This window comes from Oryctolagus cuniculus, chromosome 11 (genome assembly GCF_964237555.1).
Source record: "Oryctolagus cuniculus chromosome 11, mOryCun1.1, whole genome shotgun sequence".
NCBI lineage: Eukaryota > Metazoa > Chordata > Mammalia > Lagomorpha > Leporidae > Oryctolagus > Oryctolagus cuniculus.
The window spans coordinates 109,544,205-109,688,383 of NC_091442.1; the positions used below are offsets into that span (position 1 = coordinate 109,544,205).

The 144,179-nt window shown below is 42.0% G+C and overlaps 1 protein-coding gene across 1 annotated transcript; it reads right to left on the reverse strand.

Moving 5' to 3' along the window:
* Positions 1-7,090: 7,090 nt before the first annotated feature.
* CRY1 (cryptochrome circadian regulator 1) lies at positions 7,091-101,083 on the reverse strand. The gene is made up of 13 exons (XM_002711421.5): positions 100,259-101,083; positions 51,903-52,011; positions 22,998-23,140; positions 16,678-16,862; positions 16,214-16,302; positions 15,543-15,683; positions 15,150-15,461; positions 13,909-14,060; positions 13,481-13,683; positions 13,276-13,371; positions 8,614-8,685; positions 8,436-8,539; positions 7,091-7,714 (listed from the first exon to the last, which is right to left on the reverse strand). The coding sequence occupies exons 1-12, from the start codon at positions 100,414-100,416 to the stop codon at positions 8,436-8,438; spliced, it is 1,764 nt and encodes a 587-aa protein (XP_002711467.2). The 5' UTR covers positions 100,417-101,083; the 3' UTR covers positions 7,091-7,714.
* Between the last annotated feature and the right edge of the window lie 43,096 nt (positions 101,084-144,179).

The window sequence follows — 144,179 nt, forward strand, 5'->3', positions numbered from 1 at the left end:
GGAACACAGTCCAGGTCTCCCATGTCGCTGTCAAGGGACTCAAATACTTGGGCCATCATCTGATGCCTCCCAGGAAGTTGAATCATAAGCGGGACTGGGAGCTGAACCGAGGTGCTCTGATACAGGATGTAGGTGTCCTAAGTGGCGTCTTAACTGCTGTTCCAGATGCCCATTCCAACAAGCATGTTTTTGAACAATCTACCTTGCCTGTGATTTAGGATGCCTCTAACATATGTTAAATATAGCTTTTGTTTCTAATTCGGCTGTGTTTGTTTTGTGTAGCTACTTAAGAATGTGTAATTTTAAAAGAAATTTGTTTACCTCAAAGTTCTGGAGGCCCAAAAGTCCAAAATCAGACAGCTGCATCTAGTGATGGTCTTGTGCTATAAAACATGGCAGAAAAAAGCCGAAGGGCAAGTATGTGAAACAGAAAACACAAGGAGTAACAGTTTAGTAACAACTAATTTTCAAGGCAACCAAACTATTCCTTGAGAGCGAGAACTCCAGTGATTAAGGCATTAATCCATCCATGAGGGCTCTGGGCCCCAGCTGCAGAAACTGCTACACTAGGGACCAAGTTCCCAACCATATTCAAACTACAGCATCCCCTACTGTGTTTTCATTCTCTGAGTGGGCCTTTGCTGCATACTTGGGTTTCCCCGACAGCTTATCTTAAAACCACTTCTGGTCAACTCATCCTTCCATGATTTTCCCTCAGTTATCTCACATTTTCTCAATTTAGACCTCTAGTCTCTCCCTTGCCCCCATTTCCTCCTTTGCTCCCAGCCAATGCTCTCGCATCTTAATCTGTACAAAGAATGGAGAGCAACCCATCACACCAGACATCAACCCACCGCTTTGTCCTCTGCAGTGGTGCCTGTCATTGTTGAGTAAACCCTGCTCCTGTGAGGAGACCACCCCACTGGCCTGAGAACTCAAAAGCTCTGTTCTCACACTTACTCTTTCAGCCCACCATCTTCTGATTTCCCCCCTTCACCGCCACAGCTCTTCTCTCACTCCCCCTCCAGCCCAAACCCTATTTTTCTCTTCCCTTCAGCTAATTCTTGATGATCTTCTTGTTCTAATCTGCATTTCCTTTCCTCCTACTTACACAGCTTCCAATGACGACAACTTCCACATTGTTAGAGCCAGTGATAGTTCCTAGCTCATTTGACCTCTGGCTTTCTGGATTAGTTGACTACTCTGTCTCATTTGATTTCTAGGATTCTCCCTTGTCCTGGTTCTTATTCATGCACATCTGATCATGCTTTATCTGTCTCTGCAGGCTCATCTTTAAGTCTTAGTTCTAGACTTCTTACCTGAACAGTTTTTCTTCAGCAATCTTGTTCTTGTTCAAGGCCTCAGTTAGTCAACTTGGGCTTCTCTCCAGCTTATCAAAAGTGTGATCTTGTCATCTCACTGCAATACACTTTTTGATGGCATTTTAGGGTAAACATTAAATAAAACATAGAATTCCTTACCATGGCCTACAAGGCCTCTTTGAGCTCTACCACCATCTCAATCCTGTCTCCATCTCCTACACCAGCTGTAGCAGCTTCCTTGCAGTCCTCGTGGCTCTTCAAAGCCATACAGTCTTTGGGGTCTATGACCATTCTCCAATACCAAACTGTACTAACTCTCAGCTCTCTCTGTGTCACGTTCTCAAGGACGATTCCCTGACCTTCATGAATGGATGAAACCTCTCCACTAGAGGCTTTCAAGGCACATGAATCACAACAGTGTACCACCTGCCATAGCTGCAGCTGTTCATACGTTGTTTTTGTCTCAACGTCCATAAGGGCACAGACTGTTCACTAACGTGTTCCAGTTAATTGCTTCCTTACCTCACCCACTGGCATCACAGAATCGAGGAGGCATTCCCGGGCAGGTGACCTTCCTGTGTTCTCACTAGAGAACACTGCTTCTGAATCTACTGTTGCACCTAAAAGTTCTTCATTCCACCAGTAGTGTTTTTTAAAGTAAGTAAGGCATTATTTGGGGCACTAGGTCTGTTGCTGAAACAACACTTAGACCTTTTTTTTTGGCTTCTAAGGCATCTGAGAATCTGAGAGCCACAGACTCTCTTTGCAGGAAAAAAAAATATCCATACCTATAACATTTTAGAAATGATTTTTAGCAAGATTCATGGACGCAATGCAGTCCAGCCATGAACAGCTTGATTAGTTCTACAAGCACTGGGAGGGCAGGGACGTAACGCTGCTCTGGATTATCAATACAGCTAGCAAAGAACCTGGTCCACAGAGAAACAGAACTCCTATCCCTTGAAACTCAGTAAACAGACTATGTTCATAAAGCAATTTAATGTAGTGAGTAAAATTGTTGGCTGTTGGAGCCAGACTGTCTGGGCTTAAAATTTGGACAGCAGTTGTGGTGATCTAAGGACACAACTTCATGTCTGTTGACTCAGTTTGACTATCAGGAAAATGGGAACACTCCCTCAGTCACTTAGAATATTCAGGAAATTTCACATATTCTTAGGCACTAAATCACCCCCAATAACATTATGAAGATGAGGAAGCAGAGACAGGTAAAGTTAACTCTCCAAAGTTGCTCAGATAGTAAATGGCAGATCCTGGATTCAAACCAACAGTCTGGCTCCAGAGTCCTGCTCTTAGTCCCCTGCTCTGTGCATAGTACTGCTCTCGGTAACTGCTTGTTTAATCACACTGTGGACTATGCTCTGAGTCTTTGCGTTTCCAAGCATTTTTGAGGAGTGAAATACAGTCCGTAACATGCACAATTTTTATACTTAATAAGATCCTTTCTACATTACCACTAATTTCAAGTAAGTTCCACGTTTATAACATCCATGATCTGAAATTTTCAAATTAATATCAACGTTTTAAGTAAGGGAAAAAAAGAGTTCATGAAAGGGGATCTTTTGGGCCGCGCAAAAGGTTGCACGTTCCCAAAGGGAGGCTCCACTTTTCCAGAAAATATCGGCCCAAGGTGCCCAGTGCTGGCCCAGCCCAGGCAGGCGGAGCTGAGCATCTGGCTGGGCGCCGGGCTTTGCCGTGCGTGGCCCCCGACACTGGCGGCGGTGCTGCGAGCGTCATATCTCCCCAGCGGCGGAAGAAGGGAACGACTCACCTGTTGGTGTCAGCTCCAAGCAAAGCGCAGGGGTCCTGGGACCATGGCTCTGTCCTTCCTCCCTCGCGGGCCTGTCTCCCCAGGTCTGACGTTTTCCCGAGGCCCGGGCCTGGGTCCTAAGTCTCCGGCGCTCTACAATTTCCTCCAGCCAGGCCGACCAGGCCGCCCCTTCACCCGTAGCCAATCAGAGCTTGGGAGATGGGTAAGCCCGCAGGCACACCCCCGCGACTCCAACTCGGCCAATCAGAGCGCGGGATACAGGCTACGTGATACACCCCACGCCTGGGTAGGGGCAGGGCTGCCAAGCCAGGTCTGCCTGGGAATCAGCTTTCGGGACGTGGCACAGGGCGTGCAATGACTGCGTCTGACATTTTCACACCCTTTGCTTCCCAGCATTAGCAGACTTGGAATTCCAGTTGCTCTGTCCCTTAGAGAATGTTACTAGCTCGTAAGAAAACAAGTACAACCAACTCAGAAATCGCCGAATCTTTTAGAGCCAAAATAAATTCAAGGAAGAAGCAATTCACACACACACAGTTTTAAGAAATAAAAGATCTCTACCCCGGTAGTTAACGACTTTGATTAGTCTTTTTTTTTTTTTTTTTTTTTTTGAGATTTAATTTATTTATTTGAAAGAGAGTTACAGAGAGAGGTAGAGCCGGAGAGAGAGGTCTTGTATCTGCTGGTTCACTCTCCAGATGGCCGCAAAGACCAGGAGTCTCCTCCGGGTCTAGCGCGGGGTTGGAGGAGCCCAAGCACTTGGGCCACCTTCTACTGCTTTCCCAGGCCATAGCAGAGAGCTGGATCTGAAGTGGAGCAGCCACCACTCGAACCGGCGCCCATGTGGATGCTCGTGCAGCAGGCCAGGGCTTCAACTTGCTGTGCCACAGAGCCTGCCCTGCTGACTAATGTTTAAAAGCCATCTTCCTGGGCGGCGCTGTGGCCTAGCAGGTAAAGCCACTGCCTGCAGTGCCGGCATCCCATATGGGCAACAGTTTGAGTCCTGGCTGCCCCACTTCCGTCCAGCTCTCTGCTGTGGCCTAGGAAAGCAGTAGAAGATGGCCTTGGGCCCCTGCACCCGCCTGGAAGACTCAGAAAGAAGCTCCTGGCTCCTGGTTTTGGATTGGCTCAGCTCCAGCCGTTGGGGCCAATTGGGGAGTGAAGCAGCTGATGGAAGACCTCTATCCCTCTCCCTCTCTCTCTGCCTCTCTGTGTAATTCTGACTTTCAAATAAATAAATACATCTAAAAAAAAAGCCATCTTCCTGCCACCTTCACCTAAACACTACTTTACTGATAAATGGCCAGTGGCTTACATTCTAATGCTGGTTTTTTTTTTTTTTTTTTTTTTTTTTTTTTTTTTTTTGACAGGCAGAGTGGACAGTGCGAGAGAGAGACAGAGAGAAAGGTCTTCCTTTGCCGTTGGTTCACCCTCCAATGGCTGCCGCGGCCGGCACGCTGGGGCCGGCGCACTGCGCTGATCCGATGGCAGGAGCCAGGTACTTATCCTGGTCTCCCATAAAAAAATATTTATTTATTTGAAAGGCAGAATGACAGGAGAGACAGCAAAAGAGAGCATCTATTCACTCCTCAAATGCCCGCAACAGCTGGGGCTTGGTCAGGCTGAAGCCAAGAGCCAGGGACTTAATCTGGGTCTCCCACATGGGTGCAGGGATCCAAGTACTTCATTGCCTGCTGCCTCCCAGGTGCATATTAGTAGGGAGTTGAATTAGAAGTAGAAGTGGGACTTGGTCCTAGGCACTCAGATTTGGGATACAGGTATCACAAGTTATGGCTTAACCTTCCATTGCCATAACGCCTGCCCCTACATTGTCCATTATTATCTGTGATGCCCAACCTCATGAAGTAAAGAAAATTATCTCTTATTTATTCTCACATTTATCCATTCAATCAGTGACTATTTGTGGCATGCCTCTTGAATGGTGAGCATGTGAAACAGAAAGCACTTGAGGAATAAAATATATCACGGGTACCACATTCTAAGAGAGGAAAAAGACATTAACGACTAATAACATCATTAATCACAACTGGAGTTAAATATCACCAAGGACAGGGTGCCCTGATCCTGGCCTGATTGGTCTGTGTGTAGGACTGCAGTCAGGGAAACCATGGTTTTCCCAGGTTTGTGGTCCTTCTGTCCTGTTTACAGTACATGGCACAGTGCTAACATAGCCTTAATGCACAGCACCGTAACAGGTCCAGATCACCCTCCCATCTTGTGGAGTGAACAACTCATGGATACTGTGAACAATGACACAGAGCAGGTACTCAGCAAATGTTAACCCTTTAGTATGCAGTTTAAGTTCCCAGGTTTTATTCAGAGGCACTGACACTTGCACTTTAACTTTAGAGTAGTAGGTAGGTGGCCGGTGCTGTGGCGAAGCGGGTAAAGCCACTGTCTGTGGTGCCAGCATCCCATATAGGTGCTGGTTTGATTCCCAGTTGCTTCACTTCCAATCCAGCTCCCTGCTAATGTGCCTTGAAAAAGCAGCACAAGACCACCTAAGTATTTGGGCCCCTGCACCCACATGGGACACCTGGAAGAAGCTCCTGGCTCCTTATCGGCTCACCTCTGTTCACTGTTGCCATTTGAATAGTGAACTAGTGGATGAAGATCTCTCCCTCTCTCTGTAACTCAGACTTTCAGCTAAATAAATCTTTTAAAAATAGTAATAGGCCGAATCTAGAGTCCTCAACTATGATTTCCAACATATTCTAGAATTAACTGAATGGCTACTGTATATGAGTAGGAGACACTTGTCCAGCACCTTTTTTTCCTCTGAGATACCCTTATCTAAAAACTCCATTATTCATGGATTTATTGCATCCTTTCCTGAATTACAAGCATCTGTGGTCCAGACTAACCTAAGTGTGTCACTTGCATTTAGGGAGAGGGAATTAGAGTAGGATACAGAAAAGAAAAAATCATTAAAATAAACTCAGAACTGCATGGTGCAATCAGAGCTGGGCTAAGCTGAAGCCAGGAGCCCAGAAATCTGGGTTTCCCACAAGGGTGACAAGGTCCCCAGTTCTTGGACCATCACCTACTACTTTCCCAGGCACATTAGTAGGGAGCTGGATTGGAAGTGGAGTGGCTGGGACCTGAACTGGTTCTCTGAAATAGGATGCCAGGGTTGCAAGCTGTGGCTTAACCTACTGCATTACACCAGCCCTGATCATTGTTAATTCATTATCCAGTATATTTTTTAAACTGCGTATCATCTGAGTTAAGTTTCTGTATTTTGACCCCAAATCATCTTCAGCTACTTTTAAATGCACATACACTGATTATCTATCACAACTAAAGATGATAAAGTGAAAAGTCACTGGTTATAATTGAAAATGGCAAGAATTAGCCTACTAGAGAACAGTGAAGGGATAACAACAGCCATAATTATAATGGCAGCTAGCCAGAACTACAATACACAGTATGCAGACTGTGTATTATGCAATTTAGGGAGCTATGCAGCACATAGCTAACAGTTTATGAGTACCCTAGCACACCAGGCACACTTATCAGCATTTTACATGGAATTGGACTATGAAGCAGATACTATCTCATCCCCATTTTATATATGCAGAAAGTTAAGAATTTGCCCAAGATCTCAAAGCCAGTAAAGAGGCAGAGCCAGGCATTTGACTACAGAGCTGATGCTCTTAACTGTGTTAGTTACTCTGTAAAGTCTGACTCATAAGCTCTATTACTTGAAAACAACCCTTTAGCTTTAAATCTTTTTTGTAAATTAATTTTGAAACATACTGTTTTATTAAATATGTGATACTTAGTCATTTTGTCTCTTAGAGAGTATACATAAAAAGTCCGTTCTATAATACTATCTTCATTCAAGATGTGGTTTGTATAATCTGTCTCTAATTTATAAATCACATCTCACATAGCAATGCTTTTCCCCTTACAAAAAAAGGGGAACAAAAGAAAAACAACCATCAAGTACACAAAATGGCATATTTGCATAAACTTTAATAACAAGGTCACTTTAGTTATAAATGAACAAAAATAAGGGAGACAGAGAGAACTTAACACATGATCCTTCTACACGTTTGGGTCTAAACAGGCAAACATGAAGTTTAAAACATATTCTATGCGTTAACAGAGGTTACAATAACCAATTTTGATTATACACATTTTCTAAAACATTATCAAAGTTAGTTCAATGATGTCAAGAAAATTTTGTCCTTAAATTTTAACAAAGTCTTTTAAGAAAGTCTAAAAACCTCCTATTTCCCCACATTGACTCTCAAACTTTGAGTTTGATAACAATATCAGTTTGCAACTTTTACCATACATGAAAAATTATCAAAAATATATTGATGGATCTATGCTAACAGTGACTATTTATATTTACATTAAGCAAACTCTTTTGTCAAGTTCTTTATATACAAATTACCACCCATACTATGTGAAATTCATTAAAAAGTTAAAAACCACAGAAATGTCATTAGAAACAATGCATTTCAAAATGTAACTGCTTTCCGTAAGTGAAGAACATTTTAAAATAATTTAGTTGAAAAGCATTGAAATCCCCAAAAATTTCAGCTGCAACAGTATTCCTCCTGAATGTTTTCTGTGATTTAAAGGGGAGGGGAGACAAACAAAACTGAGTAAAGCTTGATTATAAAGCATTAAATCATAAAAACTTGATGTATTTATTGATCATCTCCATGAAATTTATAGTCTAATTAGGTTGGTATGAAAAAATTAAGCAATTAAAATATAAAGTTTATAAGAAATCTTTAAACACTGGCAAATGCACTATATATTCTTCAAATTAACTTGGATCACATCAATAGTATCCCATGTCCAATTAAAATGAATGCAGGCATAGCTCTTTCATATGTCTGCAAGGATCCAACACTTTTAAAAATCCAGATTATTTTTAAACTGGAAAGAATTTAGATTTTAGAAGCATCACAACAGATAAAAAAAATTATACATATTTAAGAGGCAAAAAATGCCACTAAAATTAAAACACCATTTTAACTGTTTGAGACTCATGGTCACACAGTAAGGAAATGAAAAAGCGGTGTTTTTCCAAGTAAAAACTTGACCACAAAGTCATACGCTTTTCAAATTTAAAGATCATCTTGTAAGATAACCATCAAACTGAGAACAGCACTTTGTCCCAAAACAGATGCATCTCTTGTCCAATAATTAACTGATTTTAATAACTGCTTAAGGATTCATGCCTCAGGATTCTCTGGTATGAAACAGAGATTAGCTCCATCTGAGTTTATGTTAATTACACACTCTATTAAGGCACTAAAAAAAATCCCTAAAATATTTACCTAATTAGTGCTCTGTCTCTGGACTTTAGGACCGATACTCTGTGTGTCCTCTTCCTGACTAGGACGCTTCCCACTGCTGAGACCAGTGCCCATGGAGCTTCTTCCTGTACATTTAAAACATGTATGTTTAAGATAGGAAAGGCAAAAAGAACAGTATGCTCAAATGCTTCATTCTTACCTTGTTTTAATAGTTGAGTTTGCTGAGTGTCTCCTTGAGCATAATGTAAAATACCACTCCCTTGAGAGCAACCTGTTAGTATTTAAAACACAGTAAAATTACTTACAATAAAATCCAAGATGTATGTATTGAGACCGCATGTCCAATTTTTAGTATCTGTACTTAAGCTCATTTATATGCTTTTAGGACTAAACTTCAATCCTTCTTAATGAACCAAAAATCACACACCCAACTCAAGAAAAATATTTTTGCCATAGAAATATTGGCAGTTCAAAGGTAAAGTCATTAATAGTCACATTCTAAAAGAAAATCTTTATTTAGACATGAAGGTACAACACAGAGAGAAAGTGAGACAGACATCGTCCTTCGATTTCGCCACTTTCCTCCACGCTCTTCCTTTAGATCCCCTCTAAAACATTTCTTTACAGATAAGGGAATAAGGGCTTGCCAGAAAAGAGTTAAACAATTCCAATTCCAATCATACAGCAAGGAAAAGATATAGACTTAGCAGTAGTTACCTTGCCATAGGAATTTTATCAGCCCTAAAGAAACAATGCCATAGGAGTGGGGTGGCTAGCATAGAAAACTAAGCTTTAACTCTGGCCTCAGCCCTTAAGGCATTCGGATCTGGCTAAAAAGCCCATATTTCAGGCATTGAAAGCCAAGACAACGTGGCAAAAAAACAAAAACAAAACAACAACAACAAAAACCCACTAAACTAAATGAAGGATCTCTGTGAGTGAAATCCAAGCAGAAAGAACAGGCCATCAAAGAAGGAGGTAACTTTCTCTGAAGGGAGGAGAAAACTTTCACTTTGACTATGGCCTTGTCTATATAAGATCGAAGTTGGCAAACTCAAGAGGCTTCCATATCCTTGGAAGCTCATGACAAAAGCCTCGGGTGATTATTGATATCATAAATAAGAGTGTCATTGTTAAATCAACAACAGGAGTCACTATGCACTTACTCCCCATGTAGGATCTCTGTCCTTAGTGAGTTGTACTATGTGAATTAATGGTATAACTGGTACTCAAACAGTACTTTATACTTTGTTTCTTTTTGGTGTAAACTGTTGAAGTCTTAGTATATACTAAATTGATCTTCTGTATATAGATAATTGAAAATGAATCTTGATGTGAATGGGATGGGAGAGGGAGTGGGAGATGGGATGGCTGCAGGTGGGAGGGAGGTTATGGGGGGGAAAGGCCGCTATAATCCAAAAGTTGCACTTTGGAAATATATGTTTATTAAATAAAAGTTAAAAAAAAAGAAAAGTAAGCTTTAGAGACAACATTTTAATTAGCGTGTCCAGATTATAGGAAAACATGAGCATTCTGGCCTCTGGACAGGTCACCTCAGGGGCTAAACAAGACCATCTACTTATTTTTATTTTATGTTCAACAAGTTTTTCTGGATAAAGCATTCAGCTTTTCAGGTATTCCAAATTGGGAAAGTGGATGCCCTGGATCAGAGACCTTCCATCACTGCAAAGGGATATCTTCATGGTAAATTAATAAAGTAATACTCCCCATTGATACTTTAATTCATACTACTTTCAAATTTCTAGTCTGTCATGTATAAAATAGTCATCTCTATACTTAAAAAATCTTATTTTTGGACCTGTAAGGCTAATAAAGGTCAGATTCTGAACTATGGCAAATTCACCACTAAATGGTGCTACTCTTTAGCTTGCCAACAGGGGCACTTGTCCTAATAGTGATACCTGTCACCATGTAGAACTATATAACATTATGCAAAACTTCACACAACTATGTGAACATACTGAATGCCACTGAAGTGTACACTTAAAAATGATTAAAATGGTAACATTTATATTACATGTTTTTAATCACTAAAAAGGTCAACAAATGTGGTGGAGTGAGAAGGCCATGCCAAGATGGCCGCTGGCAAGCAAGGGTCAGTTACTCAGGAATGGTTTTGAAACCCACCTGGCAATGGAGCCTGCCCAGCAACAGGCTGTGATTGGATAGCTTTGGAAACCACATGGCAAAAGAGCCTGCCTGGCAACAGGCTGTGATTGGATGGCTTCGGATACTGCCTGGCAACAGGCTGTGATTGGTTAGGGCATAAACCACCCCTTGATCGGATTGGCTACCTTGGCTATTTAAGCCGCTGTACCAACTGAAATAAACGAGTCTGCGGGCTGCTCTCCTCTGGCCTGCTTTCACCCGACTCCTGGGGTCTGTGTGGTGACTCCGCGCCTCTTGCCACCACCATGCGCCTCCTCTCAGAATGAATCCAGCGCAGCAACAAACAAATATATATTAAATTATATTTATTTACACTTTCCTCATTTCATTTATATTTAACACATGTGCTAAATGCCTGTGAATGCCAGGGATTATATCAGGTACTAGGGATACAAATATAACTAAGATATGGGATCTGCCTTCAAGGGATTCATAGCTGAATCTGAGGAGACAACTACACCAAATCACTTAGTATAAAAGTGATATTAGGTGTTTGGATGGATTTTAGTACAGAATACAATAGGGACTCTGAGAAAAGATTGGTCAGTTTTATTGGGAGATTCATAAAGATGGCCCTTCAGACAAGCAATAAACTAGTCACCTTTAGTTTTATTTTCTCAAGGTAACCCATTCTTTTTATTTATTTTCCCCCCAAAGAAACCTTTTGTTTAAGGAATATGGACTTCATGCATTTCTTAAGTACAACTTTAGGAATATAGTGATTCTTCCCAGCATACCCACCCTCCCACCCACTGTTCTACCCCTCCTCCTCCTCCCTCTCTCATTCCCAGTCCCATTCTCCACTAAGATCCATTTTCAATTAACTTTATCAACAGAAGACCAACTCTATAGTAAGTAAAGAGTTCAACAATTTGCACAGTAAAATAAAAACAAAAACAAAAAACCTGCATGGGAAGTTAGTGCATAGTGACTCTTGTTGTTAATTTAACAATTAACACTCTTGTTATTATGTCAGTGATCACCCAAGGCTCTTCACATGAGCTGCCTAGGCCACAGAAGCCTTTTGAATCTACAAACTCCATCAGTATTTAGACAAGATCATAAGTGAAGTGGAAGTTCTATCCTCTCTTCAGAGAAAAGTAAGGTCATCAATTCTATTCCTTCTTCTAGTACTAAGGTAAATGTGAGTAACTTCAAGAACAAAATGTTGAATGAAAGCAGCAGACACAAAAAAGAATACAAACTAGATGATTCCATTCCTATAAAGTTAACAACATAGACAAAAATTATTGTACTATGAATCAAGAGGGTAAATACCTATGAGAAGAAGGGGAAATTAATAAGCTTAATAAATATATTCGGAATTTCTTTAAGATATTTCTTTCTTTATAGGGCTATATGATAGGAAGGCCTTAAGGTCTTCTGACTTCGTGAATTCATGAATACCACTATAGTCTATAACTTTCCCATAAAATGTAGATTTTATTTTCATGTCAATAATGGTATAAGAGATAGTGAGCAAAGAACAGAGACCTATTGATCAGTTAGCTTGTTTAGTCACAAAAATCACAAGTCCTCATAGTCATGTCTTCAGAGTAACTAGAAAAGTTAAATTACAAACTACCAAGAACATATAAGAAGGGAAACTTACAGTGAAAACTTCAAAAACAAATTTTGTGGGGCATTGCTGTGGCATAACAACTTAGGCTACCACTTGCAGTGTTGGCATCCTATATGGGCACCCGTTCAAGTCCTGGCTGCTCCACTTCCAATCCCACTCCCTGTTAGTGCACATGGGAAAGCAGCACAAAATGGCCGAAGTGCTTGGGCCCCTGCACCTACTTGGGAGACCCGAAAGAAGTTCCTGACATAATGATTCAAATTTCCAATACATACCAATTTAACATTATTAATGTCACATATATTAAGAATTTACGCGATGGGGCCAGTGTTGAGGTACAGCAGGTTAAATGGCCAACTGCGATGTTGCCATCCTATACTGAAGCACAGGTTTGAATCCCTACTACTATGCTTCCAATCCAGCTCCCTGCTAATGTACCTGGGAAGCAGTGGATGGTGGCCCAAGTACATGAGCTCCTGGGACCTACATTGGAGCCCTGGATGGAGTCCTAGGCTCCTGGCTTTGGTCTGGCCCACAGGCCATTTGGGGAGAGAATCAATGGATGGAAAATCTGTATCTCTGTCCCTTCCTACCTCCCTCCCTGTCTGTCACTCTGTGTTTAAAATAATAACTTTTTTTTAAAGGATTTAGTTGGTACTAAATATATATCATACAGAAAACTATCACAGACCAGACTTTGTAAGAAAAAAAACCCCATATATAAAAGGACTAGATGCTCTGTGCATGAATGATACATCTCTTGACGATTTTTACAGGGTCACTGACCTTCACTAATTACCTTATAGCTGGTACACACCCAAAGAGAATAAAAAATAATGAACATTCTGAAAATAAGAGTTGCGAATTTCATTTTACCCTTAAAATCATTGTCCACATCCAGTTTGCAAGATCTTTAACTTGATCTAAGTATTTACTACATGTAATGTTTTCCATTTCTAAAATGTCACCAACAGAGTGAGGTGATATGTGTGTGTGCATGGGTATAGACCTATTATATTAACTTTAAAGACAGATTGTTATAGGTAATCTATTTATGTGATGAAGTACAATAATTTCTTTTTCACTTACTTCCACTGCTGCTACAACCTGGAATATTTTCTCCAGGAGAATATCCCATGAGGCCTCCATTCCCATTAGGATTAGAAGGTACTGATGCAAGAAGACCTGAACAGGAAAAAAAAAAAATCCTATCAAATTATGATCAAGATCAAAATCAAGAGTAAATACAGAAACAGCTGCCCAAACAACAAATCAAAGGCAACTATCAACATACCTAGACCTCGGTATCGTGAAAGCTGCTGATAGATCTGTTTCATCCTTTCAATATTCAAACGGCTTGCCTCAGCATGGTTCACCATTGGTTTAGGATAATTAATTCCTATCAAACATTTGGCTACCTTTTGAATACCTTCTGGTGCATTCCAGGGATCATAGATATATTTTGCAGGGAAGCCTCTCAGAACAGGCAAATAACGCCTTTTGGGAAAAGGAAGAAAAATTAATAAAATGTACTATGAGCAAACTGTAAGAAACTACCAGCTATCAGTGACCAAAATCAAATCAATACCATTTAAATGATTTGTTTACCCTTCTCCTTATTTCTGCTGCCCATCTTGAGAGGGGAATACTTAAAGTGTTGCTTAAACATGAAAATCTCTTCTGGATTAGCTATTCCAAACTGAGTAATAACCCTTGATTTACCTGATATAGTCTCCATTGGGATCTGTTCTCCTACCAAAACCAACAGGGCAATAGCAGTGAAAAAACTGTTGGAAAAAGGAACTACAAGATAGCCACATCCAACTTCCAGCATTTATGCTCCAATCTGCATCAAGCAATAATTCTTCAAATACCTTCAGAAGTAACAGTAACCAATTAGTTTGCACACACATAATTCTCAAAGCAAGCATTTTTGAGGTCACTGTAGATCAAAAGTCAAGGCAAAGAAAATTAGCACAAAACTGTAAAATCAAAACATTCCAGTTAGCTTCCTTGTTTGTTCTATAATGAGGAATAGCAGGGAAAGAAAAATATTGGTAATATAGATTAGAGAATTTACTTTTCCAATCCTTGCAGTGTTACTGGGGGAAGGGTAAAAAAATTACTAGAGTCACTGGTTTAAAAGATAGGATATTAACAGAGAAAAAACAGTAAACCACTTTCAAAAAAGCAAAACCACTACCAAATAAATCACCAACAAAAACTTAGAAGCTTGGCATAGTGGCCTAGATAAAGGGAGCACACTTAAATACAAATGTACTTTAAAAATGTACTAATATTACACAATTTAAGTTTTAAATTTCTTGATTCAAAAAATAGAGTTAAATAAATGATTATAAATTGACTAAGTTTTTGCTACACATCTTTATATACAATTTTGTACAAGGAAATAAAGGAGATGTAAAAAAAGGCTCAAAATTGGTCCTTAGATAGGGAAAATTTATAATAATGTCAGAAAGGGAGAACATATTTGTAAATCCTGTTACATAAAACCACAATATGATATCATAAAACATAGTATGTTTCACTTTACATAACAGAAATATTACTAAAAAGTTACAATGTTGAAGTAAGGTGAAATGATTTACATTCTAAGATTTATAATATAAATTCACTATTTCTGAGAATTCTTAGGCAAATCTTTTTTGTGACAGAAATGAATACATATAAATATATCTACACGATAACTCCAGAATGCTAAATCTTACAGTTCTCTTAAATCACAGCCTGCTTTAAACATTTAAATGAGTTTAGGTCTATTGTCTTAGCCAGTTTTCAGCATTTCTCCTGTCTGATTATACCATCCTGCTGTCCAAAAGTATGCCTATACTGTGGTGATTAAAAGTTTTATTCACTGAAACACTAGATTATAAATGAATCTGTACAATATACAACATCTGGAGTTCCTTCAAAGACCTGGCTACAGTTCTTAGAACACTTACCTTCATGCCTTCTTCCCAACTGATCCAGAGGTCACCTCGTGTCAGGAAGCAAGCAACTGCGTGTCTGGCTAAATGGTGAATCCACCCTTCCTGACGAAGCTGTGTCATGATGGCATCAATCCACGGAAAGCCTGTTTGACCTTCAGCCCATTTGGCTAATGCCTCAGGATTCTTATCCCAAGGAATCTGAACACAGATGGGGTTTCCCTCCATTTTATCAAAGCGTGGATTATTTGTTGCTGCTGTATAGAAAAACTCACGCCACAATAGCTGCCCATAAAGAGAAAGAGGAGGGGAACTGTTCTTCTTTACCTATGATTAAAAGGCAAAGAAGTATTATCAGCAAGTTTTAAAAATGTATTTTGAAAGGTAAGCACTGATTTTAAAAAGTACCTTTTTGTAGAGATCTGTCAGTTTGAAGTAGAATAGTCTACATGACAAACAGCCAAATCGCAAATAAGGACTGAGCCCAGTGGGGCTTGCAAGCAAGGAATTAGCATTCATTCGAGGTCTTTCAAAGTTTGCCACCCAAGCCTGAAAACACAGAAAGAATCACATTGTCTTTCCCACTTAAACACAGTATTCAAAACAGATTTTTTTTTTAATAAAAGTTTCCCAGTTCTCTGGGAATAATTTATTATCCAAGCCACAAGTTACATATGTTTATTAAACATGAAAGAAAAGTAAGCATTCTTTCATTTCAATTATCATGCAGCACAGACTCATGTGAAACACATAACCTTCAAACTCCCAACACATGCCTGAGATTACCTTCCACTGCCCACTGAGGTTAACAGAGGATTCTATTCTAATTCCAAAATTATGGTCATCGGAAACCAGGTTAAGTAGAAAGATAGGAAATAACCAAGAAAAATAATCAGAAAAGCAGGAGAAAGGGCATTTAAATGAGGTAGTTAATTTTCAAATACTTAGGTTTGTGTAACTTTATTTCCCTGAACTCTTCTTTTTCAACATTCTACTTTTTGTTTTTAAAAGAGAATGAAATTATTTTTAAAATGCCAGCTTGGAAATAAAACATGGCTAGATGATCTAAATTGTCATACTTTTCTTTCCAAATGCCTTTCCAAACGTGTAAGTGCTTCAGTTTCTCCACCAGGCCACACTGCAGAAGATAAGCCATCTGTATCAAAACCTACAAAAAAACAAATAATCAATTTTCTGGAACTAAAACGTTTTTTATTTAATCACAGTTGTGAAAACAATTATTTTGCAGAAAAATTATGAGAACAGCATGAGCGAATTGAGGGCCTGGAGAGATGCTATGACATAGTCTCTGTTCTTTAGGATGTACATCTTAAGGTGATAGCAACAGATATAGAGAGAGCACATAAATAACTACAGAATTATCATTTCTTAGTTTAGCAGTTTTCTTCTTCTTTCTTTCCCCCCTCACCGTTTCCCTTTTAATGTATTAATACTTCATGTGGAAAAATCAGAGGTAAAATTTTATGAGTCATTTATGACTTACAAACTGTTAAGTTCCACATTTATTACAGTTCACACCCACCTAGCTCTTCCAGGGAAGGGACTCCATATTTCTCATCATGGTCATCAGACACAGGAGTTGTGCACTTTTCTATCACCTCTGAAGTAATTGTCTCCACTGGGATCTCTAGAGGTTCCATCTTGCTGATGAGAGTCTGAAATCTTTTATAAGTGAGAGGCGGTTGTCCACCATTGAGTTCTATGATCCTGTTATAAGAGTTAATAAAGAGCAGTTAATATAAGATACATTGGTGTGATGAGCTCTAAAAAAGGCTTAAAATCAGAAAATAATTAATCACATAAGAGTTCTAATAGAATGACAATTTCTTACATGACCAGGAAATGTATTCAAATAGTTAATGAGTCTAAAACACATTTTCTTCATTTTGTAGATATCTGCAAGATGTCAAAAGTATACACTATGCAAATACCATAACCTTTAAGATGAAGAGTACTAACGACTTATGAGTGAAAAAATCAAGCAGCTATAGTAGCCTAAAAACAATAACAAAAACATTTTTTTAAGATTTATTTTATTCCTTTCAAAGGCAGAGTTACAGATAGGGAGAGAAAGAAACAAAGAGGTCTTTCATCCACTGGTTCACTCCCTGAATGGCCACAATGGCTAGGGCTGGGCCAGGCCAAAGCCAGCAGCCAGGAGCTTCTTCCTAGTCTCCTACTTTAATATAGGAGCCCAAGCATTTGAGCCATTCTCTGATGCTTTCCCAGGCACATTAGCAGGAAACTGGATCAGAAGTGGAGCAGCTAAGACTCAAACCAGGACCCATATTGGATGCCTGCATTGCCACCAGTGGCTTAACCCATCACAATGCTGGCCCCTATAACAAAAACTTTAACACATGTGGACATGTGAAAAACATATTACAACCAAGCTCAAGGAATTCTTCAATCATCAATAAAAATTAAATCAGTGTGCAGTTAAGATGCTGGTTAAGGCGTCCAAAACAACATAGGGCAGGCACTGTGGTGAAGCAGGTAAAGCCACCACTTGTGATGCAGGCATCCCATAAAGGTACTGGCTTGGTCCCAGTTGCTCCACTTCCAATCCAGCTCCCTACTAATGGCCTGGAAGGAGAAGTGGAAGATGGCCCAAGTGTTTGGGTTCTACCATCTATGTGGGAGACCTGGAAGAAGCTCCTGGCTCCTGGCTCCTGACTTCAGCCTGGCCCAGCCCAGGCCATTACAGCCATCTGGGGAGAGAACCAGCAGATGGAAGCTCTTTCTGTAACCCTTGACTTTCAAATAAGTAAATAAATATTTATCAATAACAACAACAAAAAGGTACTGGGTTCAAGTCCTGGTTTGCTCCTGATTCCAGCTTCCTGCTAATGTGTACTCTGGAGGCAGCAGGTGATGGCTCAAGTAGTTAGGCTGCTACGTCCCAGGTGGGAAATCTGGATTGTGTTTCCAGCTCTCAGGCATTTGGTTAGTGAACCACTAGCACATGTGAGTTCTCTCTCTGTCTCATAAGTAAAGTCTAAAAACTAAATTAGGCTGATAATTATAGCAAGGAGTAATCATAAGTCTTACCTTCTTTTTTTAAAAAAAAAAAAAAACTTTATTGTATGTATGTTACATTTACAACATGAAGCTGAAGCTATGGAATACATATATGAAGGGAGTCTTCAAAAAAGTCACAGAAAATGTATATCATGAAAAAAATGCATGGACTTCAAAAATTTTTATTTTAAATTCCATTTTTCATGAACTTTTTGAAGTCCCTTCATAGAGGGTAAATGGTTACTTAGGGTAAACCAGATTAATGTATCTACAATGTCAGTTACCTTTTTTGTAACAAGAGCAGCTAAAACATACTCATTTAACAAAAATCTCAAACATAGTATTTTATTAACTAACCTTCATGGTATGTATTTCTATACTTGTTCATTCTACATGCCTGGTATTTATATCCTTTGACCTATGTCTCCCCATTTTCCTCAGCAGGTTTCACTAATTAGGATTTTATATTACTGGAGTGACAATTACTTGCTATGTTCTACTGTGCCCACTCCTTCACTAAAGAGAAAGGCATCCGAGGTAAATGATGCAGCGGTTAAGTTGCCACTTGTGACGCCCACATCTCATACCAGAGTCTTTGAGTTCAGGTCCAGCTCCACTTCTAATTCCAGCTTCCTGCTAATATGCACCCTGGAAGGCAGCAGGTGCAGGTGGTTGGCTCCCTGCCAGCCATGTGGGAGACCAGGATTAAGTTCCAGGTTCCTAGTTTCTCCCTGAGCCAACCCAGGCTGTTGTGGGCATGTGGGGAGTGAACAAGTGGATGGAAGTCTGATCTCCCTCTTTCTCTCTCCCCACATCCTCCCCCACGATCTCTGTCATTCAAATGAAAAAATCTTTAAAAAGATATCATAATTTATATATATAGCATATACAATAGCCCACATACAGTAGTCTCCTTTTATCTACACTTCTGCTTTTCATAGTTTTAGACACCTGTGGTCAACCTCAGCCAAAAATATTAATCAATTCAAGTGAGAAAGAAAGAGACACATTTACAAAACTTTTATTACAGTATAATTGTCCTATTTCATTACTCATTAATCTCATGCCTTATAATTTATAAATAAAACTTTATCATAAGTATATAAACAGAAACAGTATATTTAGGGGCCGGTGCTATGTGTAGTTTTAGGCTCCATTAGGGTGTTGGAATGTACTCCCTGAGAATAAGGGGGTTACTATTGTTCTTACCACACATAAGGCCCAAAATTTCAACTTACTTAGATTTAAGTAGCTTTTATATTTACTACTCACTTCTAATTGCCTCAACCAAGTCATACTTTATTTTTTTTAAAGATTTATTTATTTATTTGAAAGTCAGAGTTATATATAGAGAAGGAGAGGCAGAGAGAGAGAGGTCTTCCATCCGCTAGTTCACTCCCCAGATGGCTGCAATGACTTGAGATGCGCTGATCCGAAGCCAGGAGCTTCCTCCGGGTCTCCCATGCAGGTGCAGGCACCCAAGGATTTGGGCCATCTTCTTCTGCTTTCCCAGGCCATAGCAGATAGCTGGATCAGAAGTGGAGCAGCTGGGACTCGAACCGGCACCCATATGGGATGCCAGCACTGCAGGCAGTGGCTTTACCTGCTATGCCACAGCGCAGCCTCCCCCCCCCAAGTAATACTTTAAAAAGAGAATAACTAGCTTTGCCAATGATGGTCTAGATTAGACAGTATTTTGGAATAACTATTCTTTTTCATTTGCTTAGCCTTTGGCCTTAAAAAAGAATCAGAGGTAAAGTTCAATTCCATCATTTTATAGAGCTAGACACTGAAGCCTACCAGAAGAGTTGAGCAAATTAATCAAGGTCACATAACTGATAAATGACATATCAAGGGATGCGGGTGGGAGAGACGATATGGGGGGGAAGCCATTGTAATCCATAAGCTGTACTTTGGAAATTTATATTCATTAAATAAAAGTTAAAAAAAATAATAAAAAAAAGATTTTCTTAGTTCAAATACAGTGTATTTTTCATTATACTTTGTGTAATTATGTATCAGATGCATGTATAGAAAGTAATCAACAAAAAAGCTTATCTTCTCCTGCTTTAAAGTAAATTATCTTTATTTAAATTAAATGTAATATTTTGAGTTTATACATTGGATCACAATAATTTTATTGACTGTAATGATACAGCAGTGATACTACGGGGACAATGTTCACTACATTTCAATAGCAAAAATAAAATGTAAGAAAAAATATTTTTTAAAAGTTAAACCTTGAGGCTGGCACTGTCACATAGCAGGTTAAGTCACTGCCTGCGGTAGCTGGCTTCCATGTGGGCACCACTTCAAGTCCCGGTGGCTCCACTTCGGATCCAGCTCCCTGCTAATGGTCTGGGAAGGTAGTGGAACACGGCCCCAAGGGCTTGGGCTTCTGTACACACGTGGGACACCTGGAGGAAACTCCTGGCTCCTGGCTTTGGACTGTCCCAGCTCTGGCCATTGTGGCCACTGAGGAGTGAACCAGGAGATGGAGGATCTCTCTAATTCTCCCTCTCTTTGTCTGTAACTCTGCCTCTCCAATAATAAATAAATTAAAAAAAAATTAAAAAGTCAAACTTTGTTATGATATGACATACAGTAAATATTCACATTTAATCCAATAAACACTAATTTTATGCATAATATTGAATCTTCCACCTAGAAATCAACTGCTCTTACACTGTTTTGTCCTTTCCTTGCCATCAGCTCCCTAAAGTTAAGCAAACTGGTACACTAGATAGGAAGTTTATTTTCCAAAGATACATGAGGGAACTTCAAAAAAATTCACAGAAAAATGGAATTAAAATTTTTGGTGCAAAAATTTTTTACATCTATGCAATTTTTCATAATATGCAATTTCATGAACACTTTGAAGCTTCCACATATACACAGATTTCATTTTTTGCACCAAAACAACCATATTTTAATTATATTTTTATAACCTTTTTGAAGTACTCTCAAATGACTTGTAGAATAATATCAAGGAAGATTCCTGACTGAATCCAAACATGATTTTTTGATACACTTGGAGACATAGACTAAAAGTGACTAGTTTATCACTTTATAAAATTAGTTTAACTTGATAAAATGTGTAAATAACTAAAAATAATTTCATTTTATTTTTAAAAGATTTATTTACCTTGGGCTGGCACTGTGGCATAGTGTTTAAAGCCACCACCTCCAGTGCCAGCATCCCATATGGGTGCTAGTTTGAGTCCTGGCTGACCACTTCCAGTCCAACTACCTGTTAATGGTTTGGGAAAAGCAGCAGAAGATGGTGCCAATTCGTGGGCCCCTCCCATGTGGGAGACTAGAAGAAGCTTCTGGCTGCTGGCTTCAGGTTGGTTCAGCTCCAGCCATTGCAGCCATTTGGTGAGTGAATCAGCAAATGAAATGTGTGCTCGCTCTAACTCTGCCTTCCAAATAAATAAATCCTAAAAAAAAAAAAGATTGATTGAAAGAGCAACAGAGAGAGGGGAGAGGGAGGGAGGAAGGGAGGGATGGAGGGACACACAGAGACAGAAATAGAGGTAGAGAAATGTATCTTCCATCAGCTGATTCATCTCTCAAACGGCCACGACAGCCAGGTCTGGGCCAGGCCGAAGCTAGGAGCCAGGAACTCCATTCTGGTCTCCTGCATGGGTGTCAGGAGCCCAAGTACTTGGCTATCCTACACTGCCTTCTCAGATACATTAGCAGGAAGCTGGATGGGAAGCAGAGTAGCCACGACTCCAACTGGCACTGACATGGAATGTCAGCATTGCTAGTGGTGGCTTAAATTGTTGTGCCACACACTGGCCTCCAAAACAATTTTAAAGGTAAGTAAGTTATAAGATTTTAGTAGTCATTAAAATGACTTTATACCAAAAGTTTCTATAAATTAACAAATCTTACAAACTTCCTAATTCCACAGCATATAATACTTCGACTTCCAATTGATCACATTTTCTGTTGGAAAAAGCATCAACAGGGACTGGTGTTTTAAGAAACAACTGAGAAATATTACATTACATCATTGTTCAAAGGAGCACAGCTATGCAAAGTTATATCACATTCAAGTGTCATCTGGATTTAAAAACCAGAGAGAGAAGCAAGTTACGCACTCATGAAGTACAGTAAGACAACTCTTAAGGCAACTTATATAAAACTAGTAAGGCAAAGAGATCAGAAAGGCAAGCCCACAGTAGGCTGAGTTAGAGGAGTAAAGGAAAATTTGCAGTAGTCTTTTCCTTTTTTTTTTTTTTAAGATTTTATTTATTTATTTGAGAGGTAGAATTACAGACAGAGAGGAAGAAGCAGAAACAGACAGAAAGATTTTCCATCTGTTGGTTCACTCCTCAAATGTCCACAATAGTCAGGGCTGGGCCAGGCTGAAGCCAGGACTCCATAACTCAGTCAGAGTTCCCAACATGGGTGTTAGGGACCCAAGTCCTTGAGGCAACACATGCTATTTTCCAAGATATACATTAGGGAAGCTGGATTAATCAATAATAGTTTTGAAACTGAAGAGCTGAATATTTTAATCTTATGCACTGTTTCTATAATTTTTATACCTGTCAACAAATAAAACTCACAGCAGCTAAATAAAATGCTAAAGGTTTAACATATATTCATTTAATTCTCCCACAACTATATTCTCCCATAACTACATGATGTACTTGTCTATGCCATTATTTCCATTTTACAAACTTAAGTTAAAACTTATGTGCTTATATACTTAACTCTACTGAAGTGTACATTTAAAAATGAGAAAGATGGTAAATGTTACATTATGTATATTTTCCTATAATAAAAAAACAAACAAAAGGAACTTACTTGTCCAGGTCATATAATGTATGTGAAATTCGTACAATGACTTCTACTCCAGCTTCAGAAGCCAGTTTCTTAATAGCTGCATCTCGTTCTTTCCCAAAAGGCTCAGAATCATACTCAATTGAGAGCCTAGTAATGTTCCATTCCTAAAACAAGAGAAAGAGGTGACAATGTACACTAGTTCTAATAATTAATTTTTCTTTCATAAGAGGTGAAAAGTTCAAACTCTACTTATCAAAAGACATATAATCAAACCAAATATTCAGGAAGAAAACACATAATAATTCAAAAATGTATAAATAACAAATATATGCCCACTAGATTCCAGGCATTATCCTAGACAATAGACAATCTAGCAATATGTTCAAAACTATGTCTTACACAAAGTGTGCCAGTATAGCACTTTGCTTTTTCAATTTACTTATACTTCATACTATATCATTTGATCCTCAAAACAAACTCAGAGTTTAATACTTTCATTAGTATCTTCACTTTGTAGATAACGTTATTTGAAAAGTTTAGAGACTTGTCTAAGTTCACAGAGATCCACAACACCTGACACTTATGTCTCTTGATTTTAAGAACTGGTCTTTAACAAGGCTTTAATAGTTAATATAACATAAACTATTTTGTTGGTGTTGGGGTGTGTGTGTGTGTGTGTGTGTGTATGAAAGTATAAATATCTTTTTTCTGATTAAAACTGAAAAACTTGGTAATTATAATTATAGCAGTTACTTTTATTTATTTTTTTTAATTATTTATTTAAAAGGCAGGGTGGTAGGGAAAGGGAGAGACACAGAAGGAGATTTTCCATCTGTTGTTTCACTCCCCTAATGCCCACAATGACCCAGGCTGGGCCAGGCTGAAGCCAGGAACTAGGAACTCCATCTGTGTCTTCCACAAGGGTGGCAGGGGCCCATGCACTTGGGCATCCTCTACTGCTTTCTCACATGCATGAATGGTGAGCTGCATCAGAAGTAGCCAGGACTCAAACCAGTGCTCTGACATTTGGATGCCAGAAGTCAAAGGCAGTGGCTTAACCTGCTGCATCACAACTTTGGCCCTCACAACTATTTTTCAAAAATTATTTATTTTTGGGCCGGTGCTGTGGTGTAGTGGGTAAAGCTGCCACCTGCAGTGCTGGCATCCCATATGGGTACCAGTTCAAGTCCTGGCTGCTCCACTTCTGATCCAGCTCTCTGTATGGCCTAGAAAAGCAGTAGAAGATGGCCCAAGTCCTTGGGCCCTGGCACTAGCATGGGAAGACATGGAAGAAGCTCCTGGCTCCTGGCTTCGGATGGGTGCAGCTCCAGCCATTGCAGCCATCTGGGGAGTGAACCAGTGGATGGAAGACCGACCTCTCTCTCTCTTTGCCTCTACCTCTCTGTAACTCTGCCTTTCAAATAAATAATCTTAAAAAAAAAAAAAAAGATATCAACTCATAGCACCAAGAAGCTCAACAAACCTCAGCAATATCAACACAAAGGAAATCATACCTACATATGTCAAATAACTGAAAAACAACTACTGAAAAATGTATTAGCAGACAGAGCAGAGGAAAAGACAGACTATATTCAGGGGAGCCATAACAACAATATTGGTTGGTTTCTTATCAGAAATATATAGTTGTAGAATGCAACAGAGAGATATCTTTAAAGAGCCCAGAAAACCATGTTAACTTAGTCAAAATATTCTTTAAAAAAATAGGGAATGTTAAGATGGACAAAAACTGAGATAATTAATTTCCAGCAGATTAAAAAATATTTATATAAAGTGAATACATCTCATGTATTTCAAATATAGAATTCAGAGCACAATGATACTTCCAACTTTTTGCTCCCTCTTCTTTATTTTTTCTTTTAATTTTTACAATGACATGGTTTCAGTTTGTTTTATAATCACAAGCTTAACCCTCCAACAAATAAATAATTCAACAAGTAGTAAGTAGAAAATCTACTGTTCTTCAAGAATATAAACAAGAGCTGTAAACAATAATTAAATCTCAGAAATGTCAATTCCACTCATATCATCACATTTTGCTAAGGGAAGTTCTGATGGATGAAAGGAAATTATTCTAAATGAATAATTTGCAGGGGGAAAAGGAAGAGCACTAAATGGGTGAATATAAAAGAACATCTTTTTCAAAATTTTAGTTATATATATTTTAAAGATTTATTTTATTTGAAAGGCAGAGTTACAGAGGGAGAGATCTTGCATCTGTTGGTTCACTCCCCAAATGACTGTAATGGTCGGGGCTGGGCCAGGCCAAAGTCAGGAGCTTTTTCCGAGTCTCCTATGTGGGTGCAGGGACCCAAGCATTTGGGCCATCTTCCACTGCTTTTCCCAGGCACATTAGCAGAGAGTTTGATCAGAAACAGAGCAGCTGGAACTTGAACTGGCCCCAGTATGAGATGCCGGCACTGGAGGCAGCAGTTTAACCCACTGCACCATATCACCAGCCCCTACTTATTTTTATTTACTTACTTTATTTGAGAGGCAGAGAGAGACTGAGAGATCTCCTGTCTATTGGTTCACTCCCCAAAAGCTTACAATGGCTGGGTCAGGGCCAGGCTGAATCCATATTTCTGATGTGGCTGGCACAAGACTCAATTACATGAGTCATCACTTGCTGCCTACCAGGTATACTTCAGCAGTAAACCAGAATCAGGAACAGAGCCAGGACTTGAGTCCAGGCAGTCCAATATAGGATGTAGACATCCCAGTTGGTACCTTAACTGCTCTGCCAATTGCCTGCTTCATAGTTTTCTCTAATACACTGTTAAACCAACTAAAAACAGGGAATTAGAGGAGATAATACCAACATTATAGAGCTGATAAATCATATAAAATATGCAACAAGGTTATACAAGATGGGAGGAAGGTTAATAGATGAATACATAGAGTTCTTACATTATCCAATTGTAATTCAGTATTTGAAGGTAGATAGATAATAATGCATACTGTGATCTAAAATAACATAAAAATCTATAGCTAAAAAGTAAATAGAGGAGTTTAAAACAGACTGTGAATAATTTTTGATCATTCAAATTAAGACAAATAGGGGAAACAAAAAGAATGTAAGAGGTGTGCAACACACACACACACACACACACAGAGCCACACACCCAAGATGGTAAATCTGAACCAAACTATATCAATAACCACAATGCACGTAAATAGTGTACTTTATACTTTCCATTTAAAAGCCATGGTTGTCAGGCTGTATTGAAAAAGCAGAAATCAACTATATATTAATTATATGAGACACTTGGGCCGGCGCTGTGGTGTAGTGGGTAAAGCTGCTGCCTGTAGGGCCGGCATCCCCTATGAGCGCCAGTTCAAGTCCCAGCTGCTCCACTTCTGATCCAGCTCTCTGCTGTGGCCTGGGAAAGCAGTAGAATATGGCCCAAGTCCTTGGGCCCCTGCACCTGTGTGGGAGACCCGGAAGAAGCTCCTGGCCTCGGATCGGGGCAGCTCAGCCATTGCAGACAATTGGGGAGTGAACCAGCAGATGGAAGACCTCTCTCTCTCTCTGCCTCTCTTTCTCTCTCTGGTAACTCTGACTTTCAGGTAAATAAATTAATCTGTAAAAAAATTATAGGAGACACTTAAAAATATGAAGAAAGTGATTAAAATGACTAAGAAAGATATACCATGCAACAGTAAGAATAAGAAGGCAGTGAACCACATTAGTAGCAGACAAAAGAATTCATGCCAAAATTATGAAAGCTTCACATGATGAAATTGTAACTATTATAAATGTTTATGTAGCTACTAATAACTTCACAATACATATCTGACACTGATGAAATAAAGGAAGAAATCGATAAATTCAGTGATTTTCATACCCCTCTTTTATTAATAGAATATACAAAAATAAAACTGTAAGTGATGTGAACACTATTATTTAACTTGATAATACAACTGATATTTGTAGAATACTTCCATGAACTACAGAGCACACATTCATTTCTAGTGCACATGAAACATTTACCAAGATAGACAACACTTGGTCATAAAATAGGTATCAGTTAACTTGAAGGAACTGTAGTCTTGCAGAATATATTTTCTTCACCTCAACACAATTAAATTGAAATGAATGGCAAGAGTAGCAAATATTTATAACTGAAAGATAATAGGATGCAATATGTTGGAATTTACAGGATTCAGATAAAATAGTTCTTAGGGGAAAACGAATAGCTTTCAGTACTTTATTAGGAAAAGAATCCAAGAGCTACCTTTTAACCTTAAAAACAGAAAAAGAATAAGTTAAACCAACATAAGTTAAAAAAAAAGAGAGAGAGAGGAATGGAAGTCAACACAACAGAGAAAACCGAAAGTGCAGTGATCAGTTTATTGTCTTAACTTTGAATCACCACTTCTTTGCCTTGCTTTGCTTCGTGATACTGGAGTTGTATGCTAAAAACATTTCTCCTTTACAGTTCCCTGCAAAACTGTAGTAAGAAAAAAGGGCCGTTTCTCGTTGGTGTTCTCATGCTCTGTATGTTTTCCCCCTGGCGTGTACCTCAACCAAGAGAAGCATGCAAGACCCAGTGGCCCTCCTAAACTGCTTCCTCTCTCCCCCAAGCCTACCCACACCTCCAGTAAGTTTCTATGCCACCTGGTAGACAGTTTTTTTTTTTTTTTTTTTTTAAGATTTTAATTTATTTATTTGAAAGTCAGAGTTACACAGAGAGAAGCGAGGCAGAGAGGTCTTCTGTCATCCTCTGGTTTACTCATTGGCCACAACAGCCAGAGCTGTGCCGATCTGAAGCCAGGAGCCAGGAGCTTCCTCCCGGTCTCCCATGTGGGTGCAGGGTCCTAGGACTTGGGCCATCCTCTACTGCTTTCCCAGGCCATAGCAGAGAGCTGGATCGGAAGTGGAGCAGCCGGGATCAAACTGACACTCATATGGGATGCCGGCCCTGCAGGCGGCAGCTTTACCCTCTATGCCACAGCACCGGCCCCAAGGTAGGAGGCTTCTACAGATCACCTCCAGTTAGTCCATACCAACCAGAAAGTTTCTCATCTACTGTTAGATAGTCTGGTTAGTTTCTATTCCACAGGGAAGGTTGTGATTTGCTGTAGCAGCACACTCAATCAAATGAGGTGTAAATATTGGTGACTGGGAGAAATGGAGCTCTTCTAAATTCATTCCTTGTTTACTGTTTCTCCACATACAACTGGAAGATATTTCTGCAGTTGGTGGTTTTGAAAACTTTAGAGAAATAGCATCCAAAAGAAGTCATGTCTATAATTAAAATTTTTCTAATAAATGAAAAAGTAAAGTAAAAAGAAACATATAATTAACAATCCACACTAACACTGAATCTAACAATATTTTAAAATAACACATCATGATCAAGTGGGTTTTATCTCAAAAATACAAACTTAGTTCAGCACTTTAAAAATCATTACTAATAGAATAAAAGAAAAGATAAATTATCTCACTAGATGAAGAAAAAGCATTTGACAAAATTCAGCATCTTTTATTATTATGAAAAACACTTTTTTTTTTAGCTAACTAGGAATAAAATAGTGGTAACTAGCAATTTACCAAAGGGATCTACAAAAAAAAAAAATTCCTCAAAATTTCACTTAATGATGAGACACTGATTGCTTTCCATATAACCTAGGGAGCAAATCAAGAATATCTGCTTTCACCCATACTGGAAGTCTAGCCAGTGAAACTGAACAAGAAAAAATAGGTAATTAGCTTACCACCTTATCCCTTGCCCCCTTATTCTCTATTATAGCACTGTTTTCTAATAATTATGTTTATTTACTTGTATATCACCAGTCTTCCTCAATAAGCTTCAGGAAGAAGGGAGCTAGTATAATTTCTGGCCTTAAATAAAAATTTGGCATATGAATAAATATATTTAATGTTGGGAGAACTTTCTTTTCCCTAGCTTTTTTTTGTGTGTGTGCAGAAAAAATGTTTACTAATTTATTCCCAGAGAAGGAAAAGTGATATATTTAGGAGAGGAAGCTGGGAGAGTATAGCTCAGTTAATTATTTTTCTCTTCTTTAGTTACAGAGAGTACACATTATATTCTGTTCTATGGAATAAGGTTTTTTTTTTCTTTTTAAGATTTATTTACATATTTGAAAGGCAGAATTACAGAGAGGCAGAGGCAGAGACAGAGGTCTTCCATCCAATGGTTCACTCTCCAAATGGCCACAACGGCCAGTGTGCCAATCTGAAGCCAGGAGCCAGAAGCTTCCTCCAGGTCTCCCATGTGGGTGCAGGGGCCCAAGGATCCGGGCCATCTTCCACTGCCTTCCCAGGCCATAGCAGAGAGCTGGATTGGAAGTGGAGCAGCCAGGATTCAAATCGGCACCCATATGGATGTCAGCACTGCAGGCAGCGGTTTCACCCACTACGCCACAGTGCCGGCCCCTGTAATAAGTTTTGTAGGGACAGACTACACTACATTGGAGATGCTGCTTTTATGAATAGGTAAATCCATTTAATTCAGGATGAAATATTAGCACACTTATCTGCTTTTAAACCTAATACATTTTCTCTAATTCAACTATTAGTAATGTGCTATATTTTTAAAACAATTATTTATTTATTTATTTATTTGAAAGGCAAAGTGACAGAGAGGAAGACAGAGAGAGAGATCCTCAGAACGCTGGTTCATTCCCCAAATGGCTGCAAAAGCAAGATCTAGAACAGGTTGAAGCCAAGAACTACTCTATTGGTGGCAGTAGCACAGTACTTGGGTCATCTTCTGCTGCCTTCCCAGGTGCATCAGCAGGAAACTGGATTAGAAGCAGAGCAGCCAGGACTTGAAACTGGCACTTGGATCTGGGATGCCAGCATTGCACTGGTGGTAGGCATTCAACCCAAATACTTCAATATGGGGCACAGGTGTCTTAAACTGCATCTTAACCAGTAGGCCAAATGCCTTCCTAAGAAATATAACATTTGATAGAAAAAGTTATATATCAAAAACTTTCTAAGAGAACGCATTCATTATAAAATTGACATTATGCTAAGTAATGTATAATTACATAAAAAGCTGTTGAACCACCTTACAAAATAATCCAAATACAAGGACGGAAAATTTTCCACTTACCCATCCAGCATCCTTTTTCTTTTTTTTAATAAACCTAGTCTTAGGATTTAAAATACTATTTATGTACTGAAAAGTCCTAAATTTAGTCCAGACTTTTCTCCTGAGCACTAGACCTGAATGCATAACAGGTATTTCAATCTTAAAATATTAATTAAATTTTTTTTTTTTTTTGGACAGGCAGAGTGGACAGTGAGAGAGAGAGACAGAGAGAAAGGTCCTCCTTTGCCATTGGTTCACCCTCCAATGGCTGCCACGGCCAGCGCGCTGCGGCCGGCGCACCGCACTGATCCGATGACAGGAGCTAGGTACTTATCCTGGTCTCCCATGGGGTGCAGGGCACAAGCACTTGGGCCGTCCTCCACTGCACTCCCTGGCCACAGCAGAGAGCTGGCCTGGAAGAGGGGCAACCGGGACAGAATCCGGCGCCCCGACCGGGACTAGAACCCGGTGTGCCGGCGCCGCAAGGCGGAGGATTAGCCTAGTGAGCTGCGGCGCCGGCCTCAATCTTAAAATATTAAAAAATGAACTTCTGATTTTTCCTCTCACAGTCTTTCTCATCTCACTAAGTGGTAATCCATCCTGCAAATCGCCCAGGAAAAAAACCTAGAAATCATCCTTGATCCTTACTTACTCGTGTAAGCATACTTTAGAGCCTCTACTTTAAAAATATATCTGAAATCTTGGGGCCGGTGCTGTGGCGCAGCAGGATTAACGCCCTGGCCTGAAGTGCCAGCATCCCATATGGGTGCCGGTTCTGGTGCCGGTTCTGGTCCCGGCTGCTCCTCTCCAATCCAGCTCTCTATGGCCTGGGATAGCAGTAGAAAATGGCCCAAGTCCTTGGGCCCCTGCCTCCCATGTGGGAAACCTGGAGGAAGCTCCTGGATCCTGGATTCTGGCTTCAGATCGGCACAGCTCTGGCCATTGCGGCCAACTGGGAAGTGAACCATCGGATGGAAGACCTCTCTCTCTGCCTCTCCTCTCTCTGTAACTCTTTCAAATAAATAAAATAAATCTTAAAAAAAAAAAATCTCCAATCTTACCACCAACACCTGTACTGCTACCCTAGTCTTAGTTACCATCATCTTGTTCCTAAATAGCTGCCATGGCCTCCTAACTGATCTTTCTGCTTCGCCTTTGCAATACCTACAGTCCTTCTGTCTCTTCTAAACAAATGGCCAGGGTGATTCAACTTTTAAAACATGAGTGAAGTCAGGTCAGTTCTCTACTCAAAACTTTCTACCAGCATCACATTTCACTCAGAGTAAAAGCTATGGCCCATAACTGGTCTATAAAGCCCCAGGATCTGGCTCCCTGCAAACTCTCTTCATTTGCTATGCCCTAGACACAGTCTTCTTGCTGTTCTTAAACAATCATTCATATTTCTATGCCAGGGCCTTTGTAACTGCTTGTTCTCTCTGCATACTATGTTCCTTTCCTGTGTTGCAGTCAACTTCAAGGCTTAAAACAACTAACTGGCTCTCCCTCTCTCTCTGTCTCTTGATCTCTCTCTTACGCTCTATTCTTTCTCTTTTCCTTCTTCGCCCCTGCCCTTTGGTCTGTTGGGTTTCCCCACCAATAAATCCTTTCCCTAAAACAAAACAAAACAAAAAGAAACAAAAAACAAAACAAAAAAAAACTAACTGGTTCTCAAAATTCTGTCAGTTTACTGACTGTTTCTTTTGTTGGTTTCACCAAGCTTCATTTAAAAAAACTTTTTATGGTTTTATATTTACATTATTTTTCTTACAGATTAAAACATTTTATTTAATATATGCAAATTTCATATATACAGATTTTGGAACACAGTGATAACTTCCCATCTTACCCACCCTTCCACCCATGATCCCCTTCTTCCTCCTCCCTTTCCCATTCCCATTCTCAATTTAACAAAGATCTATTTTCAGTTTACTTTATACTCCTTTTTTTAAAGAATTATTTTATTTATTTGAAAGAATTACAGAGAGGTAGAGCCAGAGAGAGAGGTCTTCCATTCTGCTGGTTCACTCCCCAAATGACTTGCAACGAACAGAGCTGAACTGATCCAAATCCAGGAGCCAGAAGCTTCTTCTGGGTCTCCCACATGGGTGCAGGGGCCCAAGGACTTAGGCCATCTTCTACTGCTTTCCCAGGCCATAGCAGAGAGCTGGATCGGAAGAAGGACAGCCGGGACATGAACCGGTGCCCAAATGGGATGCTGGCACTGCAGGCTGGGGCTTTAACCCAGTGCGCCACAGCGCCAGCCCCTACGTTTTTTTTTTTTTTTGACAGAGTTAGACAGTGAGAGAGAGACAGAGAGAAAGGTCTTCCCTCTGTTGGTTCACTCCCCAAATGGCCTCCATGGCCGGAGCTATGCTAATTCAAACCCAGAAGCCAGGTGCTTCCTCCTTATCTCCCATGCAGGTGCAGGGCCCAAGCACTTGGGCCATCCTCCATTGCCTTCCTGGGCCACAGCAGAGAGCTGGACTGGAAGAGGAGCACCGGGACTAGAACCCGGCGCCCATATGGGATGCCGGTGCTGCAGGTGGAGGATTAACCAAGTGAGCCACAGCGCTGGCCTGCCAGCCCCTACTTTATACTCATAAGATTAATCCTACACTAAATAAAGAGTTCAACAACAAACAGTATAAAGAAAAATCACTGTTCCTGAACAGTAGAGACAAGAGCTGTAAACAATCATTGAATCTCAAAATGTTGATTTCACCACTAAACATTACATTTTAGGTACTCTATTAGTTACCACAGATCAGGGTATTTGTCCTTTTGGTACTTGTTTATTTCACTAAGTACTGGTTTCCAGTTGCATCCATTTTGCTGCAAAAGACAGGATTTCTTTCTTTTTTTTTTTTAATAACCACTGAGTAGTATTCAGTAGTGTATTTATACCATAATTTCTTTATCCAGTCATCAGTTAATGGACATTTGAGTTGATTCCGTATCTTAGCTACTGTGAATTGAGCTGCAGTGAATATTGGGGGAATAGATAACCCTTTCATATGCTGATTTCATTTCCCGTGGGTAAGTTCCCAGGAATGGGATTTCTGAGTCATATGGTAGACCTGTTTTCAGCTTCTGAGGTATTTCCATAGTGGCTGCACCAGTTTACATTCCCACCACCAGTGGATTAGGGCACCTTCTTCACATCCTCACCAGCATTTATTGTTTGTTGATTTCTGTATGAAACCCATTCTAACTGGGGTGGGGTGAAACCTCATTATGGTTTTGATTTGCATTTCCCTGATGGCTAGTGATGTTAAGCATTTTTTTCATGTGTCTGTTGGCCATTTGAATTTCTTCTTTTGTAAAGTGCCTGTTCAACTCCTTTGCCCATTTCTTGACCAGGTTGTTTTGTCATTGTTGAGTTTGAGCTCTTTATAGATTCTGGGTTGTAATCCTTTATGTTTTATAGTTTGCAAATATTTTCTCCCATTCTATTGGATGTCTCTTCACTTTGTTGAGTGTTTCTTTTGCAGTGCAGAAGCTTTTCAGCTTAATGTAATCCTATTTGTCAATTATGACTTTGATTGCCTGTGCTTCTGGGGTCTTTTTTAAGAAGCCTTTGCCTATTCCAATGTCTTGCAGAGTTTCCTCAGTGTTCTCAAGTAATTTGATGGTGCCAGGTCATAGATGTAGGTCCTTTAAGATTTTTGTGTAAGGTACTCATCTTTTTCCATATTTCTACACACAGAGACCCAGTTTTCCCAGCACCATTTGTTGAAGAGATTGTCCTTGTTACAGGGATTGATTTTAGTTCCTTTGTCAAAGATAAGTTGGTTGTAGATGGTTGGATTGATTTCTGGAGTTTCTATTCTGTTCCATTGGCCTACACATCTGTTTTTGTGCCAGTACCAGGCTGTTTTGATTTTAACTGCCCTGTAGTATTTCTTGTAATCTGGTATTGTGATGCTACCTACGGCTTTGTTTTTGTTGTAAAGGTTGCTTTAGCTATTCAAGGTCTCTTGTTTTTTCCATATGAATTTTAGCATTGTTTTTTCTAGATCTGAGAAGAATGCCCTTGGTATTTTTAGTTGTAATCACACTGAATCTGGATATTTCAGGAATATGAACATTTTGATTATATTTAGTCTTCCAATCCATGAACATGGAAGATTTTCCATTTTTTATGTGTCTTCTTCTATTTCTTTAATGTTTGGAATTTTCATTATTCAGATCTTTGACATTCTTAAATTTATTCCAAGGCATTTAATTTTTTTTTGTAGTCATTGAGAATGGGATTGATTTTAGAAGTTCTTTCTCAGCCATGACATTGTCTGAGTATACAAAGGCTATTGATTTTTTTGTGTTAATATTATATCCCACCACTTTACCACACTGTTTTATGAGTTCCATTAGTTTCATGGTGGAGTCTTTTTATTCCCTATATATAGAATCATGTCATCTGCAAACAGGGATAGTTTGACTTCCTCCTTCCCGATTTGTATCCCTTTGATTTTTTTTTTCCCCTAATGGCTCTTGACTAAAACTTCCAGGATTATATTGAATAGCAGTGGTTAGATTAGGCATCCTTGTCTGGCTCCAGATCTTAGTGGGAATGCTTCCAATTTATCCCCATGCAGTAAGATGCTGGTGGTAGGTTTGCCTTGAATGTGCTGAGAAACATTCCTCCTAAACCCAACCTCCTTACGGTTTGCATCATAAAAGGATGTTGTATTTTATCAAATGCTTTCTCTGCATCTATTGAGATAATCATATTGTTAGGGAACCATTCACGGAGAAAGTAATTGTAGCGCTGTTTGAAACAAAGTAGCACCCTTTGAAAGAAAGTAACTGCGCAGTAGCTTGAAGAAAAGTAGAGTGGTAACCACCCTAGCTGGTAAGATTTGAAAACCCACGGCCTAACTAGAAGGCCTAACCACAAACTGTCTTTGCCATGATGATGGGACCCTGGGGGGGTCGGAATGTGGGCGGGGCTAGCCTCTAGAAACTGTATATAAGGAGACCCTCAGACCTGTAAACCAGAGGTTGCTCAGCCTCTCTCCCCGGTCCATAGTGCCTAGTGCCCGCAGGGAGAAGCTCCTGGTCCGTAGTGCCTAGTGCCCGCAGGAGTAGGCTTGAGTGATCTCTCTTTCTAGTCACCTAGAGTATCAATAAAGTGTGTTTAGCTTGATCTTCCTCAGTCTCCTTGACGCTTCCTTCGTGGTAACCCGGCCAGTTCCCGAAGGGGGAGATCCTGAGAGCTGGCGCCCGAACAGGGACTTGAAGTCAGACGGTGAGGAGCTGAGCCCTTGAGGAATCGTCAAAAGGGTGAGTAGTGGTGGTTGAAAGAGACCACGATGGGTGGGACATCCCAGTCAAAAGAATATAGACAGGCACTAGTGAGTATAGAGAAGGTGAAGGTCCTTCCAGGCCAGGCACCAAGAGGCAAGAAAGTGAAGTGCTACTCACCAGGGAATGTAACAAGGGCTTGTAAGCTGGCAGCAGCTCGTACAGGACGGGACCTCCAAGATCTGCAGACCTTGGAAGAGGTAGAAAACCTCCTGGAGGAATTTCTACAAAAAGGAGAAGGCGCCACAACAGGGAAAGATTATAAATGTGCAGTAGACACCCTTAAGGTGTTAATTTGTTGTGGCAAGAGATTAAATCCAAAAAATACAGGAGATGCCTGTAAGCTCTATGACGCCATAGCAGAATGTAGGCAAAAACCTCAGGTTGTTCCCAGAGAGTTAAGAAAGGAAGAAAAAGCAAAAGAACAGTCAGCTTACCCGATAGTGTTAAGAAGTGGTAGACGAGAATATGAGCCTGTGGGACCTGGACCGCTTGGCTTAAACAAGTTCAGGAACATGGTCTCACGCACCTGGCTACTATCACTTATTTTGTGGTAATTTCAGTAAACTTTACATCAGTAGACATCAATATGCTACTGAATGTAACTCCTGGCTTTGCAGCAGAGAAACAGCTAGTCATAGATAAGATAAAAGAGAAGGTGATAGCATGGGATGAGATGCATCCCCCTCCCCCAGCCGACGAGGCTGGACAAGTGCCACTAACATCCAATCAGATTAGGGGAATTGGATTATCACCAGAAGAAGCAGCTGGCCCTAGATTTGCTGATGCCAGAACCCTCTATAGAACATGGGTTCTTGAGGCGCTTCAAGAATGCCAGAGAACTATCAGTGGGGCCCCTAAAGCAGTCAGCATCAGACAAGGGCTCAAAGAACCCTACCCTGAGTTCATTAACAATTATTTACTCAGATTGATATGGAAACATCTAGAGAGGATTTGAGAACATATTTAAAGGACACCACGAGCATTCAAAATGCTAATGAAGAATGTAAAAGTTGCTTAGAAATTTAAGACCAGGAGATTTGTTAGAAGAAAAAATGTATGCCTGTAGAGAATTTGGATCCACCTCCTATAAGATGGCCATGCTGGCAGAAGCCTTAAAGGCTGGAGATAGACAGCAAGGGTCAAGAAGTTTTCAGGGAACTTGTTACAGATGCAGAAAAAAAGGGGCATATGGCAAGAAATGGTAGGAGTGGAGAAAAAAACTCCGCTAAAATGCTATAATTGTGGGAGAACAGGACATATGGCAAAAGTATGTAGACAGCCAAAAAGGGGGAAAGCGGGGGGCAATGCCCCCGGACCATGATGGCATCTGCCCAGAATATCCAGTCATCTATCCCACCATCTGCCCCACCCCTGGGGGAAACACAGACGGAAACCCCTGCGACAGGGATCTACCCTAAACTACCAAAATAGAATTAAAACAAAGACCTACCTTAAAGGTAAACCTAGCAGGGAAAGATATAGTAGGGCTGTTAGACATAGGGGCTAATTTAACTATAATAAGGGAACAAGAGGTTAAAGGAATAAAAGAAGGGATAACAGAAGGATGGCAAATATGGAGGGGATGGGAGGGTGCTCTAAATTACAAAAAATATCACAGGTTACACTGAAAGACAAAAAAGGAAGGAAGACAAAGATATCTATTCTAATATCCCCAGATATTCCCATCAATATATTTGGAAGGGATGTCTTAACAAAGTTAGGGGTAGCCCTAATTATGGCGCAACTCTCTACCCAAATTACCCCAGTAAAGATAAAAATGAAAGATTCTAATAAAGGTCCCTTGATTCCCCAATGGCCTTTAACCAAAGAAAAATTAGAAGGAATTAAGGAAATAACAAAAAGACTACTAGAGGAAGGGAAGATATCTCCAGCAGACCCAGATAATCCCTGGAACACCCCAATATTTGTGAAATGGCGAATGTTAATAGATTTTAGAGAACTTAATAAATGAGTAGATAAGGGAAGAGAAGTTCAATTAGGTATTCCACACCCTGGAGGATTACAAAGAAGAGACCAGGTTACTGTTTTGGATATAGGGGATGCTTATTTTACCATCCCTCTGGATAAGGACTTCAGGCAGTACACTGCCTTTACCATCCCAGAGGTTAATAATCAAGGTCCAGGCCATAGGTATGTTTGAAATTGCCTCCCACAAGGTTTTGTATTAAGTCCCTTGATTTACCAAAGTACACTAAGGGACATACTAGAGCCCTGGAGACAACAACACCCAGAAGTAGATCTTTATCAATATGTGGATGATATATATATTGGGTCCGATCATTCTCCAAAACAACACAAACTGATCATAGAAAAACTCAGAAAAATGTTTTTAGAAAAGGTATTCGAGACATCAAATGAGAAATTACAAGAACAATATCCCTATTCATGGGTGGGGTACTTGTTGCACCTGAATAAATGGACACTGCAAAAACTAGAGTTGCCAGAACTTCCAGAGAAGCCCACCCTAAATGAACTACAAAAGTTAGTAGGACTCCTTAATTGGATGACCCAAGCTGTTCCCGGAATTAAGACAAAACCTTTTACTCTTATGATGAAGGAAAACCAAGAGTTAAATAGTATCAGGGAATGGACCCCCGAAGCAAGACAGGAGTTACGGACTATAAGGAGGCTATTATAAGAACACAAATCTTTAAGCTACTGGGACTCCAGCAAGGAAGTTTACTGCACTGTTATGATGGGAGGTAACACCATAAATTATAAAGTGCACCAAGGATCTGATATTCTTTGGGTAGGTAGACAGGAATTTCCAAAGGTATTGGCAGCATCTCCTCTAACTAGAGCCCTAAAATGTCTACATAAAATCAGACAAGAATGCATTATACGAATAGGGCAAGAACCTATATATAGGTTACCTATTAAAAAAGAGGATTTAGATGTTATGATTCAGGAAGACCCCTACTTGCATTGGGTACCACAGATTGAATGTATCCATGCACCTTTAATGCTTAGAAGGGCGCTAAGCAGTCTTCAAGGTCATCCCGTGCCAGGACCTACTTACTATGTTGATGCAGGAAGCAAACAGGGGCAAGGAAAATATGGCTTTTGGAGATCAGATGGAGTTAAACTAGTTAAGGAGAGTGAGGGAAGTAATCAAGAATTAGAAAAAAGAGCCATGCTACTAGCCCTTCAAGAAGGACCCCCAATAATGAATACAGTTACGGATTCCCAATATGTATATACATTAATTGAGGCCAGACCCCTACCTGTAAATATTGAAGAACCCTTGCTTAGAACCATACTAGAAGCTATAGAAAGTAAAGAAGAAATTTATATCCAATGGGTGCCTGGACATAAGGGAATCCTAGGCAATGAAAATATTGACAAATTAGTTTCACAAATAAATACAACTCAAATAAACCTGGTAGTACAAGGTGGTCACATTAAGGAAAAAGAACCAGAACAGATTGGATACTCCATAAGTGCCCCAAAAGATCTGGTACTTACGCCAAAGGTAATAGAGACCCTTAACCTTCAAACACAAATTACCATAATCCCAGGAGGGGGGGGGCAGAAACATCAGAGATGACTGAGGCCAAAGTAAGGGTAGGGAGGTTTCATCAGCCCAGGAGATGAAAATCCTTTAAAGATAAGATTGGTCAACCTATCCCAAAAAATAGTATATGTAAAAACAGGACAACTAATAGCTCAGTTAATTTTAATGCCTGTGCTCCATGACATAAGTAAGGCACCAAACATCTTTTTTCTAGAACATATTGAGACAGCCACGGATGATCATGATAAATGGCATAGTGATGTGTCATACTTGAGACAACAATTCAGCTTACCAAAATTGTAGCAGAACAAATAATAAAGAACTGCCCCAAGAGTGTACATAAAGGAGGAACTACTCCTCATATTAGTAGATCAGGGCCAGGACTGTGGCAAATGGATGTGACCCACTATAAGGCCCAGCTAATTCTGGTAGCCATTGAGACATCCACTGGCCTTCGATGGGCTAAGCTAATTCCTAAGGAGACTGCTCAGGAAACAGTATGGGGAATATTAGAACTACAGAATCTATTTCAGATCCGAGCACTCCATACAGATAATGGCCCTAACTTCACAGCAGAGAAGGTCACGGGATTGTGCCGATATTTAAATATTGATCATACCACAGGCACACCCTATAATCCACAGTCACAAGGAATGGTTGAGAGAGCTAATCAATCCTTAAAACAAGAAATGGATAAATTTGCCAATGTGGTTCAAACCATTGAAGCACGGCTACAATTAGCTCTTATCACCCTTAATCAAAAGAAAAGGGGAGGAATAGGAGGCTATACTCCTACTGAAAGATATATCCATCAGAGATGGCAAGAACTAGAGCAAACGCTCCAACTCCAGAAATTTAAAGATAAAAAACTCTTTTGCTTTTATAGATTACCAAACAGTAAAGACTGGAAAGGGCCCACCACCATCTTTTGGAAAGGAGAAGGAGCAGTAGTGATTGACACACCTGAAAAGGGGATTATTAGCTTGCCCCAAAGACATGTTAGGATGGTTCCAGCCCCAGGACCTCAAGACTTGGGAATTTCCAATTAGGCACTAATGGAATATCAACTGCAATTATCCTGTCAAAAGAACTCATGTGTTTGTAAGAAATGTAGATACCACTGTCAGTTGTGCTTTTTACAGAAAGAATTAGGGATTTCACATTCCAGAGCTAGGATTAAAGAGCTCCAGAAATGGCAACAGCAGCAGCAAACGGAGAAATGTACTTTAAAGGAAGAGAAGCAAAGACCTCTATGAACAGTACATACATAAACAAGTAAATGAGGAAGAAAATCCACTGCTTGTCAATCCTTTTGAGGGATTGCCCGAGGACCAACAAGATGAATTAGCAGCCAGACAACAAGTTCATCTACAACAGGTAAAAGAAGAATTAAAAAGATGGGACTCAGATAAAGGTAAGTTAATCAAAGGTAAGCGAACGCTTAAATGATTTAAATTATTAGGCAACTTAATGAAATTGTGGGAAAGATTTGAACTACCTATGCTCAGAGCTTATGGATTGATCATGGTAATTATCATCTTAATTATATGGCCAAGTGTAAAAACAGAAGAACAAGTGTTAGGCTTAGTAGAAAAGCCACCAGCTTATACATATCCTGATGTTAATAATGTGCCCTTTACCTGTGAATCAAATGTACCAAGGTCAGGATGTGAGCCCACAGGGACTCTATCCCTCATTAAGACAGAAGTAAAAAATTATACTATTCCTTGGTTAACCCGTGCTAAGGAATTGGTGGGACCTTGGAGAGATTTAATTGAATGATTTCTCTCTAGCAATTGTAAAAGGTCCAAAATAGAGTGCGGTAATTATACTTGTCACGCACACAATAATTATACAAATTGCACATGTTGTGGTGTTGTACCAAAATTGACAGGGCCCTTAAACCTAATAACAAAACAAAGTATATCCTTTTTGACTGATGCAGGATCTATGGAATGTAGAGACATTACAGAGATTAAAGAAAATGCCCCCTTAACTTGCACAATGAGAGGATGCTCACTGGAAGGAACTATTTATGAAGCGTGTGACAAGTGGAAACAAACAACGTTTGAAGTGGGATTAAGTAGACTGTGTGTCAGACCCCCATTTGCTTTAATTAAATGCTTAGAATATAAGACATATAGCCTGAGCAGAGATGACAAATATTACTGGGGAAAGCCTAACTGTACCTCGTGGGTAACAACAACATGCACAGAAGAGATATCTTTCGTAGGGCCAGATCTAACCCTGCTAGGATTAGAGCATTCGTATTTAGAACCATATGTTAATAACAGCAAGGAGAGGATGGATTACTCAGAATGGGAAACTGCATTTGCCCATGACATAGATCCCAGGCTTATTATAACAAAGATTCAGGGGCATATCAATTGCTTCCGCATAGCTGTAAAGGACTCTTTGGTGTGGATGACCTTTGAACAAAACAGGGGAGTCCAAATAGGGGAGGGACAAGAAAAGGATCTAGAGAGAATTAGTCATGTAGGGTGTTCCTTCTATTATGAAAATGAGAGTTACTGCCTTAATGAATCAAACATACCCTATTTATCAACTCCAGGCTTTGGATATAGCATGTATGTGAACGAAACATATAAAATACAAGGGTCAACAATTTGAGATGAGTCTTCTGTCTTTTTTATTTGTAAAAATGGCTCAGAGCATAGATATATTATATGTAGACCTCCAAGTAGCAATCAGTCAACACATTGTTTTTGGCAGGCAGGATATGAAATGTTTCACAAACATTTTGTAAAAATTCCAGTAAGGGAAGACCCAGGAAATTGGACATGTAGAACAGAAGGGGAAGTATTGTATGCCAGATGCACACACTCATTAGATTCTAAAAAGGAGCTCGGTTGCTATATAAGGGACCTGGAACGGGAAGAGAGAATGGTAACATTCTTGGCTCCATATATGGTGGTAAAGGCAACTCCCTTCACATATGTACAAGTAAATATGTCTGATTTGACTATACCAATAAAACTGATGCCCCAAAAAAAGAGACTTTGGAGTAACAGCAGCTATTGTCGCTATAGCTGTGTCAGCAGCCGCAGTAGCTGGCGCTGTGACTGGAGCACTGGCTCTAAGCACTACCCAACTACAGGGAGATGCTTTGGAGTCCCTCCTGAAGGTAATTCAGGTGCAGCGGGCTCAGCTAGGTGACCAGTCAGCACTGCTTAAGACACACGCTATGGGGCTCCAGATGCTCGAAGCACACACGGTACAAATAGAACAGATAATTACTATACTAGCTTTGGAAAGAGAACTCAAGTGTGAAGGGATTGGAAGAGTTTGCATTACCACCATTCCGTGGAACAATCTATCCATTCCTAATGCAACACAACTAGCTGATATGTTCAAATACAACCATTCTACCTGGCTAGAGTGGGTAAATGCAACCACTCATCTTGAGGCTAACATTACTAAGAGAGCTCTACAGATAATACAGCTTCAAAATATAGCGGCATTTAAGATAGGTCAAGTCAGAACAGTGGGACAGACAATAAATACTCTGACTGACACAGTTTCCTCTTGGCTCCCATCCTGGAAATGGTTTAAAATAGGAGCAATATTTTGTATGGTTCTTGTATGCTTGCCTATCTTACAGCACCTCTTCTCAATTGGACGGAATTTCGCGAAGGGATACCTAGCCCTCCAAAAGGAACCCAGCCCACCAGAAATAGAAGAAGAAGAAAAAGAAGAAAAGGAAGATCCCGAATCTGGAATATGCTCAAGAATGTTCGTCCCCTTGGCCCAGCGGCTCAACGGGCTTTGCAGGGCTACGAGCGCATTTAAAGAAAAGAAAAGGGAGGATTGTTAGGGAACCATTCATGGAGAAAGTAATTGTATCGCCCTTTGAAAGAAAGTAACTGCGCAGTAGCTTGAAAGTAGAGTGGTAACCACCCTAGCTGGTAAGATTTGAAAACCGATGGCCTAACTAGATGGCCTAACCACAAACTGTCTTTGCCATGACAACGGGACCTGGGGGGTCGGAATGTGGGTGGGGCTAGCCTCTAGAAACTGTATATAAGGGGACCCTCAGATGCTGTAAACCAGAGGTTGCTCAGCCTCTCTCCCTGGTCCGTAGTGCCTAGTGCCTGCGGGGAGAAGCTCCTGGTCCGTAGTGCCTGGTGCCCGCAGGAGTAGGCTTGAGTGATCTCTCCTCCTAGTCGCCTAGAGCATCAATAAAGTGTGTTTAGCTTGACCTTCCTCAGTCTCCTCGACGCTTCCTTCATGGTAACCCGGCCAGTTTCCGAAGGGGGAGATCCTGACACATATGATTTTTGTTCTTCAGTCTGTTAATGTGATAAATCATAATTATTGATAAGGACAAATTCCACTTAGTCTGGGTGAATGATCTTTCTGATGTGTTGTTGGATTCTATTAGCTGGTATTTTGATGAGGATTTTTGCATCTGTGTTCACCAGGGATATTGGTCTATAGTTCTCTTTCTCTGTTGTATCTTTCTGGTTTAATAACTAAGGTGATGCTAGCCATAGAATGAGTGTGAGAGGATTCCCTCCCTTTCAATTGTTTTGAACAGCTTGAGAAGAGGGGGAATTCGTTCTACAAATGTCTGGGAGGATTTAGCAGTGAAGCCATCCGGTCCTGTGCTTTTCTTTGCTGGGAGCGTCTTTACTACTGATTCAGTCTTAGTCTTGGTTACTGGTCTGTTCAGGTTTTCTAAATTTTGGTAGATTGTATATGTCCAGGAATCTATCCATTTCTTCTAGGTTTTCCAATTCATTGGCATATAGCTCTTTGTAGTAATTCCTGATGATTCTTTTTATTTCTGTGGTATCTTTTTGTTACATTTCCTTTTGCATCTCTGACTTTATTGTTTTGGGTCTTCTCTCTTTTTTAGTTAGTTGGGCCAACAGTGTATCAATTTTGTTAATTTTTTTTTTCAAAAAACCAACTCAATTCACTGATCTTTTGTGCTGTTTTTCTTTCAAGTTTATTTCTTCCCTAATTTTAATTACTTCTTTGCTCATAATGATTTGAGATTTGCTTTATTGTTATTTTTCTAGGTCCCTGAGATGCACTAATAGCTTTCCAATTTCTTGATGCAGGCACCAATTGCTATAAACTTCCCCCTTAACACTGCCTTTTCTGTATCCCCTAAGTTTTTTTTTGTTTTTAAAATTTTTTTTTTTTTTTTTTTTTTTTTTTTTTTTTGGACAGGCAGAGTTAGACAGTGAGAGAGAGAGAGAGAGAAAAAGGTCTTCCTTTTTCTGTTGGTTCACCCCTCAAGTGGCTGTTACAGCTGGCGCATTGTGGCTGGTGCGCTGTGCTGATCCAAAGCCAGGAGCCAGGTGCTTCTTCCTGGTCTCCCATGCAGGTACAGGGCCCAAGGACCTGGGCCATCCTCCACTGCCTTCCCCGGGCCACAGCAGAGAGTTGGACTGGAAGAGGAGCAACTGGGACAGAATCTGGCACCCCAACTGGGACTAGAACCCGGGGTGCCGGCGACACAGGCAGAGGATTAGCCTAGTGAGCCGTGGCGCCAGTCCTCCCCTAAGTTTTGATATATTGTACTATCATCTTCATTGATTTCCAGAAACGTTTTGATTTCTCTTTTCTTCTTTGACCCACTATTCATTCAGGAGCATCCTGTTCAGTCTCCATGTGTTTGCAAATGTTCTAGAGATTCTTGAGTTGTTAATTTCCAGCTTCATTCCATTGTGGTCAGAAAAGATATATGGTAGGATTTCAATTTAAAATCACTGGTTCACTTAAAACACAATGTTAAACTGTACTAATGTACAAATAAGCTGAAAAGTTGCATTTTATGTGTATTTTTTGCCATAGCATAGTTTTTGCCATAACTGTATTTCTCATGCTGGATTTCAAAAAATAAATCAAAAACAAAAAAAAACTAAAGGGTGGTGTTTTATTGGATTGTGACAGGTTGAGTAATAAGGAACTAAGTCGTCGTCATTTCATTAAAGCTACAAGATGATGTAATGCATATATAAGAGTTTTCTGAAGGTTTTTTTTGGGCTTTTAAACAGCTTATTTTTGTTTTTGTTTAGTTTTTTTATTTTATTTTATTTTGGAAAGATATGATTGTATTATGTGCAACTCAGTTGCTTACATTATAACTACAAAATATTTTTGGGTTCCTGGAAAAAAAAAAAAAAAGAAAAAAGACTAATAAATGTGTTTGGCTGCTAAGCAAAAAAAAAAAAAAAAAAAAAAGGATTTCAATTTTTTTGGCTCACCAGGCTTCCAACATCTGGCAGCTTGGCTGGTGCTGGAGGGCTAAAGATGATGTCACTCACACTTCCCAGATCTTGGTGCTGGCTATTGGTTGACCCACTCTCTCTACATGGTTTCCCATCATTCATATTCTTGTCTAGACTTTCTTATATCATAGAGCATTTCAAGCAGGGAAAGTTAAAGTTCCAAGGTTGCTCGAGGCCTAGTATTTGGAACTCACATAATGTCTTCTTTTGAGACTCAGTTAAAATAAGTTTTAAGGCCAACTCAAATTTAAGTGAAATAAATTCTACACTCTGGTGGCAAGAGACACAAATATTGTAGATTAAATATACTTGACCCCTGATATCTCCATGGCTCACTCCTTTCATATCTGTGCCCCAATCCCACCTATCAGAGGCCTTCAGTGATTCCATATAAAGTAATTAACCTTCCCTCACCTTAGCATTTACCATCCCACAATCTATTTTTCTCTATAGCACCTATCTCCACCTAACAATGCCAATTTGCTTTATCTGTCTCCTTTCCAATGTAGTACAAGCTCTGAGAAGTAAGGAATTTTTTTTAAAGTCCTAGCTGCAAATACAGGTCTCATTCCTGTTTTTTTTTTTTTTTTTTTTTTAAGACGTTATTTATTTATTTGAGAGGCAGAGTTACAGACATAGAGAGGGAGAGACAGAAAGGTCTTCCATTCGCTGGTTCACTCACCAAATAGCCACAAGGGCCAGAGCTCGGATGATCCCAAGCCAGGAGTCAAGAGCTTCTTCAGGGTCTTGATGCAGCTATAGGTGTTAGTAAAATGGCTCCATCTTACTTGTGGTGCCATCTATGCCCCAGATGCCCTCTTAGGCCATGGCCCCTGTCGCCGTGTTGCATGGTAGGCTTGGTCCTAAATCTCATGGTCCAACCACCGGTGTCAGCTCCACTCCCACCCTCATGAGATTCGCTACTCCTACTTCCCTAGCTGCCCTCTGACAAAGGGATATTAGGACTCGTTGCCAGGACACATGCTCTCTCTTTTCCTTCTTTGCCCCTTCTCTCTGGTCTGTTGGGTTTTCTCCCAATAAATCCTTCCCCTTACTCCAGTGTTTGGTGTGTTTTGTGGCAGCCTTACAGTAGGGACCCAAGCACTTAGGCCATCTTCTGCTGCTTTCCCAAGCCATAGCAGAGAGCTGGATCAGAAGAGCAGCAGCCGGGACACAAACTGGCTCCCATATGAAATGCTGGCACTGCAGGCAGGGGCTTAGCCTACTGTGCCACAGTGTTGGCCCAGGAACTTTTTTTTTTATTGTTTTCAATGTATCTGTAGCACTTTGAACACTGCCTCATACATTATGGGTATTCAATGAGTATCTGCTGAATGAATTTTAACAAGTTTGTGCCATGAAGCAATTAAACAAGATCCAAAATAACTAAAAAATTCTAATATAAATTTTACTACTGAAGTGCTGGAGGCTAAATATGTATTTTTTTTTTATTCTGTGATTCTGAACAAAGTGTTTTATTATGCTTCGATGTGCCCATTTATAAAGAATATAGAAACATGTCTCTGTTTCTTGGATACAGTGAGAATATTTGTTTGTTTTGAAGATTTATTATTTGTTTGAAAGTCAGAGTTACAGAGAGAGGATAGAGGAAGAGAGAGAGAGGTCTTCCACCCACTGGTTCACTTCCCAAGTAGCTGTAATGGCCAGAGCTGAGGCAGGCCAAGGCCAAGATCCAGGAGCTTCTTCTGGTCTGCCATGTGAGTGGAAGGTGCCCAAGTACTTGAACATCTTCCGCTGTTTTTCTCAGGCCATTAGCAGGGAGATGGATCAAAAGCAGAGCAGAGCAGCCAGGACACCAACTGGTGCCCAAAAGGAATGTCAGTGGTACAGGCAGCAGCTTTATTTGCTACACCACAGCGCCAGCCCATGAGACCGTTCTTTAAAAAATTTAGGTACATTAAAAAAAAAAAAAGCTATCTTATTAATTTATATTAAGTCAGAATTTAACTGAGAAAAACACCTAGGTAGAAACTAAACAAGAAGGGGTTGGCAGGTAAAGCCCCTGACTGCAGTGCTGGCTTTCCATATGGGCGCCAGTTCCAGTCCCGGCTGCTTCTCTTCCAATCCACCTCTCTGCTGTGGCCTGGGAAAGCAGTAGAAGATGGCCCAAGTCCTTGGGCCCCTGGACCCGTGTGGGAGACCCGGGAGAAGCCCCTGGCTCCTGGCTTCGGATCAGCACAGCTCCAGCCATTGTGGACAATTGGGGAGTGAACCAGTGGATGGAAGACCTCTTTCTCTCTCTCTGCCTCTCCTTAACTCTCTGTGTAACTCTGACCCTCAAATAAATAAATAAATAAATCTTAAAAAAAAAAAAAAAGAAACTACACCAGAAAATATAACAACAGTGTATCAGACATATTTTTCTCTGAATTATAGATGTATGTATAAAAATGCTCCAATCCATTCCTAAATCTCAATATAAACAGAATAAAATGAGTCAATGCCTACCAAGGGAAGATGCATACTAAGGAAACAACAGTATGAGTCATTATCAACCATCCTAATAAACTAAAGGCACTGTTACTAGGTCTAAACCAGTTTTCTCTCCAATGTAGGAAACAGAATTAATTACCTAATAAAAATTCTCACTATTTGCAGTTAATAGAATAAAAAACCAGAGACACAGCTTTACCTGCGTCAGTTAGTTACTGACGAAAGAGTTTTCTTCCTCATAGAAACAGGGGGTGAGAAGGTTAGGAGTGGGCGGGATGCCTGCTTTCAATTCTATAACTTTTTAGACTTAGTTTTTAAAATACATGCCTGTAGTCCCTCTAAACAAAAAGTAAAAATCAAAACATTAATTTGCTTTACAGTTCCAGACACAGTAAATAAATCTGAAAGTTTTCATAAATGGCATTTTATATAGACCTCTATATGTAGCCAGAGGAAAAAAATCAAAAAAGCATTTATGTATGCATTCATGCATCTGTATTTTATGATACATGTAGAAACCCATGCCTTTTTGCCAAACTGACAAGATAGGACATTATCTAAATGCAGAACATAATTTGATCCGATAATATGCTACTTTAGGCAGAAGTAGTCTCAAAACAAAGAACAGAAAAGACTTGTTGCCTTGAAAAAAATTTGTTCACAAACAAGTAAAAAGGGCAGGACCAACAGTTTAAGGTGTTGACTGTCATGTGTTTGATACCTGCATTTGCTACTTGGTACCAGCTCCCTGCTAATGCAGAAACCCTGGGAGGCAGTGGTAAATGGTTCAAGTAGTTGGGTTTCTGTCACCCATGTGGAAAACCTGGATTGAGTTCTTGGCTCCAAGTTAAGCCCCGCCTAATCCTGGCTGTTGCAAGCCATCTGGGGAGTAAACCAGAGAATGAGAGCTTTTCCTCTGTTTCTGTCTCTCAAATAAATTCTAAAAATAAATTTAAAAACCCAAGTAAATAAAAATTCTGTTATGTTAAAGTGACTAAAATCTGGGGTCGGCGGTGTGGCACAGTGTGTTAAAGCCCCAGACTGCAGCAATGGCATCCCATATGGGTGCCAGTTCAAGTCCAGCTGTTCCACTTCCAATCCAGCTCCCTTTCCACCTGGAAAAGCAGTGGAGGAAGGCCTATGTGCTTGGGCCCCTGCACCTATGTGGGAGACCCGTAAGAAGCTTCTGGCTCCTGGCTTCAGACTGGCTCAACTCCAGCTGTTGTGGCCATTTAGGGAGTAAACCAGCAGATGAAAGATATCTCACTTTGTCTCTTTCTCTACCTCTCTCCATAATTCTTTCAAATCAATAAAATAAATCCTTTAAAAAAAACTGACTAAATTCTTACTTATACCAAATAGATTTAGAGTTAGAGTTGAGGCAAATGCCCACATTTTTACACTCATGAGTTGTGGATAAACTGTTATTGTTTCAGATATACTTTTTTTTTTTTTTTTTTTTTTTTGACAGGCAGAGTGGACAGTGAGAGAGAGAGACAGAGAGAGAAAGGTCTTCCTTTGCCGTTGGTTCACCCTCCAATGGCCGCCGCTGCAGCCGGCGCACCGCGCTGATCCGATGGCAGGAGCCAGGATCCCGGTGCTTTTCCTGGTCTCCCATGGGGTGCAGGGCCCAAGCACCTGGGCCATCCTCCACTGCACTCCCTGGCCATAGCAGAGAGCTGGCCTGGAAGAGGGGCAACCGGGACAGAATCCGGCGCCCCAACCGGGACTAGAACCCGGTGTGCCGGCGCCGCAAGGTGGAGGATTAGCCTATTGAGCCACGGCGCCGGCTCAGATATACTTTCTTGTCACAATTCTTCCGAACACCTAGATTAAATTCTCCCATCCAAGTACCAGCCAGGCCTGACCCTGCTTAGCTTAAGATCAGAGGAGATCAGGCATGTTCAGGGTGGCATGGGCTGTAGACAATCTAGTTTAAATTCTAACTTGAAGGGCTGGCATTGTGCCACAGCAGGTTAATCTGCTGTTTGCAATGCCAGCATCCTAGACTGCTGGTTGTAGTCCCAGCTGCTGTGCTTCTGATACAGCTCCCTGCTAATGCACTTGGGAAAGAAGTAGAAGATGGATGAAATACATGGACCTCTGTCACCCACGTGGGAGATCCAGATGAAGTTCTGGGCTCCTGGCTTTGGTCTGGCCTAGCTGCTATAGCCATTTGGGGAATGAACCAGCAGATGGAGGATCTCTCTCTTTCTGTCTCTCCTTCACTCTGTCATTGTGCCTTTCAAATAAACAAATCTTTGAATTAAAAAAAAAAAAAAAAGAAACACTGCTGTTATAAGAATATGATGGTGGCCAGCAATGTGGCGGAATGGCCTAGGCTGCCACCTGTAATGCTGGCATCCCATATGGTCACCAGTACTAGCCTTAGCTACTCCACTTCTGATCTGGCTCCCTGCTAACGTGCCTGGAAAAGCAGTAGAGGATGGCCAAGTGCTTGGGCCTCTGTACTCATGGGGGAGACCTGGAAGAAGCTCCTGGCTTTGGCTTGGGCCAACCTCAGCTGTTGTGGCCATTTGGGGAGTGAACCAGCAGATGGAAGATTGATCGACAGATCTCTCTCCCTCTTTCTCTGATTTCCAGATAAATAATTATATATATTTTTAAATATGATGAATCAAACAGCTGCAAAAAGAAGCAGGGAGACATTAGGAATTCTAATGATAATAAACAGGAACGAGGCATATAAAAAGGACAGGAAACTTAGCTTCTGGTTTGAGCACTTTCGTGAGCTAGCTGTATGATCCTGGACAACTCCTTTAATCTCTCTAGGCCTACTTTTTTCAATTGGAAAATGGAGAGATTAAGATCAAGAATTTTATAAGATTCTACCAAGTTAAAAAATACAATTTTGCATTTTTGATACAACGATAATTGTTTTGACCCAGAAAGTCCTCTTCTTCTAAGAATTATCCCACAAATGTATAGGCACATGTGATCAAAGATATACACATGTGAATGAGGATATTCATTGGCACTGTTTGCATGCAAAAGGCTTGTAGAAAAAACAACTAAATGTTCAATAGAAAGCCTGTTAAAGAAATTATTGTAAATCTACACAATGGAACACTATGGAACCATTTAGAAGTAACATGAACAATATCCCAAATACATGATTCTGTGAATAAAGCACAGAACAGAACAGAATAGAATGGTATATACAATGTGCTGTCACCTAGGTTTTTAAAAAAGAGAACACAGGTACAAATGTAAATAAATGCACATATACAATCTTGTTTAAATAAAGCGTATTTATAATTGGACATTTAAGAAACTGGTAGTAGTTATTGCTTTTGGTAGAAGAACTAGCAGCTTAAGGCAGAAGAAAAATTAACTTTTCATTATAAATTATTTTTCCAGTCATGATTTCATCATATGTAACTTTTTCATTAAGAAAAAATACATATAATTTTTATTTTAAAATATTTTTCATGGGACTGGCACTGTGGTATAGCAGGTAAAGCCACTGCCTACAGTGCTGGCATCCCACATGGGCACCAGTTTGAGTCCTGGCTGTTCCACTTTCAATCCAGCTCCCTGTTAATGCACCTGGGAAAGCAGTAGAAGATGGGCCAAGAACCCCATATGGGAGACCTGGAAGAAGCTCCAGGCTCCTGGTTTCAGATTGGCCCATTTCCAGCTGTTGCAATCATTTGGGGAGTGAACCAGCAGATAGAAGACCTCTTTCTCTCTCTGCCTCTGCATATCTGTAACTGCCTTTATTTTATTTATTTGACAGGTAGAGTTATAGACAGTGAGAGAGACAGAGACAGAGAGAAAGGTCTTCCCTCCGTTGGTTCACTCCCCAAATGGCCGCCACGGCCAGAGCTATGCAGATCTGAAGCCAGAAGCCAGGTGCTTCTTCCTGGTCTCCCATGTGGGTGCAGGGGCCCAAACACTTGGGCCATCCTCCACTGCCCTCCCAGGCCACAGCAAAGAGCTGTACAGGAAGAGGAGCAGCCGGGACTAGAACTCAGCGCCCATATGGGATGTTGGCGCCGCAGGCAGAGGATTAATCAAGTGAGCCATGGTACCAGCAGCCCCTGTAACTGCCTTTCAAATAAAAAAATAAATCTTCAAGAAAAATATTTTTCACAACTTAATAAGCTAAAGTTATTTAAGTTATTAAGTTAAAGTTAATAGTCTAAAAATACTTAAGTTATATAAGCTTAAGTTAAATAACTGAAAAGCTTTGTTTGCTAAATATGTTATCTTTGCTGCTAAAGATGTTGTTATTTTATGTAAATACTTTTCAAATTACCTTGAAAAGTCTGGGAAACACATCCGCTGGTTGTCCACGAATCACAAACAGACGAGAGTTTAATTTTCGCAGATTAGCATCAAGATCCTCAAGACACTGAAGCAAAAATCTGTGGAGAAGAAAATAATAAAATTTTTAAAAAATATTTATAAGATACAACATATTGCAAAGTTATGTTATTTTAAAAGTTAAAATGCCAACCTCATCACTAAAATGCCAACTCTAACATATAAACTACCATTTTCAGAGACCACACTTATATTTTTAATTTACAGTACAACTTTCCCAGTATTTTAGTGCCTTCCTGAATTAAATCATAAATTTCTATTAAATAAGTGACTATTAGCAAAAATTGAATTTATAAACATAAAAATTACATAAAAAACTATAACAGCAATTAAAGTAATTGATTTCACTGTTTAAATTTGATGAAATAGAGCTGACGCCGCGGCTCAATAGGCTAATCCTCTGCCTTGCGGCGCTGGCACACCGGGTTCTAGTCCCGGTCGGGGTGCCGGATTCTGTCCCGGTTGCCCCTCTTCCAGGCCAGCTCTCTGCTGTGGCCCGGGAGCGCAGTGGAGGATGGCCCAAGTGCTTGGGCCCTGCACCCCATGGGAGACCAGGAGGAAGCACCTGGCTCCTGCCTTCGGATCAGCACTGCGCCGGCCGCTGCGGCCATTGGAGAGTGAACCAACGGCAAAGGAAGACCTTTCTCTCTGTCCACTCTGCCTGTAAAAAAAAAAAAAAAAAAAAAAAAAAAAAAAAAAAAAAAAAAATCTAGAACAACTACAGGGGAAAAAATTTAAACCTTTTTAAAAAAAGATTTATTTATTTATTTGAAAGGCAGAGTGAAACAGAGAGATTTTTCCATATGCTAGTTCACTCCCCAAATGGCCAGGCAGAAGCCAGGAGCCAGGAACTCCATCTGGGTCCCCTATGTGGTTGGCCAGGCCTCAGGTACTTCAGCCATCATCTGCTGCTTCCCAGGCCCATCCGCTGGGGTTCTGGAAAGAACTGCAGCAGCTGGGACTCACACCAGCTCTCTGATATGGGATGCAGGAGTTGTAAATGACTGCTCAGCCCACTGTGCCACAACACAACCCAAGGAAACATTCTATTTAATGACTGTGAGTACATAAATAATTTTCTCATCTGAGAAAGAAATTGCAGCATCCATTTCCAAGTTTTTAATCTAATCAATGAAAAAACTATAAGATAGATGCTAAACAATGTGGTATTAACTCAGTGTACAAAATATTAACTTTTTAAAGATTTATTTATTTATTTCAAAGGCAGAGTTAGAGACAGACAGATAAGGAGAGAGATTGGATCACTTCCCAAATGGCCGCAACAGCTGGAGCTGGGCCAATCTGAAGCCAGGAGCCAGGAGCCTTCTTCTAGGTCTCCCACGTGGTTGCATGGGCCCAAGTACTTAGGCCATCCTCAGCTGTCTTCCCAAGAAAATTAGCAGGGAGCTGGATCAGAATCAAAGGATCGAAAGCAAAGAATCTGGGAGTTGATCAACTAATAGCTCTGCTAGTAATTGCTTTACTTTTCTTCAATGAACTTGCATAAACAACAATAACAAAAACAACAAAATCTGGGACTTGAATCCATACCTTATAGGATGCCAGTGCCACAGGCAGTGGCTTCACCCACTATGCCACAATGCTTGCCCTTAAAATGCTCTTTTTCTTTTTTATACAGTAACTCTTTTTTGTTTTTGACAGATAAGAGTTAGACAGTGAGAGATACAGACAGAGAGAAAGATCTTCCCTCCGTTGGTTCACCCCCTAAATGGCTGCTACGGCTGGAGCTACGCCAATCTGAAGCCAGGAGCCAGGTGCCTCCTCCTGGTCTCCCATGTGGGTGCAGGGCGCAAGCACTTGGGCCATCCTCCACTGCCTTCCCCAGGCCACAGCAGAGAGCTGGACTGGAAGAGGAGCACCAGGACTAGAACTCGGTGCCCATATGGGATGCCGGCGCTGCAGGTGGAGGATTAACCAAGCAAGCCACAGCGCTGGCCCAAAATGCTCATTTTTTAATAAAGGCTTCAAGAGGCTGGTGCAGTGGGTTAGGCCGCGGCCTGCAGTGCTGGCACTCTATATGGGTGGTGGTTGGAGTCCCGTCTGCTCTACTTCTGATCCAGCTCCCTGCTGGTGTGCCTTGGGCCCCTGTACCTATGGAGGAGACCAGGAAGAAGCTCTTGGCTGCTGGCTTTGGCCTGGCACAACCTTGGCCATTGCAGCCATTTGGGGGGTGAACCAGCAGATGAGGATATTTGTCTCTCCTTCTTCCTCTGTAACTCTACCTTGAAAAAGAAAAAAAAAAAGGCTTCAAGGACTGAGTGGGGCTACTAACATGGTTAATATATGACAAATATCTGGAAAAATTCTGGGGCAGTACCAGAAGACTGTTCACTGTGTATCTTCTATGGTGAAGACATGGAGCAGTCCCCAAAAGCAAATCTGAAAGAGCTGTCACACCTGAAAGATTCAACCTGCTTTATGTTAATTTTCATCTAGACTCTGTTCCTCTCAGCTAGACATATCCTAGTTCCTCTCTACTTTGCTTCTTTTATGTTTTGTCATCTTAAGGTTAAATATTTGTCTGCCTTTTCTACAGGCCACATGCTCTTTGAGAATGGTGATAATGTCTGTCTATGTGGAGGAGTGATTTAAAGGCAGTAAAAAGCATATTTCAGAACTGCATTGTCCAATATGGTAATCTAAATCCACATGTAACCATTTAAATTTAATTCAGTCCCTCAGTCATACTTGACACATTTCAAGTCTTCGACAGCCACATGTGTGGCTAGTAGCTACCATACCGGATAGCACAAATACATAACCACCACATAGCTGCAGAAAGTTCTACTGGACAGCATTATTCTAGAAGATTTCTCAGATTATTTTGTCCTCTTTTCCCATTCAAATCCCATCATTTCACAAAAAAAGTTCCGTTGATTTTTTCACAACTGCAGTTATTAGTGACATAAGCAATACTATTTAAGTTTGATATGCTTCCCCCTTTAGGGGTCACCATCTCTACAGCTTAGAGTGTTAACATTTCTGTACTCATGAGGATGTTAGATATCCTGCCATTTTACCTTAGGATGTTTCACATAAAACAAACCTTCCTATTCTCACCTTTATATTTCATCACATTCTTTTTGTCTTGATTTGGAGTCACCTTCTTAACACACAATCCCCTACCCCAACCCATCACTACCAATGTACAAATACTTTGGAGAAGAAAACAGTTGTTAGACATATAACAACATAAAAGCATCTGGGTTTTGGGAAGCATCGAATTTTATGTATCTGCCTGTCAAGAAGAGTCCTCCACTCCCTGTATTTTTTTTTTTTTTTTTTTGACAGGCAGAGTGGACAGTGAGAGAGATAGAGAGAGAAAGGTCTTCCTTTGCCGTTGGTTCACCCTCCAATGGCTGCCGCTGCAGCCGGCGCACCGCGCTGATCCAATGGCAGGAGCCAGGAGCCAGGTGCTTTTCCTGGTCTCCCATGGGGTGCAGGGCCCAAGCACCTGGGCCATCCTCCACTGCACTCCCTGGCCACAGCAGAGAGCTGGCCTGGAAGAGGGGCAACCAGGACAGAATCCGGCGCCCCGACCGGGACTAGAACCCGGTGTGCCGGCGCCGCAAGGTGGAGGATTAGCCTATTGAGCCACGGCGCCGGCCCACTCCCTGTATTTTTTATGAACAGTTTCTATATAGAACAAAGATAAGAGTTTTTAGGGATTAGCATTGTGGCACAGAGGGTTAAGCTACTGCTTAGAATGCAGGTGTCCCATACTGGAGTGCCAATTTGAGTCCCTGCTGCTCCACTTATAATCTAGCTTCCTGTTAATTTGTCTGGGAAGGCAGTGGAAGATGGCCGAAGTACCTGAGTCCCTACCACCTATGTAGGAGACCTGGTTGAGTTCCTGACTCCTAACCTGGCCTAAACTTGGCTCTTGCAGGCATCAAGAGTAAATCAGAGAAGGGAGGATCTCTCTGCCTCTACCCCTCTGTTACTCTTTTGAATAAATATTTTTAAAAATATTTTTAAAGTTATTATAATCAAAAATAAGAAGTTAAATGAACTCTACCAATTTTAAGTGTCCTTAAATTGAAATAGGACAAAACTAAAATGGCCTGAAGGGATAACTCAAGGCAAAGAATCTCCAAAATCTCTGTTGTACCATTAATTTCAGCATCTTCTCAACCAAAGCTAGTAATAACTAGCAAGATTTCTTAATATTCAACCTTTCTGTGGAAATGTTTTCATATGGTATAAGAGATTGGAAAAGAAAAAAAATGAATTCATAAATTGGGGCTGGCGCTGTGATGTAGCGGGTTAATGCCCTGGGCCTGAAATTCCGGCATCCCATATGGGCTGCTCCTCTTCTGATCCAGCTCTCTGCTGTGACCTGGGAAAGCAGTAGAAGATGGCCTTAGTCCTTGGGCCCCTGCACCCGCGTGGGATACCCAGAAGAGGCTCCTTGCTTCAGATAGCTGCAGCTCTGGCTGTTGCGGCCAATTGGAGAATCAACCATCGGATGGAAGACCTCTCTCTCTCCCTCTGTGTGTGTGTAACTCTGACTTTCAAATAAATAAGTAAATCTTTAAAAAAAAGAATTAATAAAATAAACAATTAAGTCTCAATAATTTACCCTTTATTTTTCTTTAGTTCACAGGCTGAATAAGCATTTTAAATGCTTTTCAATAAACACTCAATGAAACAAAAGCAAGTTTTAGAATGATATGGACTAAGTAATATGTTACAATGGAAAAAGTTTTGCACTCTAAGACTTAATTTTTGTTTTGGCACTTCAGGAAACAAAGCAATAGAAACTGTTTTAAGTACGGTGTTTTTCTTCCATACTGTGATATTTTCTTCCACAGATACTAAAATTTACACCTGTGATTACACATAAAAGTTACAAAGATACAGTACAAATATAAGCACTTGAAATAATATGGGTACTTTTAACTCAAACATTTTAAGTAGAAAAGATCTGTGAAGAAACAAAAAAAGTGAAGGATGGTGTAAACACACTCTGATGCTGTCCTCTGTTACAAGCTTTTGTAGTATGACCTTTAAAATTATATACATATTTGGTGGGTAAAACAAGATTTACATTGCACATATCTATTTATGTTTAGATGTGCTTAAGGAAAATACCTGGAAAGATACTTTCTAAGCTATTAATAATATCTATCTTTGGGGAGTAGAAACTTATAATAGTGTAGGAAGGAGAGAAACATACACTTTTTTTTATTTATTTGACACATAGAGTTAGACAGTAAGAGAGACAGAGAAAGGTCTTCCTTCTGTTGGTTCACTCCCCAAGTGGCTGCTGCAGCTGGTGCTGCGCTGATCCGAAGTCAGGAGCCAGGTGCTTCTTCCTGGTCTCCCATGCGGGTGCAAGGGCCCAAGCACTTGGGCCATCCTCTACTGCCTTCCCGGGCCACAGCAGAGAGCTAGACTGGAAGAGGAGCAGCCAGGACTAGAACCTGGCACCCATATGGGATGTCAGCGCTGCAGGCGGAGGATTAACCAAGTGAGCCATGGCGCCGGCCCCCGAGATACACACTTTCATTTTTAATTCGTAAAAGTTTAAAATTGATAATCAGCATGTATTCATTAAAAGCAGAAAAAATAATATATTCTCTATTTACTGTAAGCCTGGCTTCATATATGGCAAACATATTTCCAAAGCAATAGGCATACTTTTATGGCATCAGTTTTCATAACTTCAAAATATTCCATTGTATAGATGTTCCTAACTCAATAAGCCTAGTGACAGATTGCTAAACTTCAACCAATACCGAAAGCTGTATCTAATTTCCTCATCTGTAAAATTGGTATTGTAATAGGACCTACTGAATATTACGGTGAGAATTAAATAAATTAGTATCTATGAAGCTCTTAGAACTCAACCTGACCACAGTGAGCACTATTACATAAGTGTTTCTCTAACATTCTTTACTCCCCTTCTTCCCAGCCACTTCTATTCTTGTTATAGTAATTCTAGTTCTTATCTCTTGCTTGTTTTATTTACTGCAGTATCTTAAAGTAGATCTGCCCACCACTAATCTCTCAGCATTCTAATCCATTTTATACACAATATTAAATCTTCATGACTCATGTTTTCCTGTACAAAGGTCTTCAAAGACCCACTCCCTATACAATAAAGAGTAATTACTCTGCTTGGCCACTGACCTAGGGTTCCAGGTTCATTTCCTCCCCCACTCCCCTTGCCCTCCTACCAAACCAAACTATCTTCTCCACACAATCTCCTGGTTGCTCCTGCTTCCCTTGGCCTGCAATCTTGTTTCTAATTTCCATTTCTTCAGGGGGAATTTTCCTTTTCTCATCTTTTTCAAGTTCATATTCTACTAACCTTCAGTCTTCCAGCTGAAAGTAATTTCTTTGGGGGCCTGAGTCGTAGTATAGTGAGTTAAGCCATCGGTCGCAATTCCAGACAAACCATATTGGAGCACCAGTTTAAATCCGGGCTGCTCTGCTTTCAACCCAGCTCCCTGGTAATATACCTAAGAAGGCAGTGGACTATGGTCCAAATTCTTGGGCCCCTGTCACTCATGTGGGAGACCAGGATGGAATTCCAGGCTCCTGTCTTCAGCTAGAGCTAGGCCCAGGCCCAGGCCCAGGAATTGCAGCCATCTGGGGAGTGAACCAACAGATGGAAGATTTCTTCCTTTCTTTCTCTCTCTGTCCTTCTCTGCCTTTGAAATAATCTTTTCTTAAAAGAAATTTCTCTGTCCTCTGCACTGTCAAAGAACTTAATGTATACCTCATCTTAGAGAAATGTTCATATCATACCACATAAGACAGCTACCATGTATATGTAATATATAGTTAGTCCATGGTATTCACAAGTTCCAAGTTCATGGATTCAACTAGCCACAGCTGAAAAATTATTTGGGAAAAAAAAAAAACTGCAACTAAGGAAGGGAGTTCGGCCTAGCAGTTAAGAAGCTGCTTGGGAACATCTGTATTCCATACGCAAACACCTAGGTTCAAGTCCTGGCTCTGCTCCTGATATCAGCTCTCAGCTAATGTACACACTGGAAGGCAGCATGCTATATGGTACAAGTAATTGAGTCTCACCTATGTGGGAGATCTGGATTGAATTCCTGGCCCCCAGCTTCAGCCTAGATCAGCCCCTGACTGTGGTAGGCTTTGGGGGATTTCTCCTTTCCCTCTCTCTAAAATAAATATTTAAAAAAATGTTTAAAAAGGTGTCTGTAACTAGCATCACATTACATAGCATCATACTGTAATAGACGTTTAAAGTAATTTAGAGATAATTTAATGTTACATGCAATTATAGGTCCTTGAGCACTTGCACATTTTGGTATCTACAGGGATAGAAGGACACCAAGAGATGACTCTGCGTGTGTGTCTGTATGTGTGTGTGTATGTGTGTTTGTGTGTGTATGTGTGTATGAAGCCCTTCCAATGGATTTCAAATTATGTGTCTCATTCCTAATTACAGTTTCCTTAACCTTTGTTTTGTTTTCTGTATTTGGCAAACAAATTTCATCATATGCCCTCTACAATTTGTTGAAATGATTAGAAATAGGATAAAATAACCTAGTAGGATTGTCTTGTGGAGAGAATTAGAAACAGTATAAATTCACATAGTAGAATCCCTAGCATTTGGAAGATATTCATTAAACATATTATTACTTTCCCTTGATAATAATTTTTATTTTTGAACAAACTCCACACGCATGTATTTCCATAAATACCTAGGCATGACAGTAGAAAACATGAATTCGTTGGGTACATGCACATCCACACAAAAGCACTTTGAACTGCTAACTTCATCTGAAAGTGACTTTAAATCAAGTTTGAAAGATAAGTTTCCCAATGACAAGGTCAATGTGGATGAATATATTCATCAACAAAGCATAGTACAATTAAGACTCTGAATCGGGGCCAGTGCTGTGGCGCCAGCAACTCGAATGGGCACTGGTTCGCCTCCTGGCTGCTCCATTTCCAATCCACCTCCTCTACTATGGTCTGGGAAAGCAGTGGAAAATGACACAAGTGCTTGGGCCCCTGCACCTACATGGGAGACCCAGAGGAAGCTCTGGGCTCCTGGCTTTGGATTGGTCCAGCTATGGCCATTGCAGCCATTTGGGGAGTGAACCAGTGGATGGAAGACCTTTCTCTCTGCCTGTCCCCTCTCTGTCTGTAACTCTACCTCACAAAAGAGACTCTGAGACAACTAATATCTGAGCATATAATTCTTCCATAATACAACCATTTAAAAAATCTCCAACAGCATAGATTTGAAGTTCCAACTTGGGGCCGGCACTGTGGCGCAGTGCGTTAAAGCCTTGGCCTGAAATTCCAGCATCCCATATGGGCGCTGGTTCAAGTCCCGGCTGCTCCTCTTCCCATCCAGCTCTCTGCTATGGCCTGGGAAAGCAGTAGAAGATAGCCCAAGTCCCAGGGACCCTGCACCCATGTGGGAGACCTGGAAGAAGCTCCTGGCTTCTGGCTTCGGATCGGCTCAGCTCCAGCAGTTGTGGCCATCTGGGGAGTGAACCAGTGGATGGAAGACATCTCTCTCTCTCTCTCTCTGCCTCTACCTCTCTCTGTAACTTGGTCTTTTAAATAAATGAAACAGTAAAAATAAGTAAATAAATAAAGTACCTATTTTATGAGAGTCCTCTAATAAATTAAAATGATCCAACTTTGAAAATAATTAAGAAATTAGGGGACAATGTTTTGGTAGTTCTTCACTTTAAATTTTTAAAGGATTTTTTTCTCTCCAGAGATCACTACCTATTGCTATTATATAAAAAATTATATTCATTTAACTTCCTTATACCAGTTCCAAAGATGATTTCAACATGAATCAACAGTAATAGTTTCTTAAAGTAGGTCATTGCTATAGCAACCAATGGGCGGTTTAGTATACTCCCGTCAGAATGACCTACTTTCCAGCCTGTGCTGGAACAGCTTTATATAACTAGAATTTCTAGTTCTGTCTATATGAAATAGTCTAAAAAAGGCAATGGGAAGTTACAAATAATCCTTTTGCTGCTGAAAACAAGGCATTATGAATTAATATGTATCATACAAGAATAAAGAAGCCATCTGGCTCTGTATTTCAGTTTCTAAAATATATCCTATCATTTGCTCAGCAATGAAAACAAACTACTCTTAGAATATCTTAACCAAAACATTCATTGCAGACCCTAGAGAATGGATTTAAAGAACAAACTAAAATCATGAAAACCACATGCAGTCTATCTCCTATCCTCCAAATGAAATGAGTAAAATTTAGAAAAAATTTGAATCCTACCTATCATAGAGAAAAAATGGAGATTTTTCAATCATTAATCAAAGTCTATGATGTTTTATAGAGATTTCAAAATTCTAAATTTAAAATTCTGTGTCTCTATAAGCTGAGTCAAGTTTAAATATGCTTGCTTTTTTCTGGTTTGTTACAATTTTTAGTGTTTTCATCTAACTTATTATTCAAATTATTGAGATATTTGTGATATACATTTTTATGGAGAATAGTTTAATGTTCAATAAAGATGAAACACATATTTTAAAAGCAAATTTTGTGGCTGGTGCCACGGCTCACTAGGCTAATCCTCTGCCTTGCGGCGCCGGCACACCGGGTTCTAGTCCTGGTCGGGGCGCCGGATTCTTTCCCGGTTGCCCCTCTTCCAGGGCCAGCTCTCTGCTGTGGCCTGGGAGTGCAGTGGAGGATGGCCCAAGTGCTTGGGCCCTGCACCCCATGGGAGAACAGGAGAAGCATCTGGCTCCTGGCTCCTGCCTTCGGATAGGCGCGGTGCGCCGGCTACAGCACGCCGGCTGTGGCGGCCATTGGAGGGTGAACCAACGGCAAAAGGAAGACCTTTCTCTGTCTCTCTCTCACTGTCCACTCTGCCTGTTAAAAAAAAAAAAAAAAAAAAAAAAAAAAAAAAAAAAAAAAAAGCAAATTTTTGCATCTGCCAGACTCTAAAAGCCATAAATCTATCTCATGACACAATGTTGTTTTATAACATTTATTTTGCAATGTCCTCTTTAAAACCCTGAAATAAAATTCATAAATAACATATCCACATATATCACTTTAAAGCATTACTTTTTTTCTATTACATATAGAGGAAATTAAAGGTCATTTATATTTTTAAAAAAGTAACATCTACTTCTATTACTAAGCATCTGGACATTACATTAGAAAACAATGAACCAGTCTAATACTTATACTTACATATAGAATCATTTCAAATTTAATAGCTACAAAAACAAATACAGTGATGTTACTGGCAACTCAAACTTGATTTCCTTAAATGGTGAACAAGACTTTAATAAAGTTCTGAACAAAACAAGCTATCATCTTGATTTACAGAGTGCTAAATACACTCCTAGAAAGCTCAGTTTATATTTAAATTGTGTAGAAAATACACAATGTTTATATATAGAGATGGATTTAGACTTTAGATTCAGAAAATTTTGTTAAGATTTTTACTTACATCAAGCATTGTGAAGAAAGTTAAACAGGACTCAGGACAACTGTTTATTTTGAGAGAATACGCTGAAGGAAGTCTTCTATCCTTGGCCTTTCCTTACTAATTTTACTTATACCCTCCAATCATATAACAACCAAAGATGTCTTCACAAAATTCCTAAAATGCCTTCTAAGGAGGGATACTTACTACTTACATAATTTTATTCAATTTACGAGATACAGATAGATAAGGGCTCCAATACTTATAGAGCTTAGCATCTACAAAAAGAAATTGAGTATGTATGCACATAAATACAATAGTACCTACTATAGTAGAATATAATATATGAGATACAAATGGATAATCCTTTCAAAGAAATAAACAAGGTCTGTAAAAAGGTTAATATAAAGTTTTTTCGGGGGGACAGCGCTGTGGCATAGTAGGTTAAGCCTATGCCTGTGGCACTGGCATCCCATAATGGTGCCAGTTCATGTCCCAGCTACTCCTCTTCCAATCCAGCTCTCTGCTCATGGCCTGGGAAAGCAGTGGAAGATGGTCCAGGTAGTTGGGCCCCTGTACCTACATGGAAGACCTGGAAAAAGCTCCTGGCTCCTGGCTTTGGACAGGCCCAGTTCCAGCCAACACGGCCATCTGGGGAGTGAACCAGCAGATGGAAGATCTTTCTCTCTCTCTCTGTAAATCTGCCTCTCAAATAAATAAATAAAATCTTTTTTTTTTTTTTAAAGTTTATTCAGGGTAAAGTATTAGTGACCTAGAAACAGAAGATAGAAGCCCACTGATTTTCAGCATTCCAAAGTGGTCAAACACTGTATGTATTACATAGCAAGTAATCTATGTATTACATAGTAAGATTTACATAGTAAATAACACTGGTTTGGCTGAAAAGGAAGGCTTAAAGCAAAGGGAGAGGGTCTGAATGTCAGAGATTAGACTGTGATCAGCTTAAAAACACCTCAGAGACAGGAAGGATATGAAAAGAGGATACTGCATAAATAAATGATTGTTCAAGGTTGCTCCAGATGGATAAGACAAAAAAAGACCTTTTGTGCACATCACCCGAATCAAAATGACCCAGTAGATAAGATTAATATTTCCACCCAGTCATTCCTCAGGTAAGTGTCAGTATTTGTTTCTCTTGAATGCCTGAAGGCTTTTTAGCAAGTTTTTTATTTTTATTTTTATTTTTGACAGGCAGAGTGGACAGTGAGAGAGAGAGAGAAAGGTCTTCCTTTGCCGTTGGTTCACCCTCCAATGGCCGCCGCGGCTGGCGCACCGCGCTGATCCAAAGGCAGGAGCCAGGTGCTTCTCCTGGTCTCCCATGGGGTGCAGGGCACAAGCACTTGGGCCATCCTCCACTGCACTCCCTGGCCACAGCAGAGAGCTGGCCTGGAAGAGGGGCAACCAGGACAGAATCCGGTGCCCCAACCGGGACTAGAACCTGGTGTGCCGGCGCCGCAAGGCGGAGGATTAGCCTAGCGAGCCGCGGCGCCAGCCAGCAAGTTTGTTTTTACCATTAATACTCTTTGAAAAGTCAAGAGGGAAAAAGTAATTTCTGGATTAACCCCCCTTTTTAAAGATTGATTTATTTGAAAGTCAGATTTACAGAGAGAGGTAGAGACAGAGACAGTGGTCTTCCATCAGCTGGTTCACTCCCCAGATGGCCACAACGGCTGGAGCTGAGCAGATCCGAAGCCAGAAGCCAGGAGCTTTTTCCGGGTCTCTCACATGGGTGCAGGGGTCCAAGGACCTGGGCCATCTTCCACTGCTTTCGCAGGCCATAGCAGAGAGCTGGATGGGAAGAGGAGCAGCTGGGACTAGAACCAGCGCCCAAATGGGATGCCAGCACTTCAGGTCAGGGCTTTAACCCACTGTGCCACAGCGCCAGCTCCCCACTCCCCTTGTTAAAGATTTATTTATTTATTTGAAAGTCAGAGTTACAGAGAGAAAGGAATAGAAAGAGAGATCTTCTATCTGTTGGTTCACTCCCCATACCATCACAACAGCCAGCACTGAACCATGCCAAAGCCAGGAGCCAGAAGCTTCTTCCAAGTCTGGGGCCCAAACACTTGGACCATCTTCCACTACTTTTCCCAGGAGCATTACCAAGGAGCTGGATTGGAAGTGGAGCAGCCAGGCCACGAACCAGCGCTCATGTGGGATGCCGGCAATGCAAAAGGTGGCTTTACCTATTACATCACATCAGCCCTTCTCCCCTTTTTGGGATAGGGAGATATTTAGGCAAAAATTTCAAAGATGTGACTATTGTAGAGAGGGTCTTTGAATAATTAACATAATTTAAATAGCTGGAGATAGGTAGGAGAATTATTGGCCACTGGACTATATCCTGAGACTAGGTATTGTTTTCCATTTCTCAGTGCCCAATTCCTGCTGCTCCACTTCTGATCCAGCTCCCTGATAATGTGCCTGGGGAAAGCAGTGGAAGATGGCCCAAGTGCTTGGGATCCTGGCACCCAGGTGGGAGACCTGGATGGAGTTCTAGGCTCTTGGCTTTAGCCTGGCCCAGCCCTGGCTGTTGGCAGCCATTTGGAATGAACCCGGGGACAGAAGATTTCTCTCTGTCTCAAAAAAAAAAAAAAAAAAAAATAAAATAAAATAAAATCACGCAAACCCAAACTGAGGGACATTCCACAAAATATCTGACATGTACTCAAAACTATGAATTTCATAAAAAACAGGGAAAGCAGGATGCGCATTTGATCTAGTGATAAAACTGCTGTTTGGGTCACTCATATCACTTATCAGAGTGCCCGGGTTCAAGTCCCAGCTCTGTTCTTGAGTCCAGCTTCCTGCTAACGTGTACCCTGATAGGCAGCAGATGATGGCTCAATTACTTGGGTCCTGACACCCAGGTAGGAGACACAGATTGATTTCCTGGCTCCTGGCTTAAAACCAGCACAGCCCTGGTTGTTGCCGGTATTTGGAAAGTAAACTAGCAGATAGAGCTGTCAACAATTCCCTCCCACTCTCCAACCCTCTAGGCATGCATCTAGGAAATGAACCAGTGGATAGAAGATCTCTCACTCCTTTGCCTTTCAAAAAAAAAAAAAAAAAAAAAAAAAAAAGGAAAACAGAAAGAATGAAAGAGAAAAAGCCTGAGAAACTGTCACAGAAGACAAGGAGACATATGACTAGATCTAATGTGGTATTCCAGACAGGATTGTGGAACCAAAAAACCCAACATTAAAGTCTGGTTAGGACTATGATTTCTTAGTTTTGATAAATGTACTATGATAGTATAAGATATTAATATTAGGGTAAAATGGTTACATGGTTTGTAGGAGCTCACCGTATTATCTTTATACACTTTCTATAAATGTAAAATTAATTTTAAAACTGTATTTTAAAAATTACTCTTCAGATGGGGCCAGCACTGTGGTGCAGCAGGTTAATGTTCTGGCCTGCAGAGCCAGCATCCCATGTGGGTGCCAGTTCTAGTCCCAGCTGCTCCACTTCTGATCCAGCTCTCTGCTGTAGCCTGGGAAAGCAGTGGAGGATGGCCCAAATCCTTGGGCTCCTGCACCCATGTGGGAGACCCGAAGGAAGCTCCTGGCTCCTGGCTTTGGATCGGTGCAGTTCCGGCCGTTGCGGCCAATTGGGGAGTAAGCCATTGGATGGAATACCTTTCTTTCTCTGCTTCTCCTCTCTCTGTGTAACTCTGACTTTCAAATAAATAAATCTTGAAAAAAATTACTGTTCAGAATGCAAAAACTCAACGCAGATTCATGGAATTTATGTGGTCTTCAAAACTTCAAGTCTAACACTACACTTAAAGTGGGCCTAGGAGTTATGGAGAGAGGGGACAGAGGGAGGTTGGTAATGGGTATCAAAACAGTCAATGGCCGGCGCCATGGCTCACTAGGCTAATCCTCCGCCTGTGGCACCGGCACCCCGGGTTCTAGTCCCAGTTGGGGCACTGGATTCTGTCCCGGTTGCTCCTCTTCCAGGCCAGCTCTCTGCTGTGGCCCCGGAGTGCAGTGGAGGATAGCCCAGGTCTTTGGGCCCTGTACCCGCATGGGAGACCAGGAGGAAGCACCTGGCTCCTGGCTTCAGATCGGCGCAGCGAGCTGGCCGCAACGCTCCGACTGTAGTGGTCACTTGCGGGGTGAATCAACGGAAAAAGGAAGACCTTTCTCTCTGTCTCTCTCTAACTCTGCCTGTCAAAAAAAAAAAAAAAAGTCAAAAATAATTTTTAGTTTTCCATAGTACAGTGGGATGACTATAATTCACAACAATGTATTATGTATTATATACAGAATGGGAAGAGGGGGGATAGTAAGGCTCCAAACACTAATAAAAGATAATGAATTAAAAAAGCCATTTGTCTGATATGATCAGTTTATGCTATATATGTGTTGAAATACTGTATTGTACCCCATAAAATATAGGAATATTACATGTTAATTAAAAATTTTAAAAATAAAAGGTGAACATTTGACACAGCAGTTAATTCCCTACTTGGGATGCCTTCATTCTATATTGGAGTGCCCAGTTTGAGCCCCAGCTACTCTGCTTCTGATCCATCTTCCTGCTAATGGCAACCTGGGAGACAGCAAATGATGGTTCCACTACCCAAGTCCCTACCAGTCACGTGGGAGACCTGGAAGGAGTTAGTTCCAGGCTCCTGGCTTCAGCCTTGTCAAGCCCTAGCTGTTGAGAACATTTGGGAAATAAACCAGCAGTTGAAAGATAGATACATAAATCTCTCTCCCTCTCTTTCTCTCAACTCTCTCACCCCCCACCAAATACACTGAAAATAAATTAAAAATTTTATAAATAATAATTAAAAAATACACTGGCCCTGGGTTCCATGTGACCTTATAAAAGACATCACATACACCAATCACAAAACCTCTGCATTCTCAAATTCAATCCATTCTTCAAAGAATTTCTACCAAAAAAAGTTCCAAAAAAAATCAATCACTAAACTCAAAAGAAAAAATAACTTAATTTGAATCGCAGATGGCACTGTAAAAAATGACAGAATTTCTAAAAATGTAAAAAGTTATGAATCCCAAGAATCCAAGAATCCCAAGCAGGTTATAAAAAAAGAAATAGGTGGGACTGGTGCTGTGGCGTAGTGGGTAAAGCTGCCACCTGCAGTGCTAGCAACCTATATAGGTGCTGGTTCAAGTCATGGCTGCTCTACTTCCGATCCAGCTCTCTGCTACAGCCTAGGAAAGCAACAGAGGATGGCCCAAGTCCTTGGGCCCCTGCACCTGCGTGGGTGACCCAGAAGAAGCTCCTGGCTCTTAGCTTCAGATTGGCCCAGCTCTGGCCACTGTGGCCATTTGGGGAGTGAACCAGAAAAAGGAAGACCTCTCTCTCTCTTTCTCTCTAACTTTGCTTTTCAAACAAACAAACAAACAAACAAATCTTTTAAAATTTCAGAAAAAAAGACACAGGGTAGGGAATGTGGGTTGAGGTGGAGAGGGAGAGAGGTAAAAATAGAAATGTGCACAGAGGAGATACTGCACAGTGCAGTGGTTAAGATGCCACACGGGATGCCTATGTATCAGAGTGTCTGGGTATAACCCAGCTCTGCTTCTGATTCCAATCTCCTGCTGATGCACTCTCTGGGGGGCAGCAGGTGATGGCTCCAGTAGGTGGGTCCCTGCCATCCATGTGGGAAAACTGGATGGAATTTTGTCATACCAGCTTCCACTTGGCACATCCTAGGCTGTTGTAGGGATTTGGGAAGTGAACCAGTGGATAGAAGATCAATCGCTGCCTGTTTGTCTCTCTAAGTAAGATGAATATAATAAAAAAAAGTTCATGGAAAAGTGGAATTAAAAATTTTTTAAATGGGCAAAGATACAGATAAGGTGTGTGTGTGTGTGAGTGTGTGCATGTAAGATCCACACACAGACACATCACATTGAAATTAGATGAAAGCAAAGACAAAGACATAATCTAAAAAGCAACCATAAAACATATTCAAAAAGTAGAGCTTCCATTTCAATATTTATAGAAACTGCTCTTGTACTAGATTATAATAAGTTCAACAAATTTTAAAGAACTACTATAAGTTAGACATTTTTTAAAGAGATTTACTTATTTATTTGAAAGTCAGAGTTAGAGAGAGAGGAGAGGCAGAGAGAGATAGAAAGAAAGGTCTTCCATCACTGGTTCACTCCCCAATTGATCGCAATGGCCAGAGTAGCGCCAATCTGAAACCAGGAGCCAGGAGCTTCTTCAAGGTCTCCTACATGGGTGCAGGAACCCAAGGACCTAGGCCATCTTCCACTGCTTTCGCAGGCCATAGCAGAAAGCTGGATTGGAATGGAGCAGCTGGGTCTCGAACCAGCACCCATATAGGATGCTGGCGCTTCAAGCCAGGGCGTTAACCCACTGTGCCACAGCATGGGCTCCAAGTTATACATCTTAAGATTAAAAAGCACTTCTTAAAAACAGTGTTTTGGACAAAGAACATCACCATGAATTTCAGAAAACACTTAGAGTTGAATAACAATGAAGAAAATTCATTTAAATCTTGTAGAATGCAATTGAAGAGGAACCTGGGAAATAGTAGGACAGTTCAAAATGCCTGGAAAATTGAAATTAAAAGGTAACTTTAATTTGGTTCAAAAACTTTTGAAATTCATAGCTTTTTCATAATACACATGTTCATGAACTTTTTGAACAGCCTTTGAATTTCAAAAATTTTTTGCACCGACTAATTTTATTTATTTATTTGAAAGGCAGAGTTAGAGAGAGGCAGAGAGATATCTTCCATCCACTAGTTCATGCCCCAGATGGCTGCAATGGGCCCATCTGAAGCCAGGAGCCAGGAGATTCCTCTGGGTCTCCCACATGGGTGTAGGGGCCTAAACACCCAGGCTATCTTCTATTGCTTTCCTAGGGTATAGCAAAGAGCTGAATTGGAAATGGAGCAACTAGGTCTCAAACTGGTGCCCAAATGTAGACAGTGGCTTTACCCACTATACCACAACGACAGCCCCAGCACCAAACAAATTTTAATTCCATTTTCCATGAACTTTTTGAAGTACTCCTGTATACAGGTTTCACTGATAACTAAAAAATAAGACTCGAAATTATGTTACAAAATTAGAATAAATCCTAAAAAAGTAGAAAGGAAATTATAAAAAGCAGAAACTTAGTGAAAACAGAATACAAAGTCCTAATAGAAACAAAATTTATTACATAAAGAGATAATAATATAAACTTCTGATAAGTAATAAAGGAAAAAGATGGGAGAGGGAAAAATAAACAATATTAATAATAAAATGGGGACATAATCTCAGTATGGGAATTAAACAGAAAGTGAGGAAGTATGAACAATTTTGTGCAAATAAATTTTAAAACTTAGATGAACTGGATAAGTTATTTAATAAAACTGACTGTTGGGGGCTGGCATTGTGGTACAGTGGGTTAAGCCACAGCCGAAACTGTTGGTATCTCATAAGGGCAACAGTTCGAGTCCATTTCTGATCCAACTCTCTGCTAACACACATGGGAAAGCAGCAGAAAAAGGCCCAAGTACTTGGGTACCTGCTATCCACAGGGGAGACCTGGACAAAGCTTCTAGTTCCTGGGTTCAGTCTGGCCCAGCCCCAGATGTTGTGGCCATTTGGACAGTGAACCAGTGGATGGAAGATTCTCTCCCCCTACCCCTTCTCCCTTTCAAATAAAATCAATAAATCATAAAAAAAAAAAACCCTGACTGATGAAAAAATTTAAAACTTAGCAAAATGGACCCAAGAGAATGAAAAAGAATGTGAATGGTGCTAAAAGTCTTTTAAAAAACTGACTCTGTAGTTTAAAAAGTTACAAGGAAAACACAAGAGCCTCTCAGATTAAAAAAACAAACAAACAAACAAACAAAAAAACATTATTGGGCTGGTGCTGTGGTGCAGTGGCTTAACGCCCTGGCCTGAAGCACCGGCATCCCATATGGGCGCTGGTTCGAGACCCAGCTGCTCCATTTCCATTCCAGCTCTCTGCTATGGCCTGGGAGGGCAGTAGAAGATGGCCCAGGTCCTTGGGCCCCTGCACCCCCGTGGGAGACCCAGAAGAAGCTCCTGGCTCCTGGCTTCGAATTGGCACAGCTCCGGGTGTTGCCGCCAATTGGGGAGTGAATCATCGGATGGAAGACCCCTCTCTCTATATATGCCTCTCCTCTCTCTGTGTAACTCTGACTCTCAAATAAATAAATCTTAAAAAAAATTTATTAAAAAAAACATTTATTAAAAAAAACATTTATTTAAGGCAGAGTGACAGAGAGAAACAGAGAGATATCTTCTATTCACTTGTTCAATCTAAATGCCTGTAATAGCCAGCCTAGACCAGGTCAAAGTAAGATGCTAGAAACTCCATGTCTCCAACATAAGTAGCAGGAACCCAAATACCTGGGCCATTTCCACAGCCTCCCAGGCACAACAGTAGGAAGCTGGACCAGAAGCATGGTGGAGCTGGGACTTGAACCAGGCACTCTGACATGGGATGTGGACTTCACAAGCAGCAGCTTAATCCACTTCACCACAACACGCACCTCAGAACCATTCAGCTTTAGAGACCAGTTCTACCAAACACTGAAGGAATAGGCAACTCTAATTTTAAACAGAATTATAAAGGTAATAAACTAGAAAAGGAACGTTCTTCAATTCGTTTCATAAGATTTTCCTTAATGGGATCAGTGTTGTGGCACAGCACATGAAGCCACCATCTGCAGTGCCCACATCCCATATGACTGCGGTGCAAGTTCTGGCTGCTCCATTTCCAATTCAGCTCCCTGCTAATGCACCTGGAAAAGTGCTAAGCAGCAGAAGACAGCCCAAGACTTGGGCCCCTGCCCACTACGTGGGAGATCCAGATGAAGTTCCTGGCTTCGACCTGGCCCATCCTTGGCCATTAAGGCCATTTGCAGAGTGAATCAGTGGATGGTAGATTCTCTCTCCCTCTTGCTCTGCCTTTCAAATACATAAATAAATTTTTTAAAAAAACTATATAAAAATTTACCTTGATTCTAAAGTCAAAGGCAGTACAAAAGAAAAACTACAAACTAATCTTACTCATATAATATTAGCAAATAAAATTCTAACAGTATATACAAATACTATGCATTGTGATCAAAACTGGCCTTATCCTCATAAAGTTGATTAGGTTAATACTAAAAATCGGTTCCTGGGGATAGCATTGTGGCACAGTAAGTTAAGCTGCTGTCTGTGATGCCAGCATTCCATTTGAGCACCAGTTTAAATTCTGACTGTTCAGCTTCCAATCCAGCTCCCTGCTAAAGTGCTTGGGAAAGTAACAGATTATGGCCACATACTTGGGCCCCTGCCACCCATGTGGGGGACATGGATGGAATTCTAGGCTATTGCTTTTGGCCTGGTCCAGCCTAAGCCACTGCGGCCATTTTGATCCAGCAGATGGAAGAACTATCTCTGTAACACTGCCTTTCAAGTAAATAACTAAATCTTTTTTAAAAAACTTATTGCTGGGATTCACTTCACTCATAAAATAAAGGAAGAACATTGTATGACCAGATGCAGAAAGAGTAACAAAAAATCAATTTCCATTGAGCCTCAACAAAAGTGGGACTAGAGGGTAACTTCCTTATTCTGAAAAACAGTATCCACAAAAAATACAGAGACAATGAATTTAACACTGAAATTCTGAAAGTACCTTCTTTAAGACTGGGAAGACATTAAGGATATCTGGTACCACCATTTCTCAATCTGTTATTAGAAGGCCTAACCAGTACAGTAATGGAAGAACAAGAAATAAAAGACACAAAGATGGGAAAGGAACCATGATTACTTATTGACAAGTAGGTATGTCAATAGTACCAATTATAAGAAAAAAAGAAATATGTAAAACACAAGGGATAAGAGTTTCAAAAAGTTAAAGTAACTTCTGGAATAAATTTATACTAACAATTTATGTCTCTCTGATCTCAAAAATCACACAGAGCTATTTATAACCTAAAAATCTTATCCTTGTCTAATTTTAGAAACCAATATTACTCCACCAGATTAAGCCAAATCAAGTATAATATTATACTTTGAGGCTTTTAATAAAGGATTTTCATACAACTAAACAACATCTGTCTAATGTGTTCAAAAGCTTGCTGTCTCAGATCTATGTAAAATGTACTTTTGTAATCTAATAGGCCTACTTGAAATTTTTTTCAGAAAAAGACTAACAAAGATGAGAATTACTTTATTTTGGTAAAAATATTTTTACTTATTTATTTGAAAGGCAGAGAGAGACAGAGACAGAGACAGAGACAGAGAGAGATCTCTCATCCACTGGTTCACTCCCCAAATGCTAGCAACAGTGTGGCAAGACCAAAGCCAGGAACCAGGAACTCAATCTGGGTCTCCCATGTCAGGCAGGCAGGAACCCAACTACTTGAGCCATCAGCTGCTACCTCTCAGGGTGTACATTAGCTGGAATCAGGAGTGGAGTTGGAACTGGAATGTAGGCACTCAATATGGGATGCAGGTGCCCCAAACAATGTCTTAACCACTATGCAAGATACTCATCCCCATTCTCCCTTTTTTTTTTTTTTTTTTTTTTTTTTTTTTGGTATATGGCCTAGCACATGTAACTATTTTTTTAACTTTTGTTTAATGAATGTAAATTTCAAAAGTACAGCTTATGGATAACAATGGCTTTTTCTCCCCCATAACTTCCCTCCCACCCGCAACCCTCCCCTTTCCCGCTCCCTCTCCCCTTCCATTCACATCAAGATTCATTTTCAATTATCTTTATATACAGAAGATCAATTTAGCATACATTAAGTAAAGCTTTCAACAGTCTGCACCCACACAGAAACACAAAGTGAAAAATATTGTTTGAGTACTAGTTATAGCATTAAATCACAATGTACAGCACATTAAGGACAGAGATCCTACATGAGGAGTAAGTGCACAGTGACTCCTGTTGTTGACTTAACAAATCGACACTCTTGTTTATGGCGTCAGTAATCACCCTAGGCTTTTGTCATGAGTTGCCAAGGCTATGGAGGCCTTTTGAGTTCACCCACTCTAATCATTTAGAAAAGGTCATAGTCAAAGTGGAAGTTCTCTCCTCCCTTCAGAGAAAGGTACCTCCTTCTTCTTCTTCTTCTTTTTTTTTTTTTTTTTTTTTTTTGCCACAGTGTCTTGGCTTTCCATGCCTGAAATACTCTCATGGGCTTTTCAGCCGGATCCGAATGCCTTAGGGCTGATTCTGAGGCCAGAGTGCTGTTTAGGACATCTGCCATTCTATGAGTCTGCTGTGTATCCCGCTTTCCATATTGGATCATTCTCTCCCTTTTCTATTCTATCAGTCAGTATTTGCAGACACTAGTCTTGTTTATGTGATCCCTTTGACTCTTAGTCCTATCATTATGATCAATTGTGAACAGAAATTGATCACTTGGACTAGTGAGATGGCACTGGTACATGCCACCTTGATGGGATTGAATTGGAATCCCCTGACACGTTTCTAACTCTTACAATTTGGGGCAAGTCCAATTGAGCATGTCCCAAATAGTACATGTAACTATTAAGGTCTATCTGAGGTCAATGTTTTTCCCCATACTGACATTACTGCAAAAAAAAAAAAAAAAAAAAAAAAAAAAAAAAAGACAATCACATAATACAATCTATTTATCAAAAAGTTATTAAGGGCCTATTATGCAACAGACATTGTTGGAGTCCCTGAGAATAAAAGAAAGAACAAAAATCAGTGCCATGAGGCCGACACCATGGCATAGGGTTAATCCTCAGCCTGCAATGCTGGCATCCCATACGGATGCCAGTTCTAGTCCTGGCTGCTCCTCTTCCACTCCAGCTCTCTGCTATGGCCTGGAAAAGCAGTAGAAGATGGCCCAAGTGCTAGGGTCCCTGCACCTGCATAGGAGACCGGGAAGAACCAACCACATGGCACTTGGCTTCGGATCATCGCAGCTCCAGCTGCTGTGGCCATTTGGGGAGTGAACCAACGGAAGGAAGACCTTTCTCTCTGTTTCACATTCTCACTGTCTGTAACTCTACCTCTCAAATAAATACATATATAAATAACCTTAAAAAAAATCAGTGCCTGATGTTATGAAGTTTGCATGTTAGATGACAATTATGACAATGGATAACAGCTGGAAGCATTAGAGACTATCAGAGACTATTTATTTTACATGTATATACTCAACAACCCTTTGCGATAGGAACTTCCTCCATTTCAAAATGAGGAAACTGAGGCACATAAAGGTTACTTTTCCTACAAATACATGGATAGTAAAGTAACAAAGCCAGGACATTAAATCCATCAGCTTGGCTCCAAATTCCAAGCTCTTAAATCACTATATTTTGGTAGTAATTTATTTTATTTTATTTTTATTTGAAAGGCAGAGTGAGTGAGACAGACAGACAGACAGAAAGAGAGAGAAAGATCTTCCATCTGCTGGTTCACTCCCCAGATGGCTGCAATGGTTACAGTTGGGCCAGGCAAAAGCCAGTAGCCAGGAATTCCACTGGGGTCTCCCATGTGGGTTGCAGAGACCAGCTTCTTGGATCAGAAGCCAAGCAGCCATGACTTGAACCAGTGCTCCGATATGGTAAAGGTATATTGGAGGGGGTTATATAATTTTACACAGAGTAGTCATAGAAAGATTTACCAATATCTACTACCTATTTAACACCTCCCTTTGAAGGTTACCTCAGATTATGTCTTCTTATAGTATTCCAATCTGTTAATGATTCCAACCTTTAAGTTACTTAGGTCAAGTTCTTGCCTGTGTGTTCAGAACAGTACAGACATTCACTGCACTAAACCCCCAAATCAGTGGCTTAACAAAAAGGTTTTATCTTTCTCATGTCAAGTTCACTGCTGCTCCAGGGAGTTGTTCTCTAAATGGTGACTTTATTATCTGGTTGATTTACCTTGTAGCTCTATAGCTTCAACACAAGGTCTCCTGTTCAGCAGGGGAAAAACCAGACAACCATCAGGGGCTTTACAATGTTTCAAGTACTTCCTCACACAATTCATTAACCACAACTAGTTACACAGCCTCACCAGACTGCAAAGGGAGCTGAAACATTAAACATCTCAAGCTCAGGTCAGAAAGGTGAATTGTGTATCAGTGGGCACTAACAATCATCTTTAACCTTTCTTTCTTTCTTTCATAGACCACGTATGATATTGTAGCAGGTCTTAACAATATGAACCCAGAATACATCCAGAGTATGACTACTCCTTACTATCTCTATCTCTAACACGGATTCAGTCCTCCATTTTTCTCTTAGATCATTATGTTGGCTTCTGTCGAATCTCACTGTTTCCATTCTTGACCCCACCACCCCTCAGTCTAGTCTTCACTCAGACACTAAATCATCATGTTTTCTCTCTGAACCAAACTTCTAATCTTCTAATTGCAATGACTTCCCAATCCAAAGTAAAAACAAAACAAAAAAATCCACCTTAAAATGGCCTCCTAGGTCCTAAACAATGAACCTAGGCAACCATTACTTTTCTGACTCTACCTCTTCACTCCATCACTTTGTTTCAGATACACACCTTACCCAGGACCCCCTGAACATACTAGAAATGCTCCTGAGTGCCTTTGCACAGGATATTCTTTCCATCTAGAACACACTTTCCTCATATTCCTACATGGCTCAATTACACACTTACTTCTATTGCTCAAATGTTTTCTTTGAAGAAAGGCTCTGACAATCATATTTAAAACAGACCAGTCTACATTTCTAGCCCTTAGCATTCCTGATCTCTGTTCCTGGTGATATTTTTTTTTCTTTTCTTTCTTTTTAATATTATTTATTTATTTATTTGACAGGTAGAGTTAGAGAGAGAGAGAGAGAGAGAGAGAGAGAGAGACAGCGAAAATGGTCTTCCTTCCATTGGTTCACCGCCCCCCCCAAGTGGCTACTACAGCCGGCGCACTACGCTGATCCGAAGCCAGGAGCCAGGTGCTTCCTCCTGGTCTCCCATGCGGATGCAGGGCCCAAGGACTTGGGCCATCCTCCACTGCACTCCCGGGCCACAGCAGAGAGCTGGACTGGAAGAGGAGCATCCGGGACTAGAACCCAGCGCCCATACGGGATGCTGGTGCCACAGGCGGAGGATTAGCCAAGTGAGCCATGGTACCGGGCCCCCTATATTTTTCTTTAACATGTGCTACCATCATACATACTACATATTTGGCTTATGTGTTAGTTACCAGTCTCCCACCATCACCCAAATGTAGCTCCACAACAGCTGAGTTTGGGGATTATTTTGTTTGCCACATTAAATAAATATAGTATTTTAAATGAACAAAGATGAAAAGTTAGCAGAGAGACACTTAAGGGAATAAACAATCTATACAGATATTTAAACCATGGCAGGAATGCTGACTTTTATTCTGAATGAGTTGAGAACCCATTGAAAGATTTTGAGCACAGGTTGGGATATAATGTGAATTAGCTTTAAAAAAAAGATTTATTTATTTATTTGAAAGGCAGATTACAGAGAGGCAAAGGCAGAGGCAGAGCAAGAGAAGCCTTCCATCCACTCGTTCACTCCACAAATGGTTGCAATGGCCAGAGTTGAGCCAATCTTAAGCCTGGAGTCAGGAGCTTCTTCCTGGTCTCCCACGTGGGTGCAGGGGCCATCTTCTACTGCTTTCCCAGGCCATAGCAAGAGCTCAATCAGAAGTGAGCATCCAGGACTCAAATTGGCATCCATATGGGATGCCAGCCCCAGTTAATTAGTTTTTAAAATAATCACTTAAAGGGCTGGTACTGTGGCATAGTGGGTAAAGCTACTGCCTGCAAACCCATATGGGTGTTTGTTCATGTCCAAGCTTTCCACTTCCAATTCAGCCCCCTGCTAATGGCTTGGAAAAGCAGCAGAAGATGGTCCAAGTGTTTGGGTCCCTGCCACCCATGTGGGAGACCTGGATGAAGTTCCTGGCTTGGTCTGGCCCAGTCTTGGCCATTGTGGCCATGTGGGGAATGAATCAATGGATGAAAGATCTCTCTTTGTCTCTGTCTCTCTCTGAAGCTCTTTGAAACAAATAAATTAAAAAAAAATCACTTGGACTTCCAGGTTGAAAATAGGTATCAGGCAAAGGGAAGAAATAAGAAAATCACCTAGGAGGTTACTGTACTTTTTTAGAGCAGAGATGGTGGTAGCAGGGATAAAAGTGCTAATGAAAACAAGAGAGGTTGGAATCTAGACAGAAAATAAAGAAGGCATGTAATATAGCAAAGGAAGTGGGGTTATTAAGGCTGTAGCTGAAGTCTGGGTTTAATATAAAACTCTGTGGTAGGTATCTGGCCTAACGGTTAAGAACCCAGAAAGGATGCTTGCATCCCAGATCAGAGTGTCTGGGTTCAATACCTACCTCCAGCTCCAGACTCCAGCTTTCCACTAATAAAAACCCTGGGAGGCAGTGGTGATGGCTCAAGTAATTGGTCCCTGCCTCCCACATGGGAGACCCAGATTGAGTTCCCAGCTCCTCCAGCCTAGCCCAGCCATAGTCATAGTGGGTATCTTATCCTCTGGAGTACTTTCTCTCTGTTTCACTCTACCTCCCAAATAAATATTTTTAAAAGCATATAAAATTGTGTGTCACCACACACACATGGTAGTTCCAAGACTAGATTAAAGAAAGCAGGGATGATGGAAAAAGAAACCTCACTCTAAATAGAAGGACTGATGCCCAGGATAGAAAGGTTGGAGACAGAAGGCAAGATGGAACAAAGTTTGGACAGACATGAGCAAAGGATGGATGGATGTATTCATATAAAAAATGATGAATGGACTTACTGATGGAAGAAAGGAAGGGCAAAAAAAACAAAAAACAAAAAACAAAACCGAATTAAGATGCAGTGACCCCACAGAAAACAGAAGGAAACAAGATAGAAAGTAGTAAGGGCATTTGAAACAAAAACAAAAACTGATGAGATAGATAAGCAAAAATAGGAAAAGAAAGGTGGAGGATAGTTGGAAGCTACAAAAAGGAGAGAAGAGTGACACCAGTGAGATGACAGAATCGGAAGCCCTGGACATTCCTTCATGCCACTTTACCAGCATTACACAGATTAATAATCCTCTTTGTAAGAAATCCTCGAACAAACTGAGAAGCTCCTACATCTTGGACGACTGCAAATCCAGCTACACTTAAACTGGTAGGAGACATCCTTCTCATCACAATCCCCACATCTGGTAAAGAGGCATAAGATTAGAAAAATCTCTATGGGTGGCACCGTGCACAGTAGGTTAATCCTCCGCCTGCGGCGCCAGCATCCAAAATTGGTGCTGGTTCTAGTCCTAGCTGCTCTTTTTCCAATCTAGCTCTCTGCTATGGCCTGGGAAAGATGGCCCAAGTCCTTGGGCCCCTGCACCCGCATGGGAGATCAGGAAGAAGCACCTGGCACCTGGCTCCTGACTTCGGATCGGCGCAGCTCCGGTTGTTGCAGCCATTTGGGGAGTGAACCAACGGACGGAAGACCTTTCTGTCTCTCCCTCTCACTGTAACTCCAACTCTCAAATAAATAAATAAAATCTTAAAAAAAAAAAAAAAGAAGAAAATCTCTAGCTCCCAGTTTTTCCCTGAGGTTGAAAGAACTGGACTAAGTAAAATTTTCTGTATTTTCTATATTATATACAGAAAATTTTCTGTATTCTCTATATTATATACAGAAAAACCTAAAAATTCCACCAAAAACAGTCAGAATAAACAAATTTAGTGAAGTTGCAGGATACAAAAATCAATAAACAAAAATCATTTGTTGTTTCTTTTCTAAAAAATTATTTATTTTTCCTTTAATTGAAAGGTAGAGAGACAGAGACACAGATAGATCTTCCATCTATTGGTTCATTCCCCAAATGCCCAAAACATCTGGGGCTGAACCAGGCCAAGGTTAGGATCTGGGAACTCAATCCAGGTCTCTGGTTTGGGGGCCATCACGTAATGCCCCCGCAGCGTGTACATTAGCAGGACACTGGAACTGGGAGCAGAGCCAGGACTCGAACCATTCTATGCTTGGAGAGAGAAATATAGGAGGCAATCCTGGGGCCAGCATTGTGGCACAGTGGGTAAAGCCGCTGCCTGTAATACCACCTCACTTGTGGGTGCCAACTAGTGTTCCAGCTGCTCCACCTCCCCTGCCACCCAGGTGGGAGACCGGGACAAAGCTCTCAGCTTAGGCTTGGCCATGTCCTGGCAATTGCAGTCATCTGGGAAATAAACCAGCTGATGGAAGATATTCTCTTTCTTCTCGTTTTCTCTTGCTTCCCTCCCTTTCTGTAACTCTTTCAAAATAAATAAATCTTTTTTATTTTAGAAAAAGAGCCAATGCTAAGAATTTGTAACATACAATGCAGAATCACATATTCTGAGGTGCCTTTTTTCACTTATACAAACAATATTTCAGCATTTACTTAGGATATGAAAAAAATAAATCCAGGGCTCTAGTCCTTGGAACCGCCAAAGTGTAACTGATATGCAAATTTATCATTTAGTAATTAATATATTATCAAAGTTCCCAATGTTAAAGGACATATACAAGACAATTACGCTGAGGAATCGCTAAGGTTTTTATTTTTTAAAGATTAATTTATTTTGAGAGTTAGAGTTACAGAAGACAGGGAGAGCCAGACAAATCTTCCATCTGCTTGTTCACTCCCCAGGTGGTTGCAATGGTTAGAACTGGGCCAGGCCAAAACCAAGAGATTTAATTGGGTCTCCAACATGGCAGCAGGAGTCCAAACACTTGGACCATCTTCCACTACCCCTCCCAGGAAATCCACAGGGTTCAGAAGTGAGCAGCAGGGACACAGACTCACCACAATGCTGGCTGCATCTCTAAGGTTTTAGAAAGATGTCTATTAACTTAGGTCTTTCAGTATCTATAGTGGCGCATTGTGATAGCAGCTTAAGGGAACTGCATGAAAACACGAAGGGACAGACAGCAAGAAAGAAATGTTGACAGAAGGATAGACCTTTGTAAGACAGATCTTTGGAAGGATGACAAGGATAGACCAATCAACCTTGGAAGGAGAGACTCACCAACTTTAGGAAGGACAGAGGGACGGCTTATGTCAATTAGGAATGAAGGAGGGAGACAGAAAGGATGCAGATGCTTAGATGAGGAGAGTTAATATTAAGTCAGTGTGAAGATTCTCAAGAAAAAGATGGATGGTTAAAAAAAATCCAATTAATGGAACCATTAACATGATGTAGTGTTCAATGATTTAAAAAAAGGAAAGGAGAGAAAAACTTTAAAAATTCCAAACAAGAGGCTTCTAGACCTATCATGGACTACAAAATCCAACTGAGCATTTATATAAGTGGAAATAAGAAATGTTCCCTAACCATACGGATATTACATAATTATATGACAAATATATATTCTATGTAGAGAAAAAAGTAAACAAAAACAACAGAAGTAAACTTAATTAACTCATGTTATCTAAATTTTCTTCTTCAGGTAAAAGGTTCCATTTAGGCTTGTATTAATTTCTACTATTCTGATAGTCCTACTGCTATTTAAAGGTCTATATAAAGTTTCAAAGATAATTTTGATATGGACCTTTTACTATTATAGCATTTCACTTTGTGACAGCAGCATAAAGTGATCTTTAATAGAAATATCATATCTTCTAGAACTGAATTACATTAGTATAAGTCTTTATAACATGCCACCTGGATTTAAAAAATCAGAGATATTTATAACCTAGGTCTCCTACTAATCTTTTTTTATTTTTAAAGAGCACAGTATTGTGACTCTAAAAGGAAGCAAAATCAGGTAGAAGATCTATTTAGAGGCTTTAGGAGACTTACAAGAAATTAAATAAAACCTGTTAAACAGTTGTAAAAGGCAAATTATTTCAGAGCTATATATAATGGCTTCCAGCCTTCTCGATAGCCTAACAAAATTTTTCTTCTCCAAAAAATTAGAAAATGTTGAAAATTATTCTGAATTTTCTGATCTATTATATAAGTTTGCAAACAAATACCCAAAGTTTACCAGAGGTTTTTCTAATTGTAACCTCATAACGATGAGACAGAGATAGATAAAGAAGGCAACAGAAGGTTACAGTATTCTAGTATAGATTTGTGACTACCAGAATGACACCATCTCCTCACAATGGGAGTTTCTTAAACAGTGTTCTATACTCATTTATTTATTCAAAAAATATTTAAGAACCCAAATATTTAAGAACTAGGGACTATACTAGATGTTAGAAACATAGCTGTGTTGGGGCCAGTGCTGTGGCACAGCGGGCTGATGCACTGGCCTGAAGTGCTGGCATCCCATATAGGCACCAGTTCCAGACCCAGTGCTCCACTTACAATCTAGCTCTCTGCTGTGGCCTGGGAGAGCAGTAGAAGATGGCCCAAGTCCTTAGGCCCCTGCACCCACGTGGGAGACCTGGAAGAAGCTCCTGTCTCCCGGCTTCGGATCAGCACAACTCCAGCCATCACAACCAACTGGGAAGTGAACCAGCGGAAGGAAGACCTCTCTCTCTCTCTCTGTGTCTCTCCTCTCTCTGTGTAACTCTTTCAAATAAATAAATAAATCTTAAAAAAAAAAAAAAAAAGAAACATAGCTGTGACATTTTTTAAAATGTTAAAATTACTACCTTTTGTAATTTACATTCTAATGAGGAGATACAATCATATATATTCAAAAAGGAAAACTGCTTACATGCTAATAAATGAATACAAAATTAAAAGAGGAAAAAGGATTTTGGGGGAATAAAGAAATGGAGACTGCTAATTTATTTAAGACAGGGAAATCCTGAGTGATAAAGGAACATTCATGCAAAGACCTGAAGCTAAGTGAACAAGTAAGCCAAGATGGTGGAAAAACATTCTGCTCACAGGAAAAAGCAAATACAGCTTAAAATATTTTAGAAACTAGTACAGATGCAATACAGAGAATGAAAAGCAGAGTGGAAAGAGATTAGGGTAGGAAGATAATAAATTCCAGTTCTGTGACATGTTGAAAACTATGCCAAGGCTTTTCTTTTTATACTGAGATGTTACACCACTGAGGATTGATCTTAATTATTATTACCAAGGTTCATAATAGGCTGACGAGGAAGAAATGGAGAACTGACAAGTCCCAGCTACCCTGCTTCCAATTCAGCTTTCTGTTAATGTGCCTGGCATTAAAAGAAGATGGTCCAAATATGTGGGCCCAGCCACCCATGTATAAACACAGGATGGAGTGCCTGCTTTTGGCTTTGGCATGGCTCAGATTTGGCTGTTGTAGCAATTTGGGGAGTGAACCAGCTGATTGAAGAACTCTCTCCCCTTTCCCATTCTCCCACCTCTCTGTCTTTGCCTTTTAAATAAATAAATAAATCTTAAAAACAAAACAAAACAAAACAAAACAAAGACCCTAAAAGGATACCATGCTAAAAGGATAGTTTGGTCAAAGGTAGTTAATACCAAGTCATGAGAAATCAGTATTGTGGTACAGCAGGTACGCCAGTACCTGCGAGGCTGGCATCTCATATGAGCACTGGTTCCAGTCCTAGCTGTGCCACTTCTATTCCAGCTTCCTGCTAATTTGCCTGGGAAGCAGCAGAGGATGGCCAAAGTATCTGGGTTCCTGCCACACATGTGGAAGACCTGGTTGGAATTCCAGGCTCCTGGCTTCTTCCTGTCCCAGATCCAGTTACTGTGGCCATTTGGTGAGTGAACCAGCAGATGGAAGGTCTCTCTCTCTCTGTATCTCTGCCTCTCTCTCTGTATCTTTGCCTTTCAAATTAACCTTAAAAAAAAAAAGATTTATTTATTTATTTGAGAGGCAGAGGCAGAGATACAGAGAGAGGTCTTCCATCTGCTGGTTCACTCCCCAAATGGCTGCAACAGCTGGAGCTGAGCTGATCTGAAGCCAGGAGTCGGGAGCTTTTTCTGGGTCTCCCATGCAGGTGCAGGGGCCCAAGGACTTGGGCCATCTTCCACTGCTTTCCCAGGCCATAGCAGAGAGCTGGATCAGAAGTGGAGCAGCCAGGACTGGAACCAGCACCTATATGGGATGCCGACACTGCAAGCAATGGCTTTACTCACTAAGCCACAATGCCAGCCCACAAATTAATCTTTAAAAAAATACACAGAGACATGAGAAACAGTCTGAACTTGAATACATTTTGAAAGCAGATTCAATACAATTTAATGTTTAAAGTAGAAAATAAACAAAATAAAAACACACACAAAATTAAATCTAACGGTAAAAAATGGAAGATGATAAAAAGAAGCCAAGAAAAACTTTTTTTTTTTTTTTTGGCCAGGCAGAGTTAGACAAGTGAGAGAGAGAGAGAGAGAGAGACAGAGAAAGAGTTACAGACAGTGAGAGAGACAGAGAGAGAGGTCTTCCTTCTGTTGGTTCACTTCCCTAACGGCCGCTACAGCTGGAGCTGCGCCGATCCGAAGCCAGGAGCTGGGCGCTTCTTCCCAGTCTCCCATGTGGGTGCAGAGACCCAAGCACCTGGGCCATCCTCCACTGCCCTCCCGGGTCACGCCTGAGAGCTGGACTGGAAGAGGAGCAACTGGGACTAGTACCCGGCGTCCCAACCGGGACTAGAACCCCGGGGTGCCAGCGCCGCAGGTGGAGGATTAGCCAAGTGAGCCACGGCGCTGACCAAGAAAAACTCTTAATATAAAAATAACTGGAATAAGAACAAGTAGATACAGCTAAAAAGAAAATTTATTAACTAGAAAGCTGATATAAAGAAACTTTACAAAATGAAGAACAGAGAGCCAAAGAGAAGGGAAATATGAATAAATAAGATATGAAGAATGCAGTAACAAGATCCAAAACATGTACAAACGGACTTCCAAAAGGAGAAAAGAGAATAAGGACAGGGCATTATTTGACAAAATAATAGCTGAAAAACTTTCAGAACAGATAAAAGATACCCATACAAATTCAAGGGGCCCTACAAATCCAATAGGGATAGATATACATAAACTCAAGATTCATCACTGAAAAGTTATACAAAGGTCAGAGAAAGAGAAGATTCAAAATTAGACCAAAAGAAATAATACACTCAAACACCTCCCATATTCTGAAAGAAAATAACTATCAACCTAGAATTCTAGACTTGGCATAAATAAGGACAGTTACCTTCCGACAAATAAAACTTGAGAAAATCTGCCATTAGCCATTGTTCACTTTAGAGTTTAAAAAGATCTGACATAAAGGTGATTCCAGATGGAAAGCATGAGATGCTAGCAGGAAGAACACAGAAAGTGGTAACATGTAGGTAAATAAACATTGGCCTTATAAAATAACAATGTATTTTCATTTTTTTAAAATCAAACAAAAATTGACTGGAATTACAATATGTAAGTCAGAATGGGGCTAACTAAAGTGTTTTAAGGGACAAAATTATTTTTAAAAAGATTTGATGGGCAGAGAGAGAGAGAGAACTGGAGAGAGAGAGAGAGAGGTAGGTTTCTTCTATTTGCTGATTCACTCCCCCAAATGATTGCAATCGCTGGAGCTGGTCCAGGCTGAAGGCAGGAGCCCTACTTGAGCCATTCTCTGCTGCTTTCCCAAACACATTAGCAGGAAGCTGGATTCGAAGTAGAGCAGTCAGCACTCCATTAGGGGATACTGGTGTTGCAAGCGGCAGCTTAACTCACTACACCACAATACCACCCCCAGGACAAAATTACTAACCCAATAATGGAACAAAATTATTGATTAACTTAAAACATTGATCGATGTGCCCCTAGGAATTTCTAGGGTAAACACTGAAAGAACAGTTAGAATAATAGGTAACTCAAAGCCAGTAGAAAAAAAAATAATAAAAATAGAATCAATAGAATTTGAAAAGAAGATTAGAAAAACAAAGGAAGGACAAAAAGAAAATACAAAATAATGTGGTAGAGATAAAGCCAAATACTCTGATAATTGGAACAAGTGTAAACAAGCTAAAGAAATGCTTCAATTCAAAAATAAAAGTGGGTAGGCATTTGGTGCAGTGCGTTCAGCTGCCACTTACAATGCCCACATTTCATCCTGGAGTGCCTGCATTCACAGCCTGGTTCCCCTCTCCATTCAACTTCCTGCTAATGTGCACCCTGAGAGGCAGCAGAGTTGCTGCTGGCCCAGCCTTGGTTATTGCAGGCATTTAGGGAGTGAACCAGTGGATGGGAGATTTCTGTCTCTTTCAAATAAAAATAAATAAATAAATAAAAATTACAAAGGAAAAAACTATCAGACCAATTAGCAAAAAAAAGAAAAAAAACTGCTCAAAGTCCATAAAACCCAAATATATGCTTTAAAAGAGACTTAAAACAAAGGCTCCAAATGAAAACAAAATAATACCAAAAAATTCCCCATAGTGTGTGTTTGCCAAAGCAATGGGACGGTCCCATGTTCCACTTTGATACTTTGCTCTGGCTTCTTAATTCCAGCTTTCTCTTAATGCAGACAATAGAGCCAGCAGCAATGGTGCAAGCTGTTGGGTTCCTGCTACCATGTGGGGAAACCGGGATTGAGTTCCTGGTTCCCAGCTTTGGCCTGACTCAGCCCTAGATATCAAGGGCATTGGGGAGCTCCCAGCAGACAAACATACTCTTGCTCTCTTTGTCTCTCAAATAAACATATAAAAAGCTTAAAAACTATAAAACTTCCTCATAAAAATACCAAAAAAGCTTCTATAACTATATTAATAATAAATATATAGGACTTTTAAAATATTATAAAGACATCCATGTTCCTAATGTTAAACACTTTAATTCAACAGGAAAATATACTAATAATCTAAAATATACAAAAACATATTTGACACAAGATGTGGGGACATCTCAATAAAAATGAAAAGCTTCAATTCACCAAGAGAATGCATATTTAACATTATAATCTCAAAATATATCAAGTATAAAGTGACAAAACTTCAGACACAGAACATTGATTAAACTGGGGTACTTTGACATTCTTCTGATGACAACTGAGATAAAAAACCAAATATGAATATAAAAGATTTAGACAACACATGAACAACGATGACCTAATTGAAAAACAGAAAATCTAGCTAATAATAGCATCTCTGTCTTGGGCTATTCTAAGCTTTGACTTCTGGCTCCTTTGCATCAAAAGGCCATCAAAACAACTGTTGAAGAGCAAAACTGCAGCTCAAGGGCAGGTGCTGTGGCACAGCAAAAATCACTTCCAACTTGGAATGCCAGTTTGAGTCCTGGCTGCTCGACTTCCAATCCAGCTCCCTGCTACTGTGCCTGGGAAGGAGCGGATAATGACTCCAGTACCTGAATCCCTGTCACCAGCTTCAGCCTGGCCCAGACCCATTGTTGCAGCCATCTGGGGACTGAATCAGGGGATGGAAGATACCTACCTACCTACCTACCTACCCCTGCTTTCAAATAAACAAATAAACCTTTTACAAAAACTGTTCAGATTCTCTGGGATCAACAGATGCTCTAAGGACAAAAGCTTGGTTGTACATGGGGGTCTTCAAAAAGTTCATGAAAATGCATATTATGAAAATCTATGCATAGATTTTAATTTTTTTAAACCAAAATAAACTGCTTTTAGTTCCACTGTTGCATGAACTTTTAAAAATACTTTCATATAGGTTATAAACCACTGATCAGTCCTTCGGGTAAATCTGCAGCCTAAATTCAAACCCTCAGGGTGATACAAGAGACCTCAAACCACAAATTTAAAGTGACTTGTGGTTGTAGTAATTCTAATGCCACCAAAAGGTCCAAAATCTCTCTGGAAAAATAATTTCACCTGGATATTTCAGGTATACAATCATATCATCTAAAAATAGCAATACTGTTACTTTTCTTTTCCATTTTTATACCTCTTACATTGCCTTAGTCACTCCTTCTGGCAATGTGATAGTAATAGTGATTGCCTTTTTATTTTGTTCCAGACTATAGAACAGCTTCTAAAATGTACCCATTAAGCAGGAGACTGGCTTTTGAGTTAATTTAATACATAACCATTTTAAGGAGGCAGTCTTCTATTTCTGATTCATTACTAGCTTCTATTAAGAATGGGTATTGAACTTTATCAGAAGTCTTTACAGCATCTGCAGAAGATGATACAATTTTTCTTTTTTCTACTAAAACATGATGATTTATATTAATGTATTTCCAAAACTGAATTATCCTTGCATTTTCAATATGAGTGTATCGTTTTAAAATAAGCTTATATATTTATTTGATGAAACTATACACAGCTTCCTCTTCTTTTATTATGTTCCAGAACAATTTCTATAGTACTGAAGTTACTTATTCCTTAAAACTGGTAGAACTTAACTTTGCAACTATCTGAAACTGACACTTTTTCGCCCTGTCTGGGCCTAATGCTTTTTTGTGGAGGTAATTCTGGCAATATTCTTATTCCTTCTATAAGACTAATGATTTGAAAAACCTTCAGTAAAATACAAAAACATCTGGCAAATTTAACTTGCCAGAAACAAACAAAAAAGACAAACATGAATTAGTAATATGAGAATGGAACTATAACAGCAATTCTGGTGATTATTCAAAAAAAAGATCATGATACACAATTCTAGCAATACATGTGAAAACGAAAGACTATGTTAACTGGTAGACATTTTAGGAAAATATGAATTAATATAAAATTCAATTGTGAAACTGACTGAAAGAAACTCAATAAAATAAATGATCTAAGTCAGCAATAGTCTCACTGCAATAAATAGAAATCTACTCAAACTAGGTCAAAAAAAGAAAAAAATGCTGGAAGATTACAGGAGTATCTCATGGAATCTGTGCTTCAGAAGTACTGTCAAGCCTTAAGGCTTCTGGAATGTTAAAACTCAGGATAACAACTTTCTTTTGCAACTGTAACGTCTCTTATTCCTTTTGGCATACATTCTTGTTTTTTTTTTCCTCTCTCTCTTTCTACAATCACCTTTCTATGCTAAGATACCTACCTTTTTGTGCTCAGAATCAAGGCCCAATACAAACTGTCTACAGTATGTGCATCCATTTTCAAAATTTCCAAATTCCAAAATGATATTGATATCATTATCAAAATCTAACAAAAGTAGCTCCCAGAGGAAAATTTTATGAATTAAACACATTTTTAATGAGGATATCAAAGGTTATATACAAATATGCATATAGTCACACATTCACATTTTCATATATTCAAACTGTTACCAGTGGAATAGTAGAGATACTTTCTTCATATTGCTTAAATTACTTACAATGACTATATTTCTCATCAGAAAAGTTTATTATTTTGAAAGTTTAACAGCCTAGAAATAGACCTCAAAATATAAAAAATTTAGTTTACATAAAGAAATGACTCAATAGTGTTGGAATAACTGATCATCAACTTGGGGGAAATAATTTATCATTTGGACAAAAAGAAGCTAGAGAACCTCAATGTCAATATAAATTCTAGAAAGAAAAGATTTTTATACATAAATGAAAAATAAATGCACTAAAACATTATAAATATTTATGTCATCACCCTTTAAAGTTTATCCCTAATGATACAAACCATAAAAAGTTTGGGCATAAAAAAGTTTAACATGCATATTTTTAAAAAATGATAAAGACTGTAATTCTTTTTTTTTTTAATTTTTTTGACAGGCAGAGTGGACAGTGAGAGAGAGAGAGAGAGAGAGAGAGAGAAAGGTCTTCCTTTTCCATTGGTTCACTCCCCAATGGCTGCAACGGCCGACGCACCTCGCTGATCCAAAGCCAGGAGCCTGGTGCTTTTCCTGGTCTCCCATGCAGGTGCAGGGCCCAAGCACTTGGGCCATCCTCCACTGCACTCCCGGGCCACAGCAGAGAGCTGGACTGGAAGAGGAGCAACCAGGACAGAATCTGGCAACCTGACTGGGACTAGAACCCCGGGGTGCCGGCGCCGCAGGCGGAGGATTAGCCTATTGAGCCACGGCATCGGGCTGTAATTCCTTTTTGTCTTACCATATACTCTCCTTTCAGTAGTCTCATCCATTCCCTTTATTTTATCACTCTCCAAAAGATTATTTCTAATTACATGTACACACCTAGTCTCAACTTCTCTTCCTAGCTTCAATCCCTTTTAACTGATTTTTTAAAAAAGATTTTATTTATTTATTTGAGAGGCAGAGTTACAGACAGTGAGAGGGAGAGACAGAGAGAAAGGTCTTCAATCCGCTGGTTCACTCCCCAAATGGCCACAACAACCGGAGCTGCGCTGATCCGAAGCCAGGAGCCAGGGGCTTCTTCCTGATCTCCCGTGTGGGTGCAGGGGCCCAAGGACTTGGCCATCCTCCACTGCCTTCCCAGGCCACAGCAGAGAGCTGAATCAGAAGAGGGGCAGCCAGGACTAGAACCAGCGCTCAAATGGGATGCCAGTGCCACAGGTGGAGGATTAACCTACTGCGCCACGTCGCCAATTTTTATAATTGCTGTTTTTAGATATCTTGTTTACCTTCACTTTGATATACCTACAGCCAAGCTGATCATTCTAACTCCCAAAATAGCCCCTGACATTGTCTCCCTTCCTGGGATCCGAAAACGGGAAAAAGGATCCTCCTGTTCCAGTAAGTCACCAAACCCTGATGACATTTCCATTTTGGCATCAAGCTTTCCTCTCATTCAAGTTTTCCCTTCTGTTCCCACTGTATCACCCAAAATTACAACCCTCATTATAAAAACATTAACACTAAAAAAATTAGAGTATGATTATCAATCATATGTTGGCACCAATAAAAAGTTTGGCCAGCATATTTTCTAAGACATACATTCTATAGTACACTGATTTAATATTGTTTCTTTTATGATTTTTAATGTCTAATGAACTGTTTCACTTTAAGTGATCAAACCAAATAAAAACACAAATGCCATTAAGAGATTTAGTTTGTTGCTGCTGCTGCTACTGAGTAGATAATAGCAGGATAAGTTAAAAATAGTAAAAGTAATTAGAATCAATAGAATTCCCTTTTAAAAATAGCATTTTCCCCTTTCATCTCCAGGAAACCCTAATACCCAATTGTTCTAATCTGTTTTCTGTTGCTATAACAGTATACCTGAGACTGAGTAGTTTATAAGGAAGAGAGGTTTATTCAGTTTCAAGTTCTGGGAAGTGGGGAAGACATTCAGCTTCCAGGAAAGGCCTCATGCTGCTTCACATCATGGTAGAGGAGTAGAAGAGAAGTGACCATGTGCAGAAGAGTATATGTACCTCAGAAGGACCAAGAGGAGGTGCCAGACTCGTAACAACCCACTCTCTTGAAAAAAGTAATTACTCCCACAAGTAATTGATCCAGTCACAAGAAAGACATTAATCCCCCACCTTTCAACATTGCTCCAGTGGGAACGAAATTTCAACATGAGTTTTGGCAGAGACAGACAACATCCAAACGATAGCAGCAATTATAAAAATATATAATCCAAATCAAATAAAAATATGTGAGAATTTTAAAATTTCAAATTTAAAAAATCTATGGTAATTTTTTAAAAGATTTATTTATTTATTTGAAAGTCAGAGTTATACAGAGAGAGAAGGAGAGGCAGAGAGAGAGAGGTCTTCCATCCACTGGTTCACTCCCCAGCTGGCTGCAACGACCGGAGCTGTGCTGATCTGAAGCCAGGAGCCAGGAGCTTCTTCCGGGTCTCCCACGTGGGTGCAGAGGTCCAAGGACTTGGGCCATCTTCCACTGCCTTCCCAGGCCACAGCAGAGAGCTGGATTGGAAACGGAGCAGCCGGGACATGAACTGGCACCCATATGGGATGCCAGCACTGCAGGCGGTAGCTTTACCTGCTACGCCCCAGCGCAGGCCCCTATAGTAATTTTTAATATTATTAGCTATTTTACAGATTATCATACAATTCTAGAGCTAGAATTGACCTTAGTAATTATGTTGTTAACATATAGTAAAATTTCTAGTGACTTCCAATTATCAATTCATATAAATAACCAAATGCTCCTAAACATATAGAGGTCACAGTAACTAATGGCCATGGTAATTAACCATGGTTAATTTCAATGTGAGAAAATAAATCAGCCTTTTTTTTTTTTTTTTTTTACAGGCAGAGTGGACAGTGAGAGAGAGAGACAGAGAGAAAGGTCTTCCCTTTGCTGTTGGTTCATCCTCCAATGGCTGCCGCGGCCAGCACACTGCGGCTGGCGCACTGCGCTGATCGGAAGGCAGGAGCCAGGTGTTTATCCTGGTCTCCCATGCACTTGGGCCATAGCAGAGAGCTGGCCTGGAAGAGGAGCAACCGGGACAGAATCCGGCGCCCCGACCAGGACTAGAACTCGGTGTGCCAGCACCGCAAGGCGGAGGATTAGCCTATTGAGCCGTGGCGCCGGCCTCAGCCTACTGCTTTCTAATACATCTAATTCTTGTTGCAATTTTAGTGTTCTAGGCATAGCAAGTGTTAGTTTTATTTCTCAAAACTGTTTATGCCAGCTCACCTATTTATTGTAATCACATACTTAATTATATTTTATGTAAACTAATAAAATAAGTATAAAAAGGAAAGCTGTTTTATTGAAAACTAAATTGAATGCTTCAAAGGATTTAATAAAAGGTGAATCACTAAAAAGGTTTATCTGATTAATTGGCTATGAGAGCTCTAATAGGTGTTTGACTCAGCAGTTAAGATACCCAATTCGGCCGGCGCCACGGCTCACTAGGCTAATCCTCTGCCTAGCGGCGCCGGCACACCGGGTTCTAGTCCTGGTTGGGGCGCCGGATTCTGTCCCGGTTGCCCCTCTTCCAGGCCAGCTCTCTGCTGTGGCCAGGGAGTGCAGTGGAGGATGGCCCAGGTGCTTGGGCCCTGCACCCCATGGGAGACCAGGAAAAAGCACCTGGCTCCTGGCTCCTGCCATCGGATCAGCGCGGTGTGCCAGCCGCAGCGCGCTGGCCGCGGCGGCCATTGGAGGGTGAACCAACGGCAAAGGAAGACCTTTCTCTCTGTCTCTCTCTCTCACTGTCCACTCTGCCTGTCAAAAAAAAAAAAAAAAGATACCCAATTCCTCCATTAGAATGACTGGTTAGAGTTCCTTCTCCACTTCCACTCCAGCTTTCCAGTAACGCGCACCCTTAGAGGCAGCAGGTGATTCTTCAAGTACCTGGGTCCCCGGATCTGCTGTGGGAGACTCAGCTGGATTTCTGGACTCTCACCTTTGGCCTGGTCCAGCCCTAGATGTTGCTGGCATTTGAAGAGTGATCCAGTGGATGGAGATCTCTATGTCTGTCTCTTTCAAACAATTTTTTGAAGAAAAAAAAAAAAAGGAAGCTATAACAGATCGGAAGAAAAAATTATGCTAAAGAAATTCTGTACTTGTTTGTTTCACAAGGGTCTTTTAAGGTTTTAATCAATAAAAAGAAAATGATAGGAAATATCCACATAAGAGATGTAACTTTTGCATGAAAACCAGTATTTAACTCCATCAATGAAATAAACAGACCTAATACTTACACATCCAGTCCATGAGGACATACTGAACATCTACTCTCAGCCAGGTTCTGCTCTGAAGCTATGACACTTCATATTCTTAAAAATTACTAACTCCAAAGAGCTTTATTTCATGGCTAATCTATTAGTATTTTCCATGTGAGAAATTAAAACTTAAAAAAATTTAAATCACAAGAATGGGGTGGGCATGTAGTGTGGTGATTAAGCTGCAGCCTGGGATGCTCACAATCCTATATCAGAGTGCCAGATTAAGTCCAGGCTACTCAGAATCCAACTTCCAGCAAATGCACACCCTAGGATAGGCAGCTAAGGATGGCTCACGTACTTGGTACCTGTCACCCACTTAGAGGACCTGGATTGAGTTCTGGCTTTGGCTTGGCCTAGACTAATTCTGGCTGTTGGGGAGTAAGCCAGTGAATGGAAGATCAATTGATCTCTCTCTCTCTCTCTATTGTTCTTGCTCCCCTTCCCCATCACATTGCCTTTCAAATAATTTTTTAAAGCATTCTGAAACTTGTTAAAACTCCTTTCTCAAACTGTTATCTCATACTCTCTTCCCCAACAAACTCCCACCACCCTTACTTACCCATTTCCCAGCCCCTTGGAGTGGTCTCTGTGCTCTCATGTTTGTCTTTGCATATTTCTACCGCAGTCCTATTCAACATTCTATATTCTAATTATTTTTTCTTTAGCGGTGTGAAAATTTCCTTATGGACAAGAATCATGACCTTCAACATTGGACCCCTAGTCCCTTGCATGTTGCCCGGCAGGTAACAGGCTCTCATTGAATATTTCCTGAATGAATAAATGAAGGGGAAGTTTTACCCAAGGGCAGTCCCAGTCCCACTGCTCTTTGGTAGGAAAGCAGGGATTAGAACCAAGGTTTTAGGATAGCCAGATGTTCCAAACTTGCTTTAGACTGTCATTCTACATTCAGGCTTTATTTTATCAATATAATATATTTTCTATTTATCATCTCACAAATCCAGTATGCTTGGTCTTAATTGTAAGCCTGGTAACCCATTCAAAATTCAGTTTTCCTTAGACTGTCTAGAACCTATGCTTCCAGTTCATTTCTGCCTCTCCTACAAACTCTCCTTCACATTCCAATCTTAAATCATCCTCTCTTCCTTCCCCTTACACAACACACACTTTTGGTAATCTCCTAATCAATACTATTTCTATCTTTAAAACTGAAGTACCCTTTCAAAGTTCACTAAAAGCCTTTGTAAATACATAATTTCAAAATGGTAAAATACTACTCTCATACAAATATGAAATGAATGTAAGTGGCAAAGATTTTATTTCATTCATTAAAATCCATGAAGCAACCTATAAAATATTAAAATGGTTAAAATAAGAATCTGATTTACAGATACTTTTATTACCCACTCTACAAAATTCATTTGCATGGCATAACCAGCAATAATTTTAACTGATATGGGCAGGAAACATTTGTACTGCCATAAGTTTTCTATCACTTTTATACCTCTTTACAGAGTTGTAAGACAGCCTGGTAAGTCAGACAAAACTGGATATCCCTTAATCAGAAGCATGTAATTTCTAGGTCCTGTAGACAGTGTCTATTATTTTAGCTACATAGTGGTTTCCTTTGCCCATTTCCAAGTCTCCCACAATTTTTTCTTTGTTAGTGTCAAAATTCATCCCAACATGCTTTCTCCAGCACAATGCAGAAAAACTCTTGCCACATTTACTTTATATGATCCAGCATTTTCCTGGCTCCTCTTCTTGCTCCATCTCTGATTCTCTTGCCTCAGTTCCTGTTCATCTTAAGTAGTTTTATTCAGCAAGATTTTGTTTGGGCCTTGTTTTATACAATCATAACCATATGCTTCATCTTCTACTTATAGGATTTACTCTCATACACATAACTCTAATGTCTATAATCCCCAGATTTGAACTTCATTTTTCTCCATTTCCCATGTTAACTAAGCCCTACTTCAAATTCATCAATGATCTAAACTAAGCTTACTTTTTCCTCAACTACATATGGTCTATTCCTGTGTTCTCTTAGTTAATTTCTAATTGTCATGGAGGCACAAAGCATAGGGATCTCACATTCTACTCTCACTCACACTCTCCTCCTCCATCAAACTGTGTTTCCTAGGCAGTCACCTAAACTAGCCACTCAGTCTCTTTCTCACATATCTTCCCCTTCCTAATAGCCTTTTCCCTGTTTCAAGCCCATACTGTTTTACCTGAACTGTAGATAAAACCTCCAAATCAGTATCTTGTCTGTCTCTTCTATCATTTCTCAGCTGCCAAAGTTTTATTTCCCCAAACAGGGCCCAAAGCTTTTCTAAATTGTTCCCACTTTCTGATCTGAATTCTTATATAACAGACAACTGTTTTTTAGAGTATACACCTACTTCCTACTCACTCTACTTGAATTACTACACTCCAAGCTGACTCCACCAGTGAGATACACAATTCCAGCTAAGACAATCAGAGGCTCACAAAGATTTGTTCATAAAATGGTCCTAGAGGTACCAGAAATGTCATGAAACTTGCTGGGACTTCTGGGACAGGTGCATAAGCTTTTTACCGCTATAACTGTTACTGTCACTGTTATATTTTACCACCAGAGGACAGCCTGTTTTGGAAGCAATGAAAAAATAAAGTTCAGAGATGCAAAGAAAGAAAGGACAGGTTTCAGCCTTGCAGTTAGGATGCTGCATAAGATGCTGGCGCTCCACATCAGAATACCTGAATTTGTTACCCAGTTCTGGCTCCTAACTCCGGCTTCGTGCTAATGCAGACCATGGGGTGTGGCTGTGAAGGCTCAAGTAACTGAGTTCCTGCCACCCATGTGAGAGACTTGGATTGAGCTCCTGGTTCCCAGTTTCCACCTGGCCCAGCCCCAGTCATTGGGAGCACTGGGAGAGTAAATCAGCAGATGGGAACACTCTCTTAGATTGTGTCTGTCTCTCTCAATCTCTCTCAAATAAATTAAAAAATTAAAGTACAACAATAACTAACCTTAGGGGGAGAATAAAAGGAATTTGATGCTGCTGTCATCTTCTGAGCCCTAGCATCAACGAATGGCTGAAACTAGTTTCCCTTGGATTGTTCAATTACATCTGCCAATAAACTCTCCTTTTATGAAAACCTGTTTTACTCAGGCAACCAACTAGCAACCAAAAGAGAGCTAAACAACACTTCCTATCTTTTCATTCATTATACAAAAGAGTCATACCAGCCTCCTCACCAGAATACCGTGCCCTTCCTTATGCTGTTTCTGCAATTCGGAATGTTTTTCCCTCTGCCTGAATTTCCCTTCCCTCCATTCTTTGCTTATTAAGATCCTCATACTTCAAGGCTCACCTCAAATGCCTCGATGAAGGTCAAGGGGGACAATGATCTGTGAACTAGTAAAATAATCTAGGCAAGAGTGAGTGTTTGGCATAGCAGATGGGACCCACTTGGAACGCCCACATTCCATGTTATGGAGGCTGAGACCTAAAAGGTCCCAGCTCTGCTTCCAATTTCAGTTTCTTGCTAGCACACAACCAGGGAGGTTAGCAAGTGATGGCTCCAGCACTCGTGTCCTTGTCATCCACCTGGACCTATACTGAATCCCCAGCTTCATTACAGGCATTCAGGGAGTGAACCAGCAGATGGAAGTTCTCTATTTCTGCCTCTCAAACAAGTAGTTTAAAAAAGAAGTTTGGCTAAAAATGAACTGAGAAACACAAGTATAGTCTCAAGAGGGGGAAGACAGGCTAGGTTTTGTTCCTTTGTTATGAGTTTTTATTTGTTTACAAAGCTTGACTTTAAGCTTGTTTAAATGTTGACTAGAGACTAAAAAGATGATGAGTTGAAAAAAAATGTGAGTATAATAAAAAACAGGCAAAGTTTCTCTGAAATGGAGCACACAAAAGGAGTGGTTTTGAACTGAGGCAGCAACATCTCTTCCACTGTAATGGAAAACTAATAGGGTGTTTTCCTCTAGAATTGAGGGCACATATTGTAAACAGTAGATGAGATACATAGGCCAAAAGGTAGATCTTGAATGCCAAGCTAAACAATTTGAGCATTACTAGAACAGCCAATAAGGAAATTAATAAAAGTCACTTAAACATAAAATTATTAACTCCACGGGGCTGGCCCCGTGGCATAGTAGGTTAATCCTCCTCCTGCGGCGCTGGCATTCCATATGGGCACCCGTTCATGTTCCAGCTACTCCTCTTCCAATCCAGCTCTCTGCTATGGCCTGGGAAAGCAGTGGAAGATGGCCCCAGTCCCTGGGCCCCTGCACCCACACGGGAGACCCGGAAGAAGCTGCTGGCTCCTGATCGGCTCAGCTCCGACCATTGTGGCCACTTGGGGAGTGAACCAATGGAAGGAGACCTTTCTCTCTGTCTCTCCCTCTCACTGTCTATAACTCTACCTCTCAAATAAATCTTTTAAAAAAAATTAACTCTAGGACACCATTTCATTTAATAAATAGTAATTGAGCTACTATTATAGAAAAAAAAAGTCACTGAATTTGATACTATGAATCTTTTTTAAGATTTATTTTATTTCTTTGAAAGGCAGTTACAGAGAGGGAAAGAGAGAGAAGAGAAAGAGAGAAAATTTCTATCCAACTGCTGGTTCACTCGCCAAATTGCCACAATGTTATTAGCCCCTGGTCCCAATTTCAATTTCCTGCCAGTGCAGACCCTGGGAGGCAGCAGATGATGACCCAAATATTTGGTCCCTGCCACCCACATAAGAGACCAATTAGGTTTCTGACTTCTGCCTGGCCCAGCTAGAATTGATGTTTGAGAAGTGAACCAGTGGATGGAGTTGTGTTTGTCCCTGGGCCTTTCAAATTGAAGAAAAAAACCAAAACATTGAATTTAGCATTCTGAGATCATTCATAATATTGTTTACAGTGGTATCAGAGGAAATAAACTCACTCAAGACTCACAATACTGGGCAAGCATTGTGGTACAGAGGGTTAAGCCACCACCTGAGATGCCTGATCCCATAAAGAAACATGGGTTCAAGCCCTGGGTGCTCTACTTTCCATCCAGTATCTTGCCAATGTGCCTGGGAAAGCAGCAGAAGACAGCCCAAGTGCTTGGGCCCCTGCACCCATGTGGGAGACCTGGATGAAGCTCCTGGCTTTGGGCTGGCCCAGCCCTGGCTGTTGAGGCCATTTGGGGAATGAACCAATGGATAGAAGTGCTCTCTCTCTCTCTATAAATCTGCCTTTCAAACAAATAAATAAATAAATCTAGAAGAAAGGAAGAAATTGGGACCAGAGCCAAGACCTAAACCTAGTGATTCCAGTATGCGATGCGGGTGTCAAAACCCACTAAGCAAAACACCGCCCCTAAATCCAACTTTTAATTTTCAGTCCTCATCTTAACCTATCAACAGTACTTTGATGTAGGCAAAACATTCTCTCCTCTTTAAAACACTTTGTTTACTTGGCTTCTAGGTTTTCTTCTTACTTTTCTAGCGGCTTCTTCAGTCTCTATACTACACAATTTCTATTCATCACAAGCACTTAAGACTCAATGCTTAGATCATCTCTCTTTCCATTCCACACTCTTTCTTCATACTCTTACACAGTCTCTTGGCTCCCCTAGAACGTAGCTTCAATAGGGTAGAACTCTGCAGCTATTTTGTTTCTGCTGAGTCTCCCACACCTGAAATCCTATCTGGCATGTAGATGTTTGACAAATATTTGTTCAATAAATGGACAGGTTAATAGATATGCATCTATAAACTGATGACTCTCCAATTTATATTTCCTGCCTGGATTTATGTCCTGAATCCAGATACATCCATCTGCCTATTTTCTTCACTTGGATGTCTAAAAAGCATCTCAAAGTCCAAAAGAGAACTCCAAGCACAATCCCAAAGCCTTCCCCAATCAACTTTATTTTCTTAGCAAAGAGCAGCTCCATCCTTCTTAATATTTCAAATGAAAATTTTTGAAATCATCCTTAACTCCTTTTCATCCTCTCACAACACATACCTAAGCTGCCAACAAATACTGTTTATTCTGCCTTTAGAATGCACACAGCATCTGACTACTTCTCACCATTTCTGCTGTCATCTAGCCGTTATCATCTCTGACCTTGATGAATGCAACAGCCTCCTAACTGCTGCTCCTAATTCTGTCTATCTCCACCCTGTCAATTCAGTTTGTTCTCAGGACCACAATCAACAAATTTTTCTCAAGCTGAAGTCAGGTCATGTCACTTCTATTTATAAACCTGAAATTATTCTATGCGCACTTTGCTGAGTAAAAGCTCAAATCCTGTAACTGCTTATAAAGCTCTATTCAATCTGGCTCTATTACAACTCTGATCTCATCGCTACTACTTTTCCCTCAGTGTGCTCCATTCATACTGGCTTCCTCCGCTATGCCTTCCAAAGGTCAAGCACATTTCCACTTTAGGACTTTTTCTCCTATTGTTCCCTAACCTGGAAAGCTCTTCCCTGAGATACTTGCATCCCACCAATCCCTTCCTGTCTGCTCAACTGTCACTTTCCCCGTGATTGCCCCCTGAGTAGTATATTTAAAATCGCATTCATTTTCACTTCTCTCTGCTCTGTTTTTCTCCACAAACCTGTTCATCGCCTAAAATACTGCACATTTTACTTTCTGAGACATAATCTTGAAGAGTGCAAGACTTTATGTCCGTTTCATTTACGGCTATAAGCCTGGCATTTAAATCAGTGTCTGGCATGCAGAAAGCGATCAAGTCTGTCTCCCGAACTAAAGCTTTCATTCTCACCGAGGGGCCTAACGATCATCTAGTCCGGTACATCAGGGAAAGATCATAAAGCGGCTCCAGGATTTCTTCCAGAGCACGGATCCCTAGAAGGATTGTACTTTGCCTAGAAAGAAAAACTGTACTTTGTCCAGTCGACCACAAGGAGGAGTTGAGAGGAAGAGTGGAGCTAAGAAGAACCAGACATTGTTTCCCTTGCTTTTCCAGCAGTAACCTCAAGGTGGAAGAAAACTGGATTCGGAGCCGACTATACGGAATGAATGATTTTTCTCCATACTACGAGTGACCTAGGCACACATACACGTAACCATTAAACACCATACATAATCCTTTCGAACGCCACAAAAAGGCTAAGAGAATCCATCCACAGGCTACTAAGGCCCGGGAGGGTATTTCTTTAACTCCTCTCCATAAAGCCAGGCGAAGAGTTCCCAAGAGTGCTGAGCGAGAAGTTGGCAACGAGGGCCAAGGTGTTCCAGGTCATCGGGACCCTCCGTCCGGAGGGCTATCAGGTGGATCCTATGGAACACCGGACGCACCCTACCACTTTCAATCGGCCCAAGCAACGCGGTCGCACGTCTCCATTCTCCGATTCTGCCAATCGCACGTAACTCCGGAACACCGGAATCCATTTCCCACGGGCCGCCGACTCACCTCCACCTGTTGATGCCCACGTTGGAGGAGCCGGCGAACCAGGGGTCGAGGATGTAGACGCAGCGGATGGTGTCGGCGCCCTGAATGCATTCCTTCAGGGCGGGGTTGTCGTGGAGCCGAAGCCCCTTGCGAAACCAGTGCACGGCGTTCACCCCCATAGCCGGGGGCGGGGTGGGGGCGCGGGTCGTCGCCGACTTCCTCCAGCCAGAAACTCAAGGAAGGAGGGGCCGGCTCATAACCGACACCTTCGCTTCCAGGAGAATCGCCGCGCCCGAGGGGTGAGGAACGGGCGGCCGACCGGGCACGGGGGAAACTGAGTCCGAGGAGGGGGCTCGAGGGGGCGCGGGCGCCGGACGCGCAGCTGGACGATGAATGGAGGCTGCCCGGTCGGCAGAGTCCGGCTGTGACGCCCTTCAGGCGCCGCCGCTCGCTGCAAGCGCCCGCAGGAGACGCATAACTTCCAGGGCCTCGGACCCTCGGAGCGTGAGTAAATTCCAGAAGCTCGAGCCGCCTCGACGGCCCGAGCCGGCCCCGACAGCCCCAGGAGGTTCGTCACGGAAACCTCGCCCCACCGAGGCGGCCGCTGTGGCGAAAACGACCCGCCTGAGGTGAGTCACCGAGAGGAACGAGAGGGGATTCAGCCCCTGTCGGCGACGCTGTCTCTCGGGCCGAGAGAGAGGATGGAGAGCGAGAGACCGGACCGAAAACGGAGGACGAAGGCGGTGGTCGAGGCCGCTGGACGGCTGCCGGCCGGTCACCGGTCCCGAGGCTGCCCGGGTGACTCCGCCACCGCCGCGCCGCGTCAGCGGCCTCGGCCCCGCCCCCGGCCCCTCATTGGAGGGCGCGCTCCCCACGTGACCACCGGCACCTCACGTTTCTGAAGTGTGTTTACTACACTAGGTCTGGCTGGGGAATCTGCTCGCACTTCAGACGCTTCCGGAGCGGCAGCAGCCCCCAGACCCCAGAATTGCCGGTCCTCGGCCAGACAGGGGGCTCCCTGCTTCTCTACCCCTTCCCTAGGCCGACTGGTTGCTGTCCGCTGGAGGCACCCAAGGCGGCCACAGGCCCCATGTGACGGGAGGCTTGGCCCCGCCCCCGGGGGCCGGGAGCGGCCGCCATTGGCTGGGGCTTGCTGAGACCCGGATGAGCACGGGGCTGCGGGGAGCTCGCGGGCGCGCGCTCTCCTCTGGCAGGCGCGCGTGCGCTCTCCCTGCGTTCCAGAGGAGAGGAGGGCGGGGCCGAGGAACCGGAGCGCGCCCGGTTGTTCCTCGTGTGGGATGGGGGGGAGGGGGGTCGACCGTGTCCTCGGAGAGTTAACTGTGGATCCCAGAGGGGAGCTGGGGGTGGGGGGATGGAGGCGGAGGTACTGGGTGTTGGAGGGTGACTGTGTTCAGCTCCAGGTGGGTTTCAAGCACAAAACCGTGTGCCTCATCCAGGTTTAGCCGGAGAGCCTTGCTAGGTGTGTGTGGAGCTGGCGCCCCCGCCATTTTTGTGCCCTTTTGCGCGGCGCACTTGCACGTGGCCCTGGCGAAGAGGGGCCCCCGGCAGAGCGAGGCATCCCCGAGCCTCACGGAATTCAACAGCGTATCAATCCTGATCTCTTACACTCAGTGTGGTTTCCAGGGCTTCGCGATTGGGACCTTCGTGCACTTGAACCGGACCGTGCCTTATGATGCGCTTACATTCACTCAACAGTTAGTTATTGAACAAAGCACTGGAGATGAAGTAGACAAAAATCGCAGCCCTCCTGGGGTTTTCCGTTTGGCTCTTAACCTATTCATGTGCTAGTTTTCCCTCTAAAATGCTGTTCTTTGGAATCGCTATTCCCTGCAGCCACCTTCCCGCTGCCTAATGTATTTCTACACATCGCTTTACAGTCAGGCTCTGATGAAATGCTGCCTAATTTGTGAAAACAATCCATCTGCTAGAGCAGATTTTAGACCTCCCTGAGCTCTCCAAGCATGCATGTGATACATCAGCCCATCATTGTGAAGATTAAATGTTATCATACAATGTCTCTGATTCCTTCCCAAGGCCAGAGTCTCTATCTAGTTTATATTTTACATCACCAGTAGCCAGTACGGAGCCTGATATACATCATTCAAATGTTTATTGAATAAGTGAATGAGTGAATCCTGTAGCCACCAATGCATCTGTCATGGCAAAGTTAAAGAAAGGAAAGCCCAGTGGGCATTTGACATAGTGGTTAAGACCCTGGTTGGGTCCAATATCAGGCTGGGCTTAAGTCCTGGCTCCACTTACAACCCAGTTTCCTGCTAATGTGCGTCTGGGGAGGCAGCAAGTGATGGCTCAAGTTCATGGATCACTGCCATCCTTGTCAGAGACCTGATAGCTTCCCAGGTTCCTGGTCTTGGCCTGCGTGAGCCCTGGCTGTTGTGGGCATTTGGAAAGTGAAGGAGTAGATGAAAGATCTTTGTCTATATCTCTCTGCCTTTCAAATAAAATTTTAAAAATTACAAAGAATGGGGGCAGGTGTTGTGATGCAGCAGGTTAGGCCTGTGCTTGGGACTCCCATATCCCATATAGAAGTGTAAATTCAAGTCTGGGCTAATCTGCTTCCAATCCGGCTTCCTGCTAATGCCCAAAGGAAGACAGTGGAAGATGGCCCAAAGACTTGGGCCCCTGCCACTCAGGTGAGAGACCTGGGTGGAGTTCCTGGCTCCTAGCTTCAGTGTGACACAGCCCCAGCTTTTGCAGGCATTTGAAGAGTGAACCAGCAGATGGAAGAGCTCTTCTCTCTCTTTCACTCTGCCTTTGAAATAAATCCTTTTTTTTTTAAGTTTAATGCAGTGTTTTATGTTCATTTTAGGCAATTTGAAAGTAGGCAGATTGTGTCAAAAGACAGAAATTGTTTCAAGCATCCAAATGAAACGGTGGGAGGTGGAGAGACTATTGATCCATGTAGAGTTGACTTATGTTTGTAGATTGTTCATTCAGTGAAGCTGGATTTTTTTTTAACAGACAGCTGTGTGTGGGTGTGTGTGTGTGTGTAACTTCCATGTAAACATAGAAGTACCAATTTATGATAAAAACGTCAGCATTGGTGACTGCATTTCTTAAATACTCAAGGGTTTTTTTTGGCACGTAGATGGTTACGTTAATATATCTGCATTTGGGGGGGGGAGAGATTATCATTTAATAATGGCAGTGATTCGTAGAGCTCCTATGCACTATGTTCTTCCTATGGATTATTGTTAAGCATGATTTTAGATACGTTTTTAATTATCATTTCATAAGTATTATTTGAACATATCTATGTCCATCTTGCTGGTGAAGAAACTAACATTCATAATCAGAAGTAGTAAAACCAGATGAAGGGGCCAGCGCTGTGGCACAGCGGGTTAAAGCCCTGGCCTGAAGCGCTGGCATCCTATCTGGGCACTGGTTCAAGACCTGGCTGCTCCACTTCCCATCCAGCTCTCTGCTATGGCCTGGGACAGCAGCAGAAAATGGCCCAAGTCCTTGGGCCCCTGCACCTACGTGGGAGACCCTGAAGAAGCTCCTGGCTTCGGATCGGTGCAGTTCCGGCCGTTGCGGCCAACTGGGGAGTGAACCGTTAGATGGAAGACCTCTCTCTCTCTCTCTGCCTCTCCTCTCTCTGTGTAACTCTGACTTTCAAGTAAAATAAATAAATCTTAAAAAAAAAAAAAACAGATCTGAACCCAAATCTCTTTCACATCCCTCGTAGATACTCCCTCTTCTTTTCAGAGTGAATATTACGTATGAAGGGGGAAGGAAGGGATGGGAAACATTGTCAGGAATTATTTGTGAAATTCTGTTTGGCTCCAACATCGAGATGGAAAGAGTGGGGACTATAAGGAAGAGACTGGGTCATATCTCAGCTCAACATTAGTTAGTTCATGATCTTGAACAAGCCATCTAGGCCTTCTTGGTCTGACTAATTGCTCTGTAAAATGAGGGGATCGAGCTGGGGGATTTCTAACTTTTCCATGCTGTTTTAAAATTCAGCAACCAGAGTCCTGCCCTGGGGTCAAGAATATCTGAGAAGCGTTCTGTTAAACATTCTTTTAACTGCCAGCAATGTTAGCAAAATCAATATCTGTCTGATTTCAAGAGCACCCTTGATAAAAGTACATCAACCTCTAAACTGAAAGCTGATGGTCTATCTAACCTCATCTTGTAAAGGTGATTTTTGGCATGTGTTATCAATACACAAATAATGGAATAGACAGCCCAACCAACTCATTCTTGAAGTGATAGGAATATTGACTGAGTGAGCCAAACTAGAGTCTTTGGGGAATTGAATTTAAATGTGTTAAAGGATAGTTATTTTTGAAAAGGTCTTCAAAAATTCATGGAAAATATGTATTATGAAAAACTGCATGGATCCTAAAATGTTATTGTGCCAAAATAAATAATAAATTAGTGATCTGAACACATGTCAAAGATTTCACTTAACATGTTCTGAGATGTTATAATGGGTTAAAGAGCAGTTACATACATAGGCCATGTTATAGTTTAGATATTTTTTAAATTAACCTATTTGAAATGCACAGGGACAGAGACGGAACTCTGTCTCTGTCTCTGTCTCTCTGTCTCTCTCTCTCTTTCACATACACACACACACACAGAGATCTTCCATCTGCTAGTACACTGACCGAGTTCCTAAAAATGGCTGAGGCTGGACAGCGCCAAAGCCAGGAGCCTGGAACTCCATCTGGGTTTTCCATGTCAGTGGCAAGGGTGCAAGTAAGTGGGCCATCTTCCACTACTTTCCTAGGTACATTAGCAGGGCGCTGGATCAGAAGCAGAGCAGCTGGGACTTGAACCAGTGTTCCAATATGGGATGCAGCATCAAAAGCAGTGGCTTAATCCAGTGTGCCAAAAGCTAGCCCAGCTTGAATATGCTTTCTCCCTACCGAAACTGAGATTATCATTTGGACCCTAATGGAACAGTGTTGAGAGACTGTGTGGCCTTTAAGAGTAATTATGCCAGGGGGTTTCACTCTAAAGAAGGGATTAATGTAGTTCTCTCAAGATTGGGTTAATTATCTCAACTCGATTATGATACAGCAAGCTTATGTTCTATCTTTTCCTCATATGCTGCTCACATGTACTCCCATGTGATGTCATCCACCACGTTATGACATTATGTGAAGCCCTTACCAGGTGCAGCCACCCAACCTTGAACTTCCCTTCCTTCTAAACCCTGAGCCAAATAAACCTGTTTTCTTTATAAAGTGCCAAATCTTAAGTAACAGAGGAAAGTGGACTAAGAAGACTGGTACTGAGGGGGCTGGCACTGTGGCACAGCAGGTTAATACCCTAGCCTGAGGCGCTGGCATCCCATATGGGTGCTGGTTCAAGACCCGGCTGCTCCACTTTTGATCCAGCTCTCTGCTGTGGCCTGGGAAAGCAGTGGAAGATGGCCCAGATCCTTGGGCCCCTGCACCCATGTGGGAGACCCATAGAAAGCTCCTGGTTCCTGGCTTCAGATCCGCACAGCTCCGGCAGTTGTGGCCAATTGGGGAGTGGACCATCGGATGGAAGACCTCTCTCTCTCTCTCTCTCTCTACCTCTACCTCTACCTCTACCTCTACCTCTACCTCTACCTCTACCTCTCCTCTCTCTATAAGATTGGTACTGAGAAGTGGAGTGTTGCTAAAAGAATACTTGAGAATATGGAAGTGGATTTAGTATAGAAGCAGGAATAGTTTGGAGGAGCAGCTTAGAAAAAGCCTAGAATGTTAGGGTGGGCTGGGAATTTGTCCTAGCAGTTAAAATGCCTGCATCCCACATCAGAATACCTGGGTTTAATCCTGGCTGCGTTCCTGATTCCAGCATTCCTGCTAGTCTGCACCCTGAGAGGCAGCAGGTGATGACTTTGGGTCCCTGCCACCCACCTGGGAGACCTGGATTGAGTTCCAGCTCCTGGCTTTGGCCTGGCCCAACCCCAGATGTTATAGCATTTGGGGAGTCAAACAGTGACTGGATGTTTTCTGTGCCTCTGCCTTTGGAAGAACAGAAAGAGGAAGGAAGGAAGGGAGGGAGGGAGAGAGGGAGGAAAAGGAGGGAGGGGAGGAGGGAGGGAGGTGGGGGAGGAACGAAGGGCCTAAATGCCATAAACGGAGCACTAAATGGTCATTCTGGTGAGAGCTCAGCAGACAGGGAGACTCGGGAAAGTCTGTAACAGTGATTCCTTAAGTGATTCTGACCAGAATTTTGACAGATGAACCACAAAGACCATGCTGTTGGGGTGTCAGGTAGAAATGAGGAATTGTGTTGGAAACTTGCATAAGAGTCGTCCTGTCAACAGTTGCAAAGAACTTGGCTGCATTGTGTCCATGCCTTAGGGCCTTATGGAAGGTAGAACTTAAGAGTGATGAATTAGTATATGTGACAGAAGAAAATGTCTAAGCAAAATGCAAGAGGGGCTGCATGATTACTTTTAACAGCAGACACGGATTCAGGAGCAAAAGAATGGCCTAAAGGCATAATTCATAATTAAAAAGGAAGCTGAGCATAAAAATGTGGACAAGTGGCAGCCAGGCCATGTAAAGAACAAAAGCGTGTTCAGCAGAGAGTGCTGAGTGTGACTGAGTGAGTAACTGGTCACTAAACACGTTACAGGGGAGCCTGGTGCTCATTATCAGAACAGTGTGAAAAAGGCGCTGTAGGCATTTTGGAGATCCATCAGGGCTGCTGCTCCCATCAAAGGCTCTGAATGTTAGGCCTTTGGGAGTAGAAAGGGCTTGATGCCCTGAGTCACCTTGGGCCTTTGTTCTCTATCTCCTGGCCAGGCTTGAACAGTACAGGTGCAGCTTGACCTGCCACTCGAGAGGGCGCAAGCCGTAAGACTTGGTGACATCTACTTGCACGCTGTGGTAATTCTACAGGTGTGTAGAATTCAAGAGCTGTGGAAGCACGCTGGCTCCCACCTATATTTCAAAAGACATCTTGAACTTGCTGGAAGCCCTGGGAAAAAACCTGACTGGGGGCAGAGCTGCTATAGAAGTCCCTACGAGGGCAATGCCTAGCTGTAGCTGGGGGTAGGGGGGCCTACCAATAGGACCCTACTGAGCCACCATCAGTGAACAGTGCCAGCCTAGAAAGACAGCAGGCGCTGGCATGCAACTCCAGGAGCTCAGCCATGCGGGCTGGGGGCTGCAAGGAAGGTCTTGGGGATCATGACTGCCCAGGGCCTTGGAGGCCCACCCAGCATGTCCAGTTTGTCTAGCATAGCACATGCAGTGAAAGATAATCCTCCAACTTGAAGATTTAATGTTTGCTCTGCTGGGTTTTAGGCTTGATTGGAATCAATAATTCCTTTCTTTTGATCTCTTTCTCCCTTTTGGGATAGGAATGTTTACCCTATGCCTGTTCTACTCTTGTACATTAGAAGTAGGTACCTGTTTTGATTTCACAGGCTCATAGCTGGAAGGAATTTGCTTTGAGTTGCAGATGGGACTTTGGACTTCTGAGTTGATGCTACAGTGAGTTAAGACTTTGGGACTGTTGAATGAAATGATTGCTTTTTGTATTTGAGAAGAACATGAGTTTTGGGGGGCCAGGAGTGGAATGTTATGGTTTGAATACAACCTGTTCCCTCCAAGACTCATGTTAAAATTTAATTTCCCATGTTGAGAAGTGATGTGGTCTTTAAGAGATAATTAGGGGGCTGGTGCTGTGGCATAGCTATAAAGCCACTGCCTGCAGTTCTGGCATCCCATATGGGTGCTTGTTCAAGTCCCAGATGCTCCACTTCTGATCCAGCTCTCTGCTATGGCCTGGGAAAGCAGTAGAAGATGGCCCAAGTCCTTGGACCCTTGCATCTGTGTGGGAGACCCAGAAGAAGCTCCCAGCTCCTGGTTTAGGATCAGTGCAGCTCCAGCCATTGCAGTCCTCTGGGGAGAGAACCAGTGAGAGAGAGGAAGACCTCTCTCTCTCTCTCTCTCTGCCTCTGCCTCTCTGTAACTCTGCCTTTCAAATAAATAAAATATTTTTTAAAAAAGAGGTAATTATGTCGTTAAGAGGTATTTATACCTTTTTTTTAAAGAAGTGTGACTTTTTAAAAAAAAATTATTTCTAGCAGGAGTTGCTGCAGGAAAAGCAGTAAAGACCCTCCCTGCTAGACTTCATCCCAGGTTCTTGTCTCCATACCTTAAAGAATTCAAGGAGGAGACAGAATTCAAGGAGAGGCCCAGGAAAGAAAAATTTATTTAAAGACAAAGGGAAAATACACACTCAGATGGGAGTATGGGCAATCACAGGAGAAAGTGAGAATTGCACTGTACAAGATTTGGGGGCGTCCTCATAGCTTAGGGGTGGTACCCAAGGCAAGGCGTAACTGAATGACTGAAGAAGGAGGGGTTCGGGGCAGAGCTGCAGTGAATGTGGTGATCTCTGGGAGTTTCAGGGCCTCTGGTGCACATGTGTCTGCAGAGCACACGTTGGAACCTAGGAAGTATCATGGCATCTGGCGCATGATGGGAAGTGAGGCTCAGGTGCATGATGGGGAGAGGGCGTGTCAAGCCTGCAGTCATGTTGGATTGGCATGGAAGGGGTGGAGTTTGGGTCATATAGTCCTCAATTCCTCGTCCATACCATCCTGCCTACATCAGAATGAGTTCGCTCTTCTAGGCCTGGATTCGTTACTGTGAGAGCACGTTGTGATAAGGCAGTTATTCCTTTCTTCTTGTGTCTTCACTTGTACCAACTTGCCGCTCTTGCACACACTCTCAGCTCCCATCATGTGATGCCATCTGCAGTGTTGTGATTCAGCGTGAGGTAAAGCCTCAGCAGACCACAGCCAGGTGACCTTGACTTCTCCTGCCTCCAGAACTGGAGGCTAACTAAGCCTCATTTCTTTTATTTTAAGATTTATTTATTTGAAAGGGAGAATTACAGAGAGAGAGGGAGAGGGAGAGGGAGAGGGAGAGGGAGAGGGAGAGAGAGAGAGAGAGAGAGAGAATATCTTCCACCCACTGGTTTGTTCCCCAAATGGCCACAATGGCTGCAGCTGGGCCGGTGGGAAGCCAGGAGTCAGGAACTTCATCAAGGTCTCCCACATGGGTGCAGGGGCCCAAGGACTTGGGCCAGCCCCTGCTGTTTCCCCAGGCACATCAGTAGGGAGCTGAATCGGAAGTGGAGCAGCTGGGACTCCAACTGGTACCCATATGGGGTTGGTGTCGCAGGTGGCAGCTTTACCTTCCACACCTCAACGCCAGCCCCTAAACCTCATTTTTAAAATAAATTACCTTACTAATAGGCATTCTGTGTAGCAACATAAAATAGACTTAGAATGTTAAAAATTAATTTGCTCTCCTTCTGCAAAACCGGTGGGGGGGGTCAGTCACATTTTAACAGGATAGAAAGCACTTGCATGTCTGCGAACAAGGTGTGTTCCAGTGCTATCAACTATCTGCAAATTACAGAGTTGTAAAATAGCTCAAAGACAAGGCTAAGTACAGAATCACTGAAGGATGCACTGTACAAAAAAAAAAAAAAAAGAATCTAGTAATCTTTTCTACCCAATTCAAAATCATTCACATTTCACCACCTCCTCAGAGAGGTCTTCCGTGTCTGCCTGTGATAGCTTTTCATTGCTTTAGCTAAAATACTTGAGAGAGGCAACAAGGGAGAGAAGCAGGTTCATTTTGGCTTATAGTCCGGAGGATGATCAGGTGGCCCCCATTAGTCTGGTGAGGCTGTTGGGTGGCAGGGCCCTCGCAGAGGAAGGATCGTGTGTCAAGCCATGAAGTAGAGACACAGGAGGCACACTCTTCATATACCCTCTGGGAGGTCTATCCTGATTACACCATCTAATCCAATTCAGCCACTTCCCAAGGCCCCTACCTTCAGGCCTCATAGTTGGGTCAAGCCTCCTCCCTAATCCATCAAACATTAGCATCAATCCTTTACTGATAATGTATGACTTTGAGGGTTAAACATCTGCATGGGATTGGAGAACCAGCTCATGTTCAAACTGCTACATCGTCCATTCTAAAAAGGGCCCTTTATTTTCTATCATAGTTCCCTACCTACTTGCATCATGGCACCACTTCTGATCTGCATCTTCTTGTTTGTTTGTTTACTTATTGGCAGTCAACAGATGCCTGTTTCCACCCCCCAGGCAAGTTCTAGGAGGGTAGAGGTTTTTGTCTACCATGTTTTTCATTGTACCACTACCACCTGCCAGGTCTGCAGTTTGCTGTCAGAGACCATCAACCACATTTAACATGGCACTTCATCGACCTGTCAGTTGTCACTCTACCGCCTCCAAGTTACAAGTTCACCCTTCACTGCCTCTGTAGTGTTAAAGGGACTAAAGCCTGTAAGGATATCTCCCTTGGCACAGTGTCAAGCAGTCAGTAGGCAACGTAGATCCTAGTTCTGGGGTGCTTCTGTTTTCTTTTCCTTGCTCCCACCCTCCCCTAACAGAGGTGATGGTGGAGGGAAATAGAGTGGCACTCACTTCTATTAGATGTCAGGGACATCCCTGCTGCAAGGAGGCATTCCAGCAGTTGGCTTCTCAGACTTGACCCCCCTGCCTTCTGGGAAGGTATTTTCTGTGGTTGTTCCTAGCTGTAGTATACTTCTCATCAGCCTCCATATGATGACTGAGACCAACTCTGGTCCCTAGCGGCCTAGCTGTCTTCATTATCTGGTCTAGTGCCTATAGGCAAACCTTCCCCAATGAGGTCCATCCCTCACCCTTGGAAAGGTTACTCTGCACTCTCCCTTCCAAGGTTGTCCTTTCTCAGGTTCCCTTCTCAGCCCTGGGATATATTCATATTTCTCTCTCTCTCTCTTTCTCTCTCTCTCTCTCTCTCTCTCTCAAATTTATTTTTATTTATTTGAAAGACAGAGAGACACAGACAGAGAGATCTGCTGGTTAATTCCCTAAATATCCACAAAAGCTGAAGCCAGGAGCCTGGAACTCAATCCAGGTCTCCTGAGTGGGTGGCAGGGACTCAAGCATTTGAGGCATCACCATGATCTGCTTTGGCAGGGAGCTGGAGTTGGAGCTGGGACTGGAAGTTAGGCACTCTGACCTGAGGAAGGCATTCCAAGCAGCTACTGTGCCAAGTGCACATCCTCCTGGTATGTTCTTTAGGATTCCCTTTACCCACTTTTGCATTAGTCATCTGTTATAATGAGTAATCCTTTGATTAACTATTCCCTGTCTGATTTGCTCTATGATTTCTGTCTCTCAATTGCACACTGACTGATAGAACCCAATAACAAACCTGGTCCACAACGATGAAGTTGGGAGCAATTTTCTTGTTTGTTCTTAAATTTTTTTCTTGACCAGGTACTTTTAGAAAGTGTAAATAGTTGCAAATGTGGCAATATGATATTGTGAAATATTAGCCAATGTTTCCTCCCCCCAATCGCATTTTGTCCTGTGGTCATCCACATGCAGGTCATTGGATCTGAGTCCTGTTACATCAAAGGAGCAGACCTAGAGGACAAAGGTAGGCCGACATTTTTGTTCTAAATTCAATAGACTTGGACCAGGCCTAAATCAGGAAAGATTTGTTGCTCCCGAATCTTTCCCCCAACATTGTGTAAAAATTCTGCAAGCTAGGGTGGGTTATGGGTAGAAAGAAAATAAGATAGATGAAGTTTCTGTCTTATCTGAAGTAGATAATATCTCACCTGCCCGTATCCAGGATGAACTCCAGATACCTAAATATGCTTAGGATGATCTGAGACTGGAAGACATTTGTGCCAACTTGCATTTGAAATCAGGAGGCTAAGCCTCATAGAGGTGCCATTGCCACTTTTCTGTGGCCCAGCACGCAAGTCAATGGGATGCCACTGGGCAGAGAGGGCTTGCAAAGCCCTACCAAACCACCCGCTGGCTAAGAGAACAACTGGTTGTTTTTTTTTTTTTTTTTTTTTTTTTTTTTTTTTTTTTTTTGACAGGCAGAGTGGACAGTGAGAGAGAGAGACAGAGAGAAAGGTCTTCCTTTGCCGTTGGTTCACCCTCCAATGGCCGCCGCAGCCGGCGCGCTGCGGCCGGCGCACCGCGCTGATCCGATGGCAGGAGCCAGGTACTTCTCCTGGTCTCCCATGGGGTGCAGGGCCCAAGCACTTGGGCCATCCTCCACTGCACTCCCTGGCCACAGCAGAGAGCTGGCCTGGAAGAGGAGCAACCGGGACAGAACCGGCACCCCGACCGGGACTAGAACCTGGTGTGCCGGCGCCGCAGGCGGAGGATTAGCCTAGTGAGCCGTGGCGCCGGCAACAACTGGGTTTTTCAGATGTCCTCTTCCTTGCAGGGCTGTGGGAGTTGACTGAAAGAGAAAACCAGCTACCCAATTGGTTTTACCAAGGAGGGGCAGCATGGTACAAGGGGCCACGAGAGGTGGTGACCAAGGACTAGCTGGGGACATGGGCATCTCAGCAGATGCCAGCCTGCAGAGATAACAGGATCACACATTGAGCAGATGACAGTGTGGACAGGTAAGGAATGCTAGTCAAACCAGCACCCTTTCTTCCTAAAGACGCAGTGTTCCTTAAGCTTCTGGGGACAGAGACACACCACTGAAGAGAGGCAAGGAGCTGTTGTTCTTCAGCATTGACTGACTATAGAGTAGAAATGACAGAAAAATCCTGAAATGATTGAGAATACTTGGAATTGACCAGTTTTCAGCCAGTGAGCCGCCTGACACTTTAACACAGAAGCCCAGTGTGTTGGTAGGACAGTGAAGACAGGTACACGTAGACTCCAATTTATAGACAGAGAAATAGTGTACTTGCTGCAAAATCTAGCCAAAGGATACAGACGGTTCAAAGACATTGCCCAAGCCATCTAGCTGGATTCTCACCTCCTCCCTGGCCTTCCCACTCTCTTCCCATCTCTCTGATGTCAACTCTGCCCACTCTCTCCCTTTCTCTTTGCTGTTCCACACGCAGGTCTGGAGCACTCTCACTTCAAACACTGCACTCGCTGTTTCCTCTGCGTGGAATGTTCGTTCCCAAGATGTTCTCATGATTTCTTCCCTCGGTGCCTTCAGGTGTCTGCCCCAGGGTCGCCTCTGCAGGAAAGCATTCTCTGACTACTGGTCTACATCCTCCTCTTATTTTTTTTTCCCTAGGACCCATCAGTACTTGATATTGTATTATGTATTTATTCACTTGATTATATGTGTCGCTTCCCACTAGAGTAAGCCCTGCCATATTTATTGAGTGAGTGAATGGATGAATACACAAAGTAGCGATGTCATCCAGGATTAGGGGCAGGAGTCAGGCTCGTGCTTAAGTCGCTTGCGTCTCACATCCGAGTACCTGGGTTTGATTCCCAGCTCCAGCTCCTGTTGCCAGCTTCCTGATTATGCAGAGCCTGGGCAGGAGCAATGGTGGCTCTGGCGGTTGGGTTCCTGCCATCTGTGTGGGAGACCTGGACTGGGTTCCTGGCTCTCAGCTTCAGCCATGACCGCTGCAAGCATTTGGGGGTGTAAAGCAGTGGATAGAAGTTCTCCCTCTCATGCTGTTGCCGCGGCTCACTAGGCTAATCCTCCACCTAGCGGCACCGGCACACCGGGTTCTAGTCCCGGTCAGGGTGCCGGATTCTGTCCCGGTTGCCCCTCTTCCAGCCCAGCTCTCTGCTGTGGCCAGGGAGTGCAGTGGAGGATGGCCCAAGTACTTGGGCCCTGCACCCCATGGGAGACCAGGATAAGTACCTGGCTCCTGCCATCGGATCAGCGCGGTGTGCCGGCCGCGGCGGCCATTGGAGGGTGAACCAACAACAAAAGGAAGACCTTTCTCTCTGTCTCTCTCTCTCACTGTCCACTCTGCCTGTCAAAAAAAAAAAAAAAAAGTTCTCCCTCTCTCCTCCCTCATCCCCCTCTCTCCATCACTATCTCTAACTCTCTGTCTCTAACATAAATTAAGAAGTAATAATTTCCAAGGTCAATTAAATCCTTAATATGTACCAGACACAAACTACTATACTAGCTACTTTGTTAAGTGCCTTAGATACATGTTTCACAATAGCCATATGAGATGGATATTAGTATTCCTGTTTTATAGATAAAAACAAAACAAAACCAAGGCCCAGAATAGTTTCCATAATTTATCTTTCAAAGCAGAAAAGGCAGGAAACAAAGCCAGGGCCTTCCAACTTTAGAGACAGTGGGTTGGCCAGCACTCCTTCACCTGCACTGTCCTGGCAGTAGGTGCTTTTGTATGGGTACAAACCAAAGACTACCAGAGCGTGGGAGGCAGAGTAATTCTGATGAAGGCAAGCCTGGGAAGGGTTTTTGTACGAAGTAGAATTTATACTGGACAAATAAAAGCAAAAACAAAAGAAGAAACAAAGGTAAGGATCCCAGAGGAGGAGATAGTTATGCAATGTGTGATAATATATTCATTAGAAGGGTTCAGTTAGGAAAGTTGATTTAGAAGAAGAAAGTTGGCAGAGGGGCAGCTGCCACACTGCCCCATCAGCACAGTCTGGTAGGCGGGAGGAGGGGAGCACAGCCATCCCTCAGCATCTGTAGCAAACTGGTCCCAGGACCCACTCCCCACCAGCTACCGAACCCGAGGCTGCCGAGTTCCCTGATGTGAAACGGCGTCGCACCTGCAGAGAACCCACACGCATCCTCCCATACCCTTCAGATCACCTCTAGGTTCCTTACAGTAGGCAACAAAATGCACATTCTATGTAAATAATTGTCATGCCATTTGAAAAAAATATCTATTTTATTTATTTGGAAGACAGAGTTACAGAGAGAGAGAGAGAGAGAGAGAGGTCTTCCATCTGTTGGTTCACTCCCCAAATGGCTGCAACAGCCAGAGCTGAGCTGATCTGAAACCAGAAGCTTCTTCCAAGTCTCCCACACAAGTGCAGGGGCCCAAGGACCTGGGCCATTTACTGCTTTCCCAGGCCAAAGCAGAGAGCTGGGTCGGAAATGGAGCGGCCACGACTCAAACCAGAGCCCATATGGGATGCCAGAGCTGCAGGCCAGGGCTCTAACCCACTGCACCACAGTGCCGGCCCATTGTCACACTATTTTGATTAGGGGATAATGACAAGGAAAAAGGTCTGTACATATTCAGTAGGTATGAAAATTTTTTCTTCCAAACATTTTTTTTTTTTTGACAGGCAGAGTTAGACAGTGACAGAGAGACAGAGAGAAAGGTCTTCCTTCCGTTGGTTCACCCCCCAAATGGGTGCCACGGCTGGCACACAGTGCTGATCTGAAGCGAGGAGCCAGATGCCCCTCCCGGTCTCCCACGTGGGTACAGGGCCCAAACACCTGGGCCATCCTCCACTGCCTTCCTGGGCTACAGCAGAGAGCTGGACTGGAAGAGGAGCAACCAGGACAGAACCGGCACCCCAACTGGGACTAGAACCCGGAGTGCCAGTGCCGCAGGTGGAGGATCAGCCCAGTGAGCCGCTGCACTGGCCCCAAACATTTTTGATCAATAATTGGTTGAGTCCACAGCTTAACCTCTAGAGCTAACTGCTCCAAAAACTAGATTTTAAAGTAGAATAGTTTGTAGTCAAGCCTAAGAGGCAAGTTAGGAAAGGCAAGGTATGTTAGATGGTTCTTCAAAAACCTCACAAAAAATTGGAATTGCAAGATGTTTATTTTAGTGCAAACTTTATTTGAAATTCATGCATAGTTTTTCTAGAATACACATTTTCCATGTTTTTTTTTTTTTTTTAATTTTGTTTACTTTTATTTGAAAGGCAGAGAGAAAGGAGAGGTGGGGGAGGGAGGGAGGGAAAAAAAGAGGGAGAGAGGGACAGAGAGAGAGAAAGAACAGACATAGAGAAGACTTCTGTTGTTTTGCTCTCTAAATGCCCACAACAACTAAGGCTGGGCCAGGCAAAAGCCAGGACTTCAGAATTCCAGCTGGTCTCGCACGTGGTTGGCTGGGACTGAAGTAGTTAAGTCATTAACTGCTACCTCTCAGGATGCATGAAATCAGGAAGCTGGATCAGAAGTGGAACTGGGACTTGAACCCAGGCATTCCGACATGGGATACGGGCATCCCGGGCAGCATCCTAAACTCTGTTACTAACTTCTGTGTCCAGCGCCTCTTTGTGCACTTTTTAAAGAACTTTGCGTGTGAGCATATGCTAATTGTGAGCCCAGGCACTGCTTAGCTGCTGTTTCCCTGGCCCACAGACTCCCAGAACCTCAGGAGAGTGAAGTTGCCTGGTGATGATGGTGCCACCTGGAGGCTGGTGCAAGAAGTACAAGAAATTCTGCCAGCATCTACACCTCCATTCTGCAAAGATGTAGTTCAAACAGGTTTGAAACAGACCACTTAAAATGCATGCAGCGGCCGGCGCCGCGGCTCAACAGGCTAATCCTCCGCCTAGTGGCGCCGGCACACCGGGTTCTAGTCCCGGTCGGGGAACTGCCTTCGGATCAGTGCGGTGCGCCGGCCGCAGCAGCCATTGGAGGGTGAACCAACAGCAAAGGAAGACCTTTCTCTCTGTCTCTCTCTCTCTCACTGTCCACTCTGCCTGTCAAAAAAAAAAAAAAAAAAAATGCATGCAGCTGGGGTGGCGCTGTGGCATAGTGGGCTAAGCCACTTTCTGCAGTGCAAGCATCCCATATGGGTGCCAGTTTGAGTCCCAGCTGCTCCGCTTCCAGCTCTTTGCTATGGCCTGGGAAGGTGGAGGAGGATGGCCCAAGTCCTTAGGCCAGTGCACTCATGTGGGAGACCCAGATGAAGCTCCTGGCATTTGCAGCCATTTGGGGAGTGAACCAATAGATGGAAGATATCTCTCTCTCTCTCTCTCTCTCTCTCTCTCTCTCTCTCTTTGTAATTCTGACTTTCAAATAAATAAATACATGTTAAAAAAATGTGTGCAACTTAATAAGCACAGCACTAATTAAAAATAACAATGCAGGTATTGTGTCCTTATCATTAAAGAAATATGAAATTAAACATAGGGACTTACTCTCAAAAGGTGAAGCTAGCTTGATGTAAAGGTAATAGGTACAAGTTGAGCCTATTGATTTATGGAGGCAAAAATTCCCTAAAGAAAAGATCAGATAGAACGCCACCTCCAAGACAGAGCACATGGCTAAATTAAGAGGGAAACACGGGGTGAATCATAGGCACACAGTACTGTACGCCTTCGGGGCTCACTATGTCTACCACTCAGCAGAACAAAACAGCCATGTATTGGGTACAACTGGGTATGAATCATCACAGCCTTTGCCTTTCAGGGACGTCATTCTTGTGCTACTCAAGCATCTGGAAGCTAATTTGCATATCAGAAACATCTATTGTAGTAGAGGAGGCTGTCAGTCACTTTCCCTCCCCAACATTCCAGGGGGTCCTGGCCTACAGAGCATCCTGCATCCGATCCCCCACCAGTTTCCCCACTACCTGTACCCCCCACACTCCTATTTCCTCCAGACTTTGCAACTTAATTCCATTTCAGACAAGCTATTTTTTGGCTATTATTTAGCTGATATGAATCATTGTCCACAAAGACATTTGTAGAGGACAAGTATTTTCTATGTGTCCACTTAGTTTCTCCATGCCATGCCCTGCTTGTCTGACAGATTCGTAAGAAATTTGCCTCGATCACTGCTGGGAGTTGCTCTTTGACTTCCTGAGAGGCATACTAAGATAATGTGGCCTCAAGCAGTGCCCACAGGTGGAGGGCCTTCTGTCTGTCCCTACTGGTCTCTGCAGGAATGGCCATCAGCTCTCCAGCATGGTCCTTTCAGATCTGGGTGCAGCCCACAGGTTTTGTGTGTTACCTACAGAATGGTGGTTTGGTTTGTTCTGTGTATTCTGCTCCTGGGATCTCCCCCTCTTCTCTGCCCATGTTGCCACCACTCTAGGCCACCGCCTTGTCTCTCTGGGGACTTGCCATCTCCTTGGGGCGTTGCCGCCGAAAGCTGTGTGAGATCCCTGTTTCTCCTCCTTTGCTGGGGACAGCTTCTCTCAGTCTCTGGTCAGCTGAACCCAACTTCTTGCTTCTTTGAGATAGTTTAATTTTGTCTTGACAGCCTAATCTTCTTCCTACCTTATCAGTTAAGAATCTTGTGGTTGGAAGCTACAGAAAAAATACAGCTCCAACTGATTTAAATGAAAATGTACTCGGGGCCGGCACTGTGGCACAGCGGGTTAACACCCTGGCCTGAAGCACCAGCATCCCATATGGGCGCCAGTTCTAGTCCCGGCTGCTCCACTTCTGATCCAGCTCTCTGCTCTGGCCTGGGAAAGCAGTAGAAGATGGCCCAAGAGGAAGCTCCTGGCTCCCAGCTTCAGATTGACGCAACTTCGGCCATTGCAACCAACTGGGGAGTGAACCAGTGGATGGAAGCCCTCTCTCTCTCTCTCTGCCTCTTCTCTCTCTGTATAACTCTTTCAAATAAATCTAAAAAAAAAATGTACTGGCTCAAATGACTGAAATCTAGATGTAGGGTTTGTTTAAGGCTGGGAGAGTCGTGGCCAATGAAGAACATGTTATACTCCTATGATGTTCCAGGCTATGCAGTGAGCACTGGGTAACCAGTGGTGAGCAAGTGAATCCTCTGGTCCCAGTCAGACTACCATGTGGTGTGGAGAGGCACCATCCTTCCCATGCCTTGCCCGAATGGCATATTCCTGGGCAAACCAGCCATTGGTGCTGGTTAACCTCTCCATTTTGGAGTGGTATGTCACACAGCAATGGTTCCGGGAACACCACTGCAAGCCTAAAAGATATCCTAGTATTCATTAATAAGATTAATGCAAAGGAAACCCATTTTGTGAGGATAAGGAAAGGTGTACATTGTGAAGACAGTTAATAACAACCATAAGGCCTGCCCCACTCTGAGTCCATCCAGCTACTGCTCCCAGGCTCCTTGCCCTCTGGCTTCTAAATAGGTTCTGCCAGTGGGAGACCCTGGTATTAGACTACAAGGCAGGAGGGCAGGAGAAGCCAGGGTTAAGCTCCACCTATACCCTCTCTGCCCCTGCAGTTCCTGTGACGTCATGGCCGTGGCTGCTGGGAAGCCCCCTCAGAGGGGTACCAGCTCCTACTTGGACAACTGGCTCCGAGCAGACCGTTTCTTCCACCCATCCCTCCAGGCCTGGGGAGGGTAGCCCTTTGCTGCTGTTAGTGATCTCTGGTGTCTCTGGATTCTTAGGCTCCTTAACTCTTCTGACATCAGTTCTGTTTCTTAGAGGTTCTTTTTTTTTTTTTTTTTTTTTTTTGAGATTTATGTGTGTGAGAGGCAGACTTAGAGAGAGTCAGAGATCTCCCTTCTACATCTTTCCAAATGGCCACAATGACCAGGACTGGGCCAGGCCAAAGCCAGGAGCCAGAAGCCAGGAGCTTCTTCTAGGTCTCTCACATGGGTGAAGGGGCCTAAGAGCTTGGGTCATCTTCCACTGCTTTCCCAGGCACATTAACAGGGAGCTGGATTGGAAGTGGAGCAGCTGGGACTCGAACCGGTGTTCATATAGAATGCTGGCGCTGAGGCCACAGCTTTAAACCTCTGAGCCACAGCACCAGCACCATTGTTAGAGAGATTCTAACAGGCTGGACCCTGTTAGACTCAGTCCCTAACATTTATTGTATGTTTTAGGAGAACCCTATGAGGAAGCTGCTATTGTCATCTCTGTTTTCCAGATGAGGGCAGTGAGGCACAGAGAAATGCAGCTCCCATATTCATTCTCTCTCTCTCTCTCTCTCTCTTTTTTTTTTTTTTTTTTTGGACAGGCAGAGTTAGACAGTGAGAGAGGGAGAGAGAGAGAAAGGTCTTCCTTTTTCCGTTGGTTCACCCCCCAAATGGCCGCCACAGCCAGCACGCTGCGGCTGGTGCGCTGTGCCAATCCAAAGCCAGGAGCCAGGTGCTTCCTCCTGGTCTCTATACCACCAATGTCTCCAAGCTGTGACATGCCATCAGAAATCATTTTTTTTAAATTTATTTATTTGAGAGGTAGAGTTACAGAGAGAGGGAGACAGAGAGAGAGAGAAGTCTTATATCTGCTGGTTCATTCCCCAAATGGCTGCAATGGCCAGGGCTGAACCGATCCAAAGCCAGGGGCCAGGAGCCTCCTCCAGGTTTCCCACACAGATGCAAGGGGCCCAAGGACTTGGACCATCTTCTACTGTGTTTCCAGAGAGCTGGATCAGAAGAGGAGCAGCCAGGACTCAAACTGGTGCCCATGTGGGGTACCAGCACTGCAGGCAGTGGCTTTACCTGCTGTACTACAGCGCTGGCCCCAGAATTCATTTTTTTTAAAATCAAAGTTTAAAACACACAGAAGTCACTGTTGGGAGATACTCAGGGACCTCTGGGTGCTGCAGTGTGCTGCTACTTGATGCGGGTTACATGGGATGTTCGCAGCCTTCATCAAGCTGTGCACTGATGATTTGGGTACATTCCTGTATGCAATTCATCAAGAGAAAGTTTGCTGTCTATGTACATGCAGGGCAGTTTTGAAATCTTCACAGATCTTCATGTAACTCCTCATGGAACTTGTTTCTCTCAAACACTAACTTCCAAGTTGCATTAATGATTTCTTCAGCAACTTTAGAGATGAGAGTTCCAAAGCTATTCAGGACAGATATATCACTCTGGTATAGGATGCAGGCATTACACGCAGCATGGATTTTAAAACCTTTGTATCAAAATTAATTTATTTTTTAATTCCATTTTCCACCAACTCTTTGAAATGCCCTCATACAGTGTAGTTTTTTTTTTTCTTTTTAAGATTTATGTGTTTACTTGAAAGGCAGAGCTACAGAAAGACAGAAGGAGAGAAAGAAAGATCTTCCACCTGCTGGTTCATTCCCCAAACAGCCACAACAATTGGGGCTGGGCCAGACAGAAGCCAGGAGCCAGGAGCTTCTTCCAGGTTTCCCACGTGGGTGCCGGGGCCAAACACTTGGGCCACCTTCCACTGATTTCCCAAGTGCATTGGCAGGGAGCTAGATCGAAAGAGTAACAGCCAGGAGTTGAACCGGTGCATATATGGAATGTAGAGGACTACACTTTCAGATTCATTATGTGAGACAGGATCCAAAATCCTTCCAAGGCCTGACTCCCCTCCTCCACTAGGCACCTGGACTTATCTCCTACACTTGCTCCCTTGTTCAAGCCAGTCCTGCAAGCCTCCACACTATTCTCCAAACATGCCTACTACATCCCTGCCTCAGGGCCTTTGCACTTACTGCGCCGGCTGCTTAGAAGGCCCTTCTCTGGCTATCCGTATGACCCGTTCCCTAATGTCTCTGGAAATCTACTAAAACATCAGTCTCTCATTGAGCCTTCCCCTGCTACTCAGCTGAAATTATCACCTCAGGTAGCGTTAGCAGAGAGCTGGATCGGAAATGGAGCAGCTAGAACTGGCACTGCAGGTGGCAGCTTAACCCACTGCACCACAGAGCTGGTCCCATACATTCTAGTGTTTGTGGAATAATCATGTGCCATATGCATGCAGTGAACACAAACACAGCCCCGGCCTAGCAGAGGCCAATGGGGACACAAAGTCGAAAAGGGCATTCCTCAGAATAAAGGAAGGCATTAACCCAACACAGAGCGGAACTACTGCTGAGGTCTGCAGGTGAAAGGGGAGGGGTGGGAGGGATACAGGTCAAAGAAACAAAGTCAGGGTCCTGCAGGGAGAGAGAACGGGGAGCGAGAGGCAGGGAGGAGTGGAGGGAGAGCAGGGGACGGCAGCGAAGAAGGCTGGAGGAGTAGCAGAGACACAGCAGGCCAGCAAGGCCACGGCATGGTTCGGGTGTCTGGGTGTTTGCCGAAGGCCTGTGTGGTAATGGCTTGGCCTTCAGAGTCTCCTAGTAATGACTGATGGATCGAGGGTGGAAATTTAACTCTAGTTATTGTGTCTGAAGGTGGGACCTTTGGGAAGTCATTAGATTGCATTAGGTTGCTGAGCTGGAGCCCGCATGATCAAAGCATGGTGCTTTCTAAGGAAAGAGAGTAGTGAGGCGCCGTGGCGCAGAGACACCCACGCTTGGGCCATGGTCATCCTTGTATCTGTCCTCGCTGATGGAACAAGGACCAAAAGCCTTAGATCCATGTTGACCTCTCACCTGCGTAACAGCAAGCAGGCTCCATTGCTCTGCTCTGCTAATCCAGCCCGGTCCCGCCTGGACTCCTGGACACAGCACTGTCTGAAGAGCCAGCTGTCAGCCTGAGCTCTCCCCACTCCTCCCAAGCTCTCTCCCCTCCAACTCAGCGCCTCAGCCCCAGAGTCCAGCCTCAGCCTCAGCCTCAGCCTCAGCCTCAGCCTCCGCGCAAACCCCCTCCCGGCTCACCCTGCACTCTCACAGGACCTTTCGATGTAGCCCAAGCTCTCCCTGCAGCTCAGCAGCCCAGCTGCAGCTCAGACTCCCAAGCCCCTTCCCGCCACGTTTACTATACAAACCACGAGTCTGTAGGGGAGGGGACTCTCTGCTGTGCGGTCACCTGGGAGTGAGCCCCTCCACCCCCAGGCTTTATTCTTCCCAGTCAGCCTGGTCTGGCTGTGGCTTCATGCTCTGTCTTCTTCCCTGACACTCCCCAGCATGAATTTTCTCCTGCCCCACCTGTTTCCTTCATCTCCCAGCGCACATGGATAGCAACCTCACAGACTCTGTCACGAGAGTCTGTTCCTCCCTTGTAAACGCATGCCATCAGTCAGGCTTTAAAACTGTGCAGAAAAGACAAAGACAAACATTTGAAAACAGGCTCCATTCAATCAAGCAGTAAAAGGATTTGTTGAACCCTATTAAAGTGACAAAGCAACATGAGAGAGAGAGTGAGCTGCAAACTCAAACAGGAGCCATGAATTAGAAAATGGCCTGACTTAAACCCAGAAGGCAGGTTCACAAAACCAACCATTTGCACACCACTGGAAAGCTTTGTACTTGAACTCCACAGTAGGAATTAAGTGACCAGATTTTTAAAAAGCCAAATGCATTCCATTTTTGGTGTTGGAAAAATCAGCCTGAGATGCACATCCTGCCTTGGGCCAAAAATCTATGGCAAGAAATAAATGTAGCTTGCTTGGGATAAGAGCGACGACTCATTTTGATATGATATAACTATTCTCTTAGTTGGGAGTGTGTGTGTGTGTGTGTGTGTGTGTGTGTGTATGTGTGTGTTTTAGCTTTGGGAAGATTTACAGTGAAATACAGAAAGATCAAGAGACCAAATCCATAGCATTAGCACTTTTATATTAAATGGAGGAGTAATCTGTGTATAGTGCACTCTTAGAATATTTATAATACTGAAAATAATTTGGTGGATAGAACATCTGCAAGATTAACCTTCTGATTCCAAGTTGAAATGTGTAGAGGAATAATTGACTTTAAATTTGTAATTTATTGTTGAAGGTCTAAGAGGATTTTATGGCTTGCAAACAGTATAGCATTGGAATGTTTAAAGGATTCATTATATTTATAAATTTAATCTACTTGGTAAGTATTTGGGAATGTTTTGGTTGTCAGGAAAGGTAATTAATGTGCTTTAAAAAAGAAAATTGAAAATGTTAAATTTATGAATGCAGTTAAAATGTTTTAAGGGAAATTTAATTAAACTAAGCTTGTAAACAGAACTGGTTGGAGGGACTTTAGTTTGTTCAGTGCTAAAATATTAATCAAAGCCTCCTTATTAAAATGTGCTAGACTTACTAATAGAATAATAAGATTAATACGTTGAACTCAAAAGGCTTAAGGGAAACTGGGCTTTAAATTTTATTACTTTAATACAACAAGTACAAGTTTAAAACTAATCTTTTCTGTGCCTATCACCTCTCCTCCTCCATGGACTTCATGCTTAAAAAAACAACAAAAAAACAAAAAACAAAAAACAAAAAAAACCAGCCTTTTAATTCTTTTGTTCCTAAGTTCTACTGTTAACAAGACTGGAAAAAAGGGGAGAGAATTGCTGGTCGTGATGAACTCCAAGAGTTCAACAGAAGAAAGTGAGACGGCGGGAAAGGGTGGAGAGACCCTGAGACCATGCAGGCACAGCCACTGGATCAGCTCCTCCCACGGCACCACTGATGCACCAAGAACACCCGTCGGTCGGAACTGGACACCGAGAGCTCCCTTAAATAACCTAACGGCATCATTTTCTACTACTTGCAGTTCAAATGCAATTTATTTTACTGCAAAATGAATTAAATCGGCTTGGGGCGCTAGCCTGGAAATGAACCATTGTTTAGATTGGAACACAGTTCTATAGGATTTTCAAATCTTTAACAAACAAATCCTTTGTTAAATTTGAAGTCAAATGTTGACTTTCAGAAATGAGAGGAAAATGGAAGAATATCCAGGGGGAGTATTGTAAATTAGCAACAAATGAGTTTTTTCCTGAAAGATAATGATGCAAAGCTTTGTATATAACTCACTTTAGAGCTCATGGTGGTGAAGGCATGTTTATGTTGTGGCTTTTTCAGGACCGTTACTGGGGGCAGGTGCTTGGCCTGGTGGTTATGAAGCCCACGTCCTGCCTCTGAGTGCCTGGGTTCACCTCCCAGCTCCACATCCGTCTCCCTGCCAATGTGGGCCCTGAGAGGCATCAATGATAGCTCAAGCGGTTGGGTCCCCACCACCATTGTGGGTGTTTGGGGAGTGAACCAATGCACAGGGGAGCTCTGTCTCCCTGCTTCTCAGGGAAATAAATAAAAATTAAAGGGCCACGATTTCAAGGGTTATTAATGAATGTGGTAAGGTGATACTGCAAAGCAGTAAAGCATTTCTTTTTTTTTTTTATCCTCTTTTTAAAAAAGCTCTTTGAATTTCTTTGTTGTTCCCGTGAGATTTATCTCCTTGAACAGACTGGATCATTTCAACTGCCCCATGAGGAAGAAGACACATCAGGACCAATGGAACAAAATCCTCAAATTCTTGATTTTTAGGTAAAAGAAGAAGCAGCAAATAGACAAATAAGCAAACAAAAAAAAACCCCAACAGGTTTTCAGGTAGAAGGAGAAAAGGTTTAGATCATTTTTATTGAGCCTTTTGTGACCTCTGCCCTTTCAGCTGTGCAAAATTCACACGGCAGGGGGAACGTGGGAGACCTAGAGGAGGAAGCTGGACCAGAAACTTCCACAGGGCTTTCTGCTGCATCTCTGCGATTACCTAAGGACAAGTGTGCAGGAATGACAGAATCCTTAGGTATATTGGAGGGACTCAAGGGGTATTGGACCTCAAGTTCCATTTTATGCCTGGCGCCATGGAAGGCAGAATCTTCTTTAAACTGCACCAGAGGGCCGGCACTGTGGGGCGTAACGGGTAAAGCTGCCGCCTGAAGCACCAGCATCCCATATAGGCGCCGGTTCGAGTCCCAGCTGCTGCGCTTCCAATCCAGCTCTCTGCTGTGCCCTGGGAAAACAGTAGAGGATGGTCTAAGTCCTTGGGCCCCTGCAGCTACATGGGAGATCCAGAAGAAGCTCCTGGTTTCGCATTGGCTCAGCTCCGGCCATTGTGGCCATCTGGGGAGTAAACCAGCAGATGGAAGATTCTCTCTCTTTCTCTTTTTCTCTCTCTGAAACTCTGCCTTTCAAATAAATAAAATAAATCTTTTAAAAATGTGGCTATTAGAAAATCTCAAATTATGTATCTGATTCCCATTATATACATATATTTTCAATTTTTACTTTAATTTTTAAAAAGTTTACTTATTTTTATTTATTGAAAAAGTGATGGAGAGGAAGAGACATCTTCCATCCACTGGTTTATTTTCCAAATACCTGCAACAGCCAAGTCTGGGCCAGGCCAAAGCCAGGAACCAGGAGCACCATCCAAGTCTCCCACATGGGTGGTGGGGACCCAACAACTTAAGACATCATCTGCCTCTCAGCTTGTGCATTAGCAGGAAGCTAGATTGGAAGCAGTGTAGCTGGGAATCGAACCAGGAACAATGATATAGGATGAGGGCAACCCAAGTAGCCAGCTTAACCCTCTGTACCACAATGTTCTTTCCCATTTTTAAAATTTTTATTTATTTTTCACTCAAGTTGAAAGAGGAAGGGAGAGAATGAAAAAGGGTGAGACAGAGAGAGAGACAGAGACAGAGACAGAGACAGAGAGAGAGAGAGAGAGAGAGAAAGAGAGATCTTCCATATGCCAGCTAGTTCACTTCCTAAGTGCCTGCAACAGCCAGGCCCAAAAGCCAGGAGCCAGGAATGCAATCTAGGTCCTCCACATGGGTTGCAGGGACCCAAATACTTGAGCCATCATCTGCTGCCTCCCAGGATGTGTGTTTGCTGGCTTGGAAGTAGAGAAGCCCCAAGAGTCCAATGCAGGCACTCTGATAGGGGATGCGGCATCCCGAGGGCATCTTAACCGCTGTGTCAAACGCCCGCCCCTTGCAGTATATTTTTACCGGAAAGCTTTGCCTTAGAAGCTTCCATTGTCAAGATCCTGTTGCATGTTGCCCTTCTGTGAACTTTTCATGCAGGATGCTCCTCAGGCTCTAGAGGAGCAGAGGGTAAGGAGTCACTGGTGACGACAGGCATCTGAATTTCTGTGCCTGCTTTTATTGTTTGATATCATCTTGTGGTGACATCGCACAGAGAAGACACCTCAGTCCCTATAACCACGTGGCACTGTCGGATCCTTTTCAAAAGAACCTGACAGTTACGAGTACAGAATACATACATTCACCTGGGCCAGTTTGCAAGGACGAGAAAGCACAATTTCCAGCGGCCTCCCAAAAGTCCCAGAAGTGAGCTAAGTGAGAGCAACCTCACAAAAGAATTCTCTGTCCCAGGGAGGGGATGCTGCCAGTCCTGTAGGTCATGCCCGCTGGGACATGGGTGCCCCGAGAGGAGCCAGCATGGAAGAATGCTAGTACCCTCAGATGATTTACCCTTTAAACCAACGTCAGCGAAGGATCAAGGGCAGCTGCAAATCAGACATTTCCCTGTCTTGTTTCCAAGCTGCTTTGAACTTAACCCAGTTCTTGGGAAAAAGGGAGGAAGAAGGCAGAGGAGAAGATTCACAATCGACTGACTTTAAACTTAAAACGGCTGAGGAAATCCAGAACTGGCTGAGAAAAACTGAAAACCTCCAGACTAAAATTTCTGCCTTCAGGCGCATTGGGCTCTCAGGTACAAGCAAAGTTTGAGAAACATGCTTGTTACCTTCCTAGTTTTTGTATCTCAACCTATAAATTTCCTGGCCTAAGACATGCATGCCTGATACCTTGGGGAAAAAAAAAAAGTCACAGCTTTCTGGCTTAGCTAAAAGATACAAAACACTTGGTAGAGAGGCACCAGATACGCCTTGCGGCCAAATACCCAAGAACTGAGTGTTATCATCAGGCTCCAAACAGAACATGATCACCACAGGAAGAATTTCTGGTTTATGAGAATGTGGTAGATTACTTGTTAAAAATGTCCTTATTTATACTCATCCTTGTACTCATGCCTTCTCGTTATGTAACTCTGAATGCCCTCCCACTCAGATTCAGGGCTCAGTTTTGAACTTAATTTTGATTTCTCCATGAGCCTTCCTAGTAGAGATGGCCAGTCAGCCTTTGAATACACAACTCCAAATCTCAGGAGAGAAACTTGAGCGGGATACGCCGATTTGGCGTCCTTAGCATACAGTCATTGGAATGACTGACAGTTTTTGGAACTGTGTTGGGAAAAAGAAGAGAAGAGGGGTTAGAGGTTGAATTGTGGTGCCAGTGAAGGAAGCGGGATCTGTGCAGGGAGACAATGAGGAAAGAGTTGAAACACAGCCAGGAGCCCCAGGGAGTTGTGGTGAATGCTTATGATTGGGTACTGCTGTAGCATCCATTGTGAGCATCAAGTTGGACTTTTCCTTCCCAGAAGCACAGTTCAGTCCCACTTGGCAGCTTCCAGTTCTCCTCCTCCTCCCACTTCCTCATGTGGCAGATCCCGATGTCTCCCTTATGTAACTGCCTCCTGCGGGGCAGTGAGACACAACCTATCTGACCGGCCCTGCCGCTCTCACTCTCTGCGCGGACTTCTCAGATGTTCCGCAGTGACCACCTCTGAGTCACTGCGTGGTCTCCTGGAACTTGAGTCTTTTTGACTTAACCCCACCAATTAACACTCTTTGGGAAAACTGATTGGATATTGCACAGGACCCTATAAGGCATTGGCCCATGGGTCGGTCTCTCTCTCTCCCTCCCTCTCTCCCTCCCTCCCTCCCTCCCTCTCCCTCTCTCTCCATGCACTCCCTCATGCTGTGTATTTGGGCTCCAGGAGGGCCATGTGCTCCCCCACCCCAGGGTCTGGAAGTATTAAAAACTGTTGGCTGGCGCCTCAGCCCAATAGGTTAATCCTCCGCCTGCAGTGCCAGCACACCAGGTTCTAGTCCCAGTCGGGGTGCCGGATTCTGTTCTGTCCCAGTTGCCCCTCTTCCAGGCCAGCTCTCTGCTGCGGCTCAGGAGTGCAGTGGAGGATGGCCCAAGTGCTTGGGCCCTGCATCTGCTTGGGAGACCAGGAGAGGCACCTGGCTCCTGGCTTCGGATCAGCGTGGTGTGCCAGCCGCAGCAGCCACTGGGGGGTGAACCAACGGCAAAGGAAGACCTTTCTCTCTGTCTCTCTCTGTCTACTCTGCCTGTCAAAAACAAAAACAAACAAACAAACAACAACAACAAAAAACTCTTAAACTTTCACATGTGGTTGTGTCATTGAAGCAGTGCCAGTAATCTGAGCCCTGATGGGAACCCCCCCTTCCCCCAAAAAGGACCTGTGCAGGTGGAGTCCCTACTGATGCTCTTTTTTCTGGGTCTCAGGTAGCTGCTAGGAACAGTAGCTACCAGCTAAATGGATAGAGAAATGATAAGGGTTTCATTCAAAATAGGAGTCAGTGGTTTTAAGACTGAAGGAGTGGTCACTGATGTTCAAGAAAGTAGATTCTAAAGTGGATCCCTTCAATCTAGCCATTGCTAAGGTCAAAGGAGATCTTGATGGGAACGATTTCAGGGGGAATGGCAGGCTTGTTGTCTTTTTGCTTTTGGATTCCTGCAACAACCATATGGGACCAAGCCCAAGCTCTCCTGTAGGATGATGAGACACCAATGGAGGAAGCCCCCAGTTATCTGAGCTGACCCAAGTAGCCCTGTTGTCTTACCACATCATAGGACAGCAGACCCTGATGTTGCCCTGAGTTATTCAACTTTTCTTACTCTGATACTGGCTAAAGACTCTGGAGTCCTGGATGGCAACTTTGCCTCAGAACACTATAATCTCACCGTTAAACAATCTCTCTCACACACACACAGCTCTATGTACCTATCTGAGGAAGATATTCTGTATTTTCTGGATCAGATATACAACTATTACCATCACTTCCAGTTTTTGTTCCTCTTATTTTTGTGTGTACTTGCTGTCTTAGATCATCACCCTTTGAGAAAAAATTGTTTTTAAATATTGTGTCTAGAAATGTGGTAATAGACCAATTTAATTGGCTTCCTGGGTACCACAGGTCTCTGCACTTCCATCTGCAACTTGGCTTTTGTGGTATGCACACCAATTTTAGCATCTTCCCTGGCAAAGCATGATGGGAGCTTCTTTACTGATAAGAAATGCTTGATCTCATAAGAAACATTTCTCTGGCTATGTCTTCAGCAGGTCCTGGCATATGAACCACTTTCTCTGCAGGCAATCTCTGGTGGTTTGCAAACCCTGCTATATTGGTATTTTAATCTGCAAAGTACCGTGTTGAAGACTCTCCTTTGTTCAAGGAGCCTTTTAAAAATATAATAGCTGCTATTTCATCTTGTTTGAACATCTTGTCTGAGAACATGACAAGGCAATTCGGAAATCCCTTGCCTGCCTTGTGGTTTGTCTTAGGCTGGAAGAAAATGATGAAAGTGGCCTCTTATCTTTCTGTTTACAGTCCATGATTATGCTTCATTAAGCTGCAAGCTAATTACTTTCTGAAAACACCACTGAAGATTCAGGACCTAAATGGAATAATGAAACAACTAAAAAGTTATTTTGTTTAGTACTATAAATGCTAAAAATGCTGAACAGTTCAAGTTCAATGAAGATTAAACTGATGATACAACCTTATCTCTATTATCCTTCCTTATGTTATTTAAATAGCTTGTGGATCCATAAAGCATATGATATTCATCCTAAAGTTTTCTCATTTATGTTTTCTTTATTTACATATTAGAAATTTCTGAAGAATTTTTTCACAACATGAAGAATTTTCACAGTCATCGCCAACTAGTCTAGCATTTTAGTCTCACAAATTATAAATGTATATTTATACTTCAACCAAGTGGTAGAAATTCAAAATCAAAACCACATAATTTTTACTCCCAAGTTATGTCAAAATACTTACCTATATTTGAAAGTACTTATTGAGAAATTAGTAATTCTGGATGACATGTCTTATTATAGTATTTGCATTGTTCTGCCACTGTGGTTGAATGGTAGCCGTGCAGTCACTTGCTCATTGATCATATGCACAGTCAGGAAGGCCAGGAATGACTTTAAAGTTGGGATTTTTCTACTCAGGCTCCAAAGGTCAAACCCAAGGGCAACACAGATGCTGGCTAAATATTGTGATTGAAGCCAAACCTCATTCCTAGGCAGCAGTGGCTGAAAGGAAGTTCAGGCATTTAGGCAGGAAGCAAAGGGCAGACACAAAGGATAACACCAGGTAGAACAGACAGACATGATTTATGGCTCAAATTAACAGGGAATAGAAAGGCCAGAAATAGGATTTGGTGACCAGGGCTATTTAGATTCCTCTTGACAGTTAAGAGAGTCTTAGATTAGATCTAGCCCTCGTGAAGCACCTGCTAAATATCACAGCAAAGTTAAGTGCTTTCCATGGGAAGCCCACACATCTGCCAGGCTGATGGGCCCTGCTTGTTCCTAGCTATGCCTTAGCCTGCCCCCATCATTGGCCCCGGTTATTTCCAGAAGGCACACTGTGGTGTGACCCAAACCTTCTGCCTAGCATTTGGTACCATGTGTCTGTGCACACTGACTAGACAGCTGCTGGTGAGTGGCCCAGCACAGCGGCCACTCAGTGTGGAAGTGCCCAGGACTGTGCCATGGACTTCCCTGAACACTTGCCAGGCTCCCATGGAGAATGCCATATATGTTAGAATTATCATGATGGGGGAGGGAGACACATTTGGACCAGCAGTTAAGATGCTGGTTGTCTGAGTCTTATAATGGAGTGTCTGGGTTTGATACACAGCTCCAGCTCCCGACTCCAACTTCCTGCTAATGCAGACACGGAGAGTCAGCGTGATGGCTCAAGCGGTTGAGTGCCTGCCAACCACATAGGAGATCTGGATTGGGCTGGGGGCCATTGCTGGGAATCCCTCCGTCGCAGGAAGATGAGCCAGTGGACTGCAGCTCTCTTTTTCCACCTATCTCTTAAATAAATGAATGAATGAATATCATTTTGATTAGAAACAAAAGTCCGGATTCTTAGCCACCTCCACTCTTTCCTAAAATTCTGGGTTAGTGGTGCTGAGCAGGGCTGAGAAATCTCTCTGTTTCATAGGCTCCCAGTGTGATTCTGCAGCAGTCTTTTGTGGGGAGCACTGGGATATTAGCAAATAGCCCCCATAGGTGCTGCCATATATAGACCACCTTTTATCCTTGCAATAATCCTTTCAGATAAATGTTACTGCCTCCATTTTAGAGACAGGGAAACTGAGATACAAAGTATCTAAGTAACTTTCCCCAGATAGCACAGAAAGTGGAGACTTACAGCTCAGGAGCTGTGATTTGCAACGCTGCCTGTTTTTTGCTCTTCAAAACAGACTGTTAATAAGGTGAGGACCCACAGTTCTCTGAGAGCCAGCTGTTAGGATTTAAGCTTAATAGGATCAGGGTGATTGACAAAAGTCCCAAACTGAAGGAAATTCCATATAAAAGAGGAATTCAAAAAGTTCATTGAAAAACAGATAGGAAATATGTTTATCACAGTGCAGAAAACTTTTGAAATCAATACATGCTTTTCTCATAATACGCATTTTCATGAGCTTTCTGGGTATATTTCATAGTTTTTTTTTTTTGTTTTTTTGGTTTTTTTTGACAAGCAGAATGGACAGTGAGAGAGAGAGACAGAGAGAAAGGTCTTCCCTTTGCCGTTGGTTCACCCTCCAATGGCCGCCGCGGCCGGCGCGCTGCGGCTGGCGCACCGCGCTGATCTGAAGGCAGGAGCCAGGTACTTATCTTGGTCTCCCATGGGGTGCAGGGCCCAAGCACTTGGGCCATCCTCCACTGCACTCCCGGGCCACAGCAGAGAGCTGGCCTGGAAGAGGGGCAACCGGGACGGAATCTGGCACCCCGACCAGGACTAGAACCCGGTGTGCCAGCGCCGCAAGGCAGAGGATTAGCCTAGTGAGCCATGGTGCTGGCCATATTTCATAGTTTTAATTGCTTACCCATGTTCCGATCAATTGATCATACTTTGTTGTATGTCTATTACTCATTCATGAATTCACTTTGAAAAATATAACTGAGTTTATTTGTAGAAGAAAAATATCTGAACATGAAGTATGAGTTGATCCACTCTAGAAAAGCTGGAAGTTTCAGGATAGATTTCATGTGGAGAAACAGGTATTTACCAAAATTCAGAAAACCATCTATCCTAAATGTATTATACAATATTTGTAACTATTATATACAAATTAAAAAACACAAACACTTTGAGTTCCTAGGAACAACATCAACAATTTAGAACCTTTTTATAAAGTCAAATAATATTAACTCAAGCAGAGTTGGTTACATACAACATTATACACTCTTATTTCCAATTCGTAAGAGAAGACTATCTTTCTATAAAGATGTCTATGTCTATAAAAAATGTATTACTTGTTTAACTTTTTTCTGAACTCACTCATTTTTAAAATTCATTTCACAAGCTTTATTTTCTGCCTATTGTGTGTTGGGAGCTAACAGTATAAGAAAGCATCAAATTGTTCCCTTCAGGAGTGTGTGGCCTGGTTAAGGGAGATGGACATATGACAGAAAAGACTGCACGTCTTCCCTATGGTTATAGTCTTTGAGTTACTCTGTAGTATATTTATTGTATTCTTTTTAGATTAAACATCAAAACCATTGCTTTAAAGTTAGCAGCACTTTCTGAAAAGGTGTCTGGAGAATAAGTTATTGAGTGTATATTTTTAATAGTTTATTTGAAAGGGAGAGAGGAGGGGAAGGAGGAAGGGAAGGAAGGAGAGAGGGAGAGGAAGAGGAAGGGAAGGAGAGGGGAAGGAAGGAGAAAGAGATCCATCTTCCATCTATTGGTTTATATCCCAAATGCTGACAACAGCCTGGGCTGGGCCAGGCGGAAACTATGAGCCAGAAAGCTCATTCAGGTCTCCATGTGGGTGTCAGAGACCCAACTACTTGAGACAACATCTGCATCCTCTCAGGTGTGCAGTAGCTGGAAGCTGGATTGGAAGCAGTGGTGGTACTTGATCCCAGTCATTGAGTATAGCATTTAAAAAGTCACCAGTATATTATTTAAAAATAAGTGTATCCTATATTCTCTAACTTTTCTGACATCCCGTGAACTGTGGGAAGTTCTCTGGTAGAGCGATGATTCCTGCTAGAGGCCCCAGGGATGGAGGTTGCTGATCTGTGAGCCAAGGCTTGAAGAATCTATAGGAAATCAGGTGCTTTAGTACAAGTGGAGGAATAAGAGTTGAAGCAGGGGCAACAGGTGCAAAGGCAAGGGGCATAGTACATGCTGATGAAGATTCTTTTCTTGACACCACTTTAGCCAGGCTTCTGGAGTTTCTTAGTCTAAGCCCTCTTGTAAAATCCCGTTTTAACCAGAACCATTATAATTCAGTTTAGCAAGCACCACCCTCACCCTCTGCCTAGCACCAATGTTTGATCAGCTTCCTCATCCTCCACCCTCCGCCAGTTGATTTCTGATTGCTCTGACCTATCGTTAGCAAGAATCCTGTTAGGTTGGCTTAGCCAGAATTTTTCTCATCCCTGATAGTTCCTCTTAGTAATAATTTTTCATCCTCTGACATCCCACCTTCTTGGTTATAAATTCCCAGTTGGGTCATGTAGTGTTCAGAAATGACACCAGTCTCTCTCCTTACTGCAAAATTCCATTGCTGTGGTCCCTGTACTATGGCAGTGGTCCTGAATGAAGACTCCTTACCATGCTCTCATAAGTGCCACTGAATCATTTTTATTTAATGACCTAGGAAATGAGAAGAGTTAGCGCACTGACACCAGGACCCAGGTAGTGTGAGAGGAAGAGGGAGGAGACTGGCTAAAGTTGGATCAGAAAGCATCCACATACCAGGTAAGGCCTGTGGACACTTCCTGCCACCTAAAGGGTGTTAATGAGGCTTTTAACTGGGCCCTGATCTGATTTATATTTTACAAGAAGACACCTCTCTGGAAGCAGGGTGAAAGATTTAACCTGGGAGGGAGGCAGGCTGGACAGGAAGACCATCCTTCGCAAGAAGTAATGAAGCAGGTGGACATGAAGATGGGGACATGGGACCGCATTTGCAAAGTAATAAGACTATGGGAATCTACTCCCCACAAATGCAGCCCTGCAGAGCTGGGGTAGGGATCATGGGGATTAGGAAGCACATAGAGCTTTCTACTGCAACCTAGGATCTTAACAGGATAAGATCAAAGTAAGGTGAGAGGTGTGGCTAAGAGACAGTGCTGGGAGGTGGGTGAATGTCTTAACAGACTGATGCAAGCCCCTGGAGGTGATTTACTGTCTCTTTGCTGGGTCTGATTTTCTTTTGATATTCTGGCACGGAGATCAATTAGTTTTCCCCTCTCCCTTCTGCCCTTAGTCCCTGAAACTTCTCTCAGATAGCCACCTGTTTTCTCATTCCCTGCAGGTCTTTGCTGAAGGTAGGGAGGAAGAACTACTGGTAAAAACCAGAAATTTGAAAAAATAAGTCCAAGTCACTCTTTTGCATAGTGTTTTAGGAAACAAGAATGAGGGAATTTAATTTCTACTTTAAAATTTCATTATTTCTGCATTTATCCCTTTTGCTGTATTCCATGTAATTTTAAAAGATCCTCATGTTTTATTATGTTTACTGGATATTGAATATCTATAAAGCAATTACTGTAATGCACATTCAATAATAATACCACCAACACCTAGGTATTCAATAGTTCGGTTTTAAAATAAACTATTTCCAGTGATTTTTTTTCTTTTATGTTCTTACTGATTTATTTTCATTTTAGTTGAAAGCTGAGAGGCATACAGAGAGAGAGGGAGATCTTCCATCCACTGGTTCACTTCCCAAATGCCTACTACAGCCAGGGCTGGGTTAAGCTGAAGCCAGAAGCCAGGAATTCAATCTTTGTCTCGTAGGTGGGTGGTAGGGACCCAAAGTTCTTGAACCATCACTGCTGCCTCCCAGGGTGCACATTAATAGAAAGTCTCCTTGAAAGTGCAACTTGGACTCAAAGCAAGCACTCCCAATAGAATGTAGACGTCCCACGCAGGATCTCAGCTGCGGTGCTGAACTCGTTATCCGGTTATTACCAGTGTATTGAAGCCTTTCTGTGTGTCTCCTTGATTCCCTTCCTCTCCTTCCTTCCAGAGGTCACCACTTTCCTGAATTTTATGTCTATACTTATTATTTTTCCCTTAAGATTTTATCACACGTTGATTTCTAGTCAATATATTGCTTAGTTTTCTGTATTTGTGAACCTTATGAAAGTTGGCTTATACATGAGAGTATTTCAGGCATGGAAAGCCAAGACACTCTGGCAAAAAGATCTCTGTGAGTGAGATCCCAGTGGAAAGAACAGGTCTTCAAAGAGGGAGGTGCCTTTCTCTGAAGGGAGGAGAGAACCTCCACTTTGACTATGACCGTGTCTAAACAAGATAAGAGTCGGAGAACTCAAGGGGCTTCCATAGCCTTGGAAACTCATAACTGGTGCATAGGGAGATTACTGATGCCATAAACAGGAGTGTCAATTGGTAAAGTCAACAACAGGAGTCACTGTGCACTTACTCCTCATGTAGGATCTCGGTCCTTAACGTGCTGTACACTGAGGCTTAATGCTATAACGAGTACTCAAACAGTATATTTCACTTTGTGTTTCTATGGGGGTGCAAACGACTGAAATCTTTACTTAATGTACACTAAACTGATCTTCTGTAAAAAAAAAAAAAAAAAAAAAAAAAAGAAAGAAATTTTCAATTCCCAACTTGACTCTCACTGGGATTAAACATGACAATAGGTCTGATCTGATTTCATCATCATTTAAAAAAAATCATCTATTATTTTTCACTTTATGTTTCTGTGTGGGAGCAAACTGTTGAAATACTTACTTAAGGTATACTAAGCTGATCTTCTGTATATTAAGATAATCGAAAATGAATCGTGATGTGAATGGAAGGGGAGAGGGAGTGGGAAAGGGGAGGGTTGTTGGTGGGAGGGACGGTATGGGAGGGGAAGCCATTGTAACCCATGAGTCGTACTTTGGAAATTTATATTCATTAAATAAAAGATAAAAAAAAAAAAAACCAGAAAGTTGGCTTATAATGAATCAAGTCTTCTGTGGCTTGGTTCTGTTGCTCACATTATGCCCTTGAAATTCAGCCAAGTTCACTCATTTTCATTGCTACATTCAAAAGGCAAGCTACACATAAAAATATGAACATTCATGTTCTTACTTACATGTAGAAGCTGAAAAAAATCAATACACGGAAGCAGGAAGCAAAACGGAGGCTATCAGAGGCTGGGAATGGGTGAGGCAGGAGATAAATGTAGGTCCGAGGGCACAATGTTTCAGTTGAGAGGAATAAATGGCAGGTATTTGAGATAATGGATATGTTAAATAAGCTTGATTCATTTATTGCAATAGCATCATTTTGTAGCCTATAAATATAGCCAATTATAACTTGCTGATGGTCAATAAAATTTAAAAAAGAATAAGCTATCTACTTATAGATTTTTAAAATTTTTATCTTTTACTTTCCTCTGTTAGTTATTTGAGAGACACAAAGAGAAAGAGCTCCAATCTGCTGGTTCAGCCCCCAGATGCTTGCCAGGCTGAGCTAGGCCAAAACTGGCATCCTGGAGCTCAATCCAGGACTCCCACATGAGTGGCAGGAACCCAATTACTTGAGCCAACACAGCTGCCTCCTGGGGTGTGAACTGGCAGGAAGCTGGGTTCAGGAGCTGTGGCCAGGAACTGGGGCCAGGAATTGAGCCCAGGTACTCCAGTGGGGGAGTCAGGCATCTAAACTGCTAGGCTGCACACCTGCTCCCCAATCCATTCTTTTATTAGATTTGGGTAAATTTCTTTTTGAATTATTATTAATGTTGCTTTTACAAACATTTTATCTTCTGATATCTGTGTACAAATTTCTTAAGAAAATATGCTGAGACCTGGAATTTCTGGATTGTAGGACATGATTGAGCATCTATTTTTTTTTGTTTTGTTTTTTAAAGATTTATTTATTTATTTATTTGAAAGGCAGAGTTACAGAGAGAGAAAGGAGAGACAGACAGATCTTCCATCTGCTGGTTACTCCCCAAATGGCTGCAGTGGCTGGGGATGGGCCAGGCTAAAGCCAGGAGCCAGGAGCCAGGAGCTTCTTTCAGGTCTCCCATGTGGGTGCAGGGGCCCAAGGACTTTGGCCACCCTCCGCTGCTTTCCCAGGCCATTAACAGGGTACTGGATTGGAAGTGGAGCAGCCAGAACTCTAACTGGTGCCCATATGGGATGCTGTACACAGATATCAGAGCGCATGATCTCAACCTGCTGCACCACAGCACTGGCTCCAGGAGTGAGCATCTTTAACATTATTAATTAATATCAAATAATTTTCCCAACTAGTAGTATTCACTTTTACACAGTATATTTTGTTCTTTATTTCTAAACAAATTTGATGTGGGAATTTTTAAATTTTGCCAATTTAATGGATTTAAAATGATATCTTATTTTAATTTTGATTTATAGCTCCTTGAATATAATGAACATGAGTCTTTTCATATTTTTTATGGCCATTGGGGTTTTTTTTTTTCTCTGAAGTCCTCCTTCAAGTCTTTTTCATCAAAATTGTGTTGTCTGTCTTTTCTTTATTGGTATTTTGGAATTCTTCACACATTCCTTTGTCAGTTTTATGGTTGCAAATATCTTTTCCTACTATGTAGTATGAATTTTCATTGTTCTCTTGATATTCTGATGAGCAAAAATTCTTTTACTGCAGTTGAAGTCAGTCCATCTTTTATATTTGTGCCTGATTTGTTTTGCTTCAAAATTTTTTTTCTCTTTTTAAGGCATTGAATAATATTGTTTGTTTTCTGAAATTTTTATAATTTTACTTTCTATATTTAAGTCTTTAATTTATGGCATGAGGTGGTGATTCAATTACATTGTATGTGATGTGGATAACCTATTGTATAGCTCCTTTCTACCTCTATTTTTATGGCTTGTGATTTTAACTGTTAGATTATTTTCCATAGATGACAATGATCAATTCCTTCCCTCATATGCATGCCAATTCATCTATAAGGAGGTAGGGTTTACCTTCCTTATCTTGAATCTGGGCTTTGATAAACTTACTTTCACTAATAAACATTACATGGAAGGAAATTGAGGCACCAACACCCCAGTTATACAAGGGCAATCATTTTGGACCTGGTAGCATGCCCAGTCAGTAGCTGAGTGCAGCTACATGACTGATACAACATGAGACCAACAGAAAAACTAGCCAATCAATCCATAGGCTTAGGAGAAATTATAAGTTTTTTAAAAAAAGATTTATTTATTTCGTTAAAAGCATTACAGAGAGACAGAGAGAGAGAGAGATTTTCCATCCACTGGTTCACTCCCTAAATGACCACAATATCCAGGGCTCAGCTAGGTGGAAGCCAAGAGCCAGGAGCTTCATCTGGGTTCTCCCATGCTGGTGCAGGGGCCCAAGCACTTGGGCTATCTTCCACTGCTTTCCCATGCACATTAGCAGGGAGCTAGATCAGAAGTGGAGCAGCTGGGACACAAACTGGTGTCCATATGGGATGCTGGCACTGCAGAAGGCAGCTTAACCTACTACACCACAGTTCTGACCCCTATAAAATGGTTTTTGTTTGAAGACAAAACATTTTGAGATAGTTTATGACTGAATAATTAATTCCTCTCTAAAATTTAACTTTCCATACATATTAGAGTCTGTTTCAAGATTGTTTATTTTGTTGAATTAGTCTATTTGTCCACTGTAGGGCAAATATTTCTGTCTTGTTCTTTTTTTAATGAGTGTATTGGTTTAACTTTCCAGACTGCTTATACAAATGCACCTTCAATATTGTTAGAATTTTTATCTATTTAAAATATATCACATAATATATATTATATATCTTACTGCATTTATTTAATCCTTTTCAATGTCTTTTAGTTAGATTTATGATTTTTTTCTATAGAGGTCTTATTCATTGTTTAGTACATTTATTTCTAAATAATTTTTGTTGTGCTGTTATTATGAATCCCATTTGATACTTATATATACAAATGCAACTTATTATTACATACTGATTTGATGACCAGTAGTAACTTAATCATGTCATTGTTTTCAAAGTTTATTTATTTTCATCTATTTGAAAGGCAGAGTGAGAGTGAGAGAGAGAGAGAGAGAGAGAGAGAGATCTCCCATTATCAATTCATTCCTCCAATGCCTGGAACATCCAGGGTTGGGGTGGGTCTGAAACTAGGCTCTTGGAACTCCACCTGAGCATCCCATGTAGAGCCCAAGCACTTGAGACGTCATCTGCTGTCTTCCAGGGGGCATTCACAGGAAGCTGGATCAGAAGTAGAGGTGCCAGGACTCAGCTGGGTACTCCAGTATGTGATATGGGTGTCCCAGGTGGCACCTAAACCTGCTATGCCATAACACATGCCCCTTTAAGAGTATTTTTGTTTTCACGATTTACCAATTTTTGTTATAAATTTCTCCTAAATAACTTTTGTCAGGTTAAAGATGTTTTCTTCTATACCTTCTACCTTGTACATAATTTTTCTTTCGAAACCATGAATTGGTGTTTAATTTCATTAAATAGTTTTCCTGCATTTGTTGAGATGATCATATAATTTTTTTCCTTAATTTATTGCTGTGGTATAATAAATATTTTCAGAGAGTGAGAAACTCTTGAATTTCTGGAATGAAACTAATTTTGTGGTGATCGTTTATATTTCTTTATTGATATCTGGAATCAGTTTGCTAATATTTTGTTAGGATTTTTCATCTATGATCTTTTTGAAATTGATATATATCTTTTCACTTTTATGTTGTCTCTTTCTATCTTTGATAGATGGATACCATGCTTATGTTGACTATAAAATTAGTTGCAGTATACCATCTTTTTTCATAATCTAGAAGAATTTGCTTCAGATTAGATTTGTTTGTTCCTTAAATATTTGATAAAATATCCTCATGAGACTATATGGGCAAGGTATTTTTTGTGGAAAGACGTTTCATTAATGATTCGACTTCTTCGCAATTATATGACTGTTTCAGTTTTTTATTTCATCTGGAGTCAGATTTAATAAGTCATATTTTTCTAGATATTTGTCATTTCTTTTAAAAACTTATTTTGAAAGTCAGAGTCATATAGAGAGAGGGGGAGACAGAGAGAGCTCTTGCATCCGCTGGTTCACCCCCAGATGACCTCAACGGCCAGTGCTGGGCCAGGTGGAAGCCAGGAACCAGGAGCTTCATCCAGGTCTCCCACATGGGTAACAGGGTCCCAAACACTTGGGCCACCTTCCTCTACTTTTCCCAGGCTGTTAGTAGGGAGCTGGATCAGAAGTGGAGCAGCTGGGACTTTAACTGGTGCTCATATGGGATGCCTGCATCACAAGCAGTGGCTTGACTCGCTATGCCATAATGCTGGTCCCTAGATATTTGTCATTTTGAAGTTATTTATAATACTCTCTTATTATCTGTTTAATACTGTAATCATATTCCTTTTACAATCTTAATAATACTTATTTGTGCTTTTTTTTCCTTAAGTGATCTTTCTAGAGATCTATCAATATCATTAGTTCTTTAAAGAAAACCAACTTTTAGTTTTGTTGATTCTCTATTTTGTGTTTGTTCTCTCTACATTTTTGTTCTGATAGTTATTATTTCTTTCTTTCTGCTTTACTTGAGTTTATTTTGTTCTTTTTTAAACTTTTAAATTTGGATCTTAGCTAATTAATTTATAGCCTTCCTTTGTAGTCTGCGCACTTAAAAGTCCTTAAATGTCCCTCCAAATACTCTCTTGGCCACATTTCATTAATTTTGACCATTAGTACTGTTTGATTCTAAAGATTTTCCAATTTTCATTATGACTTCTTTGTTGCATGAGTTATTTAGAAGTCTACTTTTCAATTCCAAATGCACAATTATTTCTGTTTTCTAAACTGATTTTTAAGTTAACTACATTGTAGTCAGAGATGGCGGATACCAAATCTTTGTTGATGCTGTCTCATGGTTTGCATAGAAGATAGTTTACTGTTCCAGGATTCAGTGTACTATAGAGGTTACATCAAGCCTTTTCATGGCTATAAATCATCTTTCAAATCTCACTGGCTTCTTTGTTTGCTCAACTGTAAACTTTTCTTACATTTAATTTCTTGGCTCACTCTAAGAAATGGTGTTCATTCCATGTTTATACTGTGTCTCCCCTGGAGCATCTCTGTGAATCCCTTTCGGTGACCCCAAAACTTGTTGATCTAGCCTCCTCTTGCTAGGTTATATCTAACAACAAATAACCTCCTAAATCTCAAGGGTTTACAACCACCAACGTTTACTTCTTGTTCATATGACATGTTTTTCACTGGTCAGCTCTGTTTTGTGTCTTTCTCTTTCTGGGACGTAGGCTGGAGGAATAGCTCATATCTAGGATAGGGCTTGTGTCCAAGGGAAAAGAGCAATGCAGAATTACTGTGCAGCTCTCAGAGCTTCTGTTTAGATGAGGCATAGAATGCTTCCTTGTCCATTTCAGTAGGAAAAGCAAATCACATGGGCAAACTTGATGGTGTGTTGGGGGAAGTATCATCATAGACACGGGGGTGGGAGTTAGAAGAAATGATAGGGAACAAAACACAATCCATAAAACCTGCCAGCCTTTTGTTCTCTTTGAGTGATCTCAACACAGAATTTCTAAACCAGATATTTTGGTAACTAATTCAGAATGGCCTCTGCCTGGCCTCAATTCCACGGTACATTAGTTCAAAATAGCTGAGCCAGATGATTTGTTTATGCTTTGGTTATATATGTTCTGTGACTTTTGCATGCAGTTTTGTCTCACCTCAACCATTACATTGAGAATGATTAAGAATCTGCTGAAAACAATGAAAAATGCATACAAACATATATTCCATTTTGCCTACTATTTAAAGGATTTTTAGAATTTCCTATTTCATGCAGGAACCCTAAGTTTCTGTCATTTATTTATTTATTTGAAAGGCAGAGTTAGAGAGAGAGAGTGAGGGAAGGACAGAGAGAAATCAACCGTCCACTGGTTCACTCCCCAAATGGCCACAATGGTCAGGACTGAGGTGGGCCAGGCCAAAGCCAGGAGCCTGGAACTCCATCCAGATCTCCTGTGTTGGTATAGGGTCCCAAGTACTTGCACTATCTTCTACTGCTTTCCCAGGTGCATTAGCAGGGAGCTGGATTGGAAGTAGAGCAGTGAGGACTTGAACTGGAGCCCATATGGGATGCTGGTGTTACAGGCAGTGTCTTAACCCGCTAGGCCCCACAGCACTGGCCCCATTCCTGTAATTTTTTTGCAGTTTCCTGTGAGCACATCTGTGTTGTCCTCGATTCCACCATGAGTGGGTGGCATCTGTTTTGTTCACTCTTCTGTCCCAGCAACTAGCACAGTGTTTGGCATATAATACACCTTCAATTAAAATACGATAAATGAAGGCCGGCACCGTGGCTCAATAGGCTAATCCTCTACCTGCGGTGCCAGCACACCAGATTCTAGTCCTGTTTGGCGCGCTGGATTCTGTCCTGGTTGCTCCTCTTCCAGTCCAGCTCTCTGCCATGGCCCGGGAGGGCAGTGGAGGATGGCCCAAGCGCATGGGAGACCAGGGGAGGCACCTGGCTCCTGGCTTCAGATCAGCACGGTGCACTGGCTGCAGCATGCCGGCCGCAGCGGCCATTGCAGGGTGAACCAACGGAAAAAAGGAAGACCTTTCTGTCTCTCTCTCTCTCTCACTGTCCACTCTGTCAAAATTAAAAAATATGATAAATGAATAAGCAAACTCAGCTGGAATTAAGCATGCAAGTCCAGGGGGCTGGCAGTGTAGCACAGCACACTAAGCCACCTCTTGATGTATTGGAGTGCTGGTTCAAGGCCTGGCTACTCTTGCTAATGCATCTGGAAAGCAGCAGGGATGGCTCAAGTACTTGAGTCCCTGCCACCTCTGTGAGCAACCTGGATGGAGCTGCTGGCTGCTGGCTGCGGCCTGGCCTAGCTCTGGTTGTTGTGGCCATTTGGGGAGTGAACCAGCGGATGACAGGTCTCTCTCTTATTCTGTCTCTTCCTCTCACTGTCACTTTGCCTTTCAAATAAGCGAATCTTTAAAAAACAAACAAGTCCAGGGTTGCTAATGGAATGAACAAGGTTAAATGAATAAAGGTAAGTCGTACTCGTTAGAACCGTGATAAAATAGGGACACTTTTTATGTGCGAGGAAAGAAAGAGTCTGGATAGACGGAAGCTCATTTCCGTGTCAGTCTAAGTGAACTAGTTTGCTTCGGTTTCGCCCTTTCCACTTCAACGGTTTGCAGGTAGAACTTACTGATAGGGACTATTTCTATTTTATGTCCTACTCTGAGGGCAGCACCAGGTGACAGCCCAAGGAGGGTTGACGGCCTGGATGAATAAACAGATGCCAGCAGCCAGCAGCTGGCTCCAGTCCTGGGCTTTCTGAAAACCTGCCCTTCTTCTATCCACAGAACCACCAGCAGATGTCGTATCTGATCTCTGTTGCTAGCCTGCTGTGTTTTGGTTAAGTGCTTCACATCACAA

Excerpts from the sequence above, each read along its gene's own strand:
- CRY1 (XM_002711421.5), bottom strand. The coding sequence starts at position 100,416 with ATGGGGGTGAACGCCGTGCACTGGTTTCGCAAGGGGCTTCGGCTCCAC. Across the intron at positions 52,012-100,258 it reads GTGGGCATCAACAGGTGGAG|ATTTTTGCTTCAGTGTCTTG; the intron begins GTGAGTCGGCGG and ends TCTTCTCCACAG. Across the intron at positions 8,686-13,275 it reads AGGTTGTAGCAGCAGTGGAA|GTTGCTCTCAAGGGAGTGGT; the intron begins GTAAGTGAAAAA and ends AAATACTAACAG.